The sequence below is a fragment of the Sus scrofa genome, chromosome 12, assembly GCF_000003025.6.
Source record: "Sus scrofa isolate TJ Tabasco breed Duroc chromosome 12, Sscrofa11.1, whole genome shotgun sequence".
Lineage (NCBI taxonomy): Eukaryota > Metazoa > Chordata > Mammalia > Artiodactyla > Suidae > Sus > Sus scrofa.
In genome coordinates, this window is record NC_010454.4 from 25233 (window position 1) to 168200 (window position 142968).

The window sequence follows — 142968 nt, forward strand, 5'->3', positions numbered from 1 at the left end:
TTCTCCCAAAATTCAGCATGAGAAGTGGGGGTTGATAGACCCCCTGGGTGTGAGATCCTGTGCTTTTGAAAGAGCAGGCAGTGGGCATGTGGGATGGATATGGGCCAGCCGAAGGGGACAGGCGGGCTGCAGGTGGAAACAGGCAAGTGCCCAAGGAGCTCGGGCTCTGGGTTCCCCAGTTGAGCAGCTTCTGTGCCCCAACCTCTCCCTGTGATCCCCCCACTCTGCACATGTTGCCATGAAGCAGGACCTGGGGGCCAGGCTCTCAGTACCCTGAACACACTCCACCCGGACTGTGCGGGACCGTCCTGCCCAGCTTCCAGGGCAGCCACTCCTGAGGAGACCAGGATGCTGGCATCAGGCCACATCTGGTCTGTCCTTGCTGGAGCCTAGGCTGCACTATGAAAAGCTCCTGGCTGATGCCTGGGTCCTGACCGTCATGTGGCCAGAGAAATTGGGAACATTTTGCTTTGCATGGTGAAATGTTTAGTGACAGAGAGACTGTGCAGTTGCCTGAGGAGGGTGAGGTGTAGAGCCCAGTGTGGATTTATTCACCAAGAAATGGACATCCTACTTCCCACAGGAGGCTGAGCCCCTGTCCAAAGATGAGAGACTCCACGTGGGTGACCTGTGCCTCCCAGGGGAGCAGCCCTAAGCCAGTTTAAACCTGACCAAGTTCTGTGGACACAGTAGATTTAGACCTCTCCATGTGCTGTCTACACTGAGTGTGTTCAGACCTGACCATGTGCTGTCTACAGTGAGAACACTTAGATTGACAGGTTCTGCCCACGCTAGGATGTGGGGGCCTGGGTGGAGACCCATCCTCAGTCTTGGAGCTTCAGGGCGATGTGGGGACCTGAGGAAGACCTGGCCTCAGTCCTGGGAAGTTCCACGCCTCTGTCTGAATGTCAGTGCTTAAGTGTTGGGTCTAGAGTTATGCGGGCTTGTCTGTTAGCAGTGTCTGCTCTGAACATGGTGACCTGGCCTCCCAGGGGTCAGTGCCATGGGAGGGCCCAAGTCCTACCCCTGCAATGGCCACCTTCCCTTGGGGTTGGGTGCAGACCCCTCACCTGGGCTACCTCACAATGACTCCCATTCAGCAGCACACACAGGGCGAGGAGGGGGCAGGTTTCCCTGGTAAACTGATTGCTGGGCTCGTGGATCTCCATTTAAGGCCAAAGGGCAGCAGGTGAGGCGGCCTTTAGAGTCTCCTTCCCACTTGGCCGAGCCCAGACCTGCGTCTTCGCTTTCAGCTCTGCTGTCCCACGAGTTTTCTCATCACCTCAGTGAGACGAAAGGGCTGAGCCTGCCAGAGTCAAGGTAATGTGTTCAACTTTATCATGGAAGCTTTAAAAGCAGTGAAGATAACCCAGAATCAAGTGAGAAGAGGAGGGGACTGACTTCTCTGGGACAAGTGTTGGGGGAGGAGATGGACCCCGCATTTCTTTCTACGGTCCTAGCAGCTCCCAGGGACCCAGCTCACAACGGGGGCCCACCCAGCACAGCCCTGGTATCAACCAAGGGGATGTGAGCCGAGGCACAGGGTTTGGGGAGGTGGGGTCACTCTGAGGGTGGATGTGGTACCCAGGTAGGGAGGCTGGGGAGTTGGGGTGGAAGTCTCACTCCCCCCACCCCACCCCCCACAGTCCTGGCTCTGTGGTCCATGAGTTGTGGACTCCAGGCCCCCATCTGAGCGGATTCCTGCAGTGTTTGCTGAGGGGTCAGTTTGGAAGAGCTGACCTTCAGTGTGAAGCTCAGGCTGTTTGCATCTCAAGACCCTGCATTTAGGGACGGCATATGAGGGACAGTGTGTTTGGGGCTCAGATGAACCATGACCTGACTGGCCTTGTGGGTCTCTCTGGTCCCATCTCTTGGACTGAGCCTCATCTGCGTCATCGCTGTCCCCACTGGTGCTCTGGGGACTCTGGCGTCCCTGTTCCCCTCATCCTGCAGGTTGGGGAGAGGTTGCTTGCTGGGTGGTCTCTGCTCCTGTGGCAGGAAGGACCCTGCAGGGGGGACCACGGAGTGTGGGCTCTGATCCCAAGAGCATGGGGCCCACATAGCACACAGCATCAGGGCTATGACAAGTGTGTGGGCTGTCTCATCACACAGAGTGTTCCCAAGACTCCACGAAGGTGGCGTGATGGGAGGCCTGGGACCCCAGAGGCCATGTTCCTGTCCGGAAGCTCAGGCAGCACATCCACCCTGGACTCCAGATTCACCCCGCGTCTCTGCCATCTCCCTCTGTCATGTCTTGAACCCAGGAAAACAACGTGAACTGATCATTTTCCACAATATAGGCCTGGTCATGTCAGAATCAGGGCCTCTAATTTAGGCGTCCTGGAATAGGAGCTGTTTTGGGGCCTAAAGAGGGAACAGCTAATGAGTTAAAATATTTTCAGGTGAAATTAATATTCAATGATTAGATTACTGGAATAGGAGCTGTTTTTAGGCCTAAAGACGGAACAGCTAATGACTGCAAAACATTTTCAGGTGAAATTAATATTCAATGATTAGATTACTGGAATAGGAGCTGTTTTAGGCCTAAAGAGGGAACAGCTAATGACTGCAAAACATTTTCAGGTAAAATTAATATTCAATGATTAGATTACTGGAATAGGAGCTGTTTTAGGCCTAAAGAGGGAACAGCTAATGACTGCAAAACATTTTCAGGTGAAATTAATATTCAATGATTCTATTACTCAGCTGTTGACTTCTATTAGTCATAATTCTCCTGGTTTTAGATCTGATGTGGAGGTTTAAATCTTCCCCATCTGTGTATTTGTAGCTTCAGGGTCATTGATGACCTGTGGTTTTTAGGGAGGAGTGACTGATTTCATGTATCATGTAGAGGACTGGCAATGCGGATGGGAAGTTAAGATTAGAACAGTGGGAGTTCCCGCTGTGGCGAAACGGGATCAGCAGCGTCTCTGGAGCAATGGGAAGCGGTTTCCATCCCCAGCCCAGCACAGTGGGTTAAGAACCCAGCATTGCCACAGCTGCAGCATAGGCTGCATCTGCAGCTCAGATCTGATCCCTTGCCTGGGAACTCCAGGTGCTGCAGTGTGGCCAGAAGAAGAAAAAAAAAATGGATCCCAGATCATGATGTAGGCCATGGAAGGTGTCATGAATTCCCTCTCGCTGTAACGGGAAGCCAGTAAGGCATTTAAGAGCCAGAGTCACATGATTAGATTGACTTGAGGGGCAGACATAGGCACAATCGTGATGTATCTGTGAAATGTAAGAATTCCGCCCTGACCTGAATAGAAGACGGCCACTAGAAAATCAGGAAAAATGGGGTCATGGTAGATAATGCCACCCAGAAATGGGTTTAGACTTTACGTAATTTTTTTTTAAAGTTTAGAACAGCAGCTGGTAAATGGTTCAGATTTTCCTACGTACGCATCTAGTGTATGTGTATGAATCAGTTTCGTTGTCAATATTAGTAAAATAATATAAAAGACAAGAGAACTTATCTAACAATGGATATTTGCTGGGGTTTTGACCAAACCCACCAACAACCTACCTCTGAGCCTGGATAGGCAAGCAGCCTTGTAGCTGCACAGGGTCCGGAAGGTACTCTGGTGCCGTCTCGTGGACATCTGCTCTGACAGCAACTCTCAGGATTTCCTCCTCTCTCTGCATTGCCCTTGGGCAATATGCCCGTTGGTTTTCCTTCCCCCTCTTTCTTTAAATACCGAGAAGTGCTCCACTAAGTAAGCTGTCTCGCTGAATGTCTTCCAAGACACTGAGGCCAACCTACACCAGAACAATCCATTCACAACCTCAGCTCCAACCCATCATGTCATGACAGCCTTATTCAATTTTTCATGTATTTGTGCACTTATGTTTCTATGAATGTAACTGTGTATGGATGTAATTATTGATTTTCTTGACCTTGGGAACATTACCCATTCATGCCTACCTATCTTTCTTTGTTTCTTCCTTCTTTTCTTTCTCTCTTTCTTGACCCCAGCTGAAGCATAAGTGTGTTGTCTGCCCATCGACATATTTCAAGGAAGAGAAGTTATCAATCCCACCGCAGGGACAAAGGCAGATCTTTACCCAGGGAGCCAGGAGGGATCTCTGAGAGAGCTTTTCTTTATATCAATCTACCTGCCTTAATTCCCCAGACCTTGCTTTTGATCAGGTCTTCCTACCAGGTGTATAGAGAGAAAAAATGAGGCTCACATGAAAAGAAAGGAACAGAGTTTCAGGAGACCTCTTGAGAGAAAAGGCACAAGATTTAGAGCAGCTGCTCACCAATCCATCCTCCACTCACCTCCCGCAGGCACTTGATCCAGATCACAAACCCCCGCTCAGCCTGGGGTTTCAAAATTGCCAGCTCCGACTTCACAAGCCATGGTATCCTAGTCCAGACTCCTGCCTCTTGAGAAACAACAGGCTGTCTGATCCCATTGAACCTGCCAAGCTTTCTTACCGCTGTGACACCCAGCCAGGCTGCAAATCCACATCCAATGCTGAAAGGGCACCTGTGTCCCCTGCCTGACAGGAGGCATCTTGGCCCAGAGAGTCCCAGGTGCCCTGAAGACAACCCTAAATCTTTTTTTCACTCAAGAGACCTAGTGAAACTTCCCCCTTGCCTTTCCACAGAAGCCTCTGTTTCACTACCACACCAGGCTATGGAGGCCTGACCAAACCCAGGTCTGATGAATTAGGCAAAGTTTATTGATATCGAGAAAGCTCTCATGGAGTTCCCTCATGGCTGCCTGGTTAAGAGCTTGTCTCTGTCACTGCTGGGGCTGTGATAGACTGCTTGCTGGGGCTTCAGCCAAATGCATCATTCACCCCTTCTCTGAGCCTGGAGCCTGCAGCCTTGGAGCTGCCCATGGGTCCAGGAGGTACTCTGGCACCATCTTGTGGACATGGGCCCTAACAGCACCTCTCAGGCCTGCCTTCCACCTGTTGCCTCATCTCTCCTGGGGGCTGCACTGGCCTTGGGCAAGCCTGAGGCTTTGACTTTATATTTCCTTTCCATCTAAGTGCCATGAAGTCCCCTAAGATGTGGGGTATTTCTCTCTCAAAAAAATTCGAAGCACTCAGCCATACTTAACCAAGGCTGTTATGTAAATTCCCTCTGCCGCCCAACCCATTGTGCCATGGGAGCCTTATGTCTTTCTTCAGATATTAATTACCAGTAATAATTATCTCTGGTGTATGAATTCAATGATTTATTGACATCTTTATTTACTTACTTTTTTTTTTTGGATCCCCTTGGGGAATGACGACATTGTCTGGCCCAGATTTGAAACCATACCACAGCTGTTACAACTCCAGCCTTGTACTTAAAATCCTCTGCCTCCCCAAGCATAACATCAGGAGAGCCTTTTTTTGTCTTTTTGACATTTCTTGGGCCGCTCCCATGGCATATGGCAATTCCCAGGCTAGGGGTCTAATTGGAACTGTAGCCACTGCTGTGCCACGAGCCACAGCAATGTGGGATCCAAGCCGCCTCTGCAACCTACACCACAGCTCACAATAATGCCAGATCCTTAACCCAGTGAGCGAGGCCAGGGATCAAACCCGCAGCCTCATGGTTCCTAGTCGGATTTGTTAACCACTGAGCCATGATGGGAACTCCCAGGAGAGCCTTTTGTATTGATTTATCTATCAATTCACTTGGCTGCTCTGTAGGATTGTATATATGTAGTTATCGACTTCTTGATCAACTGCTCTCTTTCTTTTGACTTTTTACTTTTATTTATTCATTTATTGAGGTGCCAACTGTGACACTGGGGACTTGTCTGGCCAGGTTGTGATCTCCAAATGCAGCTCTTATCACAGCCCCAGCAGTGACAGAGACAAGCTCATAACCAGGCAGCCATGAGGGAACTCCATGAGAGCTTTCTCGATATCAATAAACTTTGCCTAATTCATCAGACCTGGGTTTGGTCAGGCCTCCATAGCCTGGTGTGGTAGTGAAACAGAGGCTTCTGTGGAAAGGCAAGGGGGAAGTTTCACTAGGTCTCTTGAATGAAAAAAAGCATAAGGATTAGTACAGCCACCAGCCAAAATACCACCGAATTCCACCATCCATTCATCAGCACCAGCCTATATCCTGATACCTAAACCCGCGACAATCGGGGGCTTGACAATTCCCAGCACGTGAATCAAAACAGAGAGTGTGTGGGTCCCAGCTCCTGCCTCTGGAAGAACAGAAGGCAATCTGAAACCCAGTGAAACCCTCAAGCATTCTAAATGCTCTGCCAACTGACCAGGCTGCAAATCCACATCCAGTGCTGAAGAGACACCTGTTTCCTCTGCCTGACATGAGGCATCTTGGAGCAGAGTCACCAGAGCCTGGAAAGCCATGCCAAACCTCTGACTGCTGGCTGGAGGTTCTACCAAAACCACCATCAACCTCACCTCTGAGCCTGCACTCACAGCCTTGAAGCTGCACAGGGGTCCAGAAGGTACTATGGCTCTGTCTTGGGGACATCTGCTCTAACAGCAACTCTCAGGCTTTCCTCCTCTCTGGCTCAGCAGCCCCCGGGGCTGTATTGGCCTTGGGCAATATGCAGGTCAGCTTCCTTCCCCCTCTTTATTACTGAGAAGCGCCTGCCAATATGGGCTATATCTCTCTCAAAGTCTTTCAGAGCAGTGAGCCCAACTTAACTCCAATCCTAACCCTAACCCTCTAATCCTAACCCCAAACCCTAAGCCTCTAACCCTAACCTCTCACCCCAAGCCAAACCCTAACACCGAACCTGATCCCAAAGCCCAACCAGAACCCAAACCCTGACCCCTAACCCCAACCCTAAACCCTAACCCTAACCCATCAGGTGCCTATGGTTGTGGGAAATGGGCCTTGCTCCTCAGGTTCTGTACAAAGAGCATGTGGAGTCCTGAGGGTCAAGGTAGACGTGGGGCTGCAGCTCTAGCTCATTTTCTAATTTTATCTGGCTCACGAGTGGGAGACTATTTCAAGAAGATTCTCTCCTCATGAGAGAAATCCTGTAAGAAGGGAGAAGAGGGGAGGTGGGTGGAAACAGGGGCCGGGTACCCTGGTGCATTGGAAGCCTCTGGAAGACCCACTGGAGGGAGGCTGCACGGAGAAACGTCCAGGGGCACAGACCTGCCCAGCAGCTGCTGTTAGTTCAGACACTGCTCTAAGGTGCTTAGGGTCCGCTCTAACAAAGGGGGCTGGGGGAGGGGTCTGCAGTGAGGTCTCTGTATGTGGTTCCTGTGTGCTGGTCGCTGTCAGGGTGCCCGCCCAGGTGAGCTCCATAATCTGTGCAAGGCCTGCCCTCGTGAGCCCCAGGGGCTTCTGGGTTATTGCTCAGGTGAGCTCCATATCCTGGGCAAGGCCTGCCCTTGTGAGCCCCAGGGGCTTCTGGGTTATTGCTCAGGTGAGCTCCATATCCTGGACAAGGCCTGCCCTTTTGAGCCCGGGGTGATGATGGGTTATTGCTCAGGTGAGCTCCATATCCTGGGAGGAGCCTGCCCTCGTGAGCTCCAGGGGCTTCTGGGTTATTGCTCTGGTGAGCTCCATATCCTGGGCAAGGCCTGCCCTTGTAGCCCGGGGTGATGATGGGTGATTGCCCAGGTGAGCTCCATATCCTGGGCAAGGCCTGCCCTTGTGAGCCCCGGGTGATGATGGGTGATTGCCCAGGTGAGCTCCATATACAAGGCATGACCTGCCCTCGCGAGCCCCAGGGGCTGCTGGGTTATTGCCAAGGTGAGCTGCATAACCCGGGCAGGGCCTGCCCTCGTGAGCCCTGGGAACTGGAAGGGGCTTGTGAACAAGCATCCTTTGCAGTTGGTACAGAGTTGTTTAGTGTGATTCCTGGGGGCATTGCTGGAATGAAATGAGAACCAGAAAGTGCTGCACGTCCTTGGACCCCCACCCAGACTCATCCAGAGTGACAAGGTCAGTAGGTGGGTGCTGGCCACTGTGCCACATGAGGGAGGCCCCATCAGTACCTCTTGCTTTTTTCACCTGATGACATGGAGGCTTCCTTAGGACAGAGTGGACAGCCCACCCCAGGCGGGAGCTCCTGGTAACCCTCAGGGGACATGGGAGGGAGAGGCCAGGAGGGAGGGGAGAGGGTGCCCAGGCAGAGCCATGGGCTGGGAGACCAAGGGGGGTCTTTCTGGGTCTGAGCTGGGAGTGGACGAGCAGGTGGTGAGTGCAATCTTCTCACATGAGCCTAAAACCACTTCAGGGGGAAATGCCTGCTGCGTGACCCCAACACAGGATTGTAAGGCAAATTCCATGAAAGAAAGGATTTGAAGGATGAATCCCACTGAAAGGAAGGCTCACAAAATGAATCTTCCTAAGCGGAGGCCTGTGAGCTGGTCCCCTCAGAGGAGGGCCGTGGAAACTGCCATGGCAGGTAATCCCCCTGAGGGGGCAGCGGGTGCGCTTCTGCTGGTCACTGTGCACAGCACAGGCCTGGCCCTGCGGACATCAGGGCCCTGTCATCTAGGTGTCCTCGGGTAGCCTCTGTTTTTAGGCATAAAAGGGGAGCAGCTCAGGAGGGTAAAACATTTTCAGAGGATATATTTGATGACTGCGGTCCTTGGTTGTTGATTTCTTTCAGTCATAATCCTCCTGGTTTTAGATCTGATGTGGGTATCATAGAGGAGTCAAAATTTAAGTTTTCACAATCTGTATTTGTGGCTTCAGTATCATTGATGAGGGATAGTGTAATGGCTAGGGAAGAATTATTGATTTATGTGTCATGTAAAGAATGCAATGATGATAGGACAGTTAAGATTATAATGGCGGCTTAGCAAATGGTTCAAGTTGCCCTACCTGTGCATCTAGTGTATGTATTTGGGTCATTTTAGTTGTCAGCAGGATGGATGATCTGGCGGGGACCTGGGATAGTGGAATTGGGCCACTTCTGCTCCTCCCTTGTGGGAGCCTGGGCTGACTTCTGAGTCCTGACCACGGCCAGAGAAATTGGTAATGTTTTTGTTTTGCATGTTGAAATGCTTAATGACAAGCACTTTGTGCAGTTCGCTGATGCAGGTGAAATGTGGAGCCTTATGTTGATTTATTCTCCAAGAAACAGACATCCCACTCCCACCAAGGGGTAAATCCCTGTCCAGAGGTGAAAGACCCCACCTGTGTGACATGTGACCCACAGAAGAGCAGCCCCAAACTACTTTAAAACTGAGTTGTCCACATGGTAGATTTAGCCCTCTCCGTGCCCTGTCTACACTGTGCGTTTTTAGACATGACCAAGTTCGGCCCACACTAGGATGTGGGGTCCTGGGTAGAGACCCAGCTTCAGTCCTGAGAGCTTTGAGGGGGACATGGGGTCGTGGGTAGAGACCCAGACTGGCCGCAGTCCTGGGAAGGTCTGTGCCTCTGTCCAAATGTCTGTGCTTAGATGTCAGATCTGGAGCTGAGCTGGACTTGTCTGGTCACAGCCTCTGCTCTAAGGCTGGTTCTCTACCTTGCCTGGGGGTCATAGCTACAGGGGCAGAGGGAGCCTAGTCCTTACCCCTGCAGGTTCACCTTCCCTGGGGCTGGTGGAGGCGCCTCAGGTGAGCTCCCTCATAATTAAACCAATTCACCAGGGAACTCCTGCTGTGGCGCAGTGGGTTCATGATCTGACTGCAGGGAGTTCCCATTGTGGCTCAGTGGAAATGAACCTGATTAGTATCCATGAGGATGCAGGTTCAATCCCTGGGCCCACTCAGGGGGTTAAGGATCCAGCACGGGCCTGAGCTGTGGTGTATGTTACTGATGTGGCTTGGATTTGGCATTGCTGCGGCTGTGGCATAGGCTGGCAGCCATAGCACCAATCGATCCCTAGCCTAGGAACTTCCATATGCTGCATGTGTGGCCCTCAAAAAAAAAAGAGTATGCAACAGCTCTGGTCTCTGTGGTGGTGCAGGTTCAATCCCCAGCCTGGCACAGTGGATTAAAGGATCTGGCATTGCTGCAGCTGCAACATAAGCCTAAGCTGCAGCTTGTATTCAATCACTGGCCCGGGAACTTCCATATACTGTGGGTGCAGCCATTAAAAAAAATAAACAGGATTCACAGGGTGAGGAGGGAGGCGGGTTTGCCTGGTGAGTTGATTGCTGGGCACGTGGGTCTGGGTGTAAGGCCAACTAGCAGCAGGGGAAGTTGCCTCTGAGGTCTCCTTCTAGTTGCTTATCCTTGCTCAGCAGCACCCAGTCCTGCACCTCCTGTGTCAGTCTTGCCTTCCAGGGAGTTGTCTCAGCACTTCAGCAAGACAAAGAAATGGCTGAGCCTGCTAGAACCAAGGTATTGTGCTCAACTTTAGCATAAATGGCTAAAAGCAATTAAAATAGCCCAGAACCAAGGGGAAAAGAGGTGGAGACTGACTTCTCTGGGACAAACTGAAAAGAGGGGAGGAGGCAGACCCTACACTCCTTCTGCTGTCCTAGCAGGTCCCAGGACCTGACTCATTCCCATGTTGGGGGCCCACTCAGCACAGCCCTAGCGTCCTGGCCAAGGGGACCTGTGACCCCAGGTGCAGGGTCTGAAGAGGTGAGGTCACCCTGGTGCTGGGTCTGGGGATTGTGTGGGTCTCACCCCATCCGTGTGGGTCAGGCTCTGGTTCAGGGGAGACCCCATGTCTTCCTCCAGTGTTTCTTGTCCTCCCTGAAGTTTCAAATATCTGAGTTGAGGGTGTTGCTCTGAGGAACCTGTGGTCCCCTTTGTTCTCTTTCTCTTGCCATATCAAATGAGGACAAGCACCTTGAGTGGTTGTGGCTCAAATTTCGGCTGAGTGACAACCCTTGGTGTTATCCTGCTGATATCATAGTCTATCACATGTCCAACCCATTCGTGTCACTGCTGCCTGGGTTCCCCTGGACAGAGCTCCAGGAGCTCAGACTAGCCCCCCCTAAGAATGATCCCCATGTGCCACATGAAAGTACCATGAGTGCCTCCTTGGTGGGGGATGGTGCTTGGGCCTCCCATGTTTGTGATAAAGAGGATTCAAATTGGAATCTGAGTAAGACATCAGGGGTTTCTTTGTTTTGTTTTAGCTTTTAAGGGCCGCACCTGCAGCATATGGAGGTTCCCAGGCTAGGGGTGGAATCAGAGCTGCCGCAGCCGGCCTACATGACAGCCCCAGCAATGCCTGTTCATGAACCCACTGAGCGAGGCCTGGGATTGAACCTGCACTCTCATGGACACTAGTCACGTTCACAGCCACTGAGCCCTGACAGGAGCTCCCAAGGCATCATTTCTAAATGTAAGTGAACTGTAGCACACGTCACACCCTCATCACCATTTTAAGTTCACGTTTTTAAGGCATCAGGTACACTCACCTTTTTGTGGAGCCCTCACACTATCCATAGAATAGTTCAGCTTTTAAACCCGAGGTTCCACAACCATGAAAGTCTCACTCCCCACCCCCTCTGGCAGCCCCAACACCACGGGCCACTTCTGTCCACGAGTTGTCACCTTCAGGGCTCCCATTAGAACAGAATCCTCTGCTGTTTGCTGCTTGCCAGGTGGTCTCTGTCCTGAGGCAGGAAGGACCCTGCAGGGGGGACGCGCAGAGGATGGGGTGTGATACCAAGAGCATGGAGTTCACACAGGACACAGTGTCTTGGAGTTCCCGTCGTGGCGCAGTGGTTAACGAATCCGACTAGGAACCATGAGGTTGCGGGTTCGGTCCCTGCCCTTGCTCAGTGGGTTAACGATCCGGCGTTGCCGTGAGCTGTGGTGTAGATCGCAGACGCGGCTCGGTTCCCGTGTTGCTGTGGCTCTGGCGTAGGCCGGTGGCTACAGCTCCGATTCGACCCCTAGCCTGGGAACCTCCATATGCTGCGGGAGCGGCCCAAGAAATAGCAACAACAACAACCAAAAAAAAAAAAAAAAAAAAAGGACACAGTGTCAGCGTCATGACACTTTCTCAGGCCACCTTGTCACCCACAGGGAATGTTCCCATTACCCAACTCAGAAGGGCATTGGGGGTGGCCTGGGGCCCCGGAGGCCCCGTTCCTTTCCTGGACTTCAGAAGGCATGTTCCCCATGGGCTCTGGATTCACCCACCTCTCCGCTGTCACCCTCTGTCCCATCTTGAACATGAAAACGACTTCTACTGAGCACTGGCCACAACACTGGCCTGGTCGGTATCAGGGTCCTTTAACTTAGGCATCCTGTTATGGCAGCTCTTTTCAGGCCTGAGGAGGGAACAGTTCATGCATGTAAAGCATTTTCAGAGGAAATTAATATTTGATGACTGTCTATACTACTCAATTGCTGACTTCTGTTAGTCATAATACTTCTGGTTTTAGATCTGATGTGGGGGTTACAAAGGAGCAAAATTTATATCCTTACAATCTGTGTATTCATAGATTCAGTATCACTGATGACCTGTAGTTTTTATGTTTAGGGAAGGATTACTGATTTCATGTATCATGTACAGGACTTACAATGATAATAGGGCAATTAAGAGTAGAATGGTGGGAGTTCCTTCTGTGGGGCAATGGGATTGGTGGCATTTCTGCAGTGCAGGTTAGATCCCCTGCCCAGCATAGTGGTTAAAGGATCTGGTGTTTTCACAGCTGTGATGTAGGTTGCAGTTGTGGCCTACAGATTTGATCCCTGGCCCTGGAACTGCATATGCCGTGGGGAGGCTGAAAAAGAAAAAAATTTGAGGATGTTGGCTGGTAAATGGTTCATATTATCTACTTGTGCATCTAATGTACATGTATGAATCCATTCAGTTGTCAATATTAGTGAAATAATATAGAAAACTAGAGAGGTTACCCAAAAATAATTACTTTTTGGCCCCACCAGTGGCATGTGGAAGTTCCTGGATCAGGGATAGAACCCACAACGCAGAAGCAACCCAAGCCACTGCAGCAGCAACGCCAGATCATTAGCCCACTCTGTCACAAGGGAACTCCCCAAAGTGTCTACCAATGTGTGGTCATGAAAAATTTATTCCACATTAGATGATGTTGCCTCTTGAGAGCCTGTGTGGAATGGATATGCAGGATTTTTGCCTATGATTTAGTTGTGACAAAGTTATGCACTTTTAACACGAAATCACACTCGTGGAGAAAGACGCAACAGTCATGGTGTTGGCTGACACCATTGACAAGGATTCCGTTCCTTCCTTCTTTCCTTTTATTTATTTATTGATTTAGGCCACCCTCACAGCATGTGGAAGTTCCTGGACAGGGTTGAATCTGCACCACAAGCCACAGCAGTGACAATGCCAGATTCTCAACCTCCTGAGCCCCAGAGGAACTCCCTCTTCGCTCCTTATTGTAAATGTTCATAGGTGGGCTCTTCAAACCTCTGACGTGGAGAATGTAACCACTCTAGATTAGCAGTAGGAGTTTCCACTGAAGAAACTTCTCCCTGGGATGCAAATACCTCTCAAAGTATGGAGATAAGTACCCTTACTGCTGTTACTGAGTGAGTGAGCCTAGAGGGGAAGCATTTCATGTTGTGTGTGTGTCAGGGGAGTTGGAGTCATGTCATGACATCCCTGAAAGGCCAAGAAAGTGCTGTGGGAAGAAGGTCCTATTTACTCCTACAAATGACATTGTGAAGTGAAATTCGGCTCATGTTTAGCTAAGCATATATCTGAGAATGGTGAAAATCAGCATATGGAGCCTCCTATAATAGCGAAGATGGCTCCACTGACATTACATAATGGAAGTGTGCTACTACGTCATACGTAGAACAATGGCCCTGAACGCACTGGCTAAGACGATTCCTGTCAAACCACCTGTTATAAAAAGAAAAAGCCTAAAGCTCACAAGGTAGTGGGAGATCATGTTCTACTCCCTCTCTGAAGAGCTACTAATCAGCTGAATATCTTTACTCCTGTAAGAATAGCAATAGTTACGGCAGCTGATGTAAAGTAAGCTCATGGGCTGACATCTCTCCCTATGGCAAATGTATGATGGCCCCACAAGACAGGCCCTAAAAAACCAATGGACATGATTCAAGCCATTCCCATATATCTGAAAGGTGGCTTTTGTCCTAAATACTATGTAATGATATGTGAGACTATTCCAAACCCTGGTAGGCTATGAATATAGACTTTAGGGTGACCAGAGAATCAAAATACATGTTGGGATAGGATTGGGTCTCCTCCTGCAGGGTCAAAGAAAGTAGTGTTTCTATTTTGATCTACAGTATGGTAATTCTGGCTGCTAGGACTGAAAGTGATAATTATAGTAATATGGCTATAATTGGGGCAGATCGAACAAATAATGGTGTTTGGTATTGGAATAATGGCTGGTGGTTTCATTATTAAAGATTGTAGTCATAAAAGTAATAGCATCGAGATTTGAGGAAACATCTGCTAAAAGCGAGGAGAAAATGGTTGGGTCTACAGAGGCTTCTGCATGTCCTATATTTCTGGCTTCAGGTGGATGTATGTTTCAACCAGTACAGAACCAGCTCTACTACTGATGATATGAGTAGGAGTAGGAATGAGGGAGAAGTAGTCAAAAGCTAGTATCATTTATTTGGGGAAATGCTACATCAGCTGCCCCAGGTATTTGTGGGACAAGACAATTTCCAAAACCTCCAATCATAATGGGTAAAACAATAAAGAAAAGCATTAAAAATGCAGGGGCTGCCATGACTACATTATAGATTGAGTCATCTCCAAGTAGGCTCCAGATTAGCTTAGCTGAGCATGGATTAATAGACTTAAGGTGTTGCCTACTGTTCCAGCTCAGGCACCAAACAGTACAATGACAATACACTTGTGATTCGTTGAAAAGAGCAGTTGATGAACACAGGCAAAACGGCTGAGCAAGCATTAGACTAGAAATCAAATGAAAGAGCGTGAGTCCTCTTTTTGCTGAATCTTGTGATGAATCAACAAACTTAACTGCAAATTCAAAGAAGCCTCAATTCTTCAGGTGCTTTTCCAGATTTTTCTTTGTTCTCAAAGGTGAGAGTGTATTTACCTGTTAACTAAAATTTCCTGGGGTGGAAACCCATCTTCAAGTGTTTTGTAATCCTTATTTTCAGGAATTAAGTACATTGTACCTGCTTAGAACTTTGAAAGCTCTTGGTCTAAACCAACCTAAACTCCTAGCCCATTACTGGTAGAATGGGTGTTAAGGCCAGTGATGGTGTGGATATGACAGTCAGTGATGATAGAAAGGTGATTTGCTTTGTGTGAGTGAATTGTTGTTTTAAGTTTACTGATGGGAATATAGTTATTTGGAGAATGATAGACACAAATAGAAATACATGCTGAGTCGTTCTCTGATAGGTAGACTGATGTTATCATTTTTGTTCTCTCTCTTTTTTTTTTTTTTTGTCTTTTTGCCTTTTCTAGGGCTGCTCCCACAGCATATGGGGGTTCCCAGGCTAGGGGTCTAATTGGAGCTGTTGCCGCCGGCCTACACCAGAGCCACAGCCACTCGGGATCTGAGCCACATCTGCAACCTACACCACAGCTCACAGCAACGCCAGATCGTTAACCCACTGAGCAAGGGCAGGGACCAAACCCACAACCTCATGGTTCCTAGTCGGATTCGATAACCACTGAGCCACGACGGGAACTCCTCATTTTTGTTATCTCTTGCGTAAGTGTTCACTTGGGTAAAAACCCTCATGGTGGGAGCCTTCCTGATGATGCTCTAATTACGAAGCTGAGGGTTGTGATGGGAGGTGTGTTGTTACACGTGTGTGATAATGACGCTGTTGTGGCGCATAATCTGTGCATCATTGGTAAGAAGACTGTTACTATAGAAACCATTGCATTAGGATGGTTATGGTTGGATTATGCATCATAGTATCTGTTACTCATTCTCTATGGGCAGTCGATGAGGAGCCCATGATTCTTGTAGTTGAACTTGCTTGAGTTCCCTGCAGCCTCCAGTTACGATTCATAGTACAGCTGTAACTAACAGTACGATGATGGGTGGTGAGATGTGGATCCAAGTCTGTCGCATTAACAGCATCAGGCCTACTGCTCGTAGACTGCTTTGAGTTATTTCAGGCACTCAGAAATAAAACAAGGAAGATCCTAATTTTAGGACAAAAGCTATTATTTTGATGGTGGGTGCTGTTGGACTAAAGGTTGTTTTTATAACTTATGGTGTTCGCTGACCAGGGTATATTGGATTAACAGTAACAGCCGTCATAAGCAGTATTGATGTGGATTGTTTCAGAAAATATCTGTTGGATGCTTCTACAGCTTAGGGTTTAATTTTTTATTAGGAGGAGGATAGTGTTGACCAGTATGAGCCTGTTACTACAATTATGCTCCCGAGATGGTGGTCAGTAAAATGACAGCACAACAACGTGGTTTATTAGTGCACGAAGACATAACACAACATGTCTAGAACATCTTGGGTGTCTGGGCCCAGTAGCTCACTTAGTGGACCTGCTGTAGCATGTGGTGTAACGTGGTGACAAGGAGCATGTAAAGCTCTTAACAGTAGCTCAATTCCTGCAATTCTAGGAAACGTCTATTATTCACTCTCAGTAACTCTTTTGTCAGACATATGTCTTGTGTTTGCGGTGGGATGTCTGATGTGAAGATATGTAGTGAAACTGCTCACATACTTTGGTACACTTCTCATAATGTTAACAGTAAAAAAATTTATAATGTATAAGTCGATCGTATCAATATTATGGGTAGGATGCTCAAATTCATAGAAAGGAGATTGTTAGGGGTGTTTTAATGATGACATTGGCTGTACACAATTCTGGCTTATAGGGGTTGTGAAATGCTCCTAAAAATAGGATTGTTGTGAAAATGTTGATGAGAATGATATTGACATACTCTCCAGGAAGAACAGCGTGAACGTGCCTGCTGCATTTTCTACAATGAAACTAAACAGAGGTTTTAATTCTACCTCCTTTAAATCAAATGGGGCTCCACCGGATTTCTCCTTTAATAATCAAACTCTGGGCAGGGGTCAGGATGGGAAAATTAGTCATGGGTGTTTTTGTGTAATAATTACTGGTGAACGTGTAAATGGTCCATTTAGCAGCAGGACTGATAAGAGAACAATAGCTTGTGTTTCTTCATATGAGATTTCTACTGCCCAGAGTTCCAGGTGTGTGTGTGTTCTGAATCTGAAACTCATCCAGCTCAGAGGATGGAATACATTGTGAGGCTTCATACAACTAATATAAACAGTACGCCTAGGTTTACATTAATTAGTGGATAGGGCGTGGGAAGAGGAACTCATTATGTGACAGCCAGGGTTAAGGCGAGCACTGGTGCAAAAATATATACCTTGGTGATGGTAGGATGGCCATTGTGGTTCTTTAATACATAATTGGGCTGCATCAGGAATGTGTTACAATAATCCATAGGAGCTGATGTTGTTTGGCTCTCTCCAGGTTTGTAGATAGCCTAGATTTTTAATTCGGTTACTGTAAGGAATGCTATAGCAAGTAAAACTGGGTAGTGAAAGAATGCCTATTATAAGCATATTCTTAGGATTGTGGTTCTTTAATACATAATTGGGCTGCATCAGGAATGTGTTACAATAATCCATAGGAGCTGATGTTGTTTGGCTCTCTCCAGGTTTGTAGATAGCCTAGATTTTTGACTCAGTTGATGTAAGGAAAGCTATAGCAAGTAAAATTGGGTAATTAGTGAAAGAATGCTAATTATAAGCATATTCTTAGGAAGAGGACTTGAACCACTGTGGATAGAATTTCAAGTTTTATACAGTTGCCGGGCTCTGCAAACCCTTACACACCCTGTTCTGCATTGGCGTATGTATAAATCAATTGAATGTAGATTATATCATCATTTAGTTTGAAGGCATTTTGAAAATTAGGTCTTACATCTCTTGTTGTCCTTTCACAGTGGGAGAAATCTATGACAGATAGAGCGACCAGGACCACTCCAGTCTAACACGTAGGACTCCAGTCATTGAGCAAACAGACCATTATACCCAGTTACGCCACTGGGGTGTCCTGATCCAGCATCAAGGTCGTTACTCTGTCGAATTCTAGAATAAGATTGCACTGTTACCCTAAACGTTATTCTCCAAGGTCACCCCAACCAAAATTGTGAGTCCAGTAAAAACTATGTTATTCTTTAAAGTTCAGTTATTGGAGTTTTTATTGATTAATTAATTAATTAGCCCACTGAGCCACAGCAGGAACTCCTTATTTCCCCTTTTATGTTTGGTACTTGTTAATAGGTTATGAAAACTGTTCTGTATTTGCGGAGGGTGGTGGGCAGTGTGTCTGTGCTTCATGACTTGATTCAACTAAGCACTTTATTCTTAATTTTCTACTAAATCTTCCTTCAGTTGTTTATTTCATAAAAACTTTTGTATAAATTACTTAATGCTTTTGAGGTAGAAAACATACCCCCTTCTTCCCTCCTATAGGTTACACCTTCATCTGAGATTTTTATGTCTGATAATTATGCTCATTGTTTCTTTGGTTGTTTTTTTTTTTTTTTGTCTTTTTGTCATTTCTTGGGCCGCTTTCATGGCATATGGAGGTTCCCAGGATAGGGGTCGAATCGGAGCTGTAGCCGCCAGCCTACACCAGAGCCACAGCAACACAGGATCTGAGCCACGTCTGCAACCTACACCACAGCTCATGGCAATGCCAGATCCTTAACCTGAGCAAGGCCAGGGATCGAACCCGCAACCTCATGGTTCCTAGTCGGATTCGTTAACCACTGCGCCACGACGGGAACTCCGGATGTCTAATTTTATTAGAAATTAATAGACTGGGACAACACCCATATGTATATGGAGCTAGTAAGTTCATCTAGTCACTTATAGTGCCTCACATTAAATATGAAACTACTTCAACAGGGTGAATAGAACTTTATACATATAAGATTTATGCATTTACATGACATTAGTATTCAGTGTAGTAGTCTGTTAAAATTGACATTGATATATTTAATATATTTTCTTTTGGAGATTATTAAAATGTACTTTATTTTGTTTGAGGTACACGACAGCTAGGGGGGACATCATTTTGTTTAAGCCTTATATATCTAATTGATTTGTATTATTAGCAGGCTCTGTTGTAGTTATACTAACTTTCTGTCACTGAAGTAGTGGCAATATCTTTGTTAGATTGGTTAGTTGACTCTTATGCAGTCACATGCTTTGCCTTGTTGGGGGGTTTGGCCAGGCAATAATGGCATATGAAGTATGAGATTGAGTGGGAGGTAGGAGGATTTGATTAGGGAAGCTATTTACCTGATAAGCCTGTGAGTGTGTGTAATTACTCTATGTCCTGTGACCATTCACTCAATAACACATTATGGTTTATCATGTTGGTAAATACTATAAAATTTAATCCCAGCTCCAAGTCGCCTGACTGTGATAAGGCATCTGATGGCCACAGCTGAGTCACAGCCTCCTCCATAATTAAAAATACCAAATGCATAGAGCCAGTTACATGTGAACACAAGCTGATATGATAGTCCACTGGGATGTCTTACTTAAGGAGAAAAAGTGGGCAGTTAAGGGTAAAAATGGCCCTAAAATAAGTACCAAATGCAAGATATAATTCCTTTGGAGTTTCCTGGTGGCCTAGTGGTTAAGGACTGGTATTGTCACTGCTGTGGCTTGGGGATGACCCCTGGCCCTGGAACTTCAGCATGCCGCAGGTATGGACAGATGGATGGATGGATAAATCATTTATAGAAATCCCCATGATTCTTGGGCCCTGAACTAGGAGAGAGGCACATTTGTGGGCAGGTTGATGATTTATCAAGGCTTTCTGACTATGTTCTGGTTGTTGGTTATGATAAGCATGTTGACTGGAAAATGTTTGGATATAATGTGATATGTAGAATTAATAAATATAGTCCTATACACTATCAATCACTTCAGTTACCCCATGAATGTTCTCTAGTGACTGGAATCTAATCAGGATTGAACTGTCTTTTGTTTTGTAGCACCTGCAGCATGTAGAATTTCCCAGGTCTGGGATCAAACCCAAGCCACAGCAGTAACCTGGGCCACAGCAGTCTTAATGACAAGTTCTTAACCACTAGGCCATGAGGGAATTCCTGGACTGACCTGTTTAATGTGTCCTGTAATAACAGTAGGCTGAAGTACATGCTTATACACATGAGGGAGATAATTGATACATAATTACATGATCATCTATTATATATAATAAAACATAGGTATTGTACTTACATGTGTGGAAGGACATGTGATGCACAATGTAAATAGTAATGTCAGTTTTATGATAAAATTTTTAGTATTTACACAGCACGTAAAGATAGTGTAAATGTCCCATATGCAAATGGTTCAGGGAAGAGTTTAAGTTGAATTCCAAATTCGGGAGCTGAAGGTGGAGCTAGAGCTTCTTCCTTGAATCTTAAGGAGATGTGTTGCTCTACTTTTCTGATTTACAAACAAGGGTAGTAAATATATTTCAAAGTCTTTTTTTAAGGTGGTCATTTTCAATCATACTTGTCATTAGCATAAGGACAAGAATGAAAATAAAGCATAGAATAGGGGAGTTCCCATTGTGGTTCAGTGGTAACAAACCCAAATCATACCCATGAAGAAGCAGGTTTGATCCCTGTCCTTGCCCAGTGGTTCAAGGATCCAGAGTTGCCATGAGCTGTGGTGTAGGTCATGGTTCAGATCCCACATTGCCATGGCTGTGGTGTAGGCCAGGAACTATAACCCCAATTCGATCCCTAGCCTGGGAATTTCCACATGCCTCACAAGTGGCCCTAAAAAGAAAAAAGAAAAAAAAAGCGTAGAATAGATGCTAGTTTGGGTTTATGCAGCCAAAAATGAAACCAAAGCGGAGGTGGATGCCCAGGCTTTATTCAGTGGGCAAAGAATGGATAAGTAGGACCTTAGTTCATGGCTGAAGTTCCCAGTCAAGTTAGGAGAGGTCTTTGATTTTAAGGAGTAAATATAAAGGGAGGAGGAGTGAGGCTAATGACAGGGAGGCCTGCCCATTGCTCTTCAGGGAAGGGTCAGGGCTTTCCTGGAAATGGGTGCCACCCCCCTTTTATGATTTTTTTGGTCAGCATCTTCCAGTCACGACCACCAGTAGGTGTGTCATCTAGTAGCTAATGTGGCAAAATCTGTTGAATGAGACTCGGAGTCTGGGGAGGCCAGAGTCGTCATCATCCTGATTCCACCTGGTTCCGTCTGGTTTGTCTCTTCCTATAGCTTCCTCCTCTTGTCTCCAGACCTTTCACTTCTCGATACACGATAACTCCAGTTCAAGGAGGGTTTCACAGGCTTTGGCAAGGATCTGCTGTCGGCTCTGGCAACAACACCCCCTTTCCTCGTCACTACTCCCCATTCTTGAGGGGGAAGGTCTGTCTTCTGGGGCTGCTTCCTGCTGAACATGGGCATAGGTTTCCCCTGGATTGGAGGCGCAGAACTGTCCCTGCCCCGTCTAACATAAGCCCGAGCTTCAGAAGGCTGCAGCCTCAGTTCTTGTACCCTTGTGTTAGTATCATCTGAAGTTTGAGGGATTCAAGCTCTTTGCTAACAGAGTTGACAAGGCGGTTATGGAAGCAAGGCCTGAAGACGAACAGGAGGTTAATGCAGTCAGTGTGCCAAGAAATGGAAGAGACCAGTTTAAACTAGAAAGGCTCTCTTTGACCTTATTCCAGATGGAGCTTGGATTGGGACCTTTGGGGGGATACCTTTGTGCCCTTTGAGCTTGCTTATACACCTCTTTTATGTTTACCTCAATCTGACCAGAGTTACTCCCATGTACGTGGTGGGTTTTATTAATAACTATGCCGAATTTCCCTTGCTCAGCCAGGAAGTAGTCAAGGGCTAGCCTATTGTCAAGTACAATATTTTCTACCAAGTCCAGAGAAGTATGGAATAAAGCATCCCTCATGCTTTTAGGCAAGTCCTCAGGGGCTCGTGTAAGGATTTGTGCAGTGATTTCATGGTATGCAGAACTTCCCCAGGGGGCCACCAAATCCCCCTTGTCTAGTCCAAGAGCAATCCCTACTCCTGCTGGAGGGAATCTTTTTGCCCCTTTATCTCAGTGCTGGGTGATGTTATGAATGGTTATACCTAGGTTCCTAGAACTTACCAGCCTAGTGTGCATTGTGCACAAATGGGGCATCATTTAAGCAAGGATCTGGCATTGCTGCAAGATGCAGCATAGGTTGCAGATGCAGCTGGGATCTGGCATTGCTGTGGCTGTGGTATAGGACAACAGCTGCAGCTCCTATTTGACTCCTACCCTGGGGACTTCCATATGCCTCAGATGCAGCCCTAAAAAGAAAAACAAAAAACAAAGAAACTTCTGGACATATATCTGGAGAAAACCATAATTGGAAAAGTTATATGTACCCCAATATTCATTGTGGAACTACTGACACTATCCAAGACATAGAAGCCACTTAAATGTCCTTTGACAGAGGAATGGCTAAAGATGTGGTATATATAATGGAATGTTACTTGGCTGTAAAAAGAATGAAATAATGCCATTTGCAGCAACATGGGTGGACCTAGAGTTTAACATACCAAGTAAATCAGAGAAATAGCTTATGAGATCCCTTCTATGTGGAATCTAGTAAAATTATACAAAACTTCCTTATAAAATGGAAACAAACACAGTTCCTGAAATCAAACTTATGGTTACCCAGGGGGAAACCATGGGGAGGGGGAATAAATTGGGACAATAGTATTAGTACATACACACTACTATGTGCAGAATAGATAACGAGCAAGAATCTGTTGTAGAGCACAGGGAAATAGACTCAATATTCTGTAATAACCTATGTGGGGAAAAAAATGAATACCTCTGTCTCTCTCTCTCTCTCTATATATATATATACACACACACACACACTCCAGTAAAATTAAATAATAAAGGGAAACATTCCAATTATGTCAAGACACTCATCAACGCTTGATCTCCCTTTCCCCATAGCACTTGTACGAATGCGAATAGTCCCTAAAGGAAAAATCATGTTGAGTCCATATGAGACCATGTATGGGAGGCACATTCCTGAAGGAACTGGCTCTGAGACCACCCTGGGGGATATGGACCAGTAGAAATATGCCTTTCAGAGAGGGGGAAATAATCACAGCTTTACACCACGCGACGATCCAGAACTACCTTCTCCTTCTGAGCCACAGTGGGAAATCCAGGAGTTCCTTTTGAGGGTTTGATTTGTTCTACTTTCCTGAGGATTGCGGTTTCCAAGTGGAGGGTAAACCCCATGTAATTCCTACAGCTCTAGAGACTCCCTTCGTAATTTGGGAACAAAGGCAGGCCCCTTGTCCCTCTTGATGGACTTAGGGGGCCCAAACGGGGAATTCTTTCCTTGAGAAAGGTCTTAGAAACCTCCAAGGCAGTCTCAGTTCAGGTGAGAAATGACTCCATCCAGTCTGAGAAGGTGTCAGTCAAAACCCACAAACATCTAAAATTCCCTTGTGCCCAGAGCATTACTGTAAAATCAGTTTGCCAGTCTTGACCTGAATATGTGCTTCGATACCAGATAGGGGTCACTCCAGTGACCTTGGGGAGGGTGAGTTTGGGGCCTGTCCTGGAGGCAGGGCAAGCTCCAACCAGCCTAGTAGTGTTGGACAGGGAGAAAGGACCGTGCTGGGAGATTTTGAGAGAGAGAGAGAGCTCGTGGACTCATATGAGGCCTGTGGTGGTTCTTAGAGTGAGAGGAGGAGGGAAATCAGTCCAAGAGGCGTTAGCTTGAATATTGGGCAAGCACTGCTCCAGGATCAGACTTGCACACGGCACGGGGCCTGGAAAGCTGGGCCAGTGGTCATGAATGAAGAGAGGAAAAGCAGAGTTTCCTTGGTGGGCAGGCTGCGACGATCCTACAGACCTGTCTCTCGGTTCTCTGAAAAATTTCTTCTTTTTCTTCCATTCGAGCCTCTCCCTCCTCTGGATCACCCCCGAGGAAAAATATGACTCAAGAAAAGTCACATAAATTAGGAGGGGAGGATGATTAATTTTTAAAAAGTTTACCTGATTCAGAGTGGCCGTGGCTCATTGACTAAGAGAAATGGTGAAGGATTGGGAGGAGTGAGAGCCACAGCTGAACTGGAGGGGGAAAATACTCCCTCTGGACAGCTCTTGGTGGTTCTTAGAGGAGGAACTGAATCAGCTACCCCAGGGCAGTCCATGGGTTTGTTCAGGAGGCAGGAGGAGGTGCTCTGAGTTGTCATTGGAGAGAATGGTCGCCAGAGGGCGCTGAGGTGCCATCCAAGCACAGCAGTTGCTTGTGTTGGCACTGCTAGGCTCAGAGATGGGGTTGCAGATGGGGATGGTGGGTACCCCAGGAGATGTCCCGCCAGGAGGGGTTGCTTACAGGTCGCAACTGACCCTCCAGGACAAATTGACTTACCTGGGGAAAGGAAACTTGTTCCACCTTCACACATCTGGGTCATTTTCAAGCGGCACAGCTAGCCCAAAGCCCATGTTAAAGGACAGCTCTTCAAGGTTCAGACTGCCTTTTGATTCTCCAGAGGTAGAACTCCGAAACACAGGCAGTTGGTTTGAGTATTGGGCATTTGGTTTTCCAGAATCAGGCTTCCATGATGTTTGGCATCTGGAGAGCAGGGCCGATGGTCATCAGTGGAGAGTATAAAACAGGGGTCCTTTGGAGGGCAGGCTATGCCCATCCCAGAAACCTGTCTCTTGAGTGTTCTCTGAACATCCCACATTTTTCTTTGATCTAAGCCTCTCTCTCCTTTCGTGCACCCCTGAGGGGAAATCTTACCTAAAGCCAGGTCACATAAGATAAAGGGTGGCTAAAAGGAGGACAGAGGGGAAATAATTTAAAGCCAATTATCTGACTCGTAGTGCATTCAGCTGATGGACTTCAAGGGCTGCTGATAGGGAGCAGGGAAGGATATGGGAGACTTTGAGAGAGAAACACCACCTTCTGTAAGGCCCTTGAGTTTTCTGAGAAAGAAAGGAGGACCAGATTAGGCTCGCAGATAGTCACGAGCAGTGCAGACAGAACCGCTTGCCGTCGGGAGGCAGAGGATGGGATCTGAATTGTCAGCAGAGGTAATGGTCGCTAGAGGACAAGGAGCCCTGACATTGCCCACCTGCAGCTTGGCACTCCCAGACTTAGAGACAGGGTTGGAAATGGTGCTGGTGGAACCCTGAGGATGTGCCCAGCAAGGAAAGGTGAGTTACAGGTTGCTTCTGACTCTCAGGTCCAAAATTCCTCTCCTGATAGTGGGTACACAGGTCTTCCTTTACAACTAAGGGTCATTTCCGTGCTGCTGGTGGAGCACTAAGACTAAACGGTTTGGCAGGCCGCCTGGGGTCTCACTGCCTTTGGATTCTCCAGCATCATAACCCAGAATACAAAATATCTGGCTTGATTCCTGAGCATGCAGCTGTCCCAAATCAGCCTTCTGTTACATGCACAGGAAACCAGTGCTTGAGGATCTGAATGGAGTGTGAAACAGCACCAGTGTTTTGTCTGGTCAGGCTGTGCTCCTCACTGGGATATATCTCCAAAATTTCTCCCCCGAGTGCCTTTTCATGTTTCTTCCTGAACCAGTGCTTCCTCTCATTCATCTCCAGGGAAAGGGCATTTGCTAAGAGGCGATCACATGTTTTACGGTGAGCAGATGACTTTCCAGCTGGTGACCTGACGTGAAGTGGGATGGATCAGCTGAGGGACGTAGAGCAGTGGTGTTGGGAAAGGAGGAAGCAGTGCCACAGGAGACTTTGAGAGAGAGACAGATTGCCCTCTGTCAGGCGGGATGTGGTTTTCGTTAGAGGGAGAGTAGGTTGGAAATCAGCTGTCAAGTGCACAACCCTAGTGCAGTCCACCCCTGGGTTTGGTCAGGAGGCAGAAGGAAGTCCTCAGAGTGGTTATTAGAGAGAACGGTTGCCAGAGCACCGGCAAAGCCCAGAGGTGCTTGGGATCGGCCTGTGCCAGCACAGAGCCAGAGTTGAAGATGGGGCTGGTGGATCCCCCAGGACATGCCTAGGGAGCAGGGTAGGATACAGAGCACCACTGACTCCCCAGAATAATTACCTCACCTGTCTGCCTTCCCATCTGTGGGGCGCTCTCAGACAGCTCAGGTGGCCTAAAGTCCAGACACTTGGGCAGGCTGGCAAGAGTGGTGACTGCCTTTGGATTCTGCAGAGGCAGAAAACTGAACACAGATGTAGTTGGCTTGGCTACTGGGCATGCAGTGCTCCAGGATCATGCCTGCACCATGTTTGGCATCTGGAAAGCTGGGTGGGTGGTCATGAATGGAGAATGGAAAAGCAGAGGTTCCTTGGTGGGAAGGTTGCCCATTTCCTGAAAATTGTCTCTGGTCTCTTGAAATTTCTTTCTATTTCTTCCATCTGAGCCTCTCCCCCCTTTCATTCACCCCTAAGGGAAAAAATCTTAGTTCAAGACAGGTCACATAAATTAAGGCGGGAGGCTGATTTAATGTAAATCCAGTTACTTGATTTGCAGTGGGTTCAGCTCATAGACTAAGAGGAATGCTAAGGGATAGGGAGGAGTGAGTGCCATGGATGACGGTGAGAGGGAAATACCTGCCTCCTGGAAGGCACTTGGTTGTTCCTAGAAGGAAAGGAGGAATTACATCAGCTCTGAGGTGCACAAGTCCAGTGCAGTCCATGGGTTTGTTCAGGAGGCAGGAGTGGGAGGGCTCTGGGTTGTTATTAGAGGAAATGGCCACCAGAGGGCACTAAGGCACTGGGCAAGCCCAGCAACTGCTTGGTGTTGGCACTTCCAGGCTCAGAGATGGGGAGGGGTGGATTCCCTCAGGAGGTGTCTGGTGAGGAGGGGAAGGTTACAGGCCGCCCTTGACTCTCCAATCAAAATTGGCTCACCCGGTAAAAGGGAAATGGTTCCACCTTCAACGCATCTGGGTCACTTGCAGTCAGCTCAGATAGACCAAAGTCCACACCCTTGGACTGGCAATCAGGGGTCTGGCTGACTTTTGGTTTCTCCCGAAGAAGAACCCTAAACCCACAAGCAGCTGGTCAGAATATTTGGCATGCATTTCCCAGAGCCAGGATTGCATGGTGTTTGCCTAGGAGAGCTGAAACCAGTGTTCCTAGAGGGAGAGGATGATTTACATTGGCTCTGAGGTGCACAAGCCCAGGGCAACCCATGAATTTGTTTCAGAGGCAGGAGGAAGGGCTTTGAGTTGTAATTCAAGAGATTGGCCACCAGAGGGCAACAGAGCCCAGCAGATGCTTGGTATTGGCCTATTCCAGCCCAGAGGTGGAGTTTGACGTGGGGGTGGTGGATCAGCAGTGGTCATGCCTTGTGAAGAGGGCCGGGTTACAGGTCTCCTTTGACTCTTGGGTCTAAATTAGCTCACCTGATAGGAAGGACCTTGTCCTGCTCTTCCCAGCTGCGGGTCACTTTCTGACAGCTCAGGTAGCCTGAAGTCCAGATGATTGGACAGTCCGTGAAGCGTTCTGACTGCTTTGGATTCTGCAGAGGCTGCATCTGAGACAAAAGGGTGTGGGATGGAATACTGGGCTTGCAGCGCTCCCAGAACAGGCTTGCGCAGTGTGTGACCTCTGGGCAGTGGGTGGGTGGCTGTGAATGGAGGGTGCAAAAGCAGCATTTCCCTGGTCAGCAGGTTCATCCATCCCAGAGACTCATCTCTTGAAGGTTTTCTGTAAGTTTCCTTCTTTTCCTACCGTCTGAGCTTCTCCCCTCCTCTCATTCACCCCTGATGGTGAAAATCTCACCTCGACCCAAGTGGCAGAAATGAAGATGGGGAGGCTGATTCATTGAAATCTGGTCACGTGATTGGGAGTGGGTTCGGCTCAATGACTCAGAGGAGAGGGGAAGGATTGGGAGGCGTGAGCACTTTTGCTGACTATGAGAGAAAAATGGTTGTTTTAGAATGAGAGGAGGGATTAAATCAACTACCCAGTGCACAAGCCCAGTGCAGTCCATCCAGGGGTCTGTTCAGGAGGCAGGAGGCAGGCCTCTGAGTTGTCATTAGACATAATGGCCGCCAGAGGGCGCCAAAGCGCTGGCCAAGCCTGGTAGCTGCTTGGTACTGGCACATGCAGGCTCAGAGATGGGGTTTGAAATGTGTATGGGTGGATCCTCCAGGAGGGGTCCAGCAAAAATTGGTTACTGAACCACTGCGGCTGACTCATCTGGTATAAATAAATGGAAAGAGTTCTGCCTTCCAGATATCTGGCTCAACTGCAGTCAGCTCAGCTAGCCCAAAGCCCATATTATTGGGCGGGACTTCTGGGCTCAGCTGGCTGTGAGGCTCTCCAGAATTAGAACTCAGAGCACCCAGGCAACTGGCTGGAGTACTGGACATGCAGTTTTCTAGAGTCCAGGTGTTTTGCATCTGGAGAGCTGGGTTGCTTGTCATAAATAAAGAATGAGTGTAAAAGCCGATGTCTTTTAGAGGGCAGGCTGTCTTTATGCCAGAGCCCTCTCTCTTGAGGGTGTTCTGCAAAGTTCCATAGTTGTTCCTCCATCTGAGCCTTGCTCTCCTTTTGAGCCCTAGTGAGGAAACATCTTTCCTGAAGCTAGGTGACACAAAATAAGGGCTGGCAATGAGGGTGGGGGGTGGAAAACAATACAAAGCAAGTTTCCTGGCTCAAAATGTGCTCCCCTGATGGATTCAAGGGAGTACTGACAGGGCACAGGGAGGCATATAGGAGACTTAGAGAAATTCCATGCTCCATAAGGCCTTTGATTTTTCTGTAAGAAAGAGACAGGAGGAGGAGGACAAAATTGAGCTCACAGGTTCTCAAGAGCTGCGCCAGTGGGACCAGGTGAGTCAGGAGGAAGAAATTTGGGATGAGACTGGCTGGGAGTGGAAGTGGCCACTGGAGGACGAGGAACCCTGACATACCCAGCTGCTGTTTGGTTTTGGCACTTTCAGGGTCAGAGATGGGGTTGGAAGTGGCACTTGCAGCACTCTGAGGATGTGCCCAGCAAAGAAAGGTGAGTTACAGGTTGCTTTCGACTCTTGGGTCCCAAACAGGTCCTGAGAGTGGGTGCATCATTCTTCTTTCATGACTAGTGGTCACTTGCATAGGGGGTCACAGAGGCCTAAGACCAGATGACTTGACAGGCTACCTGGGAGGGGGAGAGTCTGAATGCCTTTGGGTTCTCTAGCGGTAGGACCTTGCTTGAATCAATGTTTGGTTTGAGCCTTGGGCATGTCCGTTTTCAAGAACTGGGATTTGGTCAGGTGTGGAATCTGCAAGCAGTGCTCGTGAACCTGAATGGAGCGTGCAGAGGTGACGTCTTACACCCTCGGGTGTAACGTAAGACACAGACCTCAGGAAGGAGCACATCCTCGCCAGCCGAAAACATCACTTCTACACACTCCTTTTCTCCTTTTCTTTTACCTGAGTCACTGCATCCTGTCAGATACCCCAGAGGAATGATCCACAGATAGAACTAGATCGAGTAGATTAAGGCAAGCAGACGAATGTCCAGGTGGTGAGTTGACCTCATGTGTGATTGGCCAGTGGGTGCAGGGTAGTGACGTTGGGTAGGGAGGAGGAGGGAATGCCCTGGGAGACTTTGAGAGGGACCTTTGGCCTCTGTAAGGAACCAGTGGTAATTAGAGTGAGAGTAGGAGAATATTCAGCCATCAGGGGAACAAGGGGAGAGCAGTCCATTCATGGCTTTGGTCAGGAGGCAGGAGGAAGGGCTCTGAGCTGTTGTTTGAGAGAATGGCCACCAGAGGGTGACAGAGCACCAACAGAGCCCAGCAGCTGCTTGGCATTGGCAAATCCCAGCCCAGAGGTGAGGTTGGAGTTGGGGACGGTGGATCCCACAGGGACGTACTTGTGAGGAGGGCTAGCTTACAGATGCCCTCTTACTCTCACCTCTGACCTTGTCCTCCCTATCCCATCTGGGTGTCACCTTCAGACAGCTTGGGTAGCTTAAAGTCCTGATGATTTGACACGCTGTCAAGAGTTCTGACTGACTTAGGATTCCACAGAGGCAGACATCCAAGCCCAAAGGGCATGGGATTGAGCACTGGGCTTGCGGTGTTCCTGGATCAGGCGTGCCTGCTGTTTGGCATCTGGACAACCAGGCAGGTGAACGTGAATGGAGAGGCAAAAGCAGAGGTTCCTTGGTCAGCAGGTTGCAACCATCACAGAGACTCAACTCTTGAGTGTTCTCTGAAAAGTTTCTTCTTTTCCATCCGAGTCTCTCCCCTCCTCTCGTTTACCCCTTAGGGGGAAAATCTGACCTCAGTCCAGGTCCCAGAAATGAAGAGAGGGAGGCTGATACATTGAAATCGGTCACTTGATTTGCAGCGGGTTCAGCTCAATGACTTAGAGGAGTGGGGAAGGATTGGTAGGAGTGAGTGCCATGGCTGACTTTGAGAAAAAAAATAACCCCATGGAAGGAGCTTGGTTGTTCATAGAGTGAGAGGAGGGATTAAATCAAATATTGGGTGCACAGGCCCACAGCAGTCCATCCAAGGGTTCTAGAGTTCAGGAGGCAGAAGGCAGGGCTCTGAGTTGTCATGAGAGGGAATGACCGCCAGAGGGCACCAGAGAGCATGTCAAGCCCAGCAGCTGCTTGGCACTGGTTTTCCTAGACCAGAGGTGGGGTTTGATTTGGGGGGGGGGGGGAGAATCCCCCCACCTCCAGGACATGACTTGTGAAGAGGGCTGTTGCAGGTTGCCTCTGACTCGTGTCTAAATTAATTCACCTGATAAGAAGGACCTTGTCCTGCCCTTCATATCTGAGGGTCTCTTTCAGACAGCTGGGTAGCCTAAAGTGAAGGTAATTGGGTCCAAATTAACTCACCTGATAGGAAGGACCTTGTCCTGCCCTTCCCATTTGAGGGTCACTTTCCAACAGCTCGGGTAGACTAAAGTCCCAATGATTGGACAGGCTCTGAAGATTTCTGACTGCCTTTGGATTCTGCAGAAGCTTACATCTCAGCCCAAAGGCTTGGGATTTAACACTGGGCTTGCAGTGTTTTTGCAGATCAGACTTGCATGGTGGTCATGAATGGAGAGTGCAAATGCAGCAGTTCCTTGGTTGGCAGGTTGAATCCATCCCAGAGATTCATCTCTTGAGGGTTATCTGAAAATTTCTTCTTTTCTTCCATCCTCCCCTCCTCCCATTCCCCCCGAGTGTGAAAATCTTACCTCTTGCCAAGTCAAAGAGATGATGAGGGGAGGAGTCTTCACTGAAGTCCTGTCACCTGATTTGGAGTGGGTTTGACTCAGGACTTAGAGGCGTGGGGAGGGTGTGAGTGCCATGGCTGACTTGAAGAGAAAAATAACCCCCCAGAAGGTGCTTGCTTGTTCTTAGAGGGGAATGGGTGATTAAATCTGCCAAGGGGTGCAGGAGCCAAGGGCAGTCCATCCAGGGGGTCTGTTCAGAAGGCAGGGCTGTGAGTTGTCATTAGAAAAAAATGTCTGCCAGAGCTCCTGTTGTGGTGCAGTGGAAACAAATCCAACTAGGAACCGTGAGGTTGCAGATTTGATCCCTGGCCTCACTCAGTGGGTTAAGGATCCAGCATTGCTGTGAGCTGTGGTGTAGTTTGAAGACGTGGCTCTGATCTGATGTGGCTGTGGCCTAGGACAGCAGCTGTAGCTCTAATTGGACCCCTAGCCGGGGAACCTCCATATGCTGCAGGTGCGGCCCTAAAAAGCAAAAAAAAAGGGGGGGGGGCAAGAAAAAAGAAAGAATGTCTGCCAGAGGGTGCTGAAACATGGTCCAAGCCCAGGAACAGCTTGATAGTGGTACCTCCAGGCTTAGAGATGGGGGTGGGTGGATCCCCCAGGAGGTGCCCATTGAAACAGGGTTACTTACAGGCTGCAGCTGACATGCCAGTCTGAATTGGTACACCCAGTAAAGGATTCTGCCTTCCAAGTATCAGGGTCACCTTCAGTTGGCTCAGCTAGCCCAAAGCCCACATTTTTAGACGGGTCTGCAGAGTCCAGATGGCTGAGAAAGAACTCTCAGCACGCAGGCAGCTGGCTGGAGTGTTGGGCATGCAGTTTTTCAGAGTCGGTGGTTTGGCCTCTGGAGAGCTGGGCTGCTGCTGGTCATCAATGAAGAGTGAGTGTAAAACTGATATCTTTTACCTGGCAGGCAGTCTTTATGCCAGAGACCTCCCTCTTGAGGGTTTTCTTCAAAGTTCCTTAAATATTTATTCCTCCATCTGAGCCTCTCCTTCCTTTCAAGAACCACTGAGGGAACATGTTACCTGCAGCCAGGTGACACAGACTAAGGGCTGGTGAAGCGGGGTGGGGTGGGGTGGGGAACTAGCATAAAGCCCGTTACCTGAGACAGAGTTTGTTCCTCTGATGGACTCAAGGATTTCTGAGAGATGGGAGCAGGCAAGCCCATGAAAGACTTAGAGGGAGAAATACTACCCTCCACATGCTCTTTTATTTTTCTGAGAGACAGAGAAAGACCAGATCTGGCTCACAGATGCTCAAGAGCATTGCCAGTGGAACAAAGTGGGGTCAGGAGGCAGCAGTTTGGGACGAGACTGGCTGGAAGTGGTAATGGCCTCTAGAGGATGAGGAGCTATGACATGCCCAGCTGCTGATTGGTGTTGGCACTACCAGGCTCAGAGAGGTGGTTATATGTGGTGCTGATGGCAGCCTGAGGATGTGCCCAGTGAGGAAATTCGAGGTATGGGTTCTTTCTGGCTCTTGGGTCCCAAAACATCTCCCAGGAGAGGAGATGTGTTTCTTCTTTTTCTTCTTCGTCATCGTCGTTGTCTTCATTGTCTTTGTCTTCTTCCTTCGTTTTCATCTTTTTGCCATTTCTTGGGCCACTCCCACGACATATGTAGGTTCCCAGACTAGGGGTCGAATCAGAGCTGTAGCTGCCGGCCTACACCACAGCCACAGCAATGCAGGATCCAAGCCACATCTGCCACCTACACCACAGCTCACAGCAACACTGGATCCTTAACCCACTGAGCAAGGCTAGGGATCGAACCCACAACATCATGGTTCCTAGTCGGATTTAGCCACTGAGCCACGATGGGAACTCCCTTTTCTTCTTCTTCTACCTGAGCCATGGCCTCCTGTAAGTGACCCCCAAGGACGATCCATAGAGAGAACTATGTTGTGTGTATTAATGCAGGCAGGTGAATGTCCAGCCTGTGAGCTGACGTGCAATGGGATCCACTGCTGGATGTGGGGTAGTTTTGTGGCATAGGGAAGATGGAGAGTCCCCGCAGGCTTTGAGAAAGGCATCTGGCCTTCCGTAAATCACAGGGTGGTATTTAGAGTGAGAGTAGTAGGGACTTCTGCCATCAGCTGAACAAAACCAGCACGGTGCACCCACAGCCCTAGTCAGGAAGCAGGAGTTAAGGGCTCTGAGATGCTATTCAAGAGAATGGCCGCCAGAGGGCGACAGAGCTCGAGAGCTGCTTGGTATGGGGGAGTCCCAGGCCAGAGGTGGGGTTTGAGTTGGGATGGTGGATGCCCCTGGGATATGCACGGAGAGGAGGGCATGTCCTGCCTATAAACCCTTCACATCTGTGGGTTTCTTTCCAACAGCTCTAGTAGACAAACGTCCAAATGATTGGCGAGACTGCTAAGGGTTCTGACTGACTTCAGATTCTGCAGAAGCTAACACCGGATACCAAAATGTGTGGGATTGAATACTGGGCTTGCAGGGCTCCCAGGTCAGGCGTGCATGGTGTTTGACCTCCGGACAGCTGGAGGGTGTTCATGAATAGAATCCTCAAAAGCAGCGCTGCTTTGGTCAGCAGGTTGGGTCCCCAGAGACAGGTCTCTTGAGGGCTCTCTGAAATGTTTCTTCTTTTTTGTCCATCTGAGCCTCTCCCCTCCTCTCATTCCCCCTGAGGGGAACATCTTGTCTCTGTCCAAGTCCCAGAAATGATGAGTGGGACACAGATTCATTGACATCTGGTCACCAGATTTGGATGGGTTCACCTCAAGGATTTAGAGCAGTGGGGAAGGATTGGGAGGAGTGAGTGCCATGGCTGACTTTGAGGAAAAATCACCCCCCTGTATGGTGCTGGCTTGTCCTCAAGTCAGAAGAGGGATTAAATGGACTATCGAATGCACTAGCCCAGGGCAACCCATCCAGGGGGTCTGTTCATGGGGCAGGAGGCAGGGCTGTGAGTTGTCCTTCAGAGAATAGCCACCAAGGAGGCCAAAGCATGGCCCAAGCCTAGGAGCTGCTTGGCAGTGGTGCCTCCAGGCTCAGAGATGGGGTTTGAGATGGGAATGGGTGGATCCCCCAGGAGGGGTCCATCGAAAAGCCTTACTGAAAGGGCCAGAACACTCTCCAGTCCAATTTGGCTCACCTGGTAAAGGGAATGTGTTCTGCCTTCCAAATATCAGGGTCACCTTCAGTCGACTGAGTTACCCCAAAGCCCACTTTTTTGTACACGGCCTCAGGGTTCATATGGCCCTGTGGTTCTCCGGAAGTAGAGCTGTGAACACACAGGCAGCTGGAGTATGGGGCATGCAGTTTTCCAGAGTCCAGGGTTTTGACCTGTGGTGAGCTGGGCTGCTGGTCATCAATGAAGGATGAGTGTAAAAGCTGACAGCTTGAGGTGGGCAGACGGTCTTTATGAAGGGACCCTCTCTCTCTTGGATGTGTTCTGCAAAATTCCTTAGATTTTCCTCCATCTGAACCTCTCCCTCCTTTTGAGCACCACTGAGGGAACGCATTACCTGAAACCAGGTGACACAAAATATGGGCTGGCCAAGCCTGGCGTGATGGGGAACAGTGTAAAACCAGTTGCCTGACTTGAAGTGTGTTCTGCTGATGGACTCAAAGTGCTGACAGACAGGGAACATGGTGGCAGGTCAAAGATTTAGAGAGAAAAATACCACCTTCCATCAAGATATAAATTGTTGGGGGGGGCACCAAATCAAGCTCTCGGGTGCTCAAGAGCAGTGCCAACAGAACTGGGTGTGCTCAGGAAGGAGAAGTTTGACATGTGTGTGGCTGAGAGTGGTTCTGGCCACTAGAGGACAAGGAGCTATGACATGCCCAGCTTCTGTTCCGCGTTGACACTGGCAGGCTCAGGGATGGGTTTGGAGGTGGCGCTGGTGGCAGACCAAGGATGTGCCCAGTGAGGAAACTCAAGTTACAGGTTGCTTCTGACCCTCAGGCCCCCAAAACTTCCTCTGTGAGTGGGTGCATTGTTCTTCCTACACGACTAAATGGTCTTTTCCTTGGGGATCATGGAGCCCGACCTACAGATGATTTGACAGCCTATCTGGACCGGGAGACACTGGTGGTCAGAAAGGCTTTGGGTTCTCCAGCAGAATAACCCTGAATCCACAGGTTTGAGCCTTGGGCATGTCCGTTTAGGAGAATGGGGCTTTTGTCGGGATGGCATCTGGAAAGCAGTGCTTGGGGACCTGAGTGGAGTGTGTAGAAGCAGCATTTCTGGCTGGCCGGGTTGTGCTCCTTCCCAGGTCTAAGTCTCAGATTCCTCCCTAGAGCTCCTTTTTTCCTTTTCCCCCTGAGCCTCAGCATCCTGTAAGTTACCCATGAGGAATGAAACATAATGAGAACTAAGTCGCAGGTATTAAGGCAGGAGGATGACTATAAAGCTGGTGGGCTGACTTGAAGTGGGATTGGCCGGTGGACATAGGGTGGTGGTGTTGGATAGGGAGGAGGAGGGGAGACTTTCAGAGAGACTTCTAGGCATCTGTAAGGCACATGGGGGGGTTACTTAGAGTGAGAGTAGGAGGGAGTTAGGCCTTAAGGTGAACAAGGTGAGTGCGGTGCATCCATGGTTTGCTCAGAAGGAACAAACTCTGAGTTGTTATTAGAGATACTGGCTGCCAGAAGGCGATGGAGCACCAGCAGAGCCCAGCAGCTATTTGTCATAGGAGAATCTGAACCAGGAGGCTGGGAGTGGTGGATCCTCATGAGACATGCCTTCTGAGGAGGGCTGGGTTACAGGTTGCCTCTGACTCTCGGGTCTAAATTAACTCACCTGAATGAAAGACCTTCCCTTTCCATCTGTGGGTCGCATTCAGACAGCTTGGGCAGCCTAAAGTCCAGATGATGGGGCAGGCTGTCTAGAGTTCTGACTGCCTTTGGATTCTACAGAGGCTGTATCCGAGATAAAAGGCATGGAATTTAATACTGGCCTTGCAGGGTACCCTGAGGAGGCTTGAACAGTGTTTGTCCTCTGGGAAGTTGGGCAGGTGGTCATGAATGGAGGGTGCAAAAGCAGCAGTTCCTTGCTTGGGCCCCAGATTGCATTTGCCCCAGAGACTGGTCTCTTGAGGGTTCTCAGAAAAGATTCTTTTTTTCCTCCTGAGCCTCTCCCATCTTCTCTTTACCCTGAGTGGAAAATCTTACATCTGGCCAAGTCCCAGATAAGATTATGAAGCTGATTCATTGAAATCTGGTCACATGATCTGAAGGGTGTTCGACTCAAGGAATTTGAGGAGAGGAAAGGATTAGGAGGAGGGAGTGCCATGGCTTATTTTTAGAGAATAATACCCCCCCTGGAATGTGCTTGGTTGTTCTAAGCATGACAAGGGAGATTAAATCTACTATTGGTTGGTTGCACAAGCCAAATGCAGTCCAACCAGGGGTTCTGTTCAGAAGGAAGGAGGCAGGGCTGTGAGGTGTCATTAGAGAGAAAGGCCACCAGAGGGCGCTGAAGGGAGGTCCAAGTCCAAGAGCTGCTTGGTAGTGGCACCTCCAGGTTCAGAAATGGGGTTCAAATGGGGATGGGTGGATTACTCAGGAGGTGTCCATCAAAAAGTGGCTATGTACAGGCCACAGCTGACTCTCCAGTCTGAATTTGATCACCCAGTAAAAGGGAAAGTGTTATGTCTTAAAAATATCAGGGTACTGAGTTCCCATCATGGCTCAGCGGTTAACGAATCTGACTAGCATCCATGAGGATGCAGGTTCAGTCCCTGGCCTTGCTCAGTGGGTTAGGGATCTGGTAATGCCATGAGCTTCGGGGTAGGTCAAATATGTGGTTCAGATCCTGCATTGCTGTGGATGTGGCATAGGCCAGCACCTACAGCTCTGATTTGACCCCTAGCTTGGGAACCTCCATATGCTGCAGGTTTGGCCCTAAAAAGCAAAAAAAAAAAAAAAAGGGTAACTTTCAGTCGACTCAGCTGGCCTAAAGCCCACATTATTGGATGGGCCATCAGGGTTCACACATGCTTTAGGTTCTCCAAATGTAGAATTCTGAGCAAGCAGGCTGCTGCTTGGAGTATTGGGCGTGTAGTTTTCCAGAGTCCGGGGGTTGCCCTCTGGAGAGCTGGGCTGCTGATCAGTGAAAAGTGAGTATAAAAGCCTACATCTTTTGGAGGGAGGCTGTCTTCATGCAGGATCCCTCTTTCTTGAGGGTGTTCTGCCATGTTCCTTAGTTTTTCCACCATCTGAGCCTCTCCTGCCTTGCGAGCCCCACTGAGGGCACATCTTACCTGAAACAGGTGACAAAGAAGAATGACTGGTGAAGCAGGATGTTCTGGGAAGTAATGTGAAGCCAGTTGCCTGACTTGAAATGTGCTCCCCTGATGGGCTCAAGGGAGTGCTGACAGATTGGGAGCAGGGAGGCACATGGAAGACTTAGTGAAATACCACCCTCCATAAGGCCTTAGATGATTCTGAGAGAGTGAAGCAACAGGAGGACCAAGCCAGGCTCCCAGGTGCTCAAGAGCAGTGCCAACAGAACCGGGTCTGGTCAGGAGGCAGAAGTTTGGGATGGGAATAGCTGGGAGTGGGAATAGCCACTAGAGGTCGAGGAGCTCCGACATACCGAGATGCTGCTTAGTGTTGGCCCTTCCAGGGTTAGAGATGGGGTTGTAGGTGGTGCTGGTGGCACCCCAGGGACCTCCCAGTGAGGAAAGTTGAGTTACAGCTGCTTCTGACTCTCAGGTCCCAAACACATCCCCTGGGGGTGGCTGCGTAGTTCTTCCATCATGACCAGGTGGTCATTTCCATAGGGGTCACGGAGCCCTAAGTGCCAATGATTTGACTGTCTATCTGGGGAGCAGGTGTGGTTGGGCCAATAGCCTTTGGTTTCTCCAACAGTATAACCCTGAATCCACAGGTACTTGGTTTGAGCCTTGGGCATGTCTGATTTGGAGAATGGGGCTTTGGTTGGGGGTGGCACCTGGAAAGCAGTGCTTGAGGACATGAATGGAGAGGTGTAGAAGCGGCATTTTTGGCTGTGCAGGATGTGCTCTTTCCTGGGTCTAAGTCTCAAATTCCTCCATGTGGTTCCTATTTTTTTTCTAACTGAGCCATGGCTTGCTAAAAGTCATCCACGAAAATGAACAATGGCAAGGAATAGGTTGCGTGTATTCAGGAAGCCAGATGTATTTACAGGTGGTGAGCTGAACTGAAGTGGGATCAGCCGGACGACATGGGGTAGTGGTGATGGGCAGGGAGGAGGAGGGAGAGTCACAGGAGACTTTGAGAGAGACCTCTGGCCCCTGTAAAGCACACGGTTGTACTTAGAAGGAGGGTAGGAGGGAGATGCGCCCTCAGGTGAACAAGGCGAGCGTGGTGCTAGTGTGGCTTTGGTCAGGATACAGGATGAAGGGCTCTGAATTTTTATTCAACAATTCATCACCAGAGGGTGACAGAACACTGACAGGGCCCAGCAGCTGCTTGGCATTGGCGAATCCCAGCCCAGAGGTGAGGTCGGAATTGGGTGAAGTGGATCCCCACGGGACATGCCTTGCCAGGAGGGCTAGGTTACAGGTCTAAATTAACTCACCTGATAGGAAGGACTTGTCCTGCTCTTATCATCTGTGGGTCACTTTCAGACAGCTGGTGGAGCCTAAATTCCAGATGATTGGAAAGATCTCTGATGGCCCTCAGCTTCTGCAGAGGCTGACATCTCAGCCGAAAGGCAGGAGACTGAGGACTATGCTTTCAGTGCTCCCAATCAGGCTTCTGCAGGGTTTGCCCTCAGGACAGCTGGGCGGGGGCTCATGAATTGAATGCACTAAAGCCACGCTTCCTTGATCAGCCCACAGGCTGCATTCATCCCAGAGACGGGTCTCTCAAGGATTCTCTGAAAAGTTTCTTCTTTTCCTTCGTTCAGAGCCTCTCCCCTCCTCTAATTCCCCCTGGAGGGGAAAAACAAACCTCTGGCCAAAACCCAGAAATGAAGAGTGGGGAACAAGACTCATGGAAATTCTGTCACCAGATTTGGATGAGTTTGACTCAAGGACTTAGACGAGTGGGGAAGGATTAGGAGGAGTGAGTGCCATAGCTGACTTCGACAGAATATTAATGCGCCTAGAATGAGCTTGATTGTTCTTAGAGTGAGAGGAGGGATTAAATCCACTATTTGGAGCACAAGCCAAGGGCATTCTTTCCTGTTCAGGAAGCTGGAGGCAGGGCTGTGAGTTGTCATTAGACAGAATGGCCACCAGAGGGCGCCAAAACACACTTCAAGCCCAGCAGAGGCTTGGTAGTATCACCTCCAGGTTAAAAGATGGGTTTCGGGGTTCCTGTTGTGGCGCAGTGGTTATTGAATCCAACTAGGAACCATGAGGTTGCGGGTTCAATCCCTGGCCTTGCTTAGTGGGTTAAGGATCCAGCGTTGTCATAGCTGTGGTGTAGGCCAGACTCGGCTCAGATCCCGCATTGCTGTGGCTGTGGCTCTGGTGTAGGCCGGTGGCTACAGCTCCAATTAGACCCCTGGCCTGGGAACCTCCATATGCCATGGGAAGTGGCCCTAGAAAAGGCAAAAAGACCAAAAAAAAAAAAAAAAGGGGGGGGTGTTTCAAGATGGGGATGGGAGGATCCCCCAGGAGATGTCCTTCGAAAGGAGGTTACATACAGGCCTCAGGTGACTCTCCCGTCTGAACTGGCACACCCGGTAAAAGGGAACGTGTTCTGCCCTCCAAATGTCATGGTCAGGTTCAGTCGACTCAGCTAACCCAAAGCCCACATCGTTGTATGTGCCACTGGGGTCCACAGGGCCTTGGGGTTCTCCAGAAGCAGGAGTGTTAGCACACAGGTGGCTGGCTGGGGTTTGGGGCCTGCAGTTTTCCAGGGTCCAGGGCTTGGCCTCTGGAGAGCTGGGCTGCTGGTCATCAGTGAAGAGTGTGTGTAAAAGCTGACCCTTGTGGCGGGCGGGCTGTCCTTATGCAGGAGCCCTCTCTCTTGGGGTGCGCTGCATTGTTCCTTAGATCTTCCTCCATCTGGCCTCTCCTGCCTTTTGAGCACCCCTGAGGGCACATCTTACCTGAATCCAAGTGACACAGAGTAAAGGCTGGTGAAGCGGGGCAGGGTGGGTGAATCAGGATGCCTGACTCGAAGTGTGTCCCCCTGATGGACTCAAAGGAGGGCTGACACACAGGGAGCAGGGAGGCATGTGGAGGACTTAGGGAAACACTGTCCTCCGCAGGCCTCAGAGTCTGAGAGAGACGGGAGGACAGCACCAGGCTCCCAGGCGCTTAAGGGCAGTGCCCGCGGAACCAGGTGGTGTCAGGAGACAGAGGTATGGGACGAGACTGGCCGGGAGTCGTGATGGCCACTAGAGGACGAGGAGCCTGACGCACCCAGCGGCTTGGCATTGGCATGTCCTAGCCCAGAGGTGCAGTTTGAGTCCGTGGTTTGGGTCCCTCTGGGGTCTGCCTTGTGAGGGGGCTAGGTTACAGGTCACCTCTCACTCTCGGGTCTAAATTAACTCACCTGATAGGAAGGACCTTGTCATCTCTGGGTCACTTTCAGACAGCTCAGGGAGCCTGAAGTCCAGATGACTAGACATGCTGTCAAGAATTCTGACTGGGAGTTCCCGTCATAGGGCAGTGGAAATGAATCTGACTAGGAACCATGAGGTTTTGGGTTCAATCCCTGGCCTTGCTTAGTGGGTTAAGGATCCCGCATTGCCATGAGCTATGGTGTAGGCTGCAGATGAGGCTTGGACCTGGCATTGATGTGGCTGTGGTGTAGGCCAGTGGCTACAGCTCTGATTCGATCCCTAGCCTAGGAACCTCCATATGCCATGGGTGCAGCCCTTAAAAAAAAAAAAAAGGACAAAAAAAAAAAAAAGAATTCTGACTGCCTTCAGGGAATTCCCATCATGCTCAGCAGTTAGTGAACCTGACTAGCATCCATGAGGATGAAGTTCAATCCCTGGCCTCCCTCAGCAGTTTAGAGATCCAGCTTTGCCATGAGCTGTAGTGTAGGTTGCAGACATGGCTCTGATCCTGCACTGTTGTTGCTCTGGTGTAGGCCAGTGGCTACAACTTCAATTGGACCCTTGGCCTGGGAACGTCCATAAAAGAATTCTGATTGCCTTCAGATTCTGCAGAGGCAGATATCGAGCCTAAAAAGTGTTGGACTGAATACTGGCCCACAGAGTTCCAGATCTGGTTTGCACTGCTTTTGGCATCTGGGCAGCTTGCGGTCGTGAATGGCAGAGCAAAGCAGGGGTCCTTGGTAGCAGTTTGCATCCATCCCAGTGCCTGGTCTCTTGAGGCGCTCTGAAAATTTCTTCTTTTCCTTCCATCTGAGCCTCTCCCCTCTCTTTCACCCCTGATGAAAATTCTTACTCAAGCCAAGACACAGAAATGAAGAGCAGGATGCTGTTTCATTTAATCTGTTACCTGTTTGGCTTAGGTTCACCTCTTTACTGCGTCTGGTGTGGGATATAGGGAGGAGTGTGTGTCATTTTTTTTTTGCTTGGAGAGAGAAACACCCACCTCTCAAAGGGCTTTGCTTGTTCACTTCATCGTGTAAGAAGTGCAGATCCCACATGCCCCTCCCTGGACACACTCCAGGCTCAGATCTGGGTTGAAGATGGGTTGACGGAACTACCTGGATCTGCCCAGAGTTGTGAAGTTGTTTACAAGAGACTCTGACTCCCCCAACCCCCCACAACTGCCTCACCTCAGGCACAGGACAACCTATCCTTCAAATCTGATGGCCTTCTAGTCTCCTTGGGTGGCCCAAGTGCCAGAGGGTTTGACACATTCCTGGGGTCAGACTGTCCTTTGTTTTAATGCTGGGCAGGCTCTGGACCTAGAAACACCTGTCTTGATCCTTGGGCTTGCATTTGCTAACCTCTGATTGTGTGGGATGTCATTTGGAAAAGGGGTCTGTTGGAGTTCCCATTGTGGCACAGCAGAAGAATCCAACTAGTATCCATGAGGATGCAGGTTTATCCCAGCCCATCAGTGGTTAAAGGATCTGCTTGCTCTGACTGTGGGTAGTCACAGATGCTCAGATCCATGTGCTCTGCTGTGAGTAGTCAGCAGCCATCACTCCATTTGACCCCTGCCTGGGAACTTCCATATGTCCCTGCATCTCTAAAAGGCAAAAAGAAAAGGAAAAGAAAAAAAAAAGAAAAGGGGTCTTTTTCATGAAGGGTGGAAACCTATGATAATTGGTGGTGGCTTTGGGTCCCTGGATTTTTTCTCTCAAGCCTCTCCCCAAGTGTCCTGCTTCCCTTCCCTTTGAGCCTCTTCCTCCTCTATCGAACCCTGTTAGTGGGACCTATCTGAAAACTGTAACATGTGGGGGCGGAGGTTTACTGATTTAAGTATAGTTCACGGGCCTAAAGGGTGCTGATTCTTTTAAATGCTCTTCACAGGATTGACAATGTGGGGCCTCTGACAGATTTCAGGTAGTGGGTGGTCTAGGGTGGGGTGTGCACTGGGAGACTTCGAAAAAGTCATGACCCTGTCTGTTGGGGCATCTCCTTGGGTTGAGAAGCAGATCTGGAAACAAATCCAGCTGGGGGGTATCCAAGGCCAGGGCAGCCCCAGGGGGCTGAGCTAGAAGGGCAGAGAGTTGGTGTTAGAGCAGATGGCCGCCAGGTGGCACCAGAGCACAGGCAGAGCCCACCTGCACCTCCTGGCTGCATCTCCAGGCTCAGAGATGGGTGAAAGTTGGTTGCCCAGAGTGTGGGGCTAATTTCAGGGCACCTCTTATTTTCTGGCCCAATTAGCGCAACTCAGGAAGGAAAAATAAGTGTGCCTTTAGCATCAGATTGGCTATTCCAACCTGATCAGATAGCCCAGGGGCCAGAGAGTTTTCCAAGGTCTCTGGGGTCAGACCAGCCTTTGTTTTTCAAGAGGCAGGACTATGGACCCACCAATATGTCTTGCATCCTTGAATTATCGTTTTCAAGCCACTGGCTTCTGTAAAGTTGTCATCTGGAAAAGGGCTGGTGGTCCTGAACGGAGCTTGTAAATGTGAAAATTTTGGTGGCTGGCAGTTTGAATCACTGTGCTTTTCCCCTCAAGCCATTTCCCTACACTTCCCTCTTCTGTTTGCCCCTAAGCCTTTTTTTTTTCTGGCCTCCAACCTCTGATAGGGAGCAGATTTTAAGGCAGGTTTCATGAAGGAAAGAAAGCTGATTGATTTAAGGAAAGTGCTCAAGACCCAGTGGTTGGGGAGGCAGAGGGTTTTGAGGTATTGTAGTGGGTTCCATTGGGGTGAGCGCTCTGGGAGAGTTTGAGAGAGAAATACCCCCAGTCTGCAGAGCAAGTCGTGGCATTTAAATGTGAGTAGGAAGACATCAAGCTGGCAGGTGCCTAAGGCCAGTGCCCTCTTGGGGGCTGCTGAAGGAAACAGGAAGGGTGAAGAGTTGTCATTAGAGGGTCCTGCCACCAGACGGCACCAGAGCACAGGCAGATCCCATCTGCAGCTCCCTGTCCACACCTCTAGGCTCAGAGGTGGGGTTGAAGTTGGGTTGGTAAGTACCCCAGGATATGCTCAGAGAGTTGGGATAATTCAGTGTGCTTCTGACACTCGATCATAAATTGCCTCATCTCAGGAAGGGGAAGCATGTGTGCCTTCATCCTCTGGTGGGTATTTCCATCATAGTTTAGTTGCCCTCGTGGATGAAGAGTTTGGCAAGTTCTCTAAGGATGGATTTCCCTTTGTTTCTCAAGAGGCAGAACTCTGGACAAAAAATATCTGTCCTAAACCCTGGATTTGCAATATTTAAGCCTCCAGCTTCCATGAAGATGTCATGTAAAAAAAATGGGCTCATAGTTTTGAACAGAGCATGGAAAAGGAGTGGGTTTTGCTGGGCTGCTGCACTAATCTCTGCTTTTTCTCTCAAAGTTCTCACCAAACAACCTTCTTGCCCATCCTGTCTCCAACCTGTTACAGGGAGCAGACCTGATGGCAGTTCTTGTGATTAAGGCAGAATGATTGATCCAAAGACACTCAAGACCCACTGGGTGGAGAGGCAGAGAGTTTCAATGGACTGGGGTGGGGTAGGTTGGTCTGAGTGCTCAGGGAGACTTTGAGAGAGAAGCACTCCAGTCTGTAGGGCCCTTCATTACACTCAGAGCATGAGGAGGAATGAAATATAGCTGGCAGGGATCTAAGGCTAATACAGAACCCACCTGGGGTGGTGCTGCTGAGGGAAATAGGTGGAAGGGCTGAGAGCTAACATATGGCACCATAGCACAGGCAGGTCCCTCCACTTTCTTGGCTGTACCTCCGGGCTCAGAGCTGAGGTTGAAGATGGGTTGGTAGAACTACCAAGAGGTGCCCAGAGTGTTGGGGTTGGTTTCAGGGTCTGCACTGGCCTAAATTGCCTAACTTCAGGAGGGGACAGACCTGTACCTTCAGCATCTGCTGGGCATGTCAAGCCCAATGAGGCAGCCCAGGGGCCAGAGTGTTTGACAAGTTCTCTGGGGTCATATTGGTTTTTCCTTCTCAAAAGGCAGGACCCTGAATTTGACATGCCTGTCTGAATCCTGGGCTTGCCGTTTTCAAGCCTCCAGCTTCAGTGAAGTTGTTATGTTAAAAGAAATATTCAGTGGATGTTTGTGAATGGAGCATGTTAAAGGGGCGATTTTTTGGTGGCACATGTGCCAATCTATGTACTTTGTCCCTCAAGAGTTCTACCTGCATTTCTAACCGTGCTTTCCATCTGAGCTTTCTTCCTGTTTCTAACCCATGTTTCTGGGCAGACCTAAATGCGGGTGTCGTGAAGTAAGGGAGAGTGGTTGAAATAAGCAAGGCTCTCATGGGTGGGGAGGCAGAGAAATGTAATGTATTGGCATGGAGCAGGCTGAGGTAAGGGCTCCAGGAGACTGAGAAAGAAATGCCCCTGTCTGCTGGGCACATCATTGCGCTAAAAGGGTGAGGAGGAAGGAAATCAAGCTGCCAGGGTCTGAGGCCAGCATGTCCGATTGAGCTGCTGAGGGATACAGAAGTGAGAGCTGAGAGGTGTTGTTAGAAGGAAAACATCCTTTGTTTTTTCAGAGGCAGGACTCTGGACTCAGAAAGAGCTGTCTTGGTTCTGAACTTACAAATTTTCAAGCCACTGGCCTCCATGAAGTTGCCATGTATAAAAGGGGGTGGTCATGAATGGAGCTCAGAACAGTTGTGAACATTTTGGTGGGTGGCTGTTAGAAGCACTGGATTTTTTTCCTCAAGATGTTTCCCCAAACTTTTCTTTCCATCTGAGTCTTTTTTTTTTCCTCTACCTCTGTATCATAAGGAGCTGATTTTAAGACAGGTCTTGTGAATGAAAGCAGATTGATTTAAACCTCTCAAGACACAGTGGGTGGGGAGGCAGAGGGTTTGAATGTATTGGGGTCAGTTAGGATGGAGTGAGTGCTCTGGGAGGCTGTGAGAATTACCCCAGTGTCCAGGGTACTTCATTGCGTTGGGTGGCTGAGGAGCAATGAAATCAAGATGCCAGGGCCCAAGGAGCGTGTGCCTTCAGGGGCTGCTGAGGGAACCAGGAGGAAGCGCTGAGAGATGGAGTCAGAGCAGAGGGTCAGCAGGCCGCACCACAGCACTGGCAGAGACCACGTGTACCTGCCTGGCAGCACATCCAGACTCGGGGGTGGAGTTGCAGGAGTGTCGGAACACTCAGTACCTGCTCATAGACCTGGGGCTGGTTACAGGGTGCCTCTAATACTCTGTCCCAAGTCACCTCACCTCAGGGAGGGACAGAGCTGTGCCTTCAGCACCCGATGGGCATTTCTGGCCTGCCTGGGTGGCCCAGGGCCAGAGAGTGTGACGGGTTCTCTGGGGTAAGATTACTCTTTGGACCCCAAATGTCTGTCTTGAATCTTGGCCTTGCAGTTGCCAAGCCTCCCACTCCATGTGGTTTTCAGCTGACAAAAGGGACTGATGGTCCTGAATAGAGCACATAAAAGTGGTGCTGGTTTGATTGGGTGACTGGCAATTCGCTAGGATTTGTGCTTCAAGACCCCTCCCCCAAACTCCCTCCTCTCTTTCCCTTGGGGCCTTGTTTTCCTGTCCCCAGCCCCTGTTAAGGGAGCAGGCTTAAAGGATGGTTCTCAGGAATTAAAGTAGGGTAATCGATTGAAAGGATGCTCTCATGGAACATGTGGGTGGGGAAAACAGAGGGTTTTAAGGCATTAAGTTGGGGTTGGTTGGGGTGCGTGCTGGGAGTCTTTGAGAGAATTCACCCCTCTCTCTGGGCACTTCACTTGGCTTAGAAGGTGAGGAGGAATTCAATCAGGCTGGCAGCTGCCCAAGGCCAGTATAGTCCTGGGGGGCCGCTGAGGGAAACTGGAGGAAAGGCTGAGAGTCAGTGTTAGAGGAGACGGCCTCCGGAAGGGGCCAGAGCACAGACAAAGCCCATCTGAAGCCCCCTGGATGGTGGTGCAAAGATGGGTTAATGGGAGCCCTAGGATGTGTTAAGATGACTCTCTGGCACAAACTGACTCACACCAAGGAGCAGAAAGATGTGTTTTCTACATCTGATGGGTAGTTCCATCCAGCTCTGGTTGTCCAGGGGCCAGAGAGGTGGACGTGTTCTCTGTGGTTGGTTTGCTTTTTGTTTCTCAAGGGGCAAGGACACTGGACCCACAATATCTGGCTTGTCTTGGCCTTGAAACCACCAAACCTGCAGCCTCTGTAAAGGCATCATGTGTCCAAAGGGGCCAGTGGTCATGAATGGAGCTTGTGAAAGTTGTGCTATACTGGGGAAAAGACAGGATTCCCTGTGCTTTAACTTTCAGGAGTTTTCCCCAGATATCTTTCTTCCACTTCCTTCTGAACCTCTATTTCCTGTCTGCAATTTCTGTTTCAAGGAGCAGAACTAAAGGAAGTCCATGAGAGTGAAGGCAGCTGTGACTGATTTAAAGAAATCTCTCGGTACCCAATGGGTGGTGTTGCAGAGGTTTTTATGTATTGAGGTGGGGTAGGTTGGGGTGAGAACTGTGGGAGACTGAGAAATAGACCCAGTGCCTATGGCATTCATTGAGCTTCCCAGCTGAGGAGAAACAAAATGGAGCTTCCTGGGCCCAAGGCCAGTGTAGTTTCGAGGGCGGTTGAAAAACAGGAGGAAGGGCTGAGAGACGGTGTTAGAACTGATGGTCACCAGGCTAAACCCCAGCCCAGGCAAAGCCCCTCTGCAGACGCCTGGCTGAAATTCCAGGCTCAGAGATGCAGTTGGAGAAGGAGTTGGAACACTCAGAACATGCTTATAGATTTGGCGTTGGAAACAGGGCACCTCTAATGCTCTGGCCAAATTGACTCAGTGAAATGACACAGCTGTGCCTTCAGCATCTGATGGGCAGGTCCAGCCTGATCAGGTGCCCCAGGTGCAAGAGAGTGACACGTTCCACAAGTCAGCTTGCCCTGTTTCTCCAGAGGCAGAGCTTTGGGCCCAGAAACACAAAAGTGTTAAATATTGGGCTTGTAATTTTTAAGCGCTGGTCTTGGGCATGGACCAGTGTGATTGTCCTCTTCCTCTCTGAACTGAATACACAACAGGAGAGGATGAGATATCAGCCTGGTTTTAGAAAACTGCACATTCGAGATTCAAGCCAGGGATGTGCCTTCCCCTCACACGAGCCCAGAGAGTCTGCCAAATTCTGGCCATTTCCCAGAAAGCATGCTGAATTTGAAATAAAGATGTGATCACAGGTTATGTGGACACGATGAGGTGAAAAAAAAACGGCCAGATAAGAAGAGGTGCCCAGTAGCCACAGCTCAGCACCGAGCACTGATATGGGGTCCCCCACCCAGCAGCAGCCACGTATTTCAGCCTGAAGGAGAGGAGGCCCCTTGGGTTCCTAGGCTCTTTGACCAGAATGTGCTCCAACAGCAACTCGGACACTGACTCAGCCTCCAACAGCAAACGTGTGCTCTGCCGTGGCCTGGGGCAGTGTCCGTGGTGCTTCCTTACTGCTCTCCATTTCAGCATACAGCAATACACTACGGGCTAGAGTATGACAATCTTAGACTCAGCCAGGACTCAAGCCACACCCTGAAATCAATGACCCCACACTGTAACACATGTGAACAGGCCCCTAATCAGTCAGCACCATTGAACTCTGGGACCCAAGGACCATCTAGCCTTTATAAAAGTTACCTGGCTTGAGGTAGCTTCCCTGCAGCAGGTGTCTGGCCAAGGAGGGAGAGCATCAAGTGGGAGGGAAGAAAAAGCTTGAGGAGATCTCTAGAGAGAAAGAGTACAGGTATGAGTGCAGCCTGGGCCCCAAAACCCCTGTATTGACACACTGCATTCACAACCAGAAGGCCACATTTCTACAAGTACAATTTTAAATGGACCAGCCTGACTAGCAAATTTTAGGGCTAAAATCCAGGCCAGGTATTACTAGGTCCAGAGTTGTGCCTCCAAACCACCAAGGGGACACAGATCAAGTTAGCCTGTCAAACTCTCTAGCCACTGGCGCACTGGACCAAGGACCCATCTCAAGTCTTGAAGGTGAAGGCGCATAGCTCCAGGGGGAGGGGGCACTCTGGTGCCTGGTGCATCTGGTGGCCATCTTCTCTTACAGCAACTTGCAGCCCTTCCTCAGACTCCCAGAGCAAAACCCTGGTCTACACTGGCCTGGGCCTCCTGCCAGCCTGATTTCCTAAGTCTCCTCCCTCACAGTGCACTGAAAGGCATGATGGGTGGGGTGGGACTATCTCAAAGTTACCCAGAGTCCTCACCCCAACTGAGACCACCCCACTCCCTGAAATCAGACACCTCACTTGATAAGTTAACAGAAGCAACTGGCCATCAAAGAGCACCCATCGCCCTGAACCAGCTTGAGACCCAGGACCTCCCAGGCATCATTCATGTTCTCTGGATTGAGGTAAATTCTTTTGCATAGGCTCCCCCACAGAGGAGGAAGAGGCTCAGGTGGACTAGGAAGGAGGATGTGGAGATCTCTAGAGAGAAAGGGTAGAGGGAGAGGCTGAGGCCTGACCACCATAACACCACCTCATGGATGTGCTGCATTCATGACCAAAAGCCCAGCTTTCCAGAAGCCAAATATCACCCCAGGCTGTTTACAGCATTGTACATCCAGATTTAATCAGGGTTTCTGGGTCAGTGATGTACTTCAAACTAGCAAAGGGCACTCAGGCCCAGGTGCCTGTCAAACTCTCTAGCCATTGGGTGACCTAATCATGCACAGATTGAACCTGAAATGTGGTGGCAGAACCTTAATATTTCTCTGAGTTGAGGCACATTGGGCAGCAGCACAGGAGGCACCAAGTACCCAAAGTACCTCCTTGGGCCTCCCCCAAGCCCTTTGCTCTCTGAATCTGAGCCTGGTGATTGCCACGGTGGTGAGAGTAGGGGGGGTCGGGGAGCTCTGCTGTGCTCTGCTCAGGCTGGTGGACAGAGGCCCTAACAGCAAGTCTCAGCCTTCCTCTGCCTCCCACAGAGGAACCCTGCTCTGCCCGGCCTGGGGCAGCTGTCAGGTGGCTTCTTACTGCTCTCCCTCTCAGCACACTCAGACGCATGACGGGTGGGGAGGACTGTCTCACCGTCAGCCAGGCCCCTCACCCCGCCCACATTTATCCACTCCCTAAAATCAGCAACCTCCTATTTAAGTCAGGCCAGCGGGTTTTGAATGAGCAGCCTACCTATCCAGGACTCACCTTGGAACACTAAACAACCCAGCTGTGATTCACCTTACATGGATGGAGAGAGCTTCCTTCAAACGGGTGTCAGCAGAGGGAAGTGGCTCAGGGCAGTGGAATATGAGGGTTGTGGGATCTCTGGAGAAAAAGAGCTCAGCCATGTGCATAGCCCACCCCACCCTAAATACAACAGCACAGACACACCCCATTCATCACCGAAGCCCAGCTTTCCAGAAGCCGAATTCCCCACCAGGCTGATTCTAGAAAACTGAACATCCACCATTGAAGCCAGGTGTTTCTGGGTCCAGAGTTCTGCTTCCAAACAAGTAAAGGACACACAGACCGAGAGCCTATCAAACTCCCTAAACTTGGGGCCACCCGGCCAGATAGGAACTGAATTAGATATTTAATGGCAGAAATCTGTCCCCTCCCTGCATTGAGGCAAATGGGGCCACAGTGTCAGAGGCACCATGCAAACCAACACCTGGCTCTGGGCCCCTCCCTGAGGTTCCATGCGTCCCTCTTCCAACCCCTTCTGAGCCTGGAGATACAAACAGGGAGCTGCAGAGAGGCGATGGGGGGCTCTGGTGCCCTCTGGTGGACATGTGCTCTAATAACAACTCTCAGCCCTTCCTCTGCCTCCCACAGCAAAACTCTGGTCTGCACAGACCTGGGGCACAAGCCAGCAAGATGTCTTCCTCCTCTTCCTCTCAGCACTGAAATCCACTCTTGGGTGGGAGTATGGATTCTTCACTGTCACCCTGGATACTCAACCTTCACGACACAAGCCCACACCCTGAAATCAAAGACCCAGCTCTGTAAGTCACTTCAGCCGGCTCTGAATCAATCGGCACCCTTCAGCCCTGGGACCCAGATAGAAACCAAGGACCACCCAGGCTTGATTCATCTTACCTAGTTGCAGGAGCTTCCTTGGAACATGTGTCTGGCAGAGGAGGAAGTCTCAGCTGGGAGGGAAAAAATACAAGATCTCTAGAGAGAAAAAAGCACAGCCTGCCTTCTAAAAAGCACCAGGTTGACAAAGTACATTCGCAACTAGAATGCCGCCTTTCTAGAGGCCCAACTCCACGTGGGCCAGCCAGTTCTGACAAATTGTACAGCCATCATTCCAGCCAGTAATTCTGGGTCCAGATTTGTGCATGCAACCAAGCAGGGGACTCAGACCCCAGACAGCTTGTCATATGTCCTAGCCATCGGGGCACCAGGCCATGTAGACTTGAACTGGAGAGAGATGGCAGAACTATGTCCCATCTCCTGAGATGAGGCCCATTGTCCAGAGACGAAGGTGCCCAGAACCCAGACCCAGATCTGGGCCCTTCTTTGGCTTCCACTAACACACCTCCAACCATAAATTTGAGTTTGAAAGTGTAGTCATGGAGATGCAGAAGAGGTTCTGCTAGGGCGCCATCTGGTGGGCAAGGGCATTCACAGCACATCCAGCCCTTCCCCTACATCCCACAGAGGAACCCTGCTCTGCCCTGGCCTGGGGTTCTTGCTAATGTGATTTTCATACCCATATCCCTCTAGACTCCCTCAGATGCACTACATATGATGGAGTGCCAATCTCAGCCAGCCAGGCCAGTCACCACACCCAACTTTATCCAACTCCCTGAAAGAAGCAACCCTCCTATTGAAGTGAGGACAGCAAGCCTTTCATCAGCAGCCTTCCTCCCCGACACTCAGCTTGGACTCCTAAACAACCCAGCCGTGACTCACCTTACATGGATTTGGACAGGTTCCTTCAAATGGGTGTCCCACAGAGGCTGAAGCAGCTCAGCTGCAGAAGGCAGGCAGAGGCTTTGGGGAACCCTGGAGAGACAGAACCACACCATAAGCACAGCTCACACCCTGAACACGTAAGACATACGACCTTAACACCCTGAAGCTCAGGTTTCTAGACTTCAAACACCCTGCCAGGCTGATTTGAAAACGGCATGTCCAGGATTCAAGCCAGGTTTCTCTGGTCCAGCCTCAAACAAGAAAGGACCCTTAGACCCCGGAGAGCCAGTCAAACTCACTCATACTCTGGCTGCCTGACTGGCAGGAATGGAATCAGATACCTGATGGCAAAATTCCATCCCCTCACTGAATGGAGTCCCATTGGGCTGCAGTGTCAGGGCACCACGAAAACAAACCCCAGGCTCTTGGCCCCTCCTTGGGATTCCATGGGTCCCTTTCCAATCCAATCTGAGCCTGGAGAGATGCAGAGAGATGCAGCGGGCTCTGCTGGTGCTCTGTCGCCCTCTGGAGGACATGTCCTCTAAAAGCAACTCTCAGACCTTCCTCTGTGTCCCGCAGCTAAATTCTGGTGTGCCCTGGCCTGGGGCAATTGCCAGCATGATATTCTTCCTCCTCTCCCTGTCGGGTGCACTGTCACAGTCAGCCAAGACCCTCACCCAACACAGCACCACCCCACACCCTGAAATCCCCTCCATTTTGTAAGTCATGAGAGCAGGCTCCACATCAACCAGCACCCTTCAGCCCTTGGATCCAGCGTGAAGCCAGGGATGACCCAGATTTATATACATTACCCAGTTTCTGGTCAGTTCCATGCACCAGGAGACTCCTAGGGAGGAAGAGACTCGGGTGTGAGGGAAGAAGTTTGAGGAGACCTGGAGAGAGAAAGAGCATAGGCATGAGTGCAGCCTGCCCCCTAAAAGCACTGGGTTGACACAGTACACTCACAACCAGAAGGCCAGCTTTCTAGAAGCTCAACTCTGTGGACCAGCCTGACATGAGCAAACTGGATAGCCAAAATTCATGCCAGGGAATTCTGGGTCCAGAGGTGGGCCTTCCATCAAGCAAAGGGGACTCAAATTTAAGACAGCCTGTCAAACTCTCTATGCACTGGACGGTGAGGGAATTTACCTGAGATGTGATGGCATTACTCCATCCCCTCTTCTGAGAGGAGGGACATTGCCCAGAGACTTGGAAATGCCCTATAACCAGGCCCCAGCTCTGGGCACCACACTGGGCTTCCACCAACCTATCTCCAACGTATATTTGAGTCTTGAGTTGCAGCCAGGGAGCTGCAGAGGCTCAGGCAAGGGGAGGGGGAGTTTGTGCTGGTTCTCTGTCACCATCTGGTGGACATGTGCTCTAATAGCAATTCCCAGCCTTTCCTCTGCCTCCCTCAGCAGAACTCTGCTCTGGCCTGGCACACCTTCCAGCAAGACTTTTTATTCCTCTCACTCTCTGCCTACTGAAACACATGACAAGTAGGTTATGACTGTCTCGAGGGCATCAGGGCAATTACCCACAGGCGTGACACAACCCCACTCCTTGAAATCAGCCCCCCCCACCCCTATTGAAATCAAGTGAGCAGTCTTCGAATCAGTCAGCAACTATCAACCCTGGACCCTGCTTGAAATCAAGATCACCCAACCTTTTCCACATCACCTGGATTTGGGTGGGTTCCTTGTCACTCGGTTCAGTAGAGTCTAACACGGGAGGGAAGCAGGGGGTTGTGGAGGAGATCTCTGGAGAGAAACGGCCCAGGACCAGCACCGTACATCCCAAAATAACCACCATGTTGAAACTCTGGTAATATTCACAGCCAGAAGCCCATCTTTCCAGAAGTCAAGCTGCACTCCATCGTGATTCTAGAAAAATGCACACCCAAGCCTCAAACCAGGTACCTGTGGACCCAGAGATCTGCCTCCAGACAGTCAGAGGGCCCTCAGAACGCAGGCCAGTCTGTCAAAGTCTCCATCAGTTGGGACAGTTGACCAGGAAGGAACTGAGCCACAGATGTGATGGCCAGAGGGCAGGGGCACAGTGCACCAAAATGGAAGGCTCTGGGCACCTCCTTGGGGTGGCAAGGACCCATCTCTGAGCCTGGAGGTGAAGTCTGGGAGCTCAGGGGAGAGGCTCTGCTGGTGCTCTGCCCCCACCTGGTGATAATCTGCTCCAAGATCCACCCCAGCCCTTCCTCTGCCTCCCACAGCAGAACACCAGTTTGGCCTGGGTATCTTGCCAGTCTGATTTCCTGACTCCTCTCCCTTTCAGTGCACTGAAATGCATGATGCACAGGGCAAGACTATCTCAAAGTCAGCCAGGGCACTCACCCCAACTGAGACCATCCCACTCCCTAAATCAGACACCCCACTTGGTAAGTCAACAGAGCTGGCTGGCCTCAATCAACACCCCTCAGCCCTGCACCCACCTTGAGATCCAGAATCCCAGGCTTTATTCACTTGATCTGGATTAAGATAGGTTCCTTGGCACAAGGGTCCCCCCAAGAGGAGTAGGTGGCTCAGGTGAAGTGGGAAGAAGGAGGATGAGATCTCCAGAGTGAAAGGGCACAGGGAGAGGCTGAGACCTGCCCCCCCCACCCCATTATACAAACGCATTGATATGCTGCATTCATAACAAAAGGCCCAGGTTTCCAGAAACCAAATTTCACAGCATCCTGATTCCAAACCACTTCATGACACAAGATTGAAGCCAGGGATTTCTGGGTTCAGTGTTGTACTTCAAACACGCAAAGGGCCCTCAGGCCCTAGGGAGCCTGACAAACTAGGCGTTGGGCCTCGCGATTGTCCAGAGACTGAACCTGAGATGGGGTGGCTGAACCTTACTCCTTCTCTGAGTTGAGGCACATTGGGCCACAGGGTCCATTGAAACATGCACTTAAAGGGAAAGATCTGTGAACATATTGGGCCTCCACCAATCACTCTCCACCCTGAATCTGAGCCAGTTGATGCAGCCGTGGAGCTGTGGAGGGGTGGGGGTTGGGTGGGGTGGAAACTCTGCGGTCTCTCTGGCACCATCTGGTGGGCAGGGGCCCTAACAGCAAATCTCGGCCCTTCCTCTAACTCCCAAGGCAGAACCCTGCTCTGCACTTGTCTGGAGCACTTGCAAGTGAGGGTTCTGACTCCACTCCCACTCAGCACATTCAAATGCCTGATATACAGGGGCATGGCTCACTCACAGTTGGCCAGGCCACTCAACCCACCTGACTTTACCTCACTCCCTGAAATCAGCAACCCTGCTATTTATGTCAGGGCAGCAGGCTTTCAATTGGCAGCCTTCCTCCCTGGGATTCTGCTTGGAATCCTAAAAACCCAGCTGTGATTCACCTTCATGGATTTAGACAGCTGCCTTCAAATGTGTGTCCTGCAGAGGCTGAAGCAACTCAGGCAGGTGCAGAGAGAAGATGGAGGTTGTGCAACTCTCTGGAGAGAAAAACCCAGCCATGGGTACAGCCCACCCCCAGAAGACCACCACAGGTGCACCCTGCATTCATGACCAGAAGCCAAACTCCCCACCGGGATTATTCTAAAGGGCTGCATGTCTAACATTCAAGCCAGGTGTTTCTGGGTCCAAAATTGCCTCCAAACAAGCAAAGGACACCCAGACCCCAGGCAGCCTGTCCATTTCTCTCATGTTGTGGTCACCTCACCAGCCTGGAATTCAATTAGACTTGCGGTGGCAGAACTCTGTCCCCTCAATGAGTTGAGGCCAATTGAGCACAGGGTGAGAAGTACCAAGAACACAAGTGCCAGGCTCCAGGAATCACCCTTGAAGATCCATGAGCGAAACTCCAATTCCTTCTGAGCCCGGAGATACAAACAAGCAGGTACATAGTGCTCTGCTCTGGCGCCCTCTGGCGGACACGTGCTCGAACAGCATCTCCCAGACCTTCCTCTGCCTCCCTCAGCAGAAGCCTGGTCTCCTCTGGCTGGGGGCACCTGCCAGCAGGATGTCCTTGCTGGTCTCCCTTTGGAGCAGTGAAACACACTACAGGTTGGGGTATGACTATCTCACATTCTGGCAAGACACCCCCCCATGACATCACCACACAAACTGAAATCAGTGACCCCACTTAATTAGACATGCAAGCAGGCTCTGAACAAATCAGCACTCTTAAGCCCTGGGAACCAGCATGAATCCAAGGACCACCAGCCTTCATTCACGTTATCTGGGTGCAAGTAGCTTCCTTGTAACCGGTGTCTGGCAGAGGATGAAGAGTCTCAGGTGGAAGGGAGGAAAAGGGTGAGGAAATCTCTAGAGAGAAAGAGCATGGGTATGAGCACAGCCTGTGCCCCAAACAACTGGGATGCCACAGCGCTTTCACCACCATAAAGACATATTTTGGGAAGCTCAGCTTCACACGGACCAGCCCGATCCTAGCAAACTGTACGGGCAAAAAGCCAGCCAAGTGTTTCTGGGCCCAGAGTTGTGCCTCCAAACAATCAAAGGAGGAGTTCCCAGTGGCACAATGGAAATGAGTCCAACTTATAACCATAAATTTACAGATTCATTCCTTGGCCTTGCTCAGCGGGTTAAAGATCTGGTATTGCTGCAAGCTGTGGAGTAGGTCGCAGACATATTTTGGATCCCATGTTGATGTGGCTGTGGTACAGGCCAGCAACTCTAGCTCCAATTCGACCTCTAGCCTGGGCACTTACATATGCTGTGAGTGATGCCCTAAAAAGCAAAAGCAAACAGAGGAGACTCAGACTCAAGACAGCCGGTCAAATTCCCTAGCCATTGGGCCATGTGGGAATTGAACCTGACAAGTGATGACAAAACTATGATGGCTTTTCTGAGATGAGACAAATTGCCCAGAGACTTGGAGGTGCCCAGTAACCCAGTACCAGCTCTGGGCCCTTCTTTTAGCTTCCCCAGTCCAATCCAAATTTATATTTGAATCTGAAGGTCCAGCCAGGGAGGTTGCAGATGGGAATCTGCTGGTGCCCTAGTGCCATCTGTTGAGACATGGGCTCTAACAGCAGCTCCCAGCACTTCCTCTGCCTCCCTCAGTGGAGCCCTGCTCTGCTCCGGCCTGCTGCTCCTGCCCGTGAAATTTCCTTCTCTCCCTCTCTGCCTCCTGAAATACGCATAGGTGGGGTTATGACGAGCTAAAGTCACCAGGGCAATTACCCCCACACTGACCCAAACCCATGCCCTGACCTCAAACAAAATACACCCCTTCTGAATTCTTGTGTGTAGAATTTGAATAAGGCAGCACCCTTCAGCCCTGGAACCAGCTTGCAACCAAGGATCACCCAGAATTTCCACGCATTAGCTGGATTTGGCTGGGTTCTTTGCCACTGGGGTTGGCAGAGGAGGAAGAGGCTCAGGTGGGAGGGAATAATGAACTTGTGGAGGAGGAGACTGCGGAGAGAACAGGCACAGGGTCACTGACCACCCCAAAGCAGACACAGGTCGTAAACGCCTGTACCCTTCACAACCAGAAGCCGAGGGTTCCAGGAGTCAAACGGCACCCCTGGCCGATTCTGGAAAACAGTCTCAAGCCATGTATTTCTGGATCAGTGTTCACAAAAGAAGAGTCTGGCTCCAAACTCCTGCCTCTTGAGAAAAAAACAAAACAAGCAAACTGACTCCGTTGAACCGTGAAGATTTTTAGCAACGTGATATGCGACCAGACATAATTACCTACGGTGTATGAATTTATTTATATAGTAACATTTTTATCAATTTTTAAATTTAGCTGTTTATGTCCCTGCACCCGTTTACGATTTGCAGCTACTCTCGGCCCAGGAACTGAATTGATGCCACTGCTGTACATCCCCAGGCTTGTCCTTGAAACCTTCTCCCACCGGAGATGTTGTGTTGGGAGGGACTTTATGCTTTGCATTATTAACTCCTCAGCCGCTCTGGAGGAACATACATATGTATTCATTGACTTACTTATCAACAGAGCACATTCTTTTCCATATCTATTCAATTTACAAATTTATTTGGATGCCACCTACAGTATTGGGATGTTGTCTGGCAAGAGACTGATCTCAAAATACAGCTCCCAACACAACTACAGAACTGACAGAGGCTCTTAAGCCAGGCAGCAACATGTGAACTCTGTGAGAGCTTTCTTGATGACACCAATCAACCCTGCTTAATTCATCAGACCTCGTATAGGTCAGGCCTCCATACCCTGGTGCCGTATTGAAAAGAGAGGCTCATCTTGAAAGGCAAGAAGGAAAATTCACTTGGTCTTTTGAGTGAAAAAATCACAGGGATTAACACAGCTGCCCACGCTAATGCCACCAAAGTCCCCTATTCACTCATCAACACAACCCCCTTTCTCCTTGTATCTAAACCCCAGATGGTCAGGGGCTTGAAAATGGCCAGCTCATGATCCAACAGATGCTATTTGGGACTTGGTCCCTGCCTCTGGAGGAACACAAGGAATTCAAAAACCCAGTGAATGCTTCAAGCATTCTAAACACACTGCCACCCATGCATGCTGCCAATCCACCTCCAAGTGCTGAAGGAACACCTGTGCCCTCTGCCTGACATGAGGCATCTTGGAGCAGAGTGTCCTGGGTGCCCAGAAAACACCAAAACTCTGGGTGCTTGCTGTGGCTTCCACCCAACACAATTTCAGCCCCACCACTGAGCCTGCATCTGCAGCCTTGGAACTGAACCTGGGTCTAGAAAGTACTGTGGCATGGACATCTGCTCTGACAGAAACACCCATGTTTTCCTCCTATTTCTGGCTCAGCGACCCCCAGGGCTGCACTGGCCATGGGCAAAATGCTTGTTGGAGTTCTTCCAATTTCTTGAAATGCCAAGACGTGTCCTTTCCAGTGGGCTATTTTTCTCTCAAAAGCTTTCAGAGCCATGAGGCCAACTTATGCCATCCCTCTCTGTTCAAACACTCAGCTCCTGACCCATCATGGCATGACAGCCTTCTTCCCTTTTAATATATCTCGGAACTTATGTACTTATGAAGACAGCTGTGTAGGTAAGTAATGATTTTTTTTCTTAATTTTCCAACAGAGATTTCTTCATTCACACAGTAAAATCTTGCTTCAATTCTTTTTTTTTTCTCTTTCCCTCTTTCCCTCTTTCTTTCTAAATTTATTGACCCCACCTGAGGCGTGCATGAGTTGTTGGTCCACTAAAGTTGTTTCAGCAAAAGAAGTTACCAAACCCACCACAGTGACAAAGACGAACCTTTTACCAAGGGAGCAGGGAGGCATCTTGGTGAGAGCTTCCTTTACATCCATCAATATGCCTGCCTTAATCCCCGGACCTGGATTTAGATGAGGTCCTCACAGCAAGTGTATAGGGAGAGCAAAAGAGGATCACGTGGAGAGAAAAGGACCCGGTTTCAGGGACCACGTGGGGAAAAGCACAGGGAGGCACAGCTGCTCACCAAACCATCACCATCTACAACCTTCCATACAACCCACAGGCACGTTTTCTGGATCCCAAATCCCAGGTCAGGCTGGGGTTTCCAAAATACCACCCCAACAACAGATTCTGCACAACAGCAAAATAAAGCCAACAACCCCATGGAAAAATGGGTAAAAACCTAAGTACGCATTTCCCTAGTCCAGATACTCAGAGGGCAACAAGCGCTGTAAAAATGATCACCATCACTCAGCAGTAGAAAGAAGCAAATAAAATGGATGCTGAGATGCCACCGCACATCCGTGAGAATGGGCATCATTGGAAAGGCTACAGTTAAGGAATGGTGAGCTGGGTGTGCCGTAGAGCATGCCCTCCCACAGTGTAGGTGAGTATCTAAATTGGTACAACCACTGCGGTCCACTGAATTGAGTTAAATACAAGAAATAAATATAGAACAACCCATGACACAGCAATCCCAGTCTCGGGCATACACCTGGAAAGTGTTCTTTTAAAAAGTTAAAGGCAGAGCTAGGCACATGCAGCACTATTCACAATAGCAAAATAAGGGAACAAACCCAGTGTCCATCGACAGATGACGGGATTAGGAGCAGGATGTACATGTACACAGTGGAATACTACTCAGACATAAAAGAAGAAAAAATGCCTTCCACAGCCTCATAGATGGAACTAGAAACCCTCACACTAGGTGAAAGAAGTCCGAAAGAGATAGAAAAATACCAAAGGGAGTTCCCGTCGTGGTTCAGTGGTTAACAAATCCAACTAGGAACCATGAGGTTGCGGGTTCGATCCCTGGCCTTGCTCAGTGGGTTAAGGGTCCGGCATTGCTGTGAGCTGTGGTGTAGGTCGCAGACGCGGCTCGGATCCTGTGTTGCTGTGGCTCTGGCGTAGGCCGGCGGCTACAGCTCTGATTAGACCCCTAGCCTGGGACTCTCCGTACACCACGAGTGTGGCCCTAGAAAAGACAAAAAGAAAAAAGAAAAATACCAAAGAATACCCCTTCTATCTGGAGTCTAACAAATGGCAGTAAGGAACCTTTCATCAGAAAAGAAACTCTGAACAGGAAAACAGATTTGCGGTTATCGGATTGGAGGGGGAGGGTGTGTGAAGGACTGGGGTTTGGGGGTTGATAGATCCAAAACCTTGCACTTGGTGTGGTAAGCAATGACACCCTGATACTTAGCCCAGGGAACTATATCTAGTCCCCTTTTTCAGAGCAAGGTGGAGGATATGTGAGCAAAAGAGTATGTATATACAAGTACGTAGGGATCAGTTTGCTGTTAAAGAAAAACTGAGCACAATAAACCAGCTGTAAAGGAGAAAAATGATAAAATCATTCTAAAATGACCGGCTCAGCATCACCAGAGAAGATGTCTATGTCCACACTCCTGCCTCTTAAGGAAAAAACAAAAATCCTGGCAGAGAGAATTCATTGAACCTGTCAAGATCTCCTAGCAATGTGAAAAAGACCAGCTATAATTACTTAGTGTGTAGGAATATAATCCTGTATTAGCATTTTATTTACTAGTTTCACTTATCTAGTTATGTCCTGGGGCAATGTTTGGCATGCAGATACTGTCTGCCTAGGTACTTAGTCCACCGCACTTCTGCACAACAGCAGGATCGGGCTCTGTCCCCTGAGTTAGAGTGTCAGCAATGCCTTTAGGATTGCCTCATCTATCAATTCACTGGTCTGCTCTTTAGGAATGCAGATATGTATCGATTAAGGACTTTATCAACTGAGCTCATTCATTTCTATATTTCTTTTAATTTATAAATTTATTTGTGTGCCACCTGCGATATGGGGATGTTGTCTGGCCAGGGTTCAATCTCCCGATGCAGCTCTTAACACAACCACAGCACCAACAGAGAGGGAATCTTGAGCCAGGCAGCCAGAAGGGAACTCCCTGAGAGCGTCCTTGATGCTACCAATCAACTCTTCTCAATTCATCAGGCCTGGTTTCAGTCATGCCTCCACACCCTGGTGCTGTAGTGAAAGGTGAGGCTCATCTCAAAAGGCAAAAATGAAATTTCCCTAAGCCTCTTGAGTGAAAAAAGCACAAGGATTAGCCCAGCTGCCCACCTTAATGACACCAAAGCCCCTCATTCATTTGTGGGCACCAGCCTCTTCCTCAAACTACATAAACCCCCAATGGTCAGGGGCTGGAAAATGGCCCAGTGATGATACAACACAGATGCTGTGTGTGTCTCAGTCCCCGCCTCTGCAGGAACACAAGTCATTCTGAAACCCAGTGAATGCTACAAGCATTCTAAAATCACTGCCACCCAACCAGACTGCCAGTCCACCTCCATATCCTGAAGGGACACCTGTGCCATTGGCAAGGGGGAGGGAGTGGGACGGACTGGGACTTTGGGGTTAATAGATGCAAACTATTGCCTTTGGAATGGAGCGTCAATGAGAACCTGCTGCATAGCACTGGGAATTATATATGGTCACTTATAATGGAGCATGATAATGGGTCATCTGCGTACAGCAGAAAATTGACACAACATTCTAAACCAGCTATAACGGAAAAAATAAAATTACTACAACTTTAAAAATAGAATGTGTATATACAGGTACAAATGTATCACGTTGCTCTTAAAGAGAAATTGAGAATAAATCAGCTCCAATGGAAACTTTAAAGATGATTTTATAAAGCCCACAAAAATGACTGGCTCAGCATTCACCAGAGAAGACGTCTGGGTCCAGAATCACGCCTCTCTCAGAAAAAAACAAAAAACAAAAAAAAAAACAATCAAACAAAAAAAAACAACAGGCAGACCGTCTCCGTTGAACCTGCCAAGATTTCTTAGCAATGTGACATCCAAAAACAGAGAATTTCATAGGTTTATGATTAATTTCTACATTAACATTTTTCTTTTTATTTACCTATTTATGGCTCTGCACCCTTTTGTTGAATGCAGATACTGTCTGCCCAGGAACTGAAACCACACCACTGTAGTACAAACCTGGGCTCGTACTTTAAAAAATCTGCCACCCAAGTTATAGGGTCAGGAGAGCCGTTAGGATTGCCTTAGCTACCAATGTCCTTAGCTACACTGTAGGAATGTGTATATGCTTTCTTTGACTTCTTTATAAATTGAGCACATTCCTTTCAGTATATTATGCATTTATAAATATATTTGGGTGCCACACGTGATACTGGAATGTTGTCTGGCCAGAGTCTGATCACACATCAAAGGTTTGAGCACAGCCACAGCAGTGACAGAGAGAGACTATTAAGCCAGGCAGCCAGGAGGGAACACGCTGAGAGCATTCTTGATGATACCAATCAGCCCTGCTTACTTAATCAGACATGGTTTCAGTCAGGCCTCCTTAACCTGGCACTGTACTGAAAAGAGATGCTCATCTCCAAAGGCAAGAAGAACATGCCCCAGGCCTCTTGAAAGAAACAAGCACAGGGATTAGCACAGCTGCCCCCATGATGCCCCAGAAGCCATCATTCCTTCATCAGCACCAGCCTCTATCTTCACATACTTGAACCTCCAACCCGCAGGGGCTTTAAAATGGCCAGGCCACGATTCAACACAAATGATGCATGGGTCTTGGCACCTACATCAGGAGGAACACAAAACACTTCAAAACCCAGTGAATTCTTCAAATATTCTAAAACCCCTGGCACCCCACCAGGCCCCAATCCACCTAAAAATGCTGAAGGGACACCTGTGTCCTTCGCCTGACATGAGACATATCAGAGCAGAGAGTCACAGGTGTTCAGAAAACAAAACCAAAATCAAGGTGCTGGATGTGGCCTGAGCTGCACCTGCAGGCCTGGAGCTGCATCGGGTCCAGAACTTACTCTGGGGCCATCTGGTGGACATCTGCTCTAACAGCCACTGTCAGGTCTTCCCCTAACAGGCTCAACAGCCCAAGGAGCTGCATTATTCATGGGCAATATGCTCCTTGGGTTTCCTTCCTCTGGTTTATGAAATATCAAGAAGTGACCTCCCAGCTGGGCTACTTCTCTCTCAAAGCATTCAGAGCCCTGTAGCAAACATATTACAGATGCTACTCACTTCAAACACCCAGCTCCAGACCCATCATTTCATGATATCCTACTTCCATTGTTATATATCCCTGCAATTATGTATTTATGAAGATAGGTTGTAGGTATGTAACAATTGATTTTGTTCTTTATTTTCCAACTGTGAATCCTTCATTCATAAAGTCTTGATTTTTTCTTTCATTTTCTCTTTCTCTCTTGACATATTTCTAACTTTATTGACTCCACCTTAAGCATGTGTGCGTTTTCTGCCAGTCGATATTTTTCAAGACATAGAGGTTATCAAACCACTACAGAGAGAAAGATTGATCTTTTAGCAAGGGATCCTCGAGGGATCTTGGTGAGAGATTTATTTATATAATTGAATCTACCAGCCTTAATTAACCTGACCTTGCTCTAGGTCAGGTATTTAAACCAAGTGAATGGAGAGAAGAGCCTCACAATATAAAGAAAAGGATGGATTTTCAGGAGACCGCTTGAGAGAAAAAGCACAGGAATTAGCACAGTGACTGAGCAAAATATCACCATATTATCCCCTTACATGCACAACCCGCAGGCACTTTATCTGAATACCAAAGCCCAGGTCAGGCCGGGGTATCAAAATTACCAGCTCAACAACTGATACCACCCAACAGAAAAACACCACCAAGATCCCAATTGAAAAATGGGCAAAAGACCTGAATAGCTATTTCCCTAAACCAGTTAAACAGAGGGCAGCAAGCACCAGAAAAAAAAAAAAAAAGATCATTTATTAGGAGAGAAATGCAAACAAAATGACACTGAGGTACGAGGGCACCCCTCTTGAATGACCTTCATTAGGAAGTCTACAAATAAAAACCCCGGAGAGGATGTGGAGCTGAAGGCACCTTCTTACAGTTGGGTGGTTACGTAAACTGCTACAACCACTACGGACGCAGGATCGAGGCAGTCTGAAAAACCAATGTGAGAGGACCATATGACTCGGAAATCGGACTCTTGAGCATATACCCGGCAAACACTCTTTAAAAATGTTTAAATGCCCCGCTTTGTTCATGCAGCACTATTCACAAGAGCAAGACTGAAACAACTCTATGTCCATGGACAGAATATTCGATTAGGAAGAGGATTTATACACTCTTTAAAAATTTTTAAATGCCCCGCTTTGTTCAAGCAGCACTATTCGCAATAGCAAGACTGAAACAACTCTATGTCCATGGACAGGATATTCGATTAGGAAGAGGATTTACATACACACAATGGAAATCTACTCGGCCATAAAATGGAGCAAAAAAATGCCATTCACAGCCACATAGATTGAAAGAGGAACTCTCATAGTAAGTGAAATATGTCTGAAAGTGAAAGGCATATACCATGGGACACCGAGTCTATCTGGAATCTGACAAATGACACCCATGAAATTTTCTACAGAAAAGAAACTTGTGGACTGGAAAACTGATTTGTGCTTGACAGACTGGAGTTTGGGGTGTGGGAAGGACTGGGATTTGGGGGGTAGTAGACTGAAAATCTTGCCATTGGACTGGGTAAGCAATGAGGACCTTCAGTAAAGCACAGGGAAATACGACGGCTCAATTTTTGGAAAAAACGGAGGATCATGTGAGAAAAAGAATATGTACATACATGAACAATTGCATCGCTTTGTTAAAGTGAAATTAAACACCGTAAATAAGCAATAATGCAAAAATAATAAATGATAAAAAAACCCACCAAATTACCGGCTCAGCGTTCACCAGAGATGGTGTCTGTGTGGAGACAACCGTCTCCTAAGAAAAGCGACAGGCAAACAGACTCCGTTGAACCTGTCAGGATTTCCTAGCAAAATGAGATCCAACCAGACCTAATGGCCAAGTGTGTATGAATTTATTTCTATAATAAATTATTTATATTTGTTTACCTGTTTATGTTCCTGCACCCATGTGTGGCATGCAGATATGCTCTGCCCAGGAAATGAATCCCTCCCATTGCTGTATATCCCCAGGCTCATACTTAAAACACGCGGCCACCTGCGGTGTAGGCTCAGGAAAGCCTTGATGTTTGCCTTCATTATCAAATAACTCAGCTAGTCTTTAGGAATATATATACACCAGAAGCGAGTGTGAAGTGTCCACTGATCGATGATTTTCAAGGCACAGAGGTTACCAAACCCGCCACAGCGATGAAGACAGATCATTTACCCAGGGCGTTGGGAGGGATCCTGGTGGAACTTTCTTTATATATGTCAATCTAGGGGCCTTAAATCAGCCGACCTGGTTTTCCCACCAGGTGTATAGAAAGAAGAGAAAAGGCTCACATGGAAAGAAAAGGACAGAGTATCAGGAGACATTTGAGAGAAAAACACAGGGGTTGGCACAGCCGCTATGCAAAATATCACCATTTTCCCACCTTCCATGCACAACCCTTAGGCACTTTATCCGAATCCCAAAGCCCCAGTCAGGCTAGGGTTTCCAAATTACCAGCTCAACAACTGACACCAGCCAACAGCAAAACAAATTCCATGCACAATTGAAAAACGGGCAAAAGACCTGATTAGATATTTCCCTAAACCAGACAGACAGAGGGCAATGGGCACCGGAGAAACTGATCACCATCGCCCATTAGGAGATAAACGCAAAGCAAAACGATTCTGAGGTACCACCTCAGACCTCTTCGAATGGCCATCATTTTACGTCTACGAGTAACAAACCCTGAGAGGGTGTGGATAAGAATGTGCCCTCCTACCGTGTGGGTGGTTATGTAAATGGGTACAAACACAATGGACCCCAGGATTGAGGTAACCCAAAAATAAATGTAGAACGACCCTGTGACCCAGCAGTCCCGCTCTGGGGCATATATCTGGAATATGTTCTTTTAAAAAACTTAACTGTCCCACTATATTCATGGAGTACTAGTCATAGTAGCGAGGCATGGAAACAAAATCTCCATCGACAGATATTTGGATTAGGAAGAGTATGTTCACTTGCAAATGGAATACTACTCATCCATAAAAAAGAGAAAATTTCTAACAGCAGAATCATAGATGGAAATAAAAACTCTCATAATAATTTAAATATGTCCAACAGAAAAAGACAATTACCGTGGGATACACTTTCTATCTGGAAAATTACAAACGGCACCAAAGTACCTTAATACAGAAGAAACCTCATGAACTGGAATACAGAATTTTGGTTGACAGATGGAGGTGGAGGGTGTGCGAACGACTGGGATTTCAGGGGTATAAATCCAAAAGTTTGCCCTTGGAGTGGGAAAGAACTGACATCCTGCTGTGAAACACAGAGAATTATATCCAATTATTTGAGATTACAAGGGAGCATCCTATGAAAAAAAGAATGTGTATATACATGTATGAATAGATCACTTTGTTGTTAAAGTGAAATTGAGAACCATGTATCAGTGAAAATGGAAAATAATAAATGATAAATAAAAATTCCCAAATCACCGGAAGAGCTTACACCAGAGAAGGTGTCAGAGCTGAGATGACTGCCTCTTGAGAAAAGAGGGAAAAAGACTCCGTTTAACCTGTCAAGGATTCCTAGCAACGTGACATCTGACCAGACCTAATTACCTAACCTGTAGGAATTTTTTCCTATACTAACACTTTTATTTATTTTTTACACACCTATTAATGTTCTGGCACACAGGTGTTCATGCAGATAACTCTGCCCCAAAGTTGAATCCAACAAACTCCTGTACATCCCCAGATTTGTACTTAAAACACTATCCTGGAGTTCCCACTGTGGCACAGTGGTTAACAAATCCAACTAAGAACCACGAGGTTGCGGGTTCGATCCCTGGCCTTGCTCAGTGGGTTAAGGTTCTGGCATTGCCTTGAGCTGTGGTGTAGGTCACAGATGTGGCTCAGATCCCGCATTGCTGTGGCTCTGGCATAGGCCTGTGGCTATGGCTCCGATTTGACCCCTAGCCTGGGAACCTCCATATGCCACTAGAGCGGCCCAAGAAATGGCAAAAAGACAAAAAAAAAAAAAAAAAACCAACTATCCCAGCTTAGGCTTAGGATCAGTAGAGGCTTTAAGACAGCATTATCAATTCCCTAAACTACTCTGTAGAAATATACATATATACAAATGTACATATATATACACATAAATATACATATATACATATGTATATGTGCTCATTCACTTCTCTATCATTTAATCTCATTCTACTCAATGTCTATTTTTATTTATCAATTTCTTTGGGTGCCACCGGCAAAATTGAGATGTCTGGCCAGAGTTTGATCTTCCAAAGCAGCTCTTACCACAGCCACAGCAGTGACAGGGAGTGAGTCTTAAACCAAGAAGCCACGGGGTAACACCCTGAGACGTGTCATGGTGATATTAATCAACCCTGCTTACTTCATCATACCTGCCAAGTGTTTCAGTCAGGACCAGATAACCTGGAGCTGTGATGAAATGGGAGGCTCATCTCGAAAGGCAAGAATGGAATTTCAATAAGTCTCTTGAGTGAAAATATCACAGGGTTTAGCACAGCTGCCCACCATGATGCCACAGAAGTGCCCCATTCATTTATCAGGACCAGCCTCCTTCTCCACATACCCAAACCCCCTATGCTCAAGTGCTGGAAAATGTCCAGCTCATGAGACAACACAGTTGCTGCCAGGGTCTCGGCTCTTGCCTCTGGAGGAAAACAAGGCCTTCTGAAAACCAGAGAATCTTTCAGGCACTCTAAACCCTCTGCTGCACAACCAGGTTTGCAAACCACCTCAACATGCTGAAGAGACAACTGTGTCCTCTGCCTGACATGAGGCATCTTGGAGAAGAGTGTCACAGTTTCCCAGGCAACAACCAGAAAACCTCTGGGTGCTTGCTGTGGGTTCAGATCAACACACCATCAACCCCACCTCTGGGCCTGCACCTGTGGACTTGGAGCTGCACCTGGATTCAGAAGCCGCTCTGGCGCCCCCTTGTGGACATCCGCTCTAATAGCCACTCTCAGGCTTTCCTCCTTTATGGCTCAGCAGTCCCCAAGTATGCATTGACTATGGCAATATGCTCATTAGATTGCCTTCCTCCACTTTCTAGAAATACTAAGTGCCCTTCCAAGTGGGCTGTTTTCTTTCAAAGGCTTTCAGAGCCCTGAGGCCAACCTACACTATACCACTCTGTTCAATCAGTCCCTGACCCATCATGCCATGCCATACCAAGAAGTGACCTTCCATTCTTCCTTTTTATGTATCCCTGCACTTATGTATTTATGAAGACAGTGTGTAGGTGTGTAATGATTAATTTTTTCCTTAATTTTCCAAATGTGATTCCTTCATTTGTAAAGTATTTCCAATTTTCTTTCTATCTTTTTTCATTCTCTTTTTTCCTCTACCTTTCTAACTTTATTGACCTACCTGAAACGTGCATGAGCTGTCTGGCCATCGATGTTTTTCAAGCCACAGAGTTTACCAAACCCACCACAGTGACGAAGACAGAAATTTTACCCAGGAAGCCAGAGGCATCTCGGTAAGAGATTTCTTTATATCAATCAATGTACCTGCCTTAAATCACCTGACTTGCTTTTAAGTCAGGTTTTCATACAAGATGTATAAAGAGAACAGAAGAGTCTCACATGGAAATAGAAGGCCTCTTTTTCCACCTAACTAAGGCACTGATGGTCAGGGGCTTGAAATTGGCCTGTGCACGATACAACACCGATGCTTTGTGGGTCTTGGATCCTGCCTCTGGAGGAAGAGGAAGCATTCTGAAACCCAGGGAATCCTTCAAGCATTCTAAACACACTGCCACCCAACCAGGGGACAATCCAAAAATGCTGAAGGGACACCTGTGTCCTCTGCCTGACATGAGCCATCTTGGAGCAGAGAGGGCCAGGTGCCACCAAAACAACTGAAAAACCTCTGGGTACTTGCTCAACCCACCATCAACCCCACCTCAGAGCCTGCACCCGCAGCCTTGGAGCTGCACATGGGTGAGATATGTACTATGGGGCCCTCTTGTGGACATCCGCTGTAACAGCGACTCTCAGGTCTTCCTCTCTCTAGCTCCGCAGCCACCAGGGCTGCATAGGCCATGGGCAATATTTTCACTGGATTTCCTTCCCCGCTTTCTTGAAATACCAAGAAGTGACCTTCCAAGTGGGCTCTTTCTCTCTCAAAGGCCTCAGGGCCCTGAGGCCGACTTACAAAATGCCACTGCATTCGGACACTCAGCTCCTGACCCAGCCTGTCATGACAGCCTTCTTCCTTTTTTCTAGGTCCCTGCCCTTATGTATTTATGAAGATGGATGTATAGGCATGTAACAATTTTTTCATAGTTTCCCATCTCTGATTCCTACATTTGTGATGTCTTCCTCCTTTTTCCTTTGATTTTCCCTCTCTGTTCCTCACCACTTCTAACTTTATTGACCCCACATGAAGAATGTGTGAGTGGTCTTTCCTTCGAAGTTTTTCCAGCCGCATAATTTGCCAAATCCACCGCAGAGACAAAGAATGCTCTTTTACCCAAAGTGCTGGGATGGACCTCAGTGAGATCTTTCTTTACATCCCTCATTCTCCCGGCCCTAACTCACCAGGCTTGGCTTTAGCTCAGTTCTTCATTCCAGGTGTATAAAGAGTACAGAAGAGTCTCATATGGAAAGTAAAGGACAGGGTGACAGGAAACCTCCTGTGAGAAAAACCACAGGGAATATCACAGCTCTCAGCAAAATATCACCTTTTTTACCATCTTCCATGCACTTGATCCAGATCCCAAATCCCAGGTCAGGCTGGGGATTCAAAATGACCAGCTTACAGCAGGTACCACCCAACAGCAAAACAAGACCAACAACAAAATGGAAAAATTGGCAAAACACCTGAATAGACATTTCCCTCGAACAGGTATACCAAGGCCAACAAGCCCCAGAAAAAAATGATTACCGCCACGCTTTAGGGGAGAAATCCTAGTCAAAGTGGCACCAAGATACCCCCTCACCCCTCTCGCAGTGCCATCAGTACCTTTTCAAATAACAAGCACTGGAGAGAGTTTGGAGACAGAGGTGCTCTCCTCCAGTGCGGGTATGTAGGAAATATGGTACAACCAGTATGCACCACAGGATCAAGGTAATCTGAAAGATAAATAGAGAACGATCGTATGAACCAGCAATCCCATTCTTGGGCATATGTCCAGAAAGTGTTTTTTAAAAAGTTAAATTCCCTGCTGTGTCCATGCAGCACTATTTACTGCAGCAAGACATGGAAACACTCCATCCACGGACAGATGATTGGATTAGGAGCAGGATGTACACATACACAATGTAATCATAATCAGCTATAAAAAAAGAGCAAAAATGCCGTTCGCAGCCACGTAGATGGAAAGAGAAACTCTCGTACTATGCCAAATATGTCGAAAGAGAAAGACAATCATCTCAGGAATATCCACTTATCTGGAATCTAACAAATGACATCAATGAACCTTTCACACAAAAGAAACTCATGGATTTGGTTGCCAGACTGGTGGGGAAGCTGTAGGAAGAACTGGGATTTGGGGTAGTAGGTCCAACTCTTGCCCTTGGAGCAGGTAAGCACAGAGACGGTGCTGCATAGCTCAGGGTCTTCGTCTAGACACTGGTTTTGGAACAAAACGGAGGATAATGTGAGAAAAGGAATATGCATGTGCATTGACAGTAAGATCACTATGTTGTTAAACTGAAACTGAGCAAAACATTAATAATGGAAATAATACATGATTAAAAAACCCACAAACTAATTGGCTCAGCCATGAGCAGAGGTGTCTGGGTTGAGACCCCTGGCTCTCGAGAAAAGGGACAGAAAAACTGGCTCCATTCATCCTGTCAGGATTTCCTAGAAATGTGACAACCAACCAGACTTAATTATACAGCACGTATGAATTTATTTCTATAATAATATTTACTTCTTATTTTTCCTTACATATTTATGCTCCTGCAGTGATGGGTGGCATGCAGATACTCTCCGCACGGGAAATGAATACAGGCCTATACTGTGTATTCTCAGGCTTGTACTTAAAAAACACTGGTACCTGAGGTATAGGGTCAAGAGAGGCTCTAGAACTGCCTTATCTATCAATTCCCTTATCTACAGTGTAGGGATATATACATGTATTTGCTGACGTCTGTATCAATTGAGATGATTCCTTTCTATATCTATTTTCACTTATCAATACATTTTGGTGCCATCTGCGACACTGGGATGTTGTCTTGCCAGAGTTTGACCTCGCAAAGCGCCACTTACCACAGCCATAGCAGTGGCAAGAAAAGACTCTTAGGCCAGGTAGCCATGTGGGAACACCACGAGATCATTCTTCTCTTTCTTTCTTTCTTTCTGTTTGTTTGTCTTTTTGCCATTTCTTGGGCCACTTCTGCGGCATATGGAGGTTCCCAGGCTAGGGGTCGAATCGGAGCTGCAGCCACCAGCCTACGCCAGAGCCACAGCAACGCGGGATCCGAGCCGCGTCTGCGACCTGCACCACAGCTCACGGCAACGCCGGATCCTTAACCCAGTGAGCAAGGGCAGGGGTCGAACCCGCAACCTCATGGTTCCTAGTCGGATTCGTTAACCACTGCGCCACGACGGGAACTCCTCGACATCATTCTTGATGATATCAATCAACCCTGCTTAATTCATCAGACCTGGTTTGGGGCAGGCCTCCATACCCTGCTGCCACACTGAAAAGTCAGGCTCATCTAGAAAGGCAAGAAGGAAATTTCACTAGGACTCTTGAGCCAAAAATGCGCAGGTATTAGCACAGCCGCCCAAAATAATGCCACTAAAGTCCCCCATACATTCATTAGCACCAGCCTCTTTCTCCACCTGCCTAAAACACTGATGGTCAGGGCTTGACACTGGCCAGTTCACAATACACACAAATGCTCCGTGGGTCTCAGCCCCTGCCTCTGGAGGAACACAAGGCATTCTGAAACCCAGTGGATCCTTCAAGCATTCTAAACACACTGCCACCCAACCAGGTTGTGAATCCATCTCAAAATCCTGAAAGGACACGTGTCCTCTGCCTGACATGAGGAATCTGGGAGCAGAGAGTCCCTGGTGCCCAGGAAACAACTGAAAAACTTGTGTGCTTGCTGTGGGTACTGCTCTGCACGCAATACACCCCAGTACTGCTAAGGTCCCCAGGCCACTGCAGACCAGGGTTCTGCTGTGGGAGACAGGAAGGGCTGGGAGTTGCTGTTAGAGCAGATGGCCACCGGATGGCGGCAGAGCACCGTTGGCGCCCCTCCCTGCAGCTCCCAGACTTCATCTTCAGGCTGAGAGGCAAGGTTGGAGATGGGTCTTTAGCATCCCAAGGAGGTTCCCAGAGCCTTCTGTTTTGGTATGTGGTACCTCGGACTCTCTGGCCAAATTTTCCTCCTCTGAGGGAGGGGAAATAATTCTTACATCACATCTATGGTTCAATTCCTGAAAGGCCAGTTGGCCCAGTGGCTAGAGAGTTGACAGACTGTCCCCTTTGTTTGGAGGCTCAACTCTGGACCCAGAAATACATGGATTATTTTTTGGCCATGCAGTTTGCCACAACCGGTCTGTTCCACATGGAGTTGAGCTCTAGAAAGCTGGCCTTCGGGTAGTGAATGCACTGTGTCAAACCAGGGGTCTTGGGGGGACCTGCTGAGCTCATAACTGTTGTATTTCTTCAAGCTTTTTCTTCCCTCCCACCTGAGCCTCTTCTTCCTCTGCCAGACACCTGTTAAAGGAAGACACTTACAAACAGGTACCATGAACAAATGTTGGGTGGTGCTTGCTTTCAAGCTGGGTCAAAAGGCTGGAGGGTGCTGATTGAAAGCAGGGTCTTTGTTTTCAGGGTGTGGGGTGGTGTCGTGTGGGGTGAGGGTCCTGGCCGACTGTGAGAGTCATACCCCTGCCCATAGTGTATCTCAGTGCACCTGGGAGGGGGAGGAGCAAGGACATCAGGCTGGCAAGTGGCCCAGGCCAGTGCAGAGTCCTGGGGAGGAAGGCTGCTGATTCAAAGCCTGCTGTCCTGACTTAAAAGGAGGGTGGCTGATTTTGGGGAGTGGGATAAAGTTGGGTGGGGTGAGTGGCCTGGCCGACTGAGACAGTCACTCCCCTCACCCCCCATTGTGCATTTCAGTGTGCTGATAGGGAGATGGGTAAGAAAATCACATGACAGGTGCCCCAGGCCCAAGCAGAGCAGGGTTCCTCTGTGGGAGGCAGAGGAAAGGCTGAGACTTGCTGTGAGGGCCTCTGTCCACCAGCCTGAGCGGAGCAACAGCAGAGCTTCCCCTGACCCCCCACCTACTCTCATCCTCATGGCCGCATCACCAGGCTCAGATTCAGAGAGCAAAGGGCTTGGGGGAGGCCCAAGGAGGTACTTGGGTTCTTGGTGCCTCCTGTGCTGTGGCCCAATGTGCCTCGACTCAGAGGAGGATTAAGGTTCTGCCCCCACATTTCAGGTTCAATCTGTGCCTGATCAGGTGGCCCAATGGCTGGAGAGTTTGACCGGTGGCCTCGGGCCTGAGTGCCCTTTGCTGGTTTGAAGAACATCACTGGACCCAGAAACCCCTGCCTTAACTCTTGGGCATGCAGAGTTGTAAATCAGCCTGGGGTGAAATTTGGCTTCTGGAAAGCTGGGCTTTTGGTCATGAATGCAGTGCATTAATGTGGTGGTGCTGTGGGGGCAGGTCTCAGCCTCTCCCTGTGCCTTTCTCTCTCGAGATCTCCACCTCCTCCTTCCTCCTGTTCCACCTGAGCCTCTTCCTCCTCTGCAGGGGACTCTGTCAAGGAACCTACCTCAATCCAGGGAGTGTGAATGATGCCTGGGAGGTCCTGGATCTCAAGCCAGGTGCAGGGTTGCGGGGTGCTGATGGAGGGCCACCTGGTTCCACTAACTTACCAAGGTGTCTGATTTCAGGGAGTGGGGTGGTCTCAGTTGGGGTGAGGGCCCTGGCTGACTCTGAGATAGTCCCCCCATTGTGCCTTTCAGTGTGCTGTGAGGGAGAGGACTTAGGAAATCAGGCTGGCAAGGGGCCCAGGCCAGTGCAGACCAGGCTTCTGCTGTGGGAGGCAGAGGGAGGCCTGAGAATGTTAGAACAGATGGCCACCAGATGGCGCCATAGCACCAGAGTGCCCCCCCACCCCCCCACCCCGCCCCCCTCCGCCTGCATCACCTGGACTTCACCTTCAGGCCCCAGGCAAGATTGGAGATGGGTCCTTGGTCTGGTGGCCCAATGGCTAGAGAGTTTGACAGGCTAACTCAGGTCTGAGTCCTGTTGGTGGTTTGGAGGCACAACTCTGGACCCAGAAATACCGGGCTTGGATTTTGGCCCTACAATTTGCTGGAATCAGGCTGGTCCCTGTGGAATTGTACTTCTGGAAAGGTGGCCTTCTGGTTGTGAAGGCACTGTGTCAGCACAGTGGTTTCGGGCGCAGACTGTGCTCATACCCGTGCTCTTTCTCTCCGGAGATCTCCTCAAGCTTTTCCTTCCCTCCCACCTGATCCTCTCCCTCCTCCACCAGACACCTGCTGCAGGGAGGTTACCTAAAACCAGGTAACTTTTACAAAGGCTGCATGGTCCTTGGGTTCATGCTGGGTCCCAGGGTTGAAGGGTGCTGACTGATCAGGGGCTGCTCACAGGACTTACCAAGTGGGGTTGTTGATTTCAGGGTGTGGGGTGAGTTCCGGCTCTGAGATTGTCACACCCCAGCCCGTAGCGTGTTTCTGGGCGCTGAAAGGGAGAGGAGGAAGGAAATCACACTGGCAGTGCCCCCGGGCCCTGCAGAGCGGACTTCTGCCGTTGGAGGCTGTCAGGGCTCCGAGTTGCTGTTAGAGCAGCGCATTCTGGTCAAGGGCTCTGGAGAACCCCGGAGACCCTCCTCTCCTTCAGGCTGAAATACGTGGTTGCCGATTGTATGACGAGACCCCACGGAAGTGCTCGGGGCTGAGATGGGGTTACAGGGCGCCTCTTATCATCTGGCCAGTTTCTTTCACCTCAGGATACTGGCATAATTCTGCTCACACATCTTTGGCTCAAATTCAGTGTGTTTCTCTGATAAATGACCAGAAAATTTGACAGGCTCTCTGAGGGACAAGCAAATTCCTGGCTTGAATCTCGAATGTTCAGGTTTCTGAAACCGGGCTGACATCACGCCCTCTCTTCTTGGGTGTTCAGTTCGCTGAGAGGAAGGAGCAGAGGACACTCACGCCGGTTTGTGCCCAAGACCAGTGCTTCAAACGTCAAAGCCCCATCTTTAGCCCTGGTGTTTCTGGACCCAAGGGTCTGCCTCTGGAGAAACAGGGCCAGCTGACCCAGGGAGCCTGTCACACTCTGGCCCTGGGGCACCGATCTGGCTGACATGCCCGCCAGATGCTGAGGGCACAGCTGTGTCCCTGCCCTGAGGTGAGTCCGTTTGGCCAGAGCCGTAGAGGCTCCCTGTTTCCAGCCCAAGCCTCTGAGCATGTGCTGAGGGTCCCACATCCTCCCTCAACTGCACCTCTGAGCCCAGAGTCTCAGCCAGGCATCTGCCAGGGGCTCTGCCTGGGCTGGGGTTCAGCCTGGTGACCTCCATCTAACACCGTCTCTCAGCCCTTCCTCCTGTTTCTCAGCCGCCCTAGAAGCTACCCGGGCCTTGGGCCTGAGCTGCTCGATTTCATTTCTCCTCAGCTGCTGAGCTGAATGAATGCCCTAGACGCTGGAGTATTTCTCTCACAGTCTCCCCGAGTGCTCACCCCAACTTACCCCACCCCAATACATAAAAACCTCTGCATCCCCACCATTGGGTACCGAGAGCCTTCTTTAAATCAGTCCCAGCTGCCTTCCCTCTCAGGCCCTTCCCTTAGTTCTGCTCCTTGAAACAGCGATTGCAGACAGGACATAGAGGTTCAGATGGAAGGGGAAGAAAGAATCCGGGGAGAACTCCTGAAAGATAAAGCACAGGGGTTCCTGTCTGCCCCCTCAAAATAGCACCACTTTCACAAGCTCCATTCATGACCACCAGCCCCGTTGGACATGTGATGACTTTACAGAAGCTGCAGGATTGGTAATTGCGAGGCCAAGATTCAAGCAGATATTGTGGGTCCAGTGTCCCTGCCCCCTGAGAAACTAAGAGCAAACCAACCCCAGAGAACATGTCCACCTCTCTGGCCCCTGGGCAGCCAGAGCCGGATGGAACTACCCATCAGATGCAGAAAGCAATGTCTTTCTGCTCCCTGAGGTCAGTCGATTGGTGCCAGAGAGTCAGTGGTGCCCTGTGAGCCATCTTAACACATCCTGGGGCTCCCACTAACCCCTCTTGGCACCACCTCGTAGCCTAGAGGTGCAGCCAGGGGGCTTCAGATGGGCTTTGTCTGTGCTCTGGCCCCTTCCGGAGGCCGTCTCCTCTAACACTGACTCTCAGCCTTTCCTCCGGTTTCCCTCAGCAGCCCCCCAGGGCTCTCCTGGCCTTGGGCAGCTGCCAGCTTGATAGAATTCCTCCTCACCTTCTAAGCCAAGTGAAGTGCCCAGAGAGAGGGGTGAATTCTCTCAAAGACTCCCAGCACGCACCCCCCACCACAACGTAATGCCTTCAACCCTCTGTTTTCTCCACCCACATGTGCCATGAGAGCATCCTTTCAATCGATTACCCTACTTTAATTCCCGAGAACCACCTTTAAGTCTGCTCCCTGAAACAGGGCTTGGGGACAGGAAAACGAGGCCCCAAAGGAAAGAGAGAGGGAATTTGGGGGAGGGTCTTGAAGCACAAAGCCTGGCGATTTGCACAGTCGCCCAGAGGAGCCAGCACCACTGTTAGGCGCTCCATTCCTGACCATCAGCCCCTTTGCCGCAGGACAGTGACCTGGGTGGGGGGCGGGGCTTGGCAGTTGTGAGGCCAAGATTCCGACCAGAGTCCTGCCTCTGAGAAACCAAAAGCAATCCATCCCCAGAGAACCTGTCAAACTCTCTGGCCCCTGGGCCACCCAGGCAGGCTGGAAACGCCCATCAGATGCTGAAGGCACAGCCATGACCCCTCCCTGAGGTGAGGCCATTTGGGACAGAGAATTAGAGGCACCCCAACCACCCCCAAATCGATGCGCCTGTGCTGAGTGCACCCACATTCCTTCTTCCACTTGGGCTCTGAGCCTGAATGTGCTGCCAGGCAGCGGCAGAGGGTCTCCGCCAGGGCTCCGTGCGGCCTGGTGACCATCTGCTCTGACCCCGTCTCTCAGCCCTTCCTCCCGATCCCCTCAGCAGCCCCTGGAGCTACCCTCTCCTTGGGCCCTGGCCGCTTGATTTCATTGCTCCTCAGCCACCCAGCACAGTGAAGTACCCCAGACACTGGGGTCCTTCTCAGTCTCCCAGAGCCCACACGCAGCCTACCCGATCCCTCTGCCTCCCGACCCACTGCGTCTTGAGTCTTTAAATCAATCCGTTTTCATTCGCAAGACCTGCCTTCAAGTCGGCTCCTTGTGATACAGAGGTAGAGGCCAGGAAAAAAAAAAAAAAAAGGCTCAGATGGAAAGTGAGGTTTGGGGAGACGCCTTGAGGAAGAGACCCAGGGCTTCTCCAGCCGCCCCCAGAATCAGCGCCGCAGCTCTGAGCTCCGTTCAAGAGCATCCGCCCCTTTCACACCGACGACCTCAGGAGACCGGCGGCTCGGAACCTGTAGGTCCGGGACTCAGGACACATATTTGCGAGTCCAGGGCCCTGCCTCTGAGAAAACAAAGGTTGCGTTTCCTTCCACCAACAGCTCACAGCCGTCGCTTCTCGTTCCCTAGGCGGCTCAGCAGGACGTGCTGGCCTCGGACCCCCGCCAGCTGGAGGTCCTCCCCCCTCCCCTTTAGCGCAAGGACTGCCCAGCAGCCGGGGCCTTCCCTTCTCACAGGCGCCCAGAGCGCTCACCTCGGCTGCCTCCGCCCCTCGGTTCCCCAGCGCCTTGTTTATTTCAACCCCCTGCGCTCAGGGCGGCTCCCGGAAACCCGCTTAGATACGAGGAAAAAAGCTCAGATGGAAGCATAGTTGGAAACGCAGGTAGAACTCTTGAGAGACAAGGCACCTAGATTGGCACAGATGCCACAAAGTAGTGTGCCCTTTTAACATGCTCCGTTCACAAACATCCACGACATTATTTTTTCCATTTTTTTTTTTTAGGGCCACACCCTCGGCATATGGAGATTCCCAGGCTAGGGGTCCGATCAGAGCTACAGCTGCTGCCTACACCACAGCAACACAGGATCCAAGCTGTGTCTGTGACCTACAGCAGAGGTCACAGCAACACCAGATCCTTAACCCACAGACCGAGGCCAAGGATAGAACCAGCAACCTCATGATTCCTAGTTGGATTCATTTCCACTGCACCATGATGGGAACTCCCGCTTTTTTTTTTTTTTTTTTAATCGTAACAACTTCATGGAGGCTCGAGGCTCGAAAATTGCAAGCCCAAGATTCAGACAGACATGTCAAATCCAGAGTCCTGCCTTTTGAGAAAGAAAAATCAATCTGGCCCCAGTGAATATGTCAAATCGGGCTGCCTGACTGGGCTTGACATGCCCATCAGATGCTGAAGGCACAGGCCTGTCCCCTCCCTGAAGTTAGGCAATTTAGGCCAGTGCACCCTGTAACCAACCCCAACAGGCTGGGCACCTCTCGGGGTCCTACCAACCCATCTCCAACCTTAGCTCTGAGCCTGGAGGTGCAGCCAAGGAAGAGCAGGGGGACCTGCCCGTGCCCTGGTGCTGTCTGGTGGCCCTCAGCTCTAACATCGACTCTCAGCCCTTCTGCCTGTTTCCCTCAGCAGCACCCACCACCCACCAGGGGGTGGGGCTGCACTGGCCTTGGACCCCTGCCAGCTGCATTTCATTCCTCCTCACACTCTGAGTGCAACGAAGGGCCCTACAGACTGGAGTGTCTCTCTCTCAAAGTCTCCCAGAGCACTCAGGCCAGCCGACCCCACCCCGGTCCCTTAAAACCCTCTGCCTCCCCACCCACTTGGGTCTTGAGAGTCTTCACAGAATGAGTCATCCTGCCTTAATTCTTGAGAACTGCCTTCAGGTCTGCTCCCTGTAACTGGAGTCAGAGAGAAAAAAGAGACTCGGATGGGCAAGAAGGATGTTTGGCGAGGACTTTGAGAGAAAAAGCACAGAGATTAGCGTGGCAGCCCAGCAAAACCCACCCCCTTTCCATGCTCTGTTCACAACGACCAGCCAGGTTTTTTTACATGACACCTTCACGGAAGCTGGAGGCGTAAAGATTCCCAGTCCAGGACTCAGGACAGATACGTGTGGTCCAGGGTTCTGCCCCTTGAGAAACAAGGGCAACCCGACCTCAGAGAACCTGTCAGACTCTCCTCCCCTGAGGGCAGCTGAACTACACTGGAAATACCCACCAGAGGATGGGGGCACACGTATTTCCCCTTCCTGAGGTGAGGCAATTTCGGACAGAGTGTCAGAACCACCCTGGAATTAACCCAACTCTCCGGGCATGTCCTGGGGTACTTACCAACCCGAATTCAAGCCCACCTCTGAGCCTAGAGGTGTGGACAGGGAGCTGCAGATGGGCTCTGCCTTTGCTCTGGCGCCATCTGGTGGCAGGTCCCTCTAATGACAATTCTTCGCCCTTCCCGTTTCCATCAGCAGCCCCCAGGAGGGCACTGGCCTTAGGCACCTGCCAGCTTGATGTCTTCCTCCTCACATTTAAGTGCCACGACTTGCTCTGCAGACTGGGGGTGTTTCTCAAAGTCTCCCAGAGCGCTCACCCCAATGGAACCCACTGCAGTACCTCAAAACCCTCTGCCTCCCCAACCACCGGGTCTTGAGCACTTTTTTTAAGTCAATCAGCTTTCCTTCAAGAAACCTGCCTTAAAATCTGCTCCCTGACAGACGTTAGAGGCCAGAAAAAAAAAAAAGGCTCAGGGGGAATAGAAGAAGGAAGTTTGGGATAATTTCTTGAGGGAAAAGCACAGTGATTCTAACTGCCAGCTACTACAATCATCACAACATTTACAAGCTCCATTCAGGACCACCAGCCCCTGTTTCCACATGACAACTTTACAGAAGCCAGTGGCTTGAAAATGATCATTCCAGGATGCAGGACAGAGATTGGTGGGTCCGGAGTCTCGCCTCTTGAAAAACAAAGGCTGGTCTGACCCCAGGGACCTTGGAAAGCTCTCTGGCCCCTGGGCTATCTGACCAGGTTGGGATAACCAATCTGATGCTGAAGGCACACTTATTTTTCCTTCATGAGTTTCGCCAGTTGGGCCAGAACATCAGAGGTGCCCTGAAATCAGCCCCACACTCTGGGCAACCAACTTTCACCCCATCTCTGAGCCTGGAGATGCAGCCAGGGAGGTGCAGGTGGGCTCTGCCTGCGCTCTGGTGCCACCTGGCGGCCATCTGCTCTAACACCAACTCTCTGCCCTTCTAGCTCAGCCCCCCTGGGGCTGCCCTGGCCTTGGATACCCCCCAGCTGGATTTGTTTCCAGATCTGCTTCTCAACCCAAGGAGATGCCCCAACAGACAGGGTCATGACTTTTTCGAAGTCTCCCAGTGCACACCCCACCCTAGACCACCCACTACCTGAAATCTGTCAGAGGCCCCACATTGTCAATCCTGTGAAGAGCATTTAAAACAATTAGCACATGAGTTCCACTTAGCTCAGTGGCTAAGGACACCAACTAGCATCCATGAGGATGTGGGTTCTATCCCTGGCCTCGCTGGGTTAAGGATTCTGTGTTGCCCTGAGCTGTGGCATAGGTCACAAACAGCGCAGATCCTCTGTTGCTGTGGCTGTGGTGTAGGCTTGTAGCTGTAGCTTCAATTGGACCCCTAGCCTGGGAACATCCATATGCTGTGGGTGTGGCCCTAAAAGACAAAAAATAAATAATAGATAAAACAATCAGCACCCTTTAGGCCTGTGAGCCAGACTTAAATCAGTAAACCTCCACCCCCATGCACATTACAGGTTTTCAGATAGGTCCCACTAACAGGGTTCAGATAGAGGAGGAAGAGGTTCAGATAGAAAGGGAAGCAGGACACTTGGGGAGAAGGCTTGAGAGAAAAAAATCACAGGGATCCCAAAGCCACCGAGCAATCTATCATAAGGTTTCCACGCTTCATGAAGAATAGACCCCTTTTCCTTTTTTCTTTCTTTTTTCCTTTTTCTTTTCTTCCTTTTTCTTTTTTCCTTTTAGAGCTGCAGGGACATATGGAAGTTCCCAGGAAAGGGGTCAAAATGGAGCGATGGCTACTGACCTACATCACAGCCGCAGCATGTGGGATCTGAGCCATGTCTGTGACCTACCCCACAGCTCAGAGCAATGCCAGATCCTTTAACCAACTGAGTGGGGCCAGGGATGGAACCTGCATCCGCATGGATACCAGTCGGATTCATTTCTGCTGTGTCACAACGGGAACTCCCAACAGACCCCTTTTCCAAATGACAACCCACACAACTCAGAGGTTAGCAAACTGCAAGCCCAAGGTTCAAGACAGATGTTTCTAGGTCCAGAGTCCTGCCCAGCATTGAAAACAAAGGACAGTCTGACCCCAGGAATGTGTCAAACCCTCTGGCACTTGGGCCACCCAAGGAGACTAGAGAGGCTCATCAGACTTGAAGGAATAGGTGTGTCCTGTGCCTGAGGTGAGGCAGTTGGTGGGGGTTGGGGGAGTCAGAATCTCTTGTAAACAACTTCACAACTCTGGGCAAATCCAGGTAGTTCCATCAACCCATCTTCAACCCAGGATCTGAGCCTGGAGGTGTGTCCAGGGAGGGGCATGTGGGATCTGCACCTTCTTACACGATGAAGTGAACAAGCAAAGCCCTTTGAGAGGTGGGTGTTTCTCTCTCCAAGTAAAAAAAAAAATGACACACACTCCTCCCTATATCCCACACCAGACGCAGTAAAGGAGGTGAACCTAAGCCAAACAGGTAACCAGACTTAAATGAAACAGCATCCTGCTCTTCATTTCTGTGTCTTGGCTTGAGATAAGAACTTTCATCAAGGGTGAAAGAGAGGGGAAAGGCTCAGATGGAAAGAAAACAAGATGTTTTTCAGAGAACCCTCAAGAGACAAGGCAAGGGTTGGAAGCAAAGTGATTACCAAGGAACCGCTGTTTTTGCACTCCCCATTCACGACCACCTGCCAAGATGCCCAAATGCCAAAAAAAAACAGTGCAAACTGGATCCAGGAACTCTGCAAGGCCAATATTCAACGCAGTGCTTTTTGGGCTCTGTTGTCGGCCTCTGCAGAATCTGAAGGCCGTCAGAATTCTTTTTTTGTGTGTCTTTTTTTGGGGGGCGGCTCACCTGCTGCATATGGAAGTTCCCATGCTGTGTCCAATTGGAGCTGTAGCCACCGGCCTACACCACAGCCACAGCAACACATGATTTGAGCCACAGCTCATGGCAAAGCTGGATCCTTAACCCAATGAGGGAGGCCAGTGATCAAATCAGTGTCCTCATGGATGCTAACCAGGTTCATTAGTGGCTGAGCCATGATGGGAACTCCCTGAAGGGAGTCAGAGTTCTTGACAGCATGTCCAAGCACCTGGAATGTAGGCTCCCTGAATTGTCTGAAAGTGACCCAGAGATGGGAAGGGTAGGACAAGGCCCTTCCTACCAGGTGAGTTAACTTAGACCCAAGAGTCAGAGGTGACCTGTAACCTAGCCCTCCTCACAAGGCAGATACCAGAGGGATCCAAAACCACCAGTTCAAACTGCACATTGGGGCTCAGATACGCAAAGGCCAAGCTGCTTCAATGCAGGGCTTCTCGTCCTCTAGTGGACATTACGACTCCCAGCCAGTCTCGTCCCAAACTGGTCTCCTGACACCAGCTGGTTCTGCTGGCCCTGCTCCTAAGCACCTGGGAGCCTGACTCTGTCCTCCCATCTCTCTCTCTCTTTCAGATCAATCTAAAGCCCTATGGAGGACAGTGTTTCTCTAAGTCCTCCATAGGCCTTCCTGCTGCATACGTGTCAGCCCTCATTTGCATCCATCAGGGTAACACACTTGGAGTCAGGCGTTCTGATTTACCTTAATTCCCCACCCCACCCACCCCTTTTTGTGTCACCTGGCTCCAGGTAAGATGTGCCCTCAGCGGTGTTCACAAGACAGGAGAGGCACAGATGGAAGAAAATCTAAGGACCATTGCAGACCACTCTCCAGAGGGGGCTCCTGCGTAAAGACAGCCTGCCCACCGCAAGACGTCAGCTTTTACACACACTCCCCATTGACGACCAGCTCCCCAGAGGCCAAGCCCCTGGACTCTGGAAAACTGCATGCGCCATCCCCCCGCCAGGTGCTGCGTGCTCAGACTTCTACCTCTGCAGAACCCCAAGGCTGTGTGAACCCGAAGTTTCATAATAATGAATAATGATAATGTGGGCTTCGTGCCAGCTGAGGACACTGAAGGTGACCCTGACATTTGGAAGGCAGAATCCTTTCCCTGCTACCAGGTGAGACAATTCGGACTGAAGAGTCAGCTGTGACCCGTAAGTCATCGCTTTTGGATGGACACCTCCTAGGGGATCCACCCATTCCCATCTCGAACTGCATCTCTGGCCCTGGAAGTGCCACTAGCAAGATGCTGCTGGGCTCGGCCAGGGCTTCAGCACCCTCTTGTGGCCATTCTCTCTAATGACAAGCCAGAGACCTGCCTCCTGCCTCCTGAACAGAGTTCCTGGATGGAGGGCACTGGGCTTGTGCACCCAATAGTCAGTTTAATCCCTCCTCTCACCCTAAGAACCACCAAGTGTATTCCAGGAGGGTTATTTTTCTCTCCAAATCAGCCCTGGCCCTCACTCCTCCCAAACATTCCTCACTCCTCTAAGTCACTGAGACGAACCCAGTACAAACCAGGTGACCAGACCTCAGTGGATCAGCCTCCCATCTTCATTTTTGGGACTTGGTTTGAGGTAAGATTTTCTGCCTCAGGGGTGAACCTGAGGAGGGGAGAGGCTGAGATGGAAGGAAAAGAAGAAACTTTTCAGAGAACCTTCAAGAGATGAGTCTTGGAGTTCCCGTCATGGCTCAGTGGTTAACGAATCCGACTAGGAACCATGAGGTTGCAGGTTCGATTCCTGGCCTTGCTCAGTGGGTTAAGGATCCAGTGTTGCCGTGAGCTGTGGTGTAGGTTGCAGATGCAGCTCAGATCCTGTGTTGCGGTGGCTCTGGCATAGGCCTGTGGCTACAGCTCCGATTGGACCCCTAGCCTGGGAACCTCCATATGCTGTGAGAAGTGGCAAAAGACAAAAAAAAAAAAAAGAGAGAGAGAGAGAGAGATGAGTCTCTGGGACAGACGCAGCATGCGGGGAGAGCAAGGAACCACTGCTTTTGCACTTTCCATTCACGACCCCTCACCAGCTGTCCAGGGGACGAACACCATGCAAGCCTGATCCAGGAACACTGCAAGCCCAATATACAACCCCGCACCACTGAGGTTCAGATGTCCAACACTGCTGAAACTAAAGGCAGGCAGAACCCTTGAGAGCCTGACCAATTATCTGGATTTTAGGCTCCCTGAGGGAAGGGTAGGACAAGCTCCTTCCTATAAGCTGAGTTAATTTAAATCTGAGATTCACAGGGGACCCATAACCTAGCCCTCATCCTGAGGCCTGTCTGGTGAATCCAACAGCAGCAACTCAAACCTGACCTCTGCAGCGGGAGATGCCAATGCCAAGCAGCTGCTGGGCCCTGTCAGTGCTCTGTCGCCCTCTGGTGGCCAATCTCTCAAATAACAACTCAGAGCCCTTCCTCCTGCCTCCTGACCAAAGCCATGGATGCGCCACACTCGTCCGGTTCCCCTGATGGCCAAACTCCCTCCTACTCTCACTCTAAGTATAACCATGTGCCTTACAGAGGCCAGAGGTGGCTCCCAAAGTCTCCCAGGACTCTCCCTCCTCCTAGCCCACCGAGACCACTACCCTACAACCACCAGCAGATCCCACGTCAAGTCAGCTCACCAGTTGGAAATTTGTAAGCCTGCCTTAATACTTGTGGCCTAGTTCTCACTGTGGTTTTTTCCTTGTGGGTAACTTAGAAGAAGTCACAGCTCAGGTCGAAATGAAAAAAAAGAATTCTAGGGATAAATTTGAGACATAGATCCTGGGCAGCAGCACGTCCTGCCCAGACAAAAAAGCCACTTCTACACACACCATTCAGGCCCACAAGCACAGCTTTCCATATGCCAAACCCAACAAAAGACCCCTTCCACTACATGGACATGTCCATGACTCAAACCAAAAGCCTGTGCATTCACGGTTATATTGCTGGGGACGCCAAGGGCTTTCAGACCCCCCCCCTTCAGATAGACTGTCAAACCTTCTGGTCTTAGGGCCCCATGAACATTATGCACAGACCCCCTAATCACAGAGGAAGGACTACCCACTCACTCCCAGGGGACATATCTGGGACCCGAGAGCCAGAAGCAACCCATAACTCAAATTTCCACCTGGGGGATGTCCTTGGGGTGTCCCCAGTCCCACCTCCAACCCCATCTCTGACCCTGGAGTTGCCAAACCTAAACTGCAGTGCTGTGTCAGGTCTCCATGTCCTCACGTGGCCACTACCACTCCCACCTGTTCTCATCCCAAACGTCTGCAGCTGATGGCACCCAGTTCTGCTGGCACTGCTCTTGAGCACCTGGGAGTCTGATCTGGTGGTCCAGGTGCTCAGAATAAAATAAGGCCTTGATGCCACAGGACCCAGCACTCCCACTCCAGGGCATACATCCAGAAAATGTACCTTTCCAGAAGTTAAACACCCCGGTGTGTTCACGCAGCATGCCTCACCATAGCAAGGCATGGAAACGCACTCTATGTCCATGGTCAGATGATTGCATTAGGAGGAGGATGTCCATTTACACAACGGACGCATCCTCAGCCTTAAAAATGTGCCAAGAAAATGCCACTGGCAGCCTCAGATTTGGAAAGAAAAACTCTCAAACTAAACAAATACGTCTGAGAGAGACACCCACACTTACCATGGGAAACCCCTTCCCTCTGGAATTTTACACATGACACCAAGGAACGTTCCTCCAGGAAAGAAACTCAAGGACTGCAGCAGAGGTTCTGGTTGCCAGACTGGAGGGCAAGGGTGCGGGAAGGGCTGGGATCGGGAGGCTAACAGATCCAAACCCTTGCCCTTGGAGTGGGTCAGCAGAGACGTCCTGCCCTTCAGCACAGGGAACGAGATCTAGTCACTAATTTTGGAACCAAATGGAGGCTAATGTGAGAAAAACAACATGGACCGACCTGTAAGATGGGATCGCTTTGTTGTTACAGTGAAATCGAACCACATATATCAGCGCAATCCATTATGTGCCATGATAAAAAAAACCCAAATTAGTGTGTTACCGGAGAAGGCTGTCACGGTCGAGACAGCTGCGCCTCAGGAAAAGAGCCAGGCAAACAGGCTCCTTGGATTCCATCAAGATTTACTGGCTCAGCCCCATCGGACCAGACCTGATTACCTGGAGTGTATGAATTTATGAGTATCGATACTTCATTATTTCTTAATTTCTTTACCTACCGAGATATTTTCCTGCACCCATGTGTGGCATGCAGATACAATGTGCCCTGCAAAAGCATCCACTTTTAGGCTGGACATCACCAGGCTGGCACATCGAACCCACTGCCACCTGGGATATTGGGTCAGGAGAGACATTAGGATTGATTTATCTATCCATTTCCTCAGCTATTCTGTCGTACTAAGTATGTGTGTGTATGTGTGTGTGTGTGTGTGTGTGTGTGTGTGTGTGTGTGTGTATGCACGTGTATATATATATATATATATATATAGAGAGAGAGAGAGAGAGAGAGAGAGAGAGAGAGTCATTGACTCATTTCTTTATCAATTACTAATTCTTGTCAATCTCTGTTTTCATTTATCAATTAATGCGGGTGAACTCTGCCACACTGAGATGTTGTTTGGCCAGAAGTTGATCTCCCAACGCAGCTTTTGCCACAACCACAGCAGTGACCAGGAAGGAGGCTTAAGCTTAGCCATGTGGGAACTCCCTGAGAGCTTGCTTGATGAGACCAATCAGCCATGCTTATTTCATCCAGCCTGACGCCCTACTGACAAGAGAGGCTCCTCTCGAAAGGCAAGAAGAATATATCCTTCACTCTCTAGATCAAAAAAAGCAGAGGAATTCGCCCAGCTGCCCAAACATATGCCACCATAGCCCTCCATTTATTCTTCAGCACCACTTTCCTTCTCACCTACCTGAACCCCAAGTGGTCAGGGGCTAGGACATGGTGGCCTCACGTTACTACCCCGATGCTGTGTGGGTCTCAGCGCCTACCTCTAGAGGAATCCAAGGTATGCCGAAACCTAGGGAATGCTTCAAGCATTCCAAACACCCTGCCACACAACCAGGCTGTCAATCCACCTCCACGTCCAGAAGGGACACATGTGCCCTCTGCCTGACATGAGGCGTCTTGGAGGAGAGAATCCCCGGTGCCCAGGAAACACCTGAAAATGCTCTGGGTGCTTGTTGTGCCTTCCGAAAAAAGACAGCATCCGCCCCAAGCCTGAGCGTGCAATTTTGGAGCCTTGCAGCTCTCAACCAGGAGAGAGTGGAGCAGGATCTGGGGCCAGAGGGGACTCTGGCGCCCTCGTGTGGACACCGGCTCAAACAGCCACTCTCATGATTTCCTCCTCTCTCTGGGTCAGGAGTCCCCTGGGCGGCACTGTCTGGGGCCCCTATGCGGGTGGCCCCCACTCTCCAGAAATACCGAGAAGTGCCCTTCCACGTGGGCTCTTTCTCTCCTAAAGGCTTTCAGAGCCCAGAGGCCAGCCAACGCCACGCTTCACTGTGTAAACCCTCATCTCACGACCAATCATGTCATGCCAGGTTGCTTCTGAGTCTACACAGCCCTGCACTTATATATTTATGAAGCTAGGTTTGTAGGGATGGCACACTTTGTTTTCACTTAATATTATCCCTGTGTCTCCTTCCTGTGTACAATCAAGTCTGGCCTCGTTTCTTTCCTTCTTTCTTTTTTTTCCTCCCTGTTCTCACTTTCCCACTTTCTTTATAAATGCATTGGCCCCACCTCGAGGGTGTGTGTGATAACCCACCCTTGATGTTGGCCAAGGCACAGGGTGTCCCAAACCGACCCCAGTGACAAAACCAGAACTTTTAACGAGGGGCCAGAAGAGATCTCCATGAGAGCATTCTTTTGATCCGTCGATAGAGTGGCCTGCACATGCCCGAACTGGCTTTATGTCACGTCTTCACACCAGGTGCATACAAAGAAGAGAACGAGCTCCCATGGAAAGAAAAGGATGGAGTTTCATGAGACCACTCGAGAGAAAATGCCCAGCAATTGGTACCACTGTTCTACAAAAATCACTGTTTTTGAACCTCCCATGCACAACACGCAGGCACTCTATGTGCATCCCCAAACCAAGGTCAGGTGGGTATCCCCAGTGCATCTCAAGCATAGACACCAAGAAAAAAATACATAACTACAACAACCAAAAGAAAAACAGCCAAGAGACCTCAAGAGAGCCTTAGCAGTAACAGATACATGAAATGCAAAAAGCACCAGGAAAAGGAACAGCATCCCTCATTCCTAGAGAATTCCAAATCCCAAAAAGGTCGAGGGTCCTCCTCAGCCCTGTCCCAACAGCCATCCTTAGGACTCAGCCGTCAAAGTGTGCCCCAAAAGGGCCACTGGCAGCCACAGTGTTGGAAAGAGAAATGCTCACACGAAACAAAATAGGTGAGTCAGAGAGACACACACACCACGAGAAACCCCTTCCCTCTCACATCTTACAAAGGACACCCAGGAACCTTCCCACACGAAAGAAACCCTTGGACGCGGCCATACAGATGGTGGTTGCCAGATGGGAGGGAGGGTGTGGGCATGCCTGGGATTGGGGAGGTCAGAGCTCCAACCCCTTGCCCTTGCAGTGGGGTGCAGAGCCCTCCTGCTGGTTAGCAGAAGGAACGCTATCGAGTCACTCTTGGTGGAACCAAAGGGAGGATCGTGTGAGAAAAACAGGATGGACAGACACGTAAGATGGGATCCCTTTGTCGTGAAAATGCAATGGATCCACTTACATCAGCGACAATCAAAAATAAATCATGAGAAAAAGGAAGGAAAAAAAAGAAAAACACCGAAAAATCGGCATCTCAGCGTTCACCAGAGAAGACGTCATGGTCGAGGCGGTTGCCCCTCGGGAAAAGACACAGGCCAAAGGACTCCGTGGATTCCGTCAAGGTTTCCTAGCCTAGCCGCATCGGACCCGACCTAATGACCTGGCGTGTATGAATCTAGGAGTATAAAAACATGATTATTTTTTAATTGATTTACATACCGAATTATTTTCCTGCACCCATGGGTGGCACACAGATCCACTCTGCTCTGCAAAAGCCTCCCCTCCCAGGCTGGGCATCCCCAGGCGGGCACTTCCAACCCACTCCCACCCGACATATCGGGTCAGGAGAGACTTTAGGACGGATTTATCTATCCTTTTCCTTAGCTTTTCTTTCATACTATGTAGGCATTTGTGTGTGTGTGTGTGTGTGTGTGTGTGTGTGTGAGTATGCGTGTAGAAATATATATATTCCTCTGTGTGTGTGTATATATATAGAGAGAGAATGAGAGAGAGATTGACATTGCCTCATTTCTTTATCAAATCAGCTCATTCTTTTCAATCTCTCTTCTTATTTATCCATTTATGTGGGTGCCCCCTGCCCCACGGAGATGTTGTCTGGCCAGAGGTAGATCACCCAACGCAGCTCTTGCCCCAGCCCCAGCAGTGACCAGGAGAGACTCTTAAGCCTGGCAGCCACGTGGGAACTCCCTGAGAGCTTGCTTGATGAGACCAATCAACCATCCTTAACTGCTCAGACCTGGTTTTGCTCAAGCCTCCATAGCCTGGCGCCCCACTGACAAGGGAGGCTCCTCTCCAAAGGCAGGAAGGACAGTTCCCTCAGCCTTTTGAGCGCACAAAGCACAGGGACTGGTCCAGCCGCCCACACTCATGCCACCAAAGCCCCCCATGGATTGCTCAGCACCACCCTCCTTCTCACCTACCTGGACCCCTGACGGGGAGGGGCTTGACTGTGGCCAGCTCACGGTCCAATCCCGAGGCTGTGTGTGTCTGGGTACCTGCCTCGAGAGGAACCCAAGGCACGCCGAAGCCCAGGAAATGCTTCAGGAATTTGACACCCACTGCCACCCAAGCAGGCTGCCCATCCACCTCCAAATCCGGAAGGGACACACCTGTGCCATCCACCTGACAGGAGGTGTCTTGGAGGAGAGAGTCCCTGGGGACCAGGAAACACTCGCACATCCTCTGGGTGCTTGCTGTGGGGGGTTCGGGTTCCGCTCCACACGCCATCAGCCCCAACGCGGAGCCTGCGCCTTTGGAGCCTTGCAGCTCTCCCCGCTTAAAGCCTCCCAGCTGCACCTGGGGCCAGAAGGGGCTCTGGCGCCCTCGTGTGGACATTGGCTCGAACAGCCCCTCTCGGGGATTTGGAAGGGAATCAATCCAAACACTTGCCCTTGGAGTGGGTAATCACAGACCACCTGCTGTTTAGCCCTGGGAACCATATCTAGTCCCTGTTTGGGGAACCGAACGGAGGATCATGTGAGAAAAGCAATATGGATATGCATGGACAACGGGATCGCTTTGGTGTTAAGGTGAAATGGAGCCCCATGTAGCAGCGACAATCGACAATCAGTCATGAAGAAAACAAACAAATCAATGACCTAATTGGCAGCTCGGCATTCACCAGAGAAGGTGTCAGTGTGGAGACGGCTGCCCCTCGGGATAAGCGACCGGCACAAGGACTCCGTGGATCCTGCCAAGATTGCCTAGCCTAGCCACATCGGACCAGACCTAATTTCCTGGTGTGTATGGACCGATGCCTATAAAGACATTTATACAAACTGATAAAAAAAATTACCAGGTCAGGTCAGCATTCACCAGAGAAGATGTCTGGGTCCAGACTCCTGCCTCTTGAGAAAAAAACAGGCAGCCTGACTCCTTTGAACCTGTCAAGATGTCTTAGCCATGTGACATCTGACCAGATGTCAGTACCTAAGTTGTATGAATTTATTACTATACTAACATCATTATTCCTGCATTTTTTTACTTAGCTGTTTATATTCTGCTCTCATTAGTGACATGCAGATACTGTCTGGCCTGGAGTTGAATCCACGCCACTGCTGTACAACCCCAGGCCCATACCTAACCACCTCTGCCACCAGAGGTATTGTGTCTGGAGATCCTTTAGGGCTGCCTTGTCTGTCAATTACCTTATCTACTCTGCAGGCATGTATATATGTATTTATTGATTCTTATCAATTGAGCTAATTCTTTCACTATTTTTCTTCATAAATTTATTTGGGTGCCAACATGGCACTGGGATGTTGTCTGGCCAGGATTTGATTTCCCAATGCAGCTCTTATCCCAGTGACAGCAAAGAGAGTGACTCTTAAGCCAGGCAGCCATGAGGGAACTCCCTGAGAGCTTTCTCGATGAAACCAATCAACTGTGCTTAATTCATCAGACCTGGTTTTGGTCAGGCCTCCATACCCTGGTGCCGTAATGAAAAGAGAGGCTCACCTCGAAAGGCAAGAAGGAAATTTCCATGGCTGTCTCCAGTGAAAATAGCACAGGGATTAGCACAGCTGCCCACCAAAATGCCAGTGAAGGCCCCCATTCTCTCATCAGCACCAGCCTCTCTCTCCACATAACTAAACCCCCGACAGTCAGTGACTTGAAAAGAGCCAGTTCATGATTCCACACCGATGTGGTGTGGGTCTAGGATCCTGCCTCTGGAGGAACACAAGGCATTCTGAAAAACAGTGAATCCCTCAAGCATTCTCAACACACTGCCCCCCAACCAGGCTGCCAATCCACATCCACTGCTGAAGGGACACCTGTGCCCTCTGCCTGACAGGAGGCCTCTTGGAGAAGCGAGGCCCAGGTGCCCAGAATCCACTGAAGGGACACCTGTGCCCTCTGCCTGACAGGAGGCCTCTTGGAGAAGCGAGGCCCAGGCACCCAGAAAACCACCACAAAGCTCTGGGTGCTTGGTGTGGAGTCCGCACAACACACCATCAAACCCAATTCTGAGCCTGCACCTGCAGCCTTGGTCATGAACCTGGGTCCAGAAGGCACTCTGGCGCCGTCTTGTGGACATCTGCTCTAACAGCAACTCTCTGGTTTTCCTCCTCTCTGGCTCAGCAGCCACCGGGGCTGCACTGGCCGTGGGCCTTATGCTGCTTGGATTTCCTTCCTCCTCTTTCTTGAAATACCAAGAATTGCTCTTCCAAGTGGGCTATTTCTCTCTCTAAGACTTTCGGAGCCCTGAGGCCAACCTACCCCAAGCCACTCTGTTCAAACCCTCAGCTCCTGATCCATCGCGTCATGAGAGCCTTCTTCTTCTTTTTCTCGTGTCCTGCACTTCCGTACTTATGAAGATAGGTGTGTACGTACGGAACTGTGGGTGAATTTTTTCTTAATTTTCCAGCGTTAAACCTTCATTCATACAATAAAGTCTTGATTCTTTTCTTTCTTTCTCTCTTCCCCTATTTCTTTCTTACTTTATTGACCCCACCTGAAGCATACATGGTTTGTCTTCCCTTTGAAGGTTTTTGAGCCACAGAGTTTAATAAACTCACCCCAGTGATACAGACAGATCTTTTATCCAGGGATCCAGGAGAGATCTCCATGAAAGCTTTCTTTATATCATTCTCCCGGCCTTAAATCACCCGACCTGGCTTTAAATCAGGTCTTCATACCAGATGTATAGCATGAACAAGAGTCTCCCATGGAAAGAAAAGGAGAGAATTTCAGGAGACCTCTTGAAAGAAAAAGCACAGGGATTAGTGCAGCTGCTCACCCAAATATCATCTTTATACCACCTTCCATGCACAACCCACAGACACTCTATCTGGTTCCCAAAGCCCAGGTCAGAATGGGGTTTCAAAATTACCAGCTCAACAACTGACACCACCCAACAGCAAAGAAAAAAAAAAACTAACACGCCAATTGAAAATGGGCAAAAGACCTGAATCGACACTTCCCTAAACCAAACAGACAGAGGGCAATAAGCACCAGAATAAACGATCACCATCACGCATTAGGAGAGAAATGCAAATAAGAACTACATCGAGGTACTTCCTCATACCCGTCCAAAGGGACACCATTAGCAAGTCTACAAATAACAAATCCTGGAGAGGGTGTGGGGAAGAGGGTGTCCTCCCACAGCGTGGGTGGTTTGTAAATTGGTGCAACCATTCTGAACAACAGGATGGAGGTAAATCCAAAAAATGCCTATAGAAAGGATGTACGACCCAGGAAGCCCACTCTTTGGGCTTATATCTGGATGACTATTCCTTTCAAAAGGTACTTGCCCCATTCTGTTCCTTGCAGCAATATTTGCAACAGCCCAGACATGGAAACAAACTTAATGTCCATCGACAGATGGGTGGATTAAGAAGATGTTGTCCATATACACAACGGAATACCACACAGCCATAAAAATGACATTCGCAGCCACACAGATGGAACTAGAAACCTTCATACTAAGTGAAATAAGTCTGAAAATGAAGGAAAATACCATAGGATACCCTTTGGATCTGGAATTTAACAAATGGCACAAATGAACCTTTCTACAGGAAAAAAAAAAATCTTGGACTGGATAACAGACTTATGGTTGCCAGATTGGAGGGGGAGGGTGTGGGAAGGCCTGGGATTGGGGGGTGGTAATTGATGCAAACTCTTGTACTTGGAGCTGGTAGGCAATGAGATCCTGCTGTATAGCAGAGCAAAATATATCTACACTTATTTTGGAACAAGACGGAGGAAAACGTGAGGAAAAGGATAGGTATGTCTACATACGACGAGACCACTTTGCTGTTAAAAGAAATGGGCAGACCCTGTAAATCAGCTATAATGGAATAAAACGATTTCAAAAAATTACCAGCTCAGCATTCACCAGAGAAGGTGTCGGGTCCAGACTCCTGCCTCTCAAGAAAAAATACAGGCAACCTGGCTCCACTGAACCTGTCAAGATTTCTTAGCAATGTGCATCCAACCAGAAGTAATTACCTAAGGCGTATGAATTTATTTCTATATTAACATCTTTATTTATTTATTTTTCACTTATTTATTTTTTGGCACCCACTTGCAGTGCAGATACTCTCTGGCCAGGAATTGAATCCACACTGCTGTTTTTATTAACCCAGGCCCCTACTGAAAACCCTCTGTCACCAGAGGTATCATGTCAGAAGATCCTCCATTTTTTCCTTATCTATCAGTTCCCTTAGCTACTCTGCAGGAATGTGTGTGTGTGTATATATATATATATATATATATATATATATAGAGAGAGAGAGAGAGAGAGAGAGAGAGAGAGGAGAGAGAGACTTTTTATTAATTGAGCCCATTCTTTTCAATATCTCTTTTTATTTAGAAAATTAATTGGGTGCCACCTGCAACACAGTGATGTTGCCTGCCCAGGGTTTGTTCTCCCAGCACAGCCTTACCACAGCCACAACAGTGACAGAGAGATGCTCTTAAGCCAGGCAGCTTCAAGAGAAATCCCTGAGAGCTTTCTTGATGATACCAATCAACCCTGTTGAATTCATCAGACCTGGTTTCGGTCAGGACTCCATAGCCTGGTGCTGTACTGAAAAGAAAGACTCATCTTGAAAGGCAAGAAGGAAACTTCACTAGGTGTCTTGAGCAAAAAAAGCATAGGGGTTAGCAAAGCTGCCCACCATAATGCCACCGAAGTCCCCCAATCATTCATCAGCACCAGCCTCTCTCTCCACACCCTTAAAGCCCTGACAGTCAGGGGCTTGAAAATGGCAGCTCACGATTCAACACAAATGCTGTGTGGGTCTCAGCTCCTGCATCTGGAAGAACACAAGGCATTCTGAAAAACAGTGAATCCCTCAAGCACTCCAAACACACACTGCTACCCAACCAGGCTGCCAATCCACATCCAGTGCTGAAGGGACACCTGTGTCCTCTGCCTGACAGGAGGCCTCTTGCAGCAGAGTCCCAGGTGCCCAGAAAACAACCCCAAACCTCTGGGTGCTTGCTGTGGGTTCCACCCAAAACACCACTCACCCCACCTCTGAGCCTGCACCTGCAGCCTTGGAGCTGCATCTGGGTCCAGAACGTACTCTGGCGCCATCGTGTGGACATCTGCGCTAACAGCCGCTCTCAGGTTTTCCTCTCTCTGGCTCAGCAGCCCCCTGAGCATTGGCCTTGGGCGGTGTGCTGGTTGGGTTTCCTTCCTCCAATTTCCTGAAATACCAAGAGGTGTCCTCCCAAGGGGGCTATTTCTCTCTCAAAGACTTTCAGAGCCCTGAGGCCCACCTCCCCCTGCCATTCCTTTCAAACCCTCAGCTCCCGACCCATCAGGCCATAACAGCCTTCTTCCTTTTTTAGATACTCCTGCACTTATCTATTTATGAAGATAGTGTGTATACATGGAACTGTTGGTTTTTTCCGTAATTTTCAACTGCTATTCCTTCATTCTTACAATAAAGCCTTGTTTTTCTTTCTTTAATTCTCTTTTTCTCACTCCCTCCTTTGTTACATTATTGACCCCATCTGAAGCGTGCGTGAGTTGTCTGCCCATCAACGGTTTTCAAGCCACAGAGATTACCAAACCCACCACAGCGAAAAAACAGATCTTTTACCCAGGGAGCCAGGAGGGATCTCCGTGAGAGCTTTCTTTATATCATTCTATCAGCCTTAATTCCCTTAATTTAGATCAGGTATTCTGCCACGTGTATAGAGAGACCAAAGGAGACTCCCATAGAAAGTAAAGGACAGTTTCAGGAGACCTCTTGAGAGAAAAAGCACAGGGATTCGCACAGCTGCTCACCAAAATATCACCGTTACACCACCTTCCATGCACAACCCACAGGCACTTTATCCGGATCCCAAAGCCAGGTCAGGCTGGGGTTTCCAAATTCCCAGCTCGATCACTGATACCGCCCAACAGAAAAACAAAACCAACAACCCGACTGTAAAAGGGGCAAAAGACCTGCATCGACACTTTCCTAAACCAGACGGAGCAGATGCTCACCGTCACTCGTTAGGAGAGAAATGCAAATAAAAACTACCCTGAGGTACCACCTCACACCTCTCCAAAGGGCCCTCACTTGTGAGTCAACCCATGGCAAATCCTGGAGAGGGTGTGGACAAGAAGGTGCCCTCCTTTAGTGGGGGTGGGCATGTAAACTGGTACAACCACCAGACATCAGGATCGAGGTAAATCCAAAAAATAAATAAAGTACCACTCTATTCCCCACCACTCTCGGGTGTATACCCATTAAAATGTTCTTTTAAGGAGTTCCCGTCGTGGCGCAGTGGTTAACAAATCCGACTAGGAACCATGAGGTTGCGGGTTCGATCCCTGCCCTTGCTCAGTGGGTTAACAATCCGGCGTTGCCGTGAGCTGTGGTGTAGGTTGCAGACGCGGCTTGGATCCCGCGTTGCTGTGGCTCTGGCGTAGGCTGGTGGCTATGGCTCCGATTGGACCCCTAGCCTGGGAACCTCCATATGCCACTGGAGCAGCCCTAGAAATAGCAAAAAGACAAATAATAATAATAATAATAATAAAATAAAATTTAAAAAAATCCAAAAAAATAAAAATAAAAAAATAAATGTTCTTTTAAAAAAGTCAAATGCCCCACTATGTTCATTTCAGCACTATTCGCAATAGCCAAAGTATGGAAACAAATGCAATGTCCACCAACAGATCAATGGATTAGGTAGATGTTGTACGTATAAATGATAGAATACTATTCAGCCATAAAATAAGAACAAAAAATGCCATTCGCTGCCACATAGATGGAACGAGAAACGCCCAGACTAAGTGAAATAAGGGCGATACCGAAAGACAAATACCACAGGATACACCATCTCTCTGGAATCTAACAAATGGCACAAATTAACCCCTCTACAGAAAAGAAACTCATGGACTGGAAAGCAGATTTGTGGTTGCCAGATTGGAGAGGGAGTGTGTGGGAAGCCTGGGATTTGGGGGGTAATGGATGCAAACTCTTGTACTTGGAGTGTAAGCAATGAGATCCTGCTGTATACCTCAGGGAACTGTATCTAGTCACTTTTTTGGAACAAGGTGGAGGACAATGTGACAAGAAAAGATTATGTAGATACACATATGTCTAGTTCGCTTTGCTGTCAAAAAGAAATTGAGCACTATAAAGCAACCATTATTGAAATTAAAAAATTATATAAAAATAAAAACCAAAATTACTGGCTCAGTGTTCTCCAGAGAATGTGTCTTGGTACAGAATCCTGCCTCTCAGGGAAAAAAACAAAACAAAACAAAACAAAAATCATCAAAGCGCCTCCACTGAACCTGTCAAGATTTCTTAGCAATGCGGTATCTGACCAGAAGTAATTATCTAGGGTGTATGAATTTATCTGTTAACATTTTTATTTGTTTTTATGCACTCATTGGTGGATGCAGATACTGTCTGGCCAGGAACTGATTCCACACCACTGCTCTTACAACCCCAGGCTCATACTTAAAGCCCTCTGCCACCAGAGGCAAGGTGGCAGGTGACCCTTTATGATGCCTTATCTCTCAATCCCCCAGCTACTCTGTGGGAATGTATATATATGTATGTATGGACTTCTTTATCAATTGGGCTCATTCTTTTCAATACTTATATTTATAAATTTATTTGGGTACCACCTGAGACATTGGCATGTTGTCTGTCCTGGGTTTGATCTCCCAACGCAGCTCTTACCACAGCCACAGCGGTGACAGAGACACTCTTAAGCCAGGCAGCCATGAGGGAACTCCCTGAGAGCTCTCTTGACGAAACCGATCAACCCTGTTGAATCGATCAGACCTGGCTTTGGTCAGGCCTCCATACCCTGGCGCTGTACTGATAAGTGACGCTCATCTTGAAAGGCAAGGACATTTCCCTAGGTGTCTGAGCGAAAAAAGCACAGGGATGTCCACCCCAATGCCCCTGAAATCCATCATCCACTCATGAGCACCAGCTTCTATCCAGAAACCTAAACCCTCAACAGGCAGAGGCCTGAAAACTACCAGTTCATGATTTAACACAGATGCTGTGTGGGTCCCGGCACCTGCCTCTGGAGGAACACAAGGCAAAACGATGCCAGTGAAACCCTCAAGCATGCTATACACTCTGCTACCCAGCCAGGCTGCCAATCCCCATCAAATACTGAAGGGACAGCTGTGTCCTCTGCCTGACAGGAGGCATCTTGGAGCAGAGAGTCCCGAGCGCCCAGAAAATGACCCCAAACCTCTGGGTGCTTGCTGTGGGTTCTGCCCCACACACCCTCCACCCCTATTCTGAGCCCGGACCTGCAGCTTTGGAGCCACTCCCCGGTCCAGAAGGTACTCTGCTGCCATCTTGTGGACATCTGCTCTAACAGCAACTTTCAGGCTTTCCTCCTCTCCCTGGCTGGCAGCCCCCTGGGCAGCACTGTCCTTGGGCAATGTGCTGGTTGGATTTCCTTCTTCCAATTTCTTGAAATACCAAGAAGTGCCCTACAAAGTGGGCTCTTTCTCTCTCAAATTCTTTCAGAGCCCTGAGGCCAACCTACCCTCTGCCACTCCATTCACAACCTCAGCGCCCATTCCGTCAAGTCAGGACAGCCTTCTTCCATTCTTCATATATTCATGCACTGGTGCGTTGATCAATAGAAGTGTGTACATAGGTAACTGCTGATATAGTTTCTTAACTTTCAAACTTTTATTCATTCATTCATACATGTCTTGCTTCTTTCATTTCTTTCATTTTTCATTCTTTCTTTCTTTCTTCTGTCTTTCTCACTTTATTGATGTCACCAGAAGTGTGCATGAATTGTCTGCCCATCGAAGGCTTTCACTCAAGCCACGGAGTTCCCAAACTACCACAGGGACAAAGACAGATCCTTTACCCGGGGAGCAGAAGGGATCTCCATGAGAGTTTTCTTCCTAACTGCCAGCCTTAATTCACCTGACCTGGCTCACATCAGGTCTTCATACCAGGTGGTTAGAGACAATAAAAGAAGCTCAGGTGGAAAGAAAAGAACTGAGTTGCAGAAGACCTCTGAAGAGAACAATCACCAGAATTCGTGTTGGCTGCTCACCAAAATATCACCGTGTTACCACCATTCACAACCTGCAGGCACTTGATCCAGATCCCAAACCCCAGGCCAGGCTGGGCTTTTAAAATTGCTAGCTCAACAACTGATGCAACTCCACAGAAAATAAACCAATAACCCAAACAAAAAATGGGCAAAAGTCCTGAAAAGACATTTCTCCCAACAAGATATACAGATGGCCAACAAGCACATGAAAACATGCTCACCACCACTCAGTAGGTGAGAAACGCAAATCAAAATTACTAGGAGGTACCTCCTAGCACCTGTCCGAATGGCCATCCTTAGCTAAGTCTACAAATATCAAATGCTGGAGAGGTTGTGGGGAAAAGGAAAGTCTACCACACTGTTAGCAAGAATGTAAGTTTGTGTAGCCAATGTAAAAACAGTATGGAATCTCCTCAGAAAACTAAAAATAGCACTACCAAAAGAAATAAATAGGGAAAGAAAAGGGAAAAAAGGGAGGAGGAGATCTATCAAAAATAATACTTCACTAAAAATAGAACCACCATATGATCCAGCATTAAATAATGATAAATGGGCCACTTCTCCAAGAAGATAAAACAATCTAAATCTGTATGCACCTAATGATACACTTCAAAATATAGGACATGAAACTGATAGAACTCAAGGGAGAAATACACAAATCCAAGGTCATAGCTGGAGACAATATTCCTTTGTCAGTAACTGACAGACCAAGCAGGCAGGCAGGAAATCAGGAGCGACCCAGCAGCTCTGGATGCTTCAGACTGTAAAAGTTTTAAGAGCTACTGGTAGCCCAGTGTTGCCCATGTGGAACCTAGTTCTGCAAGAGAAAGGAAATCACTACCCCGAGAGGGTCGGGTGAGAGGGGAAGAGACTGTGGGTCTGGTTCCAGCTGCTCCTGATCCTCACATCGCTGTCTTCAGACACTGTAAGACAATCTGGAGTCTTGTAATAAATGGTTTGCACGAAATCAAGGCCTTAAAACTGTCTCTAATATAAAAATAACTGCACAGCGCCTCCTGTCAGGTTGGTGTGGGTTCTTACACTCATCAAAAAGTAGCCAAATATTTACTCAGAGTCTATTTGCATTAAGTGCTGTGCTGGACACTGTAGGGGCACAAAGAGTATCACAGCCCATCTACTTGAAGAGCAAAGTTCTGGAGCAAAAGCTGACATCCACCAAACAGGGGAAGCTAGGTTAGGAGCTGCAGACCACTCACTCAAGAACTTAAGCAGCAAACAGGAAAGAAAGTGGTGCTCAAAAAAGGCAGTGAGTTTAGGAGTTGCCATCGTGCCTCAGTGGTAACGATCCTGACTGGTATCCAAGAGGATAGATGTTCAATCCCTGGCCTTGCTCAGCAGGTTAAGGATCCGGCGTTGCCATGAGCTTGTTGTAGGTCACAGATGAAGCTTGTATCTCATACTGCTGTAGCTGTAGTGTAGTCCAGCAGCTACAGCTCTGATTCAACCCCTAGCCTGGGAACTTCCACATGTCACAGGTGGGGCCCTAAAAAGAAAAAAATAATAAATAAAGAGGCAGTAAGCTCAAAGGGAAATTTTATGGATTCATGTCAATTGTATGTCAACAATGAGTAATGACAACATACCCTTGAGACAAGGCAGGATACTGGGAATGGAAGAGCTGACATTCTGGGTCTAGACTGGAAGACAGAATTCAACAGGCAGGCAGACAGGGTCCAAACAAAACCAGCTAATGAGTCATTCTTACGTGACAGGCACGGTGCTGAATTCCTCAAAATCATCACTTCATGTAATACAACCCTGTCAGGTAGATATTATTCTGCTTGTGTCAATCAGGAAAATGAAGAAAATCAGCAGCATGAGCCATCTGTAGATGCTAGAGTTGAGTCTCTGACTTCAGGGCCCAAGCTCTTAACCACTGTGCTTTATTCCCACTGACTTCTATCTCATGTGCACGCCATGCCAAAGGGCAGAAACATACAGCCAAGGTGTGCATGGACATATCTAGTCCAAGGAGCTCCTACGACCTCAAAGACTTTCCAGGAAAAAAATGTATTCAATTGGATTGTGGAAGTGATAACTAGGAAGGCATACCGTTAACTCAAAATGTGTTTACTGAGCGGTAACCTGGGCCAATCAGTCTACTGGAGACTAGAGAACCAAAGATGAAAGCGTCCAAGTCTAGTAAGACAAACACCAAGCTCTAACACCATGTGAGAAGTTCTGTAACAGTGGTGTATTTAGTGCTAGTAAATCACAAACAAGGGTGAAAACTACAGCAACAAAAAACTCACCAGGAGGAATCATGTTGAAAACGTCAAACGTCAATAAGCAGCTGAAGGCCAGAGAGTAGCTAAAAACCTAACAGCAATAGCTGGTTAATAACCCAAGGCTGAGACCAGGTGGCCAATGAAATTCACATCTGTTAAGAATGGAAAGTAAACAGCAGGAACTAGACATAAAGTGACCAGAAAGTAAGACTGAAGTGGAACTAACAAATACCAAATGAGGAGGCCAAGAAGAAAATGTCAAAGTCATTCGAAGCAGACATCCGAAGTACAAAATAGGTCAGCCCAATGAGTGTGGGTAGCAACTGCCCTAACAGTGAGTCTAAAAGCATAACTATTTTGCAGCTAGCAAAGGATCCAGTTCCACTCGCAGAGGCTTCGCTCAGCTCGGTCTGAGGAACAGTGGCAGTTTTTGGTGCCACCTCTTGAGTGAGTGGACCAGGGCATAGAGTTGATGGATTACCAGTGATATAAAGCCACTCTGAGTTATAGAATACAGGAATGGGAAGCCAGATCCCAGATTTGATCTTCGGACCCAGTCTAACAAGAGCCCAAGTCAGCTATATTGATGGTGAGTTAAGAAATAATATAAGGAGTTCCCATTGTGGCTCAGTGGTTACAAACCTGACTAGTATCCATGAAGATGCAGGTTATATCCCTGGCTCTCTCAGTTGATTAAGGATCCGGTGTTGCTGTGAGCTGCAGCCTGGGTTGCAGACATGGCTCAGATTTGGCATTGCTGTGGCTCTGAAGCAGGCATTGGAGCAGGCCGGCACTTGCAGCTCCAATTGGGCCCCTAGCCTGGGAATTTCTATATGTCATAGGAGCGGCCCTAAAAAGAAAATAGTACAAAAACCAAATTTCTCCATCTCTCTGACCAACACATGAACGAGGGCAGCGGTAAATATAAGTGGGTAATAAGGTCAAACTTGAATGGAAAGAAGGGTATGAAAAATATGGTGGATTCAAGATGAGTGGAAAAATGCAGCCAGCCATAAGATTTGCTTTGGAATCTTGAAAGACTAATGAGCATTTCTGAAGTTTGAATCTTTTAGGTGAACACACTGACTTAGGTAGATACATAAACCAAATTATCAATATAGAATGCCTCCCAGAGACACTGTATTATTTTGTTATTCATATTTAATCTCAGCCTAGTATCTGGGGCAGAGCAAAGAACTGAGAAATATGGCTAAATATATTAATGATTCACATAGCTGTTTAAACAACCATAGGGTGAAGAATCCCAGAAATGAAAGATAAATCAGGACCTGAGAGACTTGGTTAAGAACTCTTGATAACAAAAGCAGCCTTCATCTTGGCTGTCTTAAAAAATGGCCTGGGTTCTACAGAAAACGTCCAAGAAGATGGAGAACCAACCGCACAGCCCTAGGGTAGATGTTAAGAAAACTGGTATAATCCATTAAAATTGCTACTTTCAACGCTTTGGTATGGGAAACTTAAATATAAAATACTATGGAGTTCCTTTCATGGTCAGAGGTTAACAAACCCGACTAGGATCCATGAGGATGTGGGTTCCATCCCTGGCCTCACTCAGTGGGTTAAGGATCCAGCATTGCCTTGAGCTGTGATGCAGGTTGCAGACATGGCTCAGATCCCATGTTGCTGTGGCTGTGGTGTAGGCTGGCAGCTGTAGCTTTGATTTGACCCTGCCCTGGGAACTTCCGTATGCTGCGGATGCTGCCCTAAAAAGCAAAATATATATAATATTACGTTTTACTCTACCCCAGGAGTAAAACATCCCTAGAGAGTCTAACTGTAAACAAAAGAGTGAGTGGCATGGTAAGAGACATACAGCCAAAAACTAAGAGTGGAACATGAAAGGATGAAGCAGTCCACAAAGCTCTCATATCCTCAGGATGACTCTAAAGTGTGCAGCTGCTGATGTCTGATCAGGATTGAACTGTTACCAAATGCTTTTCCACACTGGTCACATTTAAAAGGTTTCTCTCCAGTATGAAGTCTCTGATGGTGAATAAGATGAGTGCTCTGGCTGAAGGCTTTCCCACATTCATTACATTCATAAGGTTTCTCTCCAGTATGAATTTGGTGATGTTTAGTAAGGGATGAGTTTTCAGGGAAGCCCTTCCCACATTCACTGCATGTATAGGGTTTCTCTCCAGTGTGAATCCTCTGGTGTTGTGTAAAGATTAAGTGGGCACTGAATGCTTTTCCATATTCATTACATTCATAGGGCTTTCCCCCAGTATGAGTTCTCTGGTGTTGGGTAAGGTGCATACTTCGTCTGAATGCCTTCCCACAATCATTACATTCATAGGGTTTCACTCCAGTGTGAATTCTCTGATGTTGAATAAAGGATGAGCAGTCACTGTAGGCTTTCCCACATTCATTACATTTATAAGGTTTCTCCCCAGTATGAATTCTCTGATGTTGAACAAGAGATGAATTTACAGTGAATGCTCTTCCACAAACTTTACATTTATAGGGGTTTTCTCCAGTATGAGTTCTCTGATGTTCAGTAAGAGATGAACTCTGGATAAATGTTTTTCCACAGTCATCACATTTATAAGGTTTTTCACCAGTATGAATTCTCTCATGACGAAAAAAGTTTGGACGGTCACTGAAATATTTTCCACATTCACTACAATTGTAAGTTTTCTTTTTAGAAGTTATGTGACTTTTAATTGGAGAAAAGTTCCATTTGACACTTTTCCCAAATGGATCAACTATATGGAGTTTCTCTTCTGAGTGAGTAACATGCTGTGGAGTAAGTTTAGATCTTTGATCAAAAGTTCTTTCAAATTCCTTAAAAATATGCCCATTTTTCTCAAGTGCTATTTCCTCGTGGGCAACAATAATTTGCTGAAAACCAGTCATTTGGGTAAGAGAGTCTCTCGAAATCTTGCCCAGAGAGTTATCCTTTTGCTTTTCTACCTTGGCCTCACATTCACAGCTTTCCTCAAATAAACATCCTCTGGGCACATCCCTTCTGAGCCCTTCCATGATGACTATGATGGGGCTGATCACTCTAAAGTACAATCTCCTGGTCTTCTCTCTGGTATCTGCTCTGATCTTCAAATCTAAGGGGAATAAAAAATTATAAAAACATATTTTCTGTGTTGGGATTAGGGGAACTGCACTCAGGAGAAAGGAAATAACCTCACTAAAATTAGGATGCATAAGAACAATCTTGTAATCTGTGAAGATAATGAACCAGTGGAGCAGTGTGAAGTGGTAGGAAAGAGGTTGACCCAAGAGGCAATGCCACAAAGATTCTGAAAGCTTAAAAAAAATTTTTTTTTACAGATATACAAGTTTAACCTTCTCATTTAAATATAAATAAGTTTAGAACTAGAGAGGTTATGTGATGAACCTAAAGATTAATAACTAGGGAGGTTATTAATGAGATGGTCAGAAACAGAACTAAAGCTTTGTCCACTATACTACCACAGTGATCTGGAAACTAGACAGAGCTTAAATGAGAGAATGGGCAGGTACCTGGTCAAAAGCCAAGTAACAACAGAGCCACACAGCAGTACTAGAAAATGAGCCACAAGAAGAAATGGCAGTGACAGCACATGGAGAGAAGCCACTGAGGAGCTAGAAACAGCACCTGAAAAAGCAATATAGAATGCAGTAATAGTTGAGAAGGTGCAAATCTGAACAGAACAGCAGAGCCTAAGGCATTAAGGAGATCTCCTTGGACAACATTTTAGATTCCTCTCCTCCTAAACATTCACATACAGAATCATCCCTCATCTGAGTAAGTGTCTCAAGAGACCCTCAATATCTCACAGTATCTCCACAATTCTTTCCTTGGCCAAGACTAATTTTAGAAACTGAGAATCCTGCTCATGGGAAAATATGAAACAAAATCAAAACTGTCATCACAGGAGTTTCCATCGTGGCACAGTGGTTAACGAATCTGACTAGGAACCATGAGGTTGCGGGTTCGGTCCCTGCCCTTGCTCAGTGGGTTGACAATGTGGCATTGCTGTGAGCTGTGGTGTAGGTTGCAGACGCGGCTCGGATCCCGCGTTGCTGTGGCTCTGGCATAGGCTGGTGGCTACAGCTCCGATTCGACCCCTAGCCTGGGAATCTCCATATGCCGCAGGAGCGGCCCAAGAAATAGCAAAAAAAAAAAAAAAAAAAAAAACTGTCATCACAAATATTTTGCAAATTTCAAAGTATTAGGACTATCAATAATATAATCAACATAATCTGAGTCGCCCAGATGTCTTTGTGTTGAAGGACAAAGACTTACAGCCCTCCAAACAATAGAAGAGACGAGTTGCAACGCTAGAGGGAAAGGACACTTACAGAGACGCAGAAAGAGGTGTCATCACACTGGCTGGAAACGGAAGGGCAGTGTGAAGGGCGATCCAAGATCACAGTAAACTTTTGGGTAGAATCATTAACTAGAGCAAGAGCATTGTGATAAGTGAGTAGGGCCCTGTGGGGCTCCAGGGCACAGAAAGCCTTTCTGTGTCCCCCATTTCTTGTTTTTAGGAAATGGACTTCATTCAGCCTCCATGGCCTTCCCTGAGTTCTAAGGGACAGGTTCAGACAGCTGCTGATCAGGGAAGGGAGCAGATCCAAAGACAAGGGAGGAACAGTCAAGCCTTGAGGCAGAAGGGTGTACACACGATCCTTAAGGGATACACATAATGACACAGGCACCATATACAGTTAAGAGAAAAGTTATATTCCTTACGCTTCCTTTAGAAATGAATGCTTGAAAACTAAAGAGCTTGGAGCCCTTCCTTGTGTTTCTCCCTCATTTGATTGTAACCCAAATACAATCATCTGTGAGCTAAAGATTAGGCATCCTGAGCATGACTGCCTATGGATTAAAGATTATTAGCACGTGATGTCTTTCAGGAATTATCCTAGTTTGTTCTAATCTCTGATCAATATGCCCTTTTCGCAAGTACTGTTATTCTAGGCAATGACCAGAAGACCACCACCAAGATCAGGCCAACATCTCCTGACACCAGCTTGGATGACTAAGATTCCCCAAAAGAAAGAAGAATGCATGTCTGCCCCAACCCTGATTCTTATCTGAAACTCTGTTTTTACTTTAGACTATAAAACGCCCCACAATTCTTCCCCAGAGGAGGGCACAGTCTTTAAAGCATTAGCCTGCTGTGGCCTCCCTTACCTGGTAAAGCAATAAAAGCTATTTTTTCCCCTTCACTCAAAACTCTGTCTCCGTGTTTCTCTCGGCGCGGGTTGACATTTTCACCAATCATAAACATGGGAGATACCCTGGTACAAAGGCAGGCAAGGAACCGTTCCTCTTTCCTTTTCTACCAAATTGAACCCTCTGAGAATCGCAAATAAGTGGTCACTTAAATTGTGGAAGCCAATACCTTGTTTCCTTAATTAAATAAAGATGTGCGTGCTCAAAAAACTTTCAGCAAGTCTTAAGAAAGTAGATCTTGAAAAGTGTAATTATAGCGTAGGGATGAATGCAAGTCCTTCACAAATCCTCCAAAAAAAAAAAAAAAAAAAAACAGCTCTTTCAGGACAAATTTGGGGTCTCCAACCAAACATCTTGGCAAAGACTCACCGTCCACGGGTCGCAGGCTGCAGTCCTGAGATTAAAATTAGGCAGAGCTGCGGCCCAGCACCGAAACTGGCTCTGTCCAAACGTCCCTTTAAGCAATGCCCTCCTTGAAATTCCTTTCTTCTTCCACCCCTGCTCTTCTTGTGCGCCCTGGGCGCTGGCCTCCGCGGGCTCAGGGAGCCCCAGAGCCCAGCGCCCGCTTCTCCCGGCCGGAGAGGGGGCAGGATGGCTGGTGCCCAGGCTGCGCTGGCCCGGGGCGCCGGCTGCAACCAGCCTGAGGCAGAAGTTGCCCCGGACGAACTGCGACTCCCAGAATGCCTCGGGACGCGCCGCTTCCGCTTTCCGTCTCTAGGATTTCCCTTTTCCCAGAAGTCCCCGGAACCTCGCCCTCTGGTAGCCAATCAGGACCGCGCACCGAATCTCCATGGTAGCCGCCCACGCCTGCTCCCTCCCACTGTGCTGGTGGTGGACGCTGCAGCTTGTGTCAGGTTAGGATAGCTTCGGAGCTAGCGGTACCGCTTCTGGACACTGGCGCGCGCGGTGCAGCCGCCTCCCGGCACAGGCCAGGAGCAGAAAGAACGGTATAAAAATGTTACAGACGGTAGAGGACGCTGTGGTCCTTTGGATGCTTGTTTCTAACAAATTGTAAAAAGATATGTATGACACAGTCGGGAACAATGGAACGAAGAGATGGGTATTAGACATTAAGAAATTATTATGAGTGGCATTTCTCAACAAACACTTCAGAAGCCAGCCAGAGGTTGGCTATGTTCGTTTTTAGTCTGCCAAGAGGTCAGGCAGCCTGGATTGAGAAGGGAAGATGGGGAGCGGGGCAGACCCACGAGGGACTGCAGCCCCTGAGAACAATCCAGTCCTTGTCTTGGGGTCACTGCAGCGGTGACAGTGGGGAGACCTATCTTGTTTATTTTCTTATTTTCTCTCTCTGGCCAGGCATGCAAAGGGCATGATAGAACCCTACTGTAACTGCAAATATTTCTGAAGCCTTGTTCATTATGCAAAACTTGGAAAATACAGAAAAGTACATATAGAAAAAAACCACGGAGTTTCTGCTGCGGCACAGTGGGTTGAGAATCCCACTGCAGCATTTTGGGTCGCTGTGGAGGTGCGGGTTCCATCCACAGCCCTGGGCAGTGGGTTAAAGAATCCTGCGTTGCCGCAACTGCAGCTCCACTTCAATCCCTGGCCAGGAAACGTCCATATGCTGCCGTCGAGGCCATAAAAAAAAAAGAAAAGAAAAGACAGACTAGAAGGAACTACACTAAACTATTAACAGTGGCTATTTTTGTCTTCAGGGATTATAGGCTTTAAAAAATTTTTTATCCTATGTTTCTCCATATTTCCCAAAATTCCCACCATGAATTAGAATTACCACTTTATCACACAAAGGTTTTAAATACATGTTTTGCAATTTATAGGCAGGTTACATGATAAGAATTATATCAACTCACAAAAGGTAAGCATAGGGCATAGAAGCAGACAGCACCTCAGAGCGGATCACACATCAAATATAGCAAAACTGGCATAAGGTGCAGCATGGGGAGAACGTGCCATCAGTGACACTATCAAGATGAAAAAAATGGAAGAGTGCAGTGCAGAGTCAAGGCTATGGCACTTCACCGGTAAGAAAAAGAGCCTCGGACAGTACCCTGAAACGCGGTAGTGCTCAAGAAATATTTGTTGAATAAAAAGGACAAAAGGTAATTCCAAATACTTTCTTAATGATTAATATTTAATGGTCCCTTACTATATATAATATGGGTAAAATATTCACCAATTTGTATGTTTGTACTATATATATAATACAAACACAAGGATTGTATACATATAATACAAACACGAATCAGTGAGTATTTAACCTATATATTTATTTATATATATATATTATATTTTTTTTTTCCAAAATTGAAGGCAATTCATGAAAAGCAATAAAAAATATAATAGGATGGGACGGGTTAGCTTATCTTTTTTCTTTTTTTTTTTTTTTTAGGGCCGCACATGCGGAATATGGAAGTTTCCAGGCTAGGGGTCGAGTCAGAGCAGCAGCTACCAGCCTAGGCCACAGCTCACGGCAACACTGGATACTTAACCCTCTGAGTGAGGCCAGGGATTGAACCTGCATCCTCATGGGTACTAGTTGGGTTCATCACTGCTTAGCCACAATAGGAACTCCCTACCATATCATTTTTAATCCTTGTCAAATAAAGAAAACAAAAAGTGATATAAAAGAGCTTATAAGAACAGGAATTTATTTCTCATAGTCCTGGAGGCTGGGAATTCCAAGGCAGAGGTACCTCAATTTCAGTGCCCTCAGGCTTCTAGGTCTATAACCGAGCAGGGCCCTGGGGGCTCCTGAGCACAAAAGCTTTTCTGTGTACCCCATTTCTTGCTTTTAGGAAATGGACTTCATTCAGCCTCCATGGCCTTCCCTGAGTTCTAAGGGGCAGGTTCAGACAGTTGCTGATCAGGGAAGGGAGGGGAGGCAGAGACCCGGGAGGAGCCATCAAGAAACAACAGTGCAGCCTTGGGGTAGGATCCTGGTTCCCTCTCAGGGGATCCACGTAATGACACAGGCACCTTATCCACATAGGAGAAAAGTCATATTCCTCATGCTTCTTTTAGAAATGAATGCTTTAAAAGGGAACAGCTTAGAGTCCTTCCTTGTCCTTCTCCCTGGCTTGATTGTACCCTAAACACAATCACCTATAAGCTAAAAATTAGGCGCCCTGAGCACAGTTGCCTGTGGGTTAAAGATCTTAGCACATGCCATTTTTCAGGAACTTTCCTAGTTTGTTCTACTCTCTGATCGATAGGCCTTTTCAGGAGTTCCCACTGTGGCGCAGTGGTTAACGAATCCGACTAGGAACCATGAGGTTGCAGGTTCAACCCCTCGCCTTGCTCGGTAGGTTAAGGATCCGGCGTTGCCGTGAGCTGTGGTGTAGGTCACAGACGCAGCCCGGATCCTGCGTTGCTGTGTCTCTGGCGTAGGCCGGCGGCTACAGCTCCGATTTGACCCCTAGCCTGGGAACCTCCATATGCCACGGGAGCGACCCTAGAAATGGCAAAAAGTCAAAAACAAAACAAAACAAAAAGTAGGCCCTTTTCACAAGTACAGTTATTCGAGGCAATGACCCGGAAGACCACCGCCGCGATCAGGCCAAGATCCCCTGACGTCAGCTTTGATGACTAAGATTCCCCAAAGAAAGAGGAATGCCAGTTTGTCCCAATCCTGATTCCTATCTGAAAAGCCGTTTTTCTCCTTTTTACGACAAAACTCCTGGCAGTTTTTCCCAATGGAGGGCGCGGTCTTTAAGGCATTAGCCTGCTGTGGCCTCCTTTGCCTGGCAAAGCAATCAAAGCTGTCTTTTCCTCCTTCCAAAACTCTGTATCTGCATTTCCATTAGGTGCCTGAAGACAGAGGCCAAGTTTGGGCAACAGGGCTACCTGCCACTCAACATCTTCCCTCCAAATCTGTGACCAGAACCGAGCTCGAATACTCCCCCCACGCCTGCCCCTCTGAGGTTTCCCACCTCCGCAGAGGACGGCTTCATCCCTTCAGTTGTTCAGGCCCCAACCCTGCATCCCTTCTCACCTGGGTTGTTGCGGAAGCTGCACTCTGGCCCTTCGGTCAGCCAGAGGGATCAGCTAACACCCAATCGACCCGTTCCCCACCCGTTCCCACCGCGCTTGCGCCCTGCAGAGGCCCCCTCAAACCCACCTCCTCTGACCTCCTCCCAACACTCACCCTCAGCTGCCCCCCGTGAGCCCCTTGGGCTCTGACCCCTGGACGAGCTGCATCTTCAAGGCTCGCAGTGCTGTTTCCTCTGCCTGGGAGACCTTTTCCACGGACAGCCACACGGCTCACTTCTCACGTTCAGGTCTTTGCACAAATGTTCCTTTCTCAGGGGAAGCTCCAGAGTCTAGGCTGTGCCTGGCACATAGCAGGTGCTCGGTAAACTTTGGTTGAAGGAATGAATCTGTGATTGGGGCCAAGGAGACCTCTATCCTCAGAGGGACCGAGTTTGAACCTCCTCATTATCACCTATGGCCACACAGGGCACTGCCCATTAACAAACCATAATAATAAAAACAAAAAAAACACTTGGCCAATTCAGTCAGTGAAGACGGCACTTTGCTGTTTTCATTTGTGTTTTTCTAGTTAAGAATGAGCTGAGCATATTTTCACGCGTTTGCAGCTTATTCATTTAGAAAACAAAGGGCTGCTAATTATTTCCCATGTCCTTTATCAAAGGATATTTGATCCTGTCATTCGCCGTTTCTTTCTGATATAAACGCTCAACATAGGAAGGGTATTAAATCTTTCTTTCTGACACACGTGTTACAAATAATTTTCCAAGTTTTATTTTGGCTTTTAATTTTATGCACGATGTTTTTAATGAATAAATGTATTTCTTAAGAATGCCTGCCAAAACTACATTTTTTTAAATTTATTTTTGCTATTTCTTTGGGCTGCTCCTGAGGCATATGGAGGTTCCCAGGCTAGGGGTTGAATCGGAGCTGTAGACACTGGCCTACACCAGAGCCACAGCAACGCGGGATCCGAGCCGCGTCTGCAACCTACACCACAGCTCACGGCAACGCCGGATCGTTAACCCACTGAGCAAGGGCAGGGACCAAACCCGCAACCTCATGGTTCCTAGTCAGATTCGTTAACCACTGCGCCACGACGGGAACCCCCAAAACTACATTTTTCTTTATGGTGTCTGACTTTTTTTCTCCTCCAAGGGCAGAGAAATATTCACTAATTCTTTTCTGAAATAATGTCACAGTTTCATTTTTTGTATTTAAATTTTATTCCAGTTGGGAGTACATTTTGGTGAATGTCCTGTTTGAGGCAAGCTTATAAGTTGATTCTTGCCTCAAAAGGCTAAGTGTAGTAGACTGCAAAAAATATATGGGCACCAATTGTTGGAAATCCTGTCACATGCCTTTTTGCCTCCTCGCTCATGAAGAGATGGGGGTCCATTTTTTCACTCCTGCATCTGCGTTTGGCCGTGAGCCTGCTTCAGCCAGTGAGATACTGCACATGTGTTTGTGCATTGGGACTTGATCTCTCTTTGAAGACTAGCTGCCATTTGAAGGAACCAGAGCCAAACTGCTGCATGCTCGAGGAACTTGCATTAACCAGGTGCATGCTTGCTGATCATGCATCAACCTCCTGTGTGCTAGAATAACTTGCATCCACCTGCTGCATGCTGGAGAACATGCCACCAACCAAGATACTCAGTAAGCTTAGGTGAAACCAGCAAAATTACTGTCCTATTGGAGTTCCCTGGTAGCTCAGCTGGTTAAGGGTCCGGCATTGTCACTGCTGTGGTGTGGGTTCTTCCTGGGAACTTCCTCATGTGGTGGGCAGAGCCAAAAAAATTACTGTCCTGTTGAGCCAGCCCGAATTGTCCACACACAGAATCATGAGCAAACAAAGGATTGCCATAAGCCACTATGCCTTGGAGTGGCTTGTTAGGGAGCAAAAGCTAAACTAGCAAAAGCACTTATCCCAACACTGTTTATAAAGTCATCTGCCCTTCCATGGATTTGAAGTGCCCCCAACACATCAAGTCTTTCTGGGTTTTTTGTTTTTTGGTTTTTTTTTTTTTTTTTTTTTTGGCTGCACCTGAGGCACAGCCAGGGGTCGAACCTGTGCCACAGCAGCAACTGGAGCTGTAGCAGCGACCAGAGCCGCAGCAGTGACGACACTGGATCCTTAACCCACTGCACCGCCCGGAACCTCCAGTAGTGTGTTTCTAGGAACTGAGCATCTGTTCTTGGGTTTCCATTGTGGTCCCACCGGGCAGACCTGTAGCCTCCGACCACACCCCAGTCCCAAGTGCCTTCAACTGGGAGACTTTGCTCTTCACCGCTGGGCCTCAGGAAGTCAAGGACCAGAGGGCCGTAGAGTACAGACACCACTCCTGGTCTAACATCTAGCTTCTGGAAAGGGGCTTCTTTACCTTGCACCCTCGGGGTAGCCCTGCAAACGTGGGCAAGCGCATTTTCCTGGGAAGAAATTTTGTCCCACCTTTCGGCAGATTCTCAAAGGGTTACTTGACGGCTCTGATGTTGAGCTGGGCGCAAGGAAACGTGTGTGGTTTCTGGTCAGCCTCTCAGGGGCGCCGGGTGGCAGTAGAGGAGAGAGCAAAGAGGAGCTCTGACGCCCCCCCCATCCCCACCCCCACCCCCGCCAGGGGCCTGGTAAGCCATGTGCTCCCTCTGCGCCGCAGCCGCAGCTCACCAGCTCCTCGGTGCCTTTGGCTGTTGCTGTGCTTTCTTGGCTTGTGCTGTCTTCTTTCTCCTGCTCTGAGCTTTATTGGGGTGGCTTTGGACCCCAAAGCCCAGCTTTAGTAGGAGCTCTGAGCCGGGAACTAGACATGGCTTTACCAGAGGCAGCCGACCTTGGGGTGTGGCCAGTGGCCTAGGCTCCTGGGCAAGTTGCCCAGGGCCTTGTCCAGGGTCCTTGATAGGCAAGATCACTAACACACAAGGCCTGGTGCATGGCAGGTGATCGGCTGGACACATATATCCCCGTCCTTTCATTGTGCCCCCCCCCAGCTGTCCAGTGCCCCTCCCAGGACCATGTCCAGCACAGAGAGTCAGGAACTTGGGGTGCAATGGAGGGGAGAACCCCCAAATCACCCACTGGACAATAACAAATTGTCTGTGACATGCCGTTCATGTAGAAGCAGCCCAGCCAGCGTCAGTGGCCTAAACAGCACGAGGTGTCCTTTAGGCTGTAGGACGCAGGCACCCAGGCTGGCAGGGGCACACTCTCAGCCCTGGCTGGCCAGGAGGAACCCTCCGCTCCTTGTGCGTGGGGTGGCTGCTTCCAGCTTGCTGGCCACGGCTGGTCGCCAAGGCAAGAGGCGGGGGTTGGGGGGAGGGCACAGAACACCTGGGGCAGCCAGTCCCGGGGGTCCTGGCTCCATCAGTCAGGCACCTACTGTGTGCTGGCCATCAGCCCAGGTGTTGAGGAAGCAGGTGGAAAAGGAGGGCCCAGTGTCCCGGGAGCTTTAGTTCTTGCAAGGACACAGATGTGAACTTAGCTGCAGATGAAGTGGAGCCAGCCTCACACTTGCCTGTGGGAAGAGCTTTCTAGCAGGTAGACGGGAGGTGCAAAGGCCCTGAGGCGGGCGTGCTTGCTTGAGGGAGCCAGAGCCTGAGTGCCTGCAAGGTGGCACCCAAGGGCATAGCAGGTGACGGCCGACCTCCTGAGTCTGAAGAAGACTTTGGATTTCACTCCAAACGAGAGAAGAGGAGAGCGTCACTGTCTCTGGTGGCCGGTGGCAGTGGGAGGACAGCGGGGGAGATTGGGAGGCCATTTACTGCAATCCCAGCCCTGGCGGAGGAAGAAACTTAGACCAGCGGAGGCAGGGCGGTGGTGCAGGAGCCCCAGTGGATTTGGAAGACATTGTAACAGTAGAGGCAGCAAGAAATCAGGGCTGGAGGGAGGGGTGTGTGAGAAGGGGCCAAGAGAAGGGTGACATCAAGTTTTGGCCTGAGCATTTGGAAGAAAGACTCAGCCCCTCACTGAATGGGAAGCCCAAGGTTCTGGGGCTGCATGGAGGGCTGTTCTTTGGACTTGACACAGGAGAGGTGACCACGGAGCTGAAAAGGGGGCTCTGTGTGGGGGAGGGGCCGCCCAAGGAGCTGAGGCCAGGCACCCAGCATCCACAGGAGGGGCCGGGGGCGGGGGGGGGATGTACCTGCAGCACAGGATGCCTGGGAGGAGCGGGAGCGGGGTCCATGGACCAGGCAAGGGAGCACCAAGGGCCTGTGCAGGGCCACCCTGCTCCGCGGCCACCGCTGCATCCCTCCTCACCTCTGCTCTCCTCTCTGCTCTAGTTTCCAAGGTTTCCGCCTGGGGAAACAGGACAAGCGGGAAAAACCGGCCTGGCCCTGGGGCCACCAGTTTCAACTGGGCTTCTGGGCTGTGAGAAGGGGGTTCCTGGGCCTTCCCTCTGTGGGGGTCTTCCCTCTGGGGGGGGTCTTCCCTCTGGGGGGCCATCCCTCTGGGGGGCCATCCCTCTGGGAAGGGGACCATTTCATCAGTGGCCTCCAGGCAGCTCTTCCCACATGCTCTCTGAGAGCCGAGGCAGAGACAGCCTTGCCGGGCTCAGCCTCCTCCAGGAGCCCTTTGCTCTGGGGCCACCTGTGGAGACCCCGGCAGGGCACAGCCAAGAGGGCACATTACTTTCATTGTTTGGACTTTTCTTTTTTTTGTCTTTTTAGGGCCGCATCTGCGGCATATGGAGGTTCCCAGGCTAGGGATCAAATCAGAGCTACAGTTGCCAGCCTACACCACAGCCATAGCCACGTGGGATCCAAGCCACGTCTGCAAACTACACCACAGCTCATGGCCAGATCCTTAACCCACTGAGCGAGGTGAGGGATCAAACCTGCGTCCTCATGGGTGCTAGTCAGATGCATTACCCCTGAGCCATGGCGGGAACTCCAGGATTCTTCTTTTAAGAAAGAAGAATAGAGAAAGCATTGCACTCGTCACCTTTAGAAACGGGCACACGGCCCTTTGCGTAGCAAGGTGCCCACAGGGAATCAGCAGACCTGCTCTGGGCGGAGAGGGGGGCAGACAGGGACCGGAGGAGGGACGTGGGGATGGTGCAGAGACAGCAGTTCACACCCCCAAGAAATCAGGGCAGAGGCCAGCGAGAGGGGTGCTGGGGTGAAGGGGAACCAGAGGCTGAGGCACAGAGACACCCCCGGGAGTCTTGGCACATGAGACTGCATCCGTCTGTTGCCACGGCGTCCTCTCCTTGGCAGGTTCCTGGACTGGCAGGAACCGCCACTTGGAGGGAAGGCGCCCTTCGAGGGCGGCAGATACGCCCACCAGGAGCAAACTCAGGCCACTCCCTGGTGCCTCTTCTCCAGGCCCAATCTTAGCCCCGTGCCAGCCATTTTTCATTGGTGCTCCCATCCTCACCTGGCCCAGCCGCAGGCGGTCACTCTTCCCTGGTCCCCGTTAGGCTGGGCATTGAATTCGGCTTCCCTCCACCTTTGCCAGAGTCTCCAACAACGTCTCTTGTGCGCTTTCGTGCAAGGCTCCGGTGAACAGTTTCTCCGTAACCAGGGCCAGGCCTCAGAGCCCCTCCCCTTCCCAGCTGTTCTGGATCTTTTCCTAGCCAAGGCCACCTCTCGCAGGGTCCTAAGGGGTCTCACACGTGTGTGGAGTGTGTACCCCATCACAGAACCACCCAGAACACATCCAGACCCTAAAACTTCCCATGTGCAGCCCTGGCAACTGCTGTTCAGTTTTCTGACCTTTTGATTTTGTCTGTTCCCAAAGAAGCATAAGTAAATAATTAACATCCGGTGGTATGGCACACTTCCCTGTTGACCCCGGCAGTGGACAGGCCATGGAGGTGGGCAAAGAGCCCCACCACCCAGCCACACGGCCAGGACACGGTGGGGCAGCATGACCCCCAAGGCAGGCACCACCTGGAGCCCTGGGGACACCAGCAGGAGCCCCGGCTGAACAAGCTCTGCAGGAGCAACAGGAGGCACTGCCAGACCCACTTAGACAGGAAGTGCAGAGTCCCAGGCAGGGCGGCTGGCAGGTGCCACTGGCCCCAGCAGCACGTGGGCGGTGTTCCTTCTGCCTCTGTGTCCTTCTGGTCCTCCCCTTTCACTGTCCTGACAGGGCACGGTGTTTCTCTTCCTTTGCTGGGACCTGCCTTGACTTTAAAGGCAGGAAACGTGTGCCTTGTGTCACTCAGATAGTCACCAGCACACATGACTTTTCACCGACGTGGCCTCGGGGGGTTTCTGCTGGGTTTCTGGGCGCCCCCACCGGCATGACCACTGACCCAAGGAGGGCGTTGATGGTCGGAAGCGCCCCTCCTCTCGCCAACTCTCATCGCTGAGATGCTCGCCCCGAGGCCTGCCTGCATGCGGGAGGGCTCTCCGTCCAGGAGCCAGCGCCGGGCGGTGCAAGGCCTCGTCTGCTCTCCTCCAGCGCAGGCTGCGAGCCCGGGGAGCCCCCATGGCTGGCGCCTGGTGGGACATCCCTGTGTCTCTGAGCCGCAGCCAGTTTCCTGCAGGGGCTGGTGGCAGAGGCAGAGCCACAGGGCCGTCTGTGACGGCAGCAGAGGCTCCTGGTCGCCACTGTCCTCCCTCCCTCCCTTTCCTTTCTGTCCGTCTGTCTGCCTGTCTCGCTCCCCTCCCCCACCCTCTTCTCCTGCTCCATCCTCCTCCCGCAGATGGGCCTTCCAGACTCCCAGCACTGCTGCGTCCTCTTCTGCTTCCCTGTCCCGGTGGTGCGGCCCTAGCTGGGGACCCTGGCAGGGGGTCAGTGGCTGCCCCCCGCCTGTGAGGTCACCCCTGGGCCCCTGAGTCCCGCCCTCCTTTCTGCCCCTCTCGCCGTTCCTGACCTCGTCTTCTGGACGTGCATCAGCGACGTCACCTCCGGACGGGCCCCTCACCTCACACCTGCCCCTCCAACCTCACTCCGACCGACCGGGTGAAAACAAGCTGCCTAAAACTCGGATGGATGCCTAACCTGGCCTTGTCCCGCCCACCGGCTGGCTCCGCTTCACAGCACAGGTGGCCGCGCCCAGTGAGGGGCCTCCTCTGACCTCTTCCCACAGCCTATTTGCAAGAGGGCAGGAGAGGCAGGGGTCTCCCTTGCCTCAAGGGCTTAGATCCAAGGGCCAGGGCAGGTGGGCACCAGGCCAATCAGTACAGAAGCCAGTTTCTAGAGGGAGGGTGGGTGAGAACAGGGGAGGACTGCCTGGTCAGGGACACGGGGAGACCTGACCCCGAAGGTAGGACTTTGTCTAGTGGTTAGGGATCTGTCATTGTCACTGCTGTGGCACGGATTCCATCCCTAGCCTGAGGACTTCCGCGTGTATGGGTGTGTAAAGAAAAGCACCGTGACAGACTGGACTTCATCGAAATTAAAAATTTATGCTTGGCAGAAGACAATGGCCAGAGAGTGAAAACGTAAGACATAGGCCAAGAGAAAATATTTTCGAACCACATAGCTGACAAAGGCATCGTGTCCAGAACGCAGAAGGAACTCTGACCGTTCAAGAGCCAACAGTAAAAAAGCAGACAGTCCAGTTATAAGCTGGGAGAGGACTGAACAGATGCCTCACCACAGAAGGATACGTGGATGGCAAACGAGCCCGTGAAAACGCGTGTCACACCATCAGCCAACGGGAATGCAAATTCAAACCATGATGTGGAGCTCCCAGCCCGGCACAGCAGAAATAAATCCGACCAGGAACCGTGAGGTTGCGGGTTCCATCCCTGGCCTCGCTCAGTGGGTTCAGGATCCGGTGTTGCCGTGAGCTGTGGTGTAGGTCGCAGACATGGCTCCGATCTGGAGTTGCCGTGGCTGTGGTGGAGGCCGGCAGCTGTAACTCCGATTGGACCCCTAGCCTGGGAGCGTCCATATGCTACAGGTGTGGCCCTAAAAAGACCAAAAAACTGTGATGCAATACCACCATACTTCGTGAAATGGCTGGGATTGAATTACTGATAATGCTGAGTGCTGAGAAAAGCACAGAGCAGAAGGAGCAATTGCTCACGTCCAGAAAGAATGCAAATTGGCGTGGTCCCCCTGGAGGCAGCTGAGCCCTTCCTGTGAAGTTGCACATACATTTACCGTGTCACCCAGTAGCCCGCTCGTGAGTATTCACCCAAAAAAGATAAAACTTACATTCGCACAAACACCTGTACGCAGATGCACATGGCAACTCTGTTCAATAATCACCCTAACCCAGAAACAACCTACGTACCCTTCAACCGAGAAGGGGGGTCAGCAGAGGGTGGCACACCTGCCGGGGAGCACAGCCCTGCAGGAAAAGGAAGGAGCCGCCACCAGCAGCAGCCAAGCCTCTCTCATCACGGCAGGAGTGTGAGCAGCCAGCCCCAAGGTCACGCACTGCCTGGCTCCATCCATAAAAACAAAACCACAGGGGTGGTTGCCAAGGGTTGGGTGGGGGAGGGCGTGACTATAAAAAGTTTTGGGGGGGATCCAGCTGTTCTGTACCTAAGACGTTCTTACACGAGTCTCTAACTGTGTTAAATTCATAGAACGGTGCACCATAAGCCATAATTTCACTGAATGTTACATAGATTAATTTCTAAATAATGAGCAACTTTACAGCTAAAACCCCAACCTCCGTGCCCACTGAGCCCCCGTGAGTCCAGGGGTTGCAGAGCCAGTGAGCGGAGTGCAGAGGTGGGGGCCAGCCGGCGGAGCAGGCTCCTCGAGTAACCCCCCGCCCGGGCAGGCTCACGAGCACTCCCTCAGGCCACTGCCCAGGCTGGGTGCTCCCTGGACACCCTCCCCTAACCCTTCCAGCATGGGTTTTGGTGGCATCTGGAGTGAGTGGAAATTTCTTCCAGGTAAACTCTGCCCTACAGGGCTCGTTAGGAGAGCAAAAAAGGCTGGGGCTTTGGGTGGAAAAGGCCGGGGCCCGAGGTTCGAGGGAGAGTCCCGTTCTCTTCCCTCAGCATGGACAAGATCACACATCCCATTTGTGGAGGACCCTGGCTCCTGACTCAGGGGTCCCCACACGAGGAGTCCGGTGGCGCCAAGCAGGCAGCCCTGAGCAGCAGCCAGGTCAGACCTTGCCAGGGTCAGAGTTGCCAGGGTCAGAGCCGCCAGAATCAGAGCTGCAGGGTCAGAGCTGCCAGGATCAGAACTGCTGGGTCAGACTCTCCCCATAGCACGGGAGCAACTTTGGTTCAGGACCAGCTTCTGGTGGCATTTTACCCTTCGTATGGCCTTGGCAGTGACGGGCAACAGGCAGGGTGAGGAGGGCGGTGTCCGGCTGAGATCACGGGAGGACAGATGGTTGGAGCCTGGAAGGGACAAAGTGGGCGCGGGGAGGGAAATCAGTCTGAGAAAATCGGGAAAAGAGAGTTTCAGGGACGTCATATGCTCCCCAGGAAAAAGGAATGAAAACCGCAGGGCAACATTCTACACTCTTGGGGCCCCCAGCCCCCGTGAACACAGAGGGGAGGGGCGGGGTCCATACGTCCGCTCAGGCCTCAACAGTTCCAGGCCCCCCTGGGGGACACCCAGTCCCAGGGAGGCCAGAGGACCCTGACGGAGGAGCCCAGGGAACCTTGCGCCTGCTCAGAGACCACGGACACCCCCACCCGTTGCCAGCAACCCGCAGCCAGGTGAGAACCCCCAGGACGGCCTGTAAGCAACACTCAAAGGACAGTGGACAGGCCAGGGCCTCGCGCTGGGCAGGAGACACACACCAGAGACAGCGCGGGAGACGCAGAAGAGGACAAGGCCGAGGACACATCCCCTCCAGGCCAGCGGGCTCAGCTCTGTGCACGTTACCCTCCAGTGCCCCGAGGAGCAGAACACGGGCCACACCTGCTTTACCACAGCCTCGCTCTTGTTTCTCCTGCTGATCCCGAAGGCATGGGGGACTGCTTCGCAGGGTGAGCCGAGCCGGGAGCCGGTTCCACAAAGAGGCGGCGAAAACAGGCGGGCAGAAAGGACAGGCTTCCCCGTGAGTGGGTTCTGTGTGCCACCCCCCCTCCCCGGGGTGAGGGTTTCTCGTTCCGACGGCCCCAGAAGCTGTCAGCCACAGCAGAGACACCTACAGCATCCCCTCCCAGGAAAAGGCGTGCGGTCAGAGCCCAGCCCCAACCCCCAGGACTGGGGGTGAGAGCCGGGACCTGCAAGGACCTCGCCTCCATCCTCGTTCCCACCCTGCTGGTTCGGACCTGCCTCAGCCGCAGTGACCTCTCTCCGACTCTGCCCTCTACGCACCGTCTACCGTCTATAGCCTATCAACCGTCTATCTACCACCTATCTGTCATCTATCTGTGTGAGCAAGGCCACGTCAACAGGCCCTAACGTCACATGGTCTCATCATGTTTTCCGCTCCACCGTGTGTGAGAGAGAGACACCGAGACAGAGAGGGGAAGGGCCGGGGGGAAAGGAACAGGGAGCTGCACTGAAAGGGTCTTCCTGCCTCACGGCCGCTTCCTCTCCTGTAAAGCAGGCTGCTTCAGCAGCTCTGAGATGCACGTGAACGGAAGTGCGTCCCAGCCTTCAGCGAGGTGAGATGGTTCTCTCTGGGGGACTAGCTGGCAGGAGAGGGGGAAACACCAACCAGTAACCTGAGTGGCAAGCAAGTCTTGATTAGAACCAAAGAGCAGGGAAACCGTCAGAGAAGCAAACGGCAGCACCAGGGGAAGATCTGGGATTTTCGGCCCCAAGGGGCACCCCAGAGGAGGGAAAAACCCCCTCTCTGGGGCTGGGTTGAGAAACTACTTGTGTGAATAATGAGTTGAGATGGACTTGACCAAGTGCCAAGCAGTAGCAGGCGTCCTGGAGACTGGAGACCGGCCGCGGAGTGGAATCTATGTCTTAGGTGAGCTGTCACACCTGCACCCTGCGGACTTCAGGGAGAGTCGGATTTTGGAGAGAATGACACTGTTTTCCTGAGTGACCAAGGGGCAAGGCCGGGACGGGGAGGTGGAGGAGGGGGGTGTCACCTGGGTCTGTAGGGGCTCCTGAGGCTGATCAGGTGGCTGTGGGGGTTCAGGCAGTGGGAACACAAAAGCCCAGAGCCAGAGAGGTGGTTCAGCTCGGTGCAAGAGTAATGCACTGTCTCCAGTGGAATTCGAGGTACACACGTGTAGGCCACACGCAACTCACGGCAGTTTCCCCCAAATATTCTTTTCTGCCCTCTGTAGCCTGTTCACTGTCTTAGGGTGTCCTGCCAGGGGTCAACTTGTGGACCAGAGCTCCTGGCGTGCCCATAGGATCTTCTGTCCCATCCCATGGGACCCTGCTTTATCAAGGTGAAGCCTCAATTCTGGGGCCTGCAGAGGGAGCAGCTGGGGCGGGGGCAGGGTTGGAAGGCTCAAAATCCAGCCCTCCTGAACTCACCCACTTCCAAGAGTAACTCTGGGAAGAGAGCCTGGCTCCTGGCACCAAAGCTTTGCCTCTGCCCTTTCTGACCCTCTAGAAATCGGGGGCCAGTTCCCTGGCTCTCCCAGCCTGTGCCCCACCCCCTGGTTGAGCCTGTCCTGCAGCTCGGGGCTCCCGAGTCTGGTGGCCGGCGGAGTCTCCCTGCGGCCGGTAGGTGGCGCTGCAGGGGACCGGCGGGCTGGGCTTCCTCAGTGGGGGTTGCCAAGGGCTCCGGGGCTCCGCGCTGGCTGGGGAGTGTGGGCTCAGAGCGAGGGCTCAGGCTGCAGCGCGGGAGGGCGTCCCACGCAGAGGCCGGTGCCCTGGCAATCCTTCCACGCACACCCCGTGCTGACGCTTGGGGGGGCAGATCCCCTTAGACAACCTGGTGGGCCCGGGTGCCAGTTTCCCGGATGAAAGGTCGAGGCTCAGGTCTGGACACACCTCGCGGCCCTGCACTGCCGAGCCGGCCGGACCTTGTATTGGGCATGTTCCTGCCACCTCTTGACCAGGTCGTGGGGTCCAGGTCCATCTGGGGCCCTCAGTCTTCAGCCGGTGGCCCCGTGCTGCGGGCATGTGCAGTGCTGGCGTGGGTGTCTGTGAGTGTGCAGGGGTGTGCTCTCTGTGGGTGAGTACAAGTGTGGTGAGTGTGTCGGGTGCATCCAGCCGTGTGTGTACCAGGTGTGTGTGTCTGGGTATGTGAGCAGCTCCTGGACCTTCCCGAACCTGTAAGCTTCATCTCTTCCTCAGCCTAAGATGCTCAGACAGGTCCGAGCCTTGTCCCCTGCTCAGGGGTGCGCCAGTGCCTGCAGGTGGCCACGTTCCTGCCCTTCATGTGACCCTGAAGTGCCCCAGAGATGACGTCTGTTCTCGGAAGGGGAGGCTCAGTGAAACTCCACTCCCTTTGCTTCCAGGAGCAGCAGCAACTATGCTTGCACACAGCAAAAAGCCAGAGTTGCCTCAGTTTGGAGGTCATGTGGCCAGGCTTCCTGCAGCCGGATCGTGACTCAGCTCGAGAAGGCTCGGGCTGCACCCCACCCACCACAGCCCTCAGAGGCCAGCCACGTCGCGCCTCTGCCCGCGCTGCACGCCCAGCACATGGTTCTGCCCACCCCCGCAGCTGGCCTCCTGGGGACACTTCACCCCTGCCCCCAGGAGGTGACGGACAGGCTGGGCGCCGGCACAGCCAACTCGGGCTGCATAGCTGGAGAAGTGATAGCCATCAAGCACTCCGGGACGGGGAAGTCTCGGGGCTGGCAGGCTGCCACCTCTTCTGGGATTCTGACACCCTAATGCACAATGGGGACCCTACAAACCCATGTGGGGGCAGGAGTGCTGCGTCTCAGCCTGTGGTCAGCCCGTAATGGAGACATTTTAAAATATGCAACATGAAAGAGAAGTTCTGGGTAGGCCCTGCTAAGAGAGAGGCCCCAGAAACTCTGGAAGGGCACCTGAGACTGCCCTGAATGTGCCCGGAGGACAGCGAGCAGGGCCCCAGCTTCAGGGCCCCCTTCCCAGAGCTTGGACTTGCCCTGCTCTCAGGATAGGGCTGAGCCCGAACCTGCCTGTTCTGATCACCCGAGGAGAGGGTCAGAGAGCCTGAAGGCAAGTGAGTGGGGGTAGGGTCTGCCCATCCCATCCAGACCCCACCCGCACCCGCCGGGGGTGCTTCCCAACAGCTCTGGCTGCATATCCTGTGTTCTAGCCCAGCTTGGGTGAGCCCCAACCAGGTGGCACTGGCAGACTCTCCAGAGACAGCAGGAAGGGGAGTCGGGTCCCAGAGGCCACGCCTTCCCCTGCACAAACAGGAGAGGCCCACTCTGGGACCTAGGAAGCCTCCTGTGACCCTGGTGGCCCCAGCTGACCCTTGGGAAGGCCTCCCGCAGATGCAGCCCACACCTGCTCAGGGGAGCCCAGAGGGACGAGGCCAGCAGGAACCCCAAGTCAGGGGTGATGGCTGCCTCTCCCACAGAAGGATGGGTGGGGGTGCTGGAACCCTCTGTGTTCTGTTCAGTGGCTTGGTCCACAGGAGCAGGCTGCATTCTGGCTGAAAGCCTGGAACCAGCTGCACAGGGTGCTCTGCAGACCCCACCTCCAGAGCGTCCAGCCACCTGCTCCAGAAGCAGCAGGCACCGCCACCCTGAGCTGTCCAGCCTCAGGGGTCCCCTGGGATGTCTGATGGGCCTCAGCCCAGGAGGCATCGAGGGCCCTACAGAGGAGGCCAGGATCGGTGCCCTGATCCTTGGGGCTGTGCTGGGTCCATGAGGCTGAGAGGCGGGGAAGGGCAATGGCTGAGGGGCTGCCCCAGGAAGGGGCCGGCCGCCCTGCTGCAACCTGCCCACCACTACCCTGAGTCTAAGCCCTCTTTGTTGGTGAGCAGAGTTCCCTTGCACCAACCCTAATCCAGCTCTAATTAGAGGGAGAACGAGAGCTCTGAATGATGGCGTGGCTGGAGGGGGAGCCCGAGGGGTGCTCACCTGCTGGCCCAGCAGGGGCGCCTCCTCGGCTTGTGGAATGTGGCTTTGAGGGCTGTGGCCCCTCCAGACAGGAACCTGGGTGCCTGGGGGCACCTCTGCAGGCTCGGCACCAGACAGAAGGGGAGGAAGGGGTGAGTGTGGCTGGGGGACGGCACAGGGTCAGGTTACATGGCCGTGGGGTCAGAAAGAGGACAGCTGCCACATGCCAGCGATGGGGCCCCAGAGGTGCTCTGCCCAGGCTGCCAGGAGAGGGTCTCCTCCAGCAGGAAAACTGGCTGGGCAGTGGAGGTGCAGCCAGCTTCTGGAGGCACGAGTTGGGGAGGGGGCAGTAGAGTAGGGGAGGGGTCACAAGCAGGGTCTTGTCCATGTCACTTCAGCCTAGCCCACCTGCAGCACGCATGCGATGCTCTTGGCCACTGCGGGTAAGCGGGGCTGCCCTCTTGCTATCTCATTGCCCCTGGCCAGGTACCCTGGCTGCACCTGTCCTGTTCTGATGGCTTCTGTGCCATCTCATTCGCTGCTGTGTGACATCAGGTAAGTTCTCTAACCTCTCTGTGCCCGTTCATCTGAAAAATGGGCACAATCGGAGGATCAGACAAGATGTCCAGGGCTGTCAAATGCTCAGCGCAGAGCTCAAGGCGGGCTCTTCCTTCTCAGAGCCAGGCTGTTCCATGAACCTCTGCACTGTGAGCCCGCAGGACGAGGGGGTGGTGGCCAGCCATGCAGATGTCCGTCCCATGGGGGCAGCCTTTGGGGAGAGCCCCCTCCAGGTCCTGAATTTGCTTCCTTCGGTGAATTAGCAATTTGGCACAGAAATAGCCGGTGCTTCGTAGATCTACATGGTGAAGCTTCCGAACCTTTAAGGACTTTGGGCAGCCACCAAGCTGTCCCTGAGCTTCTCAGGTAAGCCCTCACACAGTGAGTGGTCAGCCTGGCACAGGCAGTCAAGGATTCCACAGTCTAGAAGCCATGGATAAAGTGGTAACAGGGAAGAAGGGGTGCAGAGGGGCTGGGTGGACACTCAGTGCCCTTGCTAAGGTGGTCTCCGAAGCCCAAGTGAAGGCCAGGACCACCCCCAGCTCTCGCCCCTGTGACTGCCCAGCCTGGAGTCTGACCTAACCCATCAAAGTTCGTGTTGCTGAAAACTCCTCTTCAGGAAGTACCAGGAGCAGGGTCCTGAGCTGCGAAGACCCCGCCATGCAGGATCCAGACTCAGGGTCGAGAAGCCAGGCCCTGACCAGTGCGCTGGACTCTGGGGGAGCTGGGAGCCTGGGCAAGCGTTCACGGTGGATAACTGTGTTCAGATGCTGTGCACTGTCATTTAAACACTTTTAAAAGAAAGCCAATTAATCTTCGACAAATGAGGCAAGAATATAAAATGGTAAAAAGACAGTCTTTTCAGCAAGTGGTGCTGGGAAAACTAAACAGCTGCCTGCAAATCAATGAAACCGGAATGCACCCTCACACCATGCACAAAAGTAAACTCAAAATGACTTAAAGACTTCAACATAAGGCAAGACACCATCAAACTCCTGGAAGAGAACACGGGCAAAACATTCTCTGACATCAACCTTACAAATGTTTTCTCACGTCAGTCTCCCAAGGCAACAGAAATAAAAGCAAAAATAAACCAATGGGACATAATCAAACTGACAAGCTTTTGCACAGCAAAGGAAACCATTAAAAAAAAATGAAAAGATAACTTACAGAATGGGAGAAAATAGTTTCAAACGATGTAACTGACAAGGGCTTAATCTCTAGAATATACAAACAACTTGTACAGCTCCACAGCAAAAAAGCCAACAACACAATCGAAAAATGGCCAAAAGACCTGACTAGACATTTCTCCAGAGAAGATACACAGATGGCCAACAGACACATGAAAAAATGCTCAGCACCACTGATCACGAGAGAAATGCAACTCAAAACTACCCCTCGCACCAGTCAGAATGGCCATCATTAATGAGTCCACAAATGACAGATGCGGGGGGGTGTGGAGGAAAGGGATCCCTCCTGCACTGCTGGTGGGAATGTAGGCTGGTGCAGCCACTGTGGAGGACAGTATGGAGGTACCCCAACAAAACTAAATGTAGAATGATCTTTTGACCCAGCCATCCCGCCCTTGGCATATATCCAGACAAAACTTTCCTTGAAAAAGACAGATGGCCTGCTATGTTCATTGCAGCACTAGTCACAGCAGCCAAGACATGGAAATAACCTGAATGTCCTTAGACAGATGAATGGATTAAGAAGATGTTACATAGGAGTTCCCATCGTGGCGCAGTGGAAACGAGTCTGACTAGGAACCATGAGGTCGCGGGTCCAATCCCTGGTCTTGCTCAGTGGGTTAAGGATCTGGCCTTGCCATGAGCTGTGGGTCACAGATGTGCTTGGATCTGGCATTGCTGTGGCTCTGGGGTAGGGCGGCAGCTACAACTCTGATTAGACCCTTAGCCTGGGAACTTCCATATGCACTGGGTGCAGCCCTAAAAAAAAAAAAAGGCAAAAGACAAAAAAAAAAAAAAAGATGGTATATATACACAATGGAATACTACTCAGCCATAACAAAGAGCAAAATAACACCATTGACAGCAACAGGGATGGAACTAGAGACTCTCACACGAAGTGAAGTAAGTCAGAAAAAGAAAGACAAACACCGTATGATATCACTTATATCTGGAATCTAATGTAAGACACAAAAGAACCTTTCCACAGAAGAGAAACTCACGGACTTGGAGAACAGACTTGTGGTTGCCGGGGGGAGGGGGAGGGAGTGGGATGGATGGGAACTTGGGGTTAATAGGTGCAGATTGTTGCCTTGGGAACGGATGAGCAATGAGACCCTGCTGTGCGGCACTGAGAACTCTGTCTAGTCACTTATGATGGAGCCTGATGGAGGATAATGTGCGACAAAGAATATGTGTGTGTGTGGCTGGGTCTCTCTGCTGTACTGTAGAAAAGTGACAGGGCACTGTAAACCAGCTATCATGCAAAAAAGAAAGCTAGCCATCCCAACATCTACCATAGGGTAAAGTTCAGGGCCAGACCAGAGTCTGAGCTGAGAGGCTTCTAGACATCAGTGGATGATGCTTAAATGCTTCCATCCTGTGAAGCTCCATCTCCACGCACTGTTTAATCACAGGCTTGAAAAGACAAGGTGTTCTGTTAAACTCACACACACATTCCACTGCCGGGTCAGTGAGGGCAGGGGCGGCCCTTGGCTGGGACTGGGCACCAGAGGAGGGCCGGCCACGAACAGGTGCCAGCACCTGCCCTGCCCGGCACTACCCAGCAAGAGAGACTGGAGGAGACAGCAGCCCCAGCAATGGCTCTAGCTGCCTGGGCTTGGAGTCTTTACGAGAAATTGCTGCCCTGTATCCAGCGGCCAAGCACAGATGCCCTCCCTGAGCACAGGCCGTTGGAGATGTTTGGATTCAGAAACTCTTGAGGGTGAGAGCCAGCATCCGCAGCCTAGCTGGGGAGACAGTCAACAAGCCTGGGTGCTGGGGACGGATATCAGAAACCAAGTGAGGGGTAGCTGATCTGCTCAGGAGCGCTGCCCCAACTTTGGGGCAGCACAGGGTCGGGTGGTGGCCATGGAGCAGGAGGACCTTGGGAGCAGTGCCCCCCACAAGAGAGCACGGCTGCACCTCCTCACCCTGGGGGCTCTCAGATGGTGGCATTCACCCCACACCGTGCTTGGGACAGAGAAGGCATCAGAGGCCACGGGAAAACCCGAGCCCCCCTGCAGCCCCCTGCAGCCCCCTGTAGTCCCAGCCATCTGGCTCCACCTCTCTGCCTCTGTGGCCAGTAGCCAGTGGGTGCCTGCTGGGTCCTGGCAAGATGAGAGGCTAGAAGTCCAGAAAGAACAGGACCCCACCACTGCCTCCCTTGGCTAAACATGCACGTGTGTGTGTGTGCACGTGCTTGTACACACAGGTGCACCAGGCAGATGTGTGCACGTGTATATGTGTGTGCCCACACATACATGCACCAGGCAGAGGTCAGTGCGTGTGTGTGCACCATGAAAGCCCACACGATGAGAGGAGCCTGTGGTGGGTGAGCAGTGACGTGCTGGCATGTGGGTCATTGGCTGGTAAATTCTGAACAAACCCCCGGCAACTAGCTGCGCACACAGAAGCACAGCCCACAGTCCCTGCAGGTGGGCTCTGCCTGGGCCAGGTGTCCGGTGCCACCCAGAGCCCGTGCGCCCTGCCGCCCTCCCCTGTTCCTGGGAGGAGCCTGACTCACGTGTTTCCTGTGACAGCCACGGCATCATCACATCCGCTCTGAAGAACTATTTTTAGCTGATTTATGCATTTCTTTATGAGGAACACAGCAACTTCTGCTTTAGTCCATTTTACAGGAAAGTGTTGCAACCGAGCTCAGCTCAGCAACATCAATGGCCACAGAGCAGCAAGGGAAGCTCGTCTCACCTCCAAAGTCTCACAAAACGTACAAAGTTGGAAAAGGAGGCGAGCTCGGATGAAAAGGAGGAAGCCCAGCAGCCCTCTCTGGGATCCGACAAGCCCGTCTGGAGCAGGGCCTGCTATTTCCTCACATCCTGTGGCGGGTTCTTGGGGCCTCTGCTCTTGCTGCCAGCGCTCAGGCTGACCGTGCCTGGCCAGTGTCTGGTCAGGGAACCCCGGCCCTCGGCCCCCTCGGGGCCCATCCTTGAGGCGGGGGTCTCAGGAGGAGCCACTGGGTGGCCGGCGCAGCCCTCCTCTGACAGGCAAGGAGCAGCTCGGGGGAGAGGTCCCTGCAGGGTCAGTGAGGCTGTTTGGCCTCCTGGCCGTGCTCCGACCTGCAGGGGACCCAGGCCGACCTGGCGATGCTCGGAGCAGCGGTGGCCGGGGGGAGAATCCTTCCACAGTCCTCAGGGCTGACCCTCAGCCAGGCCCTCTACTTCCCCCCCCCACATCCGTTTCCAGCTTTCAGGGCCTCTCCGGGCTTTGTCAAAGCCCCGCTGGATATGATTCTCCTCAGAGGCCACCAGCAGCCTGTGGCTGCCATCCTGAGGTCTGCCCTAAGTCACCAGTGCGAGGCGCCCCGCCAAGCGCACTGCTGGTCTCGCTTCGCCGAGCCACCAGGAGGCTGCAGGTTTTCTTCCCTCGTCTTGGCCCTACCCCTCTTCCAGAAGAAGCAGGAGAGCTGGGGGCCCCAGGCTGGGGAAAGGCTCGGCAGCTGTAGAGGCACGCACAGGTGCTCACTTCATCCACGAAAGAACCTTCTGGAAAAGAGCAAAGGGGGCTCAGCCAGGCCCGGCCGTGAGGGCAGGACATGGGTCCCGCCCAGGAAGCCCTTCTCCAATCTGGGCGCCAAGCCCCCTAGGCCATAATTGCTGCCCTGCAGGGCTTGTGACATCTAAGATTTCATGGAAAAGCAGTTCCACTCTGTCTCATGCATACCCGAAAATAAACTCGGATAGATTAAAGACAAAAAGCATAATTATAAAAGCACTGGAACGAAACCCAAGAGCATATTCTCGGGAGACAGCCAGAGGCAACATCCAAAGCCCTGAAGGAAGGGTGAGCCGCAGGTTTGCTACGACAACCTCGAGGACGTCTCAGCGGTGGGAAGGGTGCCCCTGGTAAGGCGAACGATTGAGCAGAAGGCTAGCAGCTGGCATCCGCGGGGTGAACGCAGGGGCCGACGTTCGGCGAGTACAGAGAATCCCCGCAAATCAGAAAGGAAACCAACCGCCCCACAGAAGAGCGGCGATGGCTGCGGACAAGATGCAAAACCACCGTCGCGGGTGCAGCAGGGCCTCCCTTCTCCGCGCGGAGCGCGGAATTGGCAGATGCTTGATGACCAGCACCAGGGTCGGCTACGCGGGGGCGGGGGCGCAGGTCACACACCCACGCGCACAGGAGCAGAACAGCCTGTGTCAGGTGCTTTGCCGCCTGCCCTGTGACCCGCCCGCAACAGCATTGGTGCTGGGGTGTCTGAGGCACGTCTGGAAACAGCCCAGGGCTTTGCCTTCCAAGAGGCCAATTGCATGAAAACACAGAACCTGAGTGGTGGCCGTGGCTCCAGCTCAGGGCCCGGCTGTGTCTGAGGGGCTGGGACATGTGGTAGGGCCTGGCTCCTGGGCTGGGGCGGGGGGTGGGTACGTGTCCCACCCCCAGGACAGGCCTCCCTGCCTCGTGTCCAAGGTCCCCACCCCACCCGGCCCCCCAGGGATGGCTCCTCCCTCCAGCCTTCCTGTGGCCACCTGACTGCTGTGTGTCCTCTGCCCCAGTGTCCTGTAAGCCACTGGCCCTCACCTCCAGGGCCAGTCCCTGCTGGGTTCTCACAAGAACTTGAAGAGGAAAGGGAGGCCCAGAGAGAGTAAGAGACTCAGCGCGGTCGCCCAGCGAGGAGGCGACTGAACAAACCCAGGCCCACATGGTCATGGGGCCACTGGGCCCCTCACCCCACCACACACGGAACCAGGAGCTGCTGCCCCGCCAGAGCCCCTGGACGGCGGGGGGGGGGGGGGCAGCAGCCACGCCCCCCCCCCCCCGCCCCGCGCTGCACACACTGCATTGGAATGAACTGCGGTGACCCTGCCCCACAGAGATCCGGCTCCAGTTTCCCCGCTGGCAGTCAGTTATTCCATCCAGATGCCTGTGAAGTGTGCTGGACGCGCTGGGCTCCTGCCTCATGAATCAGGGAGTGGGGCCTCGGGAGGGATGCACCCCCCCTTCCTGGGAACGACCTGGGACTTGTTCCAGGTGCTTTTCCCACCCCCGCAGGGGAGGGGCGACGGGCTGTGGTGGGGGCTGTGGGGAGGCTGGGACCCCTCCCTGGCCTTCCCCCCTCACCCCAGGGGCCCAGGATCAGGAGGACCCAGGAGGGACCCTGTGCCAACCTAGGGACCACGAGGCCCTGGCCAGCAGAGGGCTCCCCCATGGGCCAAGTGCTCAGCAGTGGCCAGAGGCAGGGCAGCCCTGGGGGTATGAAGGGCCTGGTCACCTTGGGCCCCCTGACCCTCAGGAGCTGAGGGTCCCCATGCAGGGCCCGTGGGCGTGATGTGATGTGAGCTGTCACTCTCCACTCCCTCTCCCACACCTCCATCCAGGACCTTGGGCTGTCACTCTCCACTCCCTCTCCCACACCTCCATCCAGGACCTTGGGCTGTCACTCTCCACTCCCTCTCCCCACACCTCCATCCTGGACCTTGGGCTGTCACTCTCCACTCCCTGTCCCCACACCTCCATCCTGGACCTTGGGCTGTCACTCTCCACTCCCTCCCCACACCTCCATCCAGGACCTTGGGCTGTCACTCTCCACTCCCTCTCCCCACACCTCCATCCAGGACCTTGGGCTGTCACTCTCCACTCCCTCCCCACACCTCCATCCAGGACCTTGGGCTGTCACTCTCCACTCCCTCTCCCACACCTCCATCCTGGACCTTGGGCTGTCACTCTCCACTCCCTCTCCCCACACCTCCATCCTGGACCTTGGGCTGTCACTCTCCACTCCCTCTCCCACACCTCCATCCTGGACCTTGGGCTGTCACTCTCCACTCCCTCTCCCACACCTCCATCCAGGACCTTGGGCTGTCACTCTCCACTCCCTCTCCCCACACCTCCATCCTGGACCTTGGGCTGTCACTCTCCACTCCCTGTCCCCACACCTCCATCCTGGACCTTGGGCTGTCACTCTCCACTCCCTCCCCACACCTCCATCCAGGACCTTGGGCTGTCACTCTCCACTCCCTCTCCCCACACCTCCATCCAGGACCTTGGGCTGTCACTCTCCACTCCCTCCCCACACCTCCATCCAGGACCTTGGGCTGTCACTCTCCACTCCCTCTCCCACACCTCCATCCTGGACCTTGGGCTGTCACTCTCCACTCCCTCTCCCCACACCTCCATCCTGGACCTTGGGCTGTAACTCTCCACTCCCTCTCCCACACCTCCATCCAGGACCTTGGGCTGTCACTCTCCACTCCCTGTCCCCACACCTCTATCCAGGACCTTGGGCTGTCACTCTCCACTCCCTGTCCCCACACCTCCATCCTGGACCTTGGGCTGTCACTCTCCACTCCCTCTCCCCACACCTCCATCCAGGACCTTGGGCTGTCACTCTCCACTCCCTCTCCCACACCTCCATCCAGGACCTTGGGCTGTCACTCTCCACTCCCTCTCCCACACCTCCATCCTGGACCTTGGGCTGTCACTCTCCACTCCCTCTCCCACACCTCCATCCTGGACCTTGGGATGCTTCCCGAGGCACCCCACCCACGGCCCTGCCCCGTCACCTCCTCTTGGCTGCCCCTCGGGCTCCTCTCCACAGGGCAGCCACAGGGACACCATGGGAGAGCTGTCCAGACCTCCCTGCCAGCTGCTTCCCCGGGCTCCCGAGTCAGCGTCTGAGCCACACCCCCAGGCTGCACAGCCCCCACCCCACTGCAGGGCCAGGCCAACAGGGACGGGCTGAGGCCACGCACTCTGGTTATCTCGGCGCCACCCCGGGCCACCGTGTGACACACTCACCAGCTGGAGGGCACAACACTGACTGCCCGCTGAGGCCTCGTTCCCACGCTCCTTCTGCCCAGCTCACCCTGCCAGGCAGACGCGCACCCTCTGCACACAGCCCTGTGGCAGCAGAGCATTCCTAGTCCCTCAGTGAGGCCACCTGAGGGCTCCCAGATCTGGGGGGACTGGACGTGCCCCTGAGGGCTCCCCGTGCAGAGGCCTCGGTGGGCGGGGTCCCTGGCCTCCTGCTCACCCTTCAGGACACCGCAGGCTCCACCCGGCTGTTCTCAGATGAGCCCAGAGCCCAGAGCCACCACAGGCTGGGAGGACTTGGCCTGGCTTCAAATATAACTCTGGAATTTTAAGAGCAATGTGCTATTTAGGTTAACGTGGGCCACAGCCCATTTCCCTCCCCAAACCAAGGTCCAGGAGGCCCACTCATCCCAGCTAAGGGTGTGTCTGTAAGAGCGACCACAAGCCAGAGTTGTGACACAGGCTAGTGTCACAAAGGCTAGTGCCCTGGGGGCCTGGGGGAGGGGCTGGGAGGACCTGGGGCGACCCTAGGGGTGAGGTCTGGACCCATCCCCAGGAGCAGAGCCCTGGGCACAGCGAGGAGTCAAGACAAGCAGGCAGGGCCCTGGGACCAGGCGAGAGGCTCCATCCTGAGCCTTGGCCGGCCCCTCACCTGGGGGAACCCCGCCCCCGAGCCTGCTCCTGGTGCATCAGTGGTGGCCTTGCCTGGTGGAGCCGGCCCACCGTGAGGTACCCAAGCTCCTCAGGGAGCAGCTGTGAGTGCGTCCCAGGGAAGAAAGTGTGCACTCACCATGAAGGGTGGGGCAGACGTTGGGACGTGCTGGGGCCACAGCCCCCGGTCCTGCCCGTGAGCCCCGCAAGGCCCACCCAGGGCCCAGGAGTGGTGCCCTGAGATCCCATAAGGGGTCCCGGCCCCCAGCCCCGCCCCCGCAACGGAAGCCCAGCTCCAAGACCCCTCCAGGTCCCAGCAACCTCCCACCACAGCCTTGGCTCCGCCCTGAACCCCAAAGCTCCCCGCTCCCAGAGAAGCCATCTCCAGGCAGAAACTGGCTCAGCTGAGGGTGTGCAGGTGGTGTGGGGACACAAGGCCCTCCAGGACTTCCCATCCGTGGCAGGAGCCAGGGTCTGAACCTGTCCCCAGGGCAGAGACCGTGAAGGCACCACAGCAGAGGGTCGGTCCTCGGGACCAGCCCCCGCCCTGTGCTATGGGTCCAGAAATCCAGTTATGAAGCAGGAGGGCTCTCTTGACACCCTTCAGCCCCTGACCTGGGCAGCATCCAGAGGTCCCAAGAGGGGCTTTGGGGAACTCAGGGGCACGAGGAGCCCGGGTGGGCCTGATGCCCATGAAGGAAAGACCACCCTCCTCAGAGGCTCTGCCCATGAAGCAGAGGCGACAAGGACGGTGTCGGTGCTGCCTCTGACCCACCATGCAGGGGTCAGTGGGCAGAACCAGACACGGGGCCTCCAGGATGGGCAGCTTGGGAGGGTTCAACCCCAGGAAACCCGCTAGCCCTCACGGGGACCTCACAGCTTTTTGTTTCAAGGCATTCAAATGTGTTAAAACAGGAAATGAAGTAGGTGAGAAACAGAGTCCCTGTTCCCCCCCGGCCCCACCCCCGGGCCCCACTCCTGGGCAGCAGGCTCTTCCTGTGGCCTCTGCCCCACCTGTCCCAACACTGACCTCGGAGGAACCGCCCCCCCCAGACACAGCCCGTGCCCCATCCAACCCCTGCACTCCTGCTGCCTCTCCTCTGAAGTGCGTGGACCCCTGGGTGCATGTGAGCACACACTCGTATGTAAGCACACACGCAGGCACACACGAGTGCACAGGGCTGGGCTCGGCGCCTCTGGCAGGCAGTCCTGCTGCAGGCGAGTGTTGGGAGCCTGGTTCAGGCAAGCTGGAGTCAGGAGGAGGGAGCCTCAAACCAGAATCCACCCTAAAGCTCTTAGCATCTTGCTCTGCTCTCCATCAGGCAGAAAAGAGGAGGGGCTTCCTCCCCGGAGCCAGGGAATGAGGTTGACATCAGAGGCTGATCACAGCCTGAAGGTGGGACAAAGTCGCAGGCCCACGTTTTAATCCATCCAGAGGAGGCTCCCAGCTGCGGCCCCCGCTCTGACGCCCTGTCCCCAGTGTCACCATCCAGGTCTCTCCCAGCCCAAGGTGGAGGCATCACTCAGCCTCCACTCTTCTCCTCCCCCCACACCTTCCCCCTCCGCCTTCCCCCCACCTTCATCCCCCACTTCCCCCACCTTCCTTCCACCTTCTCCCACATTTACCCCACCTTCACCCCCACTTCCCCCCTCCTTCCCCCACCTTGTTCCCACCTTCTCCCCTCCTTCCCCCACCCCCCTCCTTCCCCCACCTTCTCACCACCTTCTCACCACCTTCACCCCCACTTCCCCCCTCCTTCCCCCACCTTCTCACCACCTTCACCCCCACTTCCCCCCTCCTTCCCCCACCTTGTTCCCACCTTCTCCCCTCCTTCCCCCACCCCCCCTCCTTCCCCCACCTTGTTCCCACCTTCTCCCCTCCTTCCCCCACCCCCCCTCCTTCCCCCACCTTCACCCCCACTTCCCCCCTCCTTCCCCCACCTTCTCACCACCTTCACCCCCACCTTCCCCCCTCCTTCCCCCCTCCCCCATCTTCCTCTACCTCCCCCTACCTTCCCCTTCCCCTCCTTCCTCCCACCTTTACCCCCACTTCTCCCCACTTTCCCTCCCTCCCCCCACCTTCACCCACTCCCCTTCCCCCTTCTCCCCTCCTTCCCCCTGCCTTCACCCCCACTTTTACCCCCCACCCTCACCCCCGATGCAGGTGGGAAATTGGAGGTAAAGCCCTCATCTTGTGTGTGTCTGTAACACCCACCTCCATGGATGAGGACAGAGGGACTTTGGGTTGGAGAGGTTACGGGGCTCAGGGTGGATGGTCCCTGTGAGGGTGACAGGCAGGAGACGGGCACCAGCAAGTCCTGTGGGAGGGAGGCCTGGTCCGGCCGGGAGGCAGTGGGGCAGCAGAGAGGGGGCACATCAGGAGAGCTGGGTGGGGCTCCGCCCACGAGGCAGGGCTGCCAAGAGCCAGGGCGTGGGCCCTGGCAGCAGGCCGGAGCAGCAGAGCCGGAGTAGGCGCGGGGCGGGCTGGCCACAGGCAAGGCGGGAAAGGGCGCTCAGGGACCGAGGGGTGTGTCCGGGTTGGGCAGGACAGATGGGTAGAGAGTGGGCGCGTGGACAGAGGTACAGAGGTGTAAGAGTGGGTATAGACATTGGGAGGCTACACAGACAGCCTGACGGCGCGTCAGGAGTCTACAGGCTCAGAGAGGGCAGTGTCCGTGTTGGCACTGGCCGACCTGAGGTCCAGCATCAGGCCAGCGGGTACCGGCTCTGGATGTGAGCCCTCCCCACAGTGACCCATCTGGGTGCTGCTCTTGGGTGTTTGCAGAGCCCCACCACCCACGTGCAGAAGGCATGACGCGGCCTCATGCGGCCTAGGGCAGACGTTTGCTGCATGGCTTCCGGTTCTGATCCGGCTGTGGGCCGGGCGTGGCTCTAGGCCTTGGGACGAGTCTGCAGGAGGGACACAGACTCCAGCCCGCCTTCACCCCCACTTCCCCCACCTTCCCCCCAACCTCTCCCCACCTTCCCACGAGGCGTTTACAGGGGGAGGTGGTGTTTACAGGGACAGGTGACGACCTTGGGCTGGGCGAGCTGGGTCGGCAGGTGCCAGGGGGCCTCAGTGAGAAGGGCCCTGACAGAGACCAGGTTCCCAGCCCCACGGAGCAAGGCGCCACCTTGGAGGAGAGGCAAGGAGGCCGGGCAGAGCAAGTACGGGGTCCAGAAACTTCTCAAGACCAGGCAGCTGGCCCTCAAGTGCCCAAGACTCGCGCTTCTACCAGCCCAGGGAACGGGGACTCCAAGGTGGCCTCAGCTTGGTTTAAAAGACAAAGCAAAATAAAATCAAAGCAATGACAGGAGGAGTGAGGAAAGTGGCTCGGAGGAGGCCCTTAGGGTAGGCGAGGCAGAGGGGCTCCCCAAGGCGGCAGTCTCGGAGGACAGAGACCCCCCCAGCCTCCCTCAGGACCTGACAGGAGGGTGGCAGTTGCTGGGAGCCCCCGCGCCGTGGCTCCTGTGTCCTCATGGCCGTCTCTGCAGAGGCCGGGGGCCTGACTGCAGGCCAGGGACCCTGCTTACGGCAGCGGCCGCTCAGCCCCACTTGAGTGGGAGTGTGAAATATCCATCACCAACCCTTTAAAACTGCGCAGTGGCAGCTTTCGCGGCTGTGACCAAAACAATCCCAACCTTATTTTCCACAAGCACCAACAGATGTTTAAAATTGGGGCGGAATCTCTGGGACCGAAGGGTTCTCGAGCAGGGCCTGGAGCCGCTCCAGGGGCTCCCGCCCAGGGCCCTCTGCTGTGCTAAGCCGCCCTTCACACGTCAGGAATGTCAAACAGAGCTGACCCTGACCGCGCCACGCTGTCCTCGCAGCAGCAGGCAGGCTTCGGGGTGTTTGTGTAATTAAAACAAACTAGCTGGGCGGTATCCGACTTCTCCAACCAAACAGGGTTGAAGCTGCATGTGCAACGCGTTGCTCTTGCTTCCTGCCGGCCGGGCTCCGGCAAGGGCAGGCATTTTCAAGCCTGCTCAGCACATTTAGCCAGTGAAAAAGAGGCGATTGTTTCCTATTTCGCTGAGAAAACTGAAGCAATCAAAAAAGAACTTCCATGTGCTCCCACCGCGGCACCCCCCCGCCCCCCCAACGCTCCCACCCACGGCCAAGCCTGCCAGGTGTGCGGGGCCGGCCCGGCCCCTCCAAGACACAGCCCCCCCGCCCAGAAAGTCTCCCCACGGCCGGTCACTCTCTGCAACCCTTGCTCGGCCCCACCCCTGCAGGCCGAGGGCTTCCCCCGCTGACCCTTCCCCTCGCACCGCCTGCGCCTCTGTTTCCTTTCCAAGCAGTCTCTTCTCTCCTCTGGTCCATCGAAAACACTTCCGCCGACTGCATGCTGCTGAATCCAGGGGCTCATCCTCAGCGCTCCTCTTGGGATCAGGGCAGCTCATCCAGCACCGAGCACCACGGCCCTTCGGGAAACCCCTTCCTCCTGGGTCCTCTTCCTCCGTCCCCGACGGCAGGACGCAGGACCGCTGCTCCCCTGCCTCCTCTACTGTCTCCGCCTGTCACTGCGGCCCCCATGCTGGTTTCCCCTCGAGGCTGCAGTAAATCGCCAACCTTATTATCATACAGGTCTGGAGGTCCCAAGTCCAGGCAGATTCCAAGGGCTCGATCAAAGTTGTCAACAAGACGGAGACTCGGGCGGAACTCGGCCCCCTGCCTTTTCCAGTTTCTAGAGGCCTGTCCCTTCCTCCGACTTCAGACCAGCAGACGCTCCCTTCTGAGGGCCTCAGCGTCACGGCCCTTCTCCCGTCTGACGCCCCTGCCTCTCCCTTGGGTGACTTGTGCCTGCAGGAGGCCGCTCAGACAGTCCAGGATAAGCTCTCCCCTGCAAAGCCCTTCATTTAATCAATCTACACAAGCCCCTTTGACATAAGAGGCAGCAGCATACCCACAGGTTTGGGGAATTAAGATGTGCATGTTTTAGGAGTTCCTGCTATGGCACAGCAGAAACGAATCCGACTAGGAACCATGAGGTTGCAGGTTCGATCCCTGGCCTCGCTCAGTGGGTTAAGGAGCTAACATTGCCGTGAGCTGTGGTGTAGGTTGCAGACACAGCTCAGATCCTGCTTTGCTGTGGCCCTGGTGTAGGCTGGCAGCTACAGCTCCAATTAGACCCCCTAGCCTGGGAACCTCCATATGCTGTGGGAGCAGCCCTAAAAAAAAAGCAAAAAAAAAAAAAAAAAGAGATGTGTATATTTTAGGGGCCATTATTCCGCTGACCAGTTTGCCCCTCCAAATGTTCACATGCAAAACCCCCCATACAGAATCACTCCACCCCAATATCTCCACAAGTCTCATGCTTTACAATATCAAGCAAATCCCAAACATATCTCATTCTTCAAAGAGCCAAAGCAATCTTGAGAAAGAAAAACGGAGCTGGAAGAATCAGGCTCCCCAACTTCAGACTTTATTACAAAGCGACAGTCATTGAAACAGTATGGTACTGGCACAAAAACAGAAATACAGATCAGTGGAACAGGATAGAAAGCCCAGAAATAAATCCATGCACATAGGTCAATTAATCTACCACAAAGGAGGCAAAATATACAATGGATTAAGGTGCTGGAAACGTTGGACAGCTCCATGTAAAAGAATGAAATTAGAACGCTCTCTAACACATAAACAAAAATAAACTCGCAATGATCCCACTCCTGAGCATCTATCCAGAGAAAACCTTGACTCGCAAAGACACACATACTCCGATGTTCATTGCAGCACTATTTTCAAGAGCCAAGACACAGAAACCACCTAAATGCCCATCAACAGAGGAGTGGATCAAGAAGATGTGGTCCATACACACAATGGAATATTACTCAGGCATTAGGAGGAATGAAATGCCAGCATTTTTAGCCACATGGATGGACCTAGAAAATATCATGCTAAGTGAAGTCAGTCAGACAATGAGACACCAACATCAAATGCTTTCCCTGACGTGGAATCTGAAAAAAGGACAGAATAAACTTCTTTTCAGAACAGATACTGACTCACAGACTTTCAAAAGCGTGTGGTCTCCGAAGGAGACAGTGTGGGGGGTGGGGGGATGCGCTGGGGGTGTGGGATGGAAATCCTACAAAATTGGATTGTGATGCTCATTGTACAACTATAAATGTAATAAAATTCCTTGAGTAATAAAAAAGAAGAAAGACAAAAAAATTAAAATAATGAAAAAAAACCTCAAAATGGATTAAAGACCTAAAGTAAGGCCAGATACCTGTAAGTCTCTTAGAGGGAAACATAGGTAGAATGTTCTTTGACGTAAATCACAACAGTGTCTTTTTTGATCCACCTCCTACAGTAATGAAAATAAAACACAAATAAACAAATAGGACCTAATTAAACTTTTGCCCAGCAAATGAAACTATAAAAAAAAAAGGCAACCCATAGAATGGGTGAAATTCTTTGCAAATGAAGTAACTGACAAGGGATTAATCTCCAACATATACAAATGTCTCATACAGCTTTGTATCAAAAAAATAAACAGCACAATTTTAAAATGGTCAGAAGTTCTTGGAGTTCCCGTGGCACAGTGGTTAATGAATCCGACGAGGAACCATGAGGTTGCCGGTTCAATCCCTGGCCTTTCTCAGTGGGTTAAGGATCCTGTGTTGCCATGAGCTGTGGTGTAGGTCACAGACGCGGCTCAGATCCAGCGTTGCTGTGGCTGTGGTGTAAGCCAGCAGCTGCAGCTCTGATTCGACCCCTAGCCTGGGAACCTCCATATGCCGCGGGAGTGGCCCTAGAAAAAGGCAAAAAGACAAAAAATAAAAATAAAAAATAAAATAAAACGGTCAGAAGATCTAAATAGACATTTCTCCAAAGAAGACACAGTAGCCAAAAAGCACATGAAAAAATGCTCAGCGTCCTAACTATTAGAGGAATGCAATCAAAACTGCAATGAGGTATCATCTCACACTGGTCAGAATGGCCATCATCAAAAGTCCACAGACAATAAACGTGGGCTGTGGAGAAAAGGGAACCTCCTACACTTTTGGTGGGAATATAAAATGCTACAACCACTGCTGAAAACTGTATGGAGGTTTCTCAGAAAACTAAGTATAGAACTGCAGGTGATTCAGCAATACAGCTCCTGGAAAACCATAATCCAAAAAATACATGCAACCCACTGTTCACTGCTGTCCCATCTGCAACAGCCAAGACATGGGAGCAACCGCAGTGTCTATTGACAGGGGAGTGGATCAAGCTGTGGTGCATGAGAATTCCCACCGTGCCTCAGCAGGATGAACCCAACGAGTATCTCTGAGTATGTGGGTTTGATCTCCGGCCTTGCTGTGAGTTGCAGTGTAGGTCACAGATGTGGCTTGGCCCATGTTGCTATGGCTGTGGCTGTAGCTGGCAGCTGCAGCTCTGACTCAACCCCTAGCCTGAGAACTTCTATATGCCATGGGTGTGGCCCTAAAAGCAAAAAGCAAAAAAAAAAAAAAAAAAAAAAAAAAAAGGATATGGTTCCCATATACAGTGGAATACTGCTCAGCCGTAAAAAAGAATGAAAAAATGCCATTTGCAGCACCATGGATGGACCTGGAAATTATCCCGCAAAGTGAGGTAAATCAGATAAAGACAAACGTCATATGAGATCATTCATATGTGGACTCTAACCCGTGGCACATGGGGGTCCCAGGCGAGGGGTCCAATCGAAGCGACATCTGCCTGCCTCCACCACAGCCACAGCCACGCGGGATCCGAGCCGCATCTGCGACCTGCACCACAGCTCACGGCAACGCCGGCTCCTTAACCCCCTGAGCGAGGCCAGGGACGGAACCTGCGTCCTCATGGATACTAGTCGGATTCGTTTCCACCGCACCACGACGGGAACGCCCCAGACTCGGAGATTCTGAAAAGGAACTTATGGTTCCCAAAGTGGAAACGCCGAGGAGGAGGATGAGCTGGGAAGTTGGGACCAAGGCGTACACACTCCCGTATAGAAAATAGCTGAGCACCAAGGATCTGCTGTGCAGCGCAGGGAGCTCCGCTCAGTGCCACGTCGCAACCGACGGGAAAAGAACCTGAAAAAGAACGGGTGTGTGTGTGCATAGAACTGAGTCACTCTGCCGCACGCCTGAAACTGACACAACTTTGAGAGTCCACTACACTCCAATGAAATCTTTCAAATCTCTCTCACACACACCTGAACACATCACCTCAGAAGTCCCAGATCTCGTCCTCTAAATAATCTAAACCAGGGACGGTGAGGCTCTGGGCGTCCGTCCTGTGCGCATCCCTCTTTGTCTGTGAACAGCTGACGCTCAAGAAACAAGTCATCTTCCCCCAAAATACACTGTCGGGACAGGCCTATGCTAACAGTTTTGGATATTTCAAAATGGGGGGAAATGGAGGGAAAAAAGGAGTCTCGTGTCCCAAGCAATTTCAACCTCCAGACAAACAGCTTTCCGCTTCAGGGTCCGAGCAGAATCCTGTGTGGCTCCCAGGTCTGCCCTTGGCTCATGGCTCCGCTCTGAATTATCCTCCCCTTTTCCTGAAGGGTAGCAGGACTTTGCCGGTAAGTAGCTCTATCAGCTTGTTTCCCGCCAGGAGAATTGGGGGGAGGCCCAAAGGTCTTCTCTCAGCTTTCATTTCAGGCTGGAACTCAGTGTTTCTGCTGCTGGCATATGCTCAAGAACTTTGTGTGTCTCCACTGGACAAGGGGTCCCCCTGCACTATTTCCTAGACAATCCTGCATCTACTGCCGGCTTCTGCTGAGACTGCTGAGGGGTCCTTCCTCTAACCTCTTCAAAGATCCTCTGGGATTGAATACTGGCCTTTCTACCCTCCAAGGTATTAGCAAAAAGGTTGTCCAGCCGCACCCCCAGCTTTCTTTCCAGACCACACGTGCGTGTGTTTGCACCGAGCTTCACATTCTGCAACACCACTGACGGCAGGCACCCACTGTACCACCTGCACACACACGCTGCAGCACACACATGCTGCAGCACACACCCACCCCGTGCTCACGGGCACACGCGAACCTCACAGCACATACAGACACGTCACGTTGCAAGCACACAGGTTGTCTGCAAACACACCTAGGCAATACGCACCCCCCACACACCTTAGAGACATCCTGTATTCCCACCACAGGTGTGTTACGCAACCCACCCAGAAATAGCCACACCCACCCCAGGGCGTGTGCTCTGGGCTCACCTGACCAGGTTAGGGCGACTGCTCAGGTGGAGCCAAGAGGGGGCCTGGGACAGGAGGCCAGGCAGGCGGTGCCTGATAGAAGAGGAATTGAAAGGCCTGAAGTCGAAACACCAGAACCAGGTACTCTGAAGCAGAGGCTGGAGGATGGGAGGCCCGGGGCACATCTCCCAGAGGTCGGGACAAGACAGGGTGGCCCTCCCAGTGGCAGCTGTGTGCCCCTCACCAAGGACACCTCAGAAAGCTGGGGGGATGGGATGAGGTGCCCGGAGGGAGCGGCTGTGGGTACACGTCCCCCCCCAGCCTTGACCATGCTCCTTTTTCTCTGTGGAAAAGGAGCAGGAACTACCTTTGCTGAGGTCCCAGCAGGCACTGAGCCCCTGGGAGGCCCGCAGCCCCGAGGCTGAGCCCCTGGGCGCCCCGGCAAGGCCCCGTCTACTTCTGTGCAGCCCTTCCAAGTCAGCAGGAAGGACACAGAGGCGGCGCTCCCCGGCCGGAGTAGGCTCATGGAGAGCCCAGCCTCGCAGAA

General features: G+C 50.7%; 1 protein-coding gene and 3 long non-coding RNA genes across 17 annotated transcripts; 2 read left to right on the plus strand and 2 right to left on the minus strand.

Annotated features, from left to right (window-relative positions):
* LOC102167199 lies at positions 1081-52188 on the plus strand. 2 transcript variants are annotated; one of them, XR_002336884.1, is made up of 5 exons: positions 7654-7891; positions 10153-10249; positions 23253-23255; positions 50376-50479; positions 51207-52188. It is a non-coding gene; the product is annotated as an uncharacterized LOC102167199 (long non-coding RNA). The 2 variants fall into 2 exon arrangements; XR_001299725.2 differs by lacking the exons at positions 7654-7891; positions 10153-10249; positions 23253-23255 and adding an exon at positions 1081-1320 and having other exon boundaries at positions 50310-50479.
* On the plus strand, positions 1327-4007 carry LOC110255916. Its single transcript, XR_002336885.1, has 2 exons — positions 1327-1510; positions 2113-4007. It is a non-coding gene; the product is annotated as an uncharacterized LOC110255916 (long non-coding RNA).
* On the minus strand, positions 38151-39446 carry LOC110255917. Its single transcript, XR_002336886.1, has 2 exons — positions 38590-39446; positions 38151-38302 (listed from the first exon to the last, which is right to left on the minus strand). It is a non-coding gene; the product is annotated as an uncharacterized LOC110255917 (long non-coding RNA).
* On the minus strand, positions 47864-107030 carry LOC110255247 (zinc finger protein 501-like). Of its 13 annotated transcripts, XR_002336882.1 has the most exons (6): positions 106701-107021; positions 53079-53281; positions 52211-52291; positions 51396-51488; positions 50574-50626; positions 50051-50457 (listed from the first exon to the last, which is right to left on the minus strand). XR_002336882.1 is itself a non-coding variant. In XM_005668569.3 (2 exons), the coding sequence occupies exon 2, from the start codon at positions 104129-104131 to the stop codon at positions 103022-103024; it is 1110 nt and encodes a 369-aa protein (XP_005668626.2). In that variant the 5' UTR covers positions 104132-104208; positions 106701-107030; the 3' UTR covers positions 102768-103021. The 13 variants fall into 13 exon arrangements, 1 of the variants encoding a protein (XP_005668626.2); XR_002336880.1 differs by lacking the exon at positions 53079-53281 and adding an exon at positions 74423-74506 and having other exon boundaries at positions 51396-52291; positions 106701-107018; XR_002336878.1 differs by lacking the exon at positions 53079-53281 and having other exon boundaries at positions 106701-107017.

Excerpts from the sequence above, each read along its gene's own strand:
- LOC110255247 (XM_005668569.3), bottom strand. The coding sequence starts at position 104,131 with ATGGAAGGGCTCAGAAGGGATGTGCCCAGAGGATGTTTATTTGAGGAA.